This window comes from Thamnophis sirtalis, unplaced genomic scaffold (genome assembly GCF_051295495.1).
Source record: "Thamnophis sirtalis isolate CommonGarterSnake01/CBP01778 unplaced genomic scaffold, rThaSir2_p1.2 scaffold_11, whole genome shotgun sequence".
Lineage (NCBI taxonomy): Eukaryota > Metazoa > Chordata > Lepidosauria > Squamata > Natricidae > Thamnophis > Thamnophis sirtalis.
Genome location: NW_028261391.1, coordinates 43,056,848 through 43,178,743, shown reverse-complemented (window position 1 = coordinate 43,178,743; position 121,896 = coordinate 43,056,848). Strand labels below are relative to the sequence as shown.

The following is a 121,896-nucleotide window of genomic DNA, read 5'->3' as shown; positions in this document are numbered from 1 at the left end:
ACATGGACATAATCATAGTTTTCTTGGCCATAATGCAAAACGTGAATTACCTCTGTCTTCGAGGGTACCAATCTACAATCCTTGAATTCCTTCCATACTTTACTCAAATGAGAATCGGATCTGAGATTTACTAGTTTTTTTTTAACATTAGCTACCTTCAGACAGGTGCTGTGAGACTTCCACAAATTGAATGGCATGATTTAACAATGCTACAATTTGACAATTTTTTTGTTAAAAAAGCTACCATACATACAGCCATAAACATTGTTCTGAGGTTATCTGGAAATAGGCGATTTCAGAATAGTATTTTTTTCCCCATTTAAATGGAAAGAATTTATTGTGTTTTATTTGCATAATTTTGACTATTATATAACTGAATTTGCAAAATATCTCTTGCAGGAAAAGGGGAAAATATATACTTCTCTAATTAGGTAAGAACATTCAACTGTTCTTCAGAAATCCTTACCAAAAATAGGATAAAGTATGAATCAATAGTTCTCCATAGTCAGAAAAAAGATCTGAAAAAAAATGTCTAGAATGACTTATTAGAGGCTGAAATGTAGGAATTAATTTGTTTCAGTTGGAAGCATTTGTCATATTTGAAAGCATCTCATGACATCATGCAATACTGTATGAAATATATTACTAGTTTTAGCTTACACCAGAGCAAGCAAGCAACCTAAATTTGAGATCCGGTGATATTATGACTGCAACACAGGCAAGGCTATAAACTACTCTACATAATCAGATGTGAAGAAATGTGAAATAAAACCATTAACACAGAGACCAATTATTTTTCCTTCCTGCTTATCTTTCAAAGTCCTGACCAGTGATCTGACAAGCTTAAGTGCTTTGCCACCTCAATTTCACCTCATGTTCTTCTAAATAGGTGAGTTTAAGCATTATTGAGTGTGGCAAATATAATTGGTTCACTCTTACTTGACTTTGAGCAGACTTTGCCTTGAATTCTAGGTGTCACCACATTTAAAGGATTCAGAGAAATCAGAAGAGATTCAGTGAAAGATGAAATCAAGTCCTATGAAGAGGCTGAAAGAGCTGGGTGGGTACAGCCTTGAGAAGTTGATAGAGGGAGATACATTTGTGGCATTTTCCTTCTGAGATGAGCAGCTATATAAATTAGATAAAAGTCACACTCAAGTGACACGAAATCTGAATTCTCATTAGGAAGTGCATGGTATAAAACAGATTAAGTCACAGAAAGGCAGATTGTTAGAAAGTTTCCATTTGACAAGAACCAATTACCTGGAGGGTGGTGGTTTCTATTGGGTATTTCAGTGAGAGTCAATTGGCTTCTTTCTGGAATGCCCTAATTTAAATCTCTACCCTGAATAGGCAGTTGAACTTACTGATCTAAATGATTCCTTCCAATACCAACCCAACTTTCATTAAACATGGCAAAATTACAGCAGTTCTCTAAAAGCATGTGAAATTTAAAATTAAAACATTTATTGGCAAGAAAATAAAAAAAAATCTGCTAATCTCACTTTAACATTTTTATTTCAATGAAATGTGCAAATTGTTTTAAAATTTTATGGATGGTGCTAAGACAGCAAGTGTGATGTGAATCAAACTCTTGTTGCTCAGTAAATTAGAGGCAGGCAATGTGAATTTCTTCAGATGTTTTAAATCACAATTCCCACAATCCATGTTAATAGCTTTGCTGGCTGAGACTGATGGCAATTGTAATCCACAATGTGTAGAATGTGCCAGATTGCCTTTCAGGGATGAAAGTTTCTAGCACAATGCATATTAAAAAGCCTAATCATCATTTAACATTATTTTTGGGGATTGTAGTTGCAAAAGAAAAACAACAACAATAAGCAACACAGTCAATCTTTATTGAAAACTGAAGTATTAATACATAACAATTCCTGTTACATAAACGTGCTTTTAAGAATTTAACTCTGAGCTCATCTACTCATTCGATTGTATAATAAAAATGAATTTTACACAATTGGCTCAGAATGGAATTGCCACTCCTATGTGTTGATGCAAAAGATGTGATGCTTTAAACTTCTGGAAGACAACATTGACCTAAACTTGGGAAAAAGTACCAATACAACTGTTTTAAGACAGTTTTTTTTTAAAAAAAAAAGTTATATAAAAAGGAAACCTGTGCCTATTTCATAACAACACTATTACTGGGGCCTCTTGCACTTCTGTTGCATGCATTCCACTTTTCACCCCACAAGGGCAGCCAATAATAGCACTACAATAAAATCCCACTAACAAATCCATTCTACTAAAACAAGTTTGTACAGCAGCAAGCTAAAGTGAAGCTTCCACAGTTTGCTTGCTAAGTGCTCAAAAGTCATATCAGGTTAGCAAAAGTCATACAGATACCGATGACGGAATTGGAAGTCAAACTGTTCAGACTATCTTGGTATGTTAAATTGACTCCTGATATTGGGATGCTCAAATATTTCCATGTCATTTTAGAAAGAGTGCCCGTTTCATTTAAAATAGCCACCTCAGTATCTCATAAATACTAATGTCTTCAGTAGGCTGAAGAGACAATTCAAGATTCTGATAATACAACCTCTCTCCAGTTACTTGTTGCTTGCTGTCTTTCAATATCTACTGATTGGCAGCTCGAACAAGAATCAGATGTTTAATATAGATGCAGCTCCCTTGCCTGCACTGCTGTCTCCCTTTTATTATTATTCCACGTGGATGAGCTTGTTAGATATATTGAGAAGGAATGACTACACAGAGGAAAAAGTCAAGAGGAAAGGCCAAGTGCAAACAAACTCTATGCACAGGTTAAAAACAAATTGGGGCTCAGTGTTTGCAGGCAGAGACAGAAAGGGAATGTGGTAAATTAGCAAACAACCGAATACAGAATGCAATATTAAACTTCACTGTCAAAAAATAATTATCAATACCTATTTTTTTCTTGTTCCAGAACAGACCCTTAGTGCTGTTGAGTGTCTGCTTCATACTATCAACACAACAATGCAATAGAAAGTAGTCGAAAATGTTTTGCTCCCCTGCATTTTGACTCAACAAAATTAACTTACACAACCAAGCAATACAAATGCTCAGTAGAAACACATAGGAACAAAAGTTTTTCCCTAATAAATTCAAAATTTTCTACTGAAGTTAAAATTACTTTGTAATGGTCATGAAATATTAACTATATTATGGAGCCTGTGCCAAGTTTTAGTCATGACAGATTAAAAATTCTGCTCTCACTGGGTTACATTTCAGGAATCCAAATAAAGCAAAAAACCTTCTTCCCTCCATTATCTCCATCGTGGCATCAAGACATATTTCGTGGTAATGTATGAGCTTCTCAGAGTATTTCAATGTATGTCTACAGTAATATTTTATTTATACATTTATTACCTCAATTAAAAATGGGATATTTAGTTTCATGTCAGTTGGTTAGCATTAATACCACTGATTACATCTACAAGTTTCTTGGCCAAATATAAAGTATCTGTAGAATGTGTCTATTTTGCTATTTTTTTTTAAAAAAAAAGACACTTCAAATATTGTGTAATATAGCTTGAGAATGTCTTCTAAACAATGCCTTCAGTATTATTTAAAAACATAGCCTTTCAAATTAAACTCAGATCTTTTGTTTTCTCTGTTATTGCTGTATTATGTTACTGTATTTCCCTCTAGAGGCTGCATTTGTCTGGAAGCAGCTTGATTGGAGCCTTGTCTCTGCTGCATCAACCTCCTTTAAAGCTTTCGGAGGAGTTTCAATGCAACCACATACTAAGAAATAGAGGCTTTACCTCCCCCACCCTCCCATACAGGAATTCTAAACAGGGAACTAACAGCCAGGAGGAGAAAAAAAATCCACAATATCCCCTGTCTAATACATCCATTTGAAGTACAAACTTTGTTTCATAGTCATGCTTTTTTAATTATTTGCAACAATATACCAAGCTATATACATCCTCTCATCACTGTGCTTTTGGTTACTTTCCTACTGATGCTATTGGAGGTATGGATTTATCTCCAATAAAAGATCATTGCCCTATTCCCCCCTCCCCCAAATTCTGGAAGGTGCAGTAATTTTTGCAAGAAGTACTATTTCTCAAGGGACAGCATAGTACTATTCCTCCATTGCAGATGAATCCCATAACACAACTCAGAAAAAAGTGCTCAAAGTCGGATTACCTAAAAGCTGTTACTACGGTATCACTGTATTAAAAAAAAAAAAAACAACCAAGGAAATATCTAGAAACTGAAAGTTGAGAAGAATCAAGTACAATTTATCTTTACCATTTACAAAGTGCTGCATTAGCTACAGACTTCAGGACATTTATATAAAGACATAAGCTTTTATTTATTTTCAACATGTCCCTGGCAAAACTATTTTTCAAAATTCACATCTGTGATAAATGCAAGAAATTTAACTTTAAAAGCCTGCTACACTGGTTAAGTGTCCATACTCAATAATCATAAATTTAGGGAGCACTCTTCAGAATGATGACAATTTCACAAATGGAATAATAGCTAAGCAGACCCAAATGGCAAGAAAGAATGAATTTGCTTGTTCTATGGATACAGAACTTTCTCAGCTGCAATAAGTGCTCAAGATTAAAATGTAAGAATACATATGATTATGTTGTGTCACTGGCATTTGGATACATGTGTCATATAATGATCCAAAGAAAATACATTTTAAGTAAAACAAAAAGAGAGAGTACGTTATTGTTTAAACATCATAAAGGCCGTTTCAAATGGATTTGAGGCACAGAAGATTCTTGCCCCAGAAGAAAAAAATAATAGAATGGTAGTACTAAAATCAGTTTCCAAGTTACATATAAGTAGTTGTAACATCTGATTTAAAAACTCATCATCCCAATGTTAGGATGCTCAGTTTCACAATTAAAAAACACCAACAACTTGCAAATATTTTACCAATACTATAAACTAATCTACAAATGTTAACTTTAAAAGGGAACATTTTAATCTTTGACTACACTATTTATTGCAGACAGGAAATACTGGGGGGAATAATAATTGGTGCCAATTCAAAGAAAGCCCTTGATTGCTTTTAGCACTGAAATTAAAGCCTAAAATAAAAATTTAAAAATCCCATAATAATTTTGGTACACAAACTGGTTCCAAGACTAGCCCTATATCGCCACAGCATTGACTGAGGTACTTCTACAAAGACTCAAAGCTGTAGGCAAGGAGTTCAGAAGTGGTTCACTGCAATAAAATACTGCTTCTGTTTTCTTAATTTCACTTTTTCCAAATGCAATTTAGGAGGTAAAAAAGTATATGCCCAAGATTATGCCAAAAGATTATCACCAACAAGAATCTTTGTACTTGATCACTTTTGAATTTAGTCCTACTTTTTATGTAAAGGTATATTCTAACAATTGCTTCCACACTTGGTTCATATCCATGCTGCAAGGAAAATAAGCCAATAAAATCATTTAATTAATTTGCTCCCCTAATCAAAAAGGACATTTTTCTTCAGAATATGTTGAATTCTTTTCTATTGAAATATTGATATGACTATGCTTTTACAAAAGAAAACTGCTCAAACTATCAATCTGGCCAAGATTAGTGCTGCTTTGTTGGGGAGGGGTGGTCGTGGACCTGAACAAAATTGTATTTACCAGCAGTGTGGCAATCATTGACACCAATCACTTAAGACTGTTCTAGGAGGTAAACCATTACGTAGATGATTTTCCACCAAACATTCCGATGATGATTAATGAATTAAACAGGAAAAATACCTTAACCGCATTTTTCCTGAATGTTTTTGTCCTTGAGAATGTCCATAACACTGAATCTAAAAAGTGGAAATGGAAAGAACTTACAAATAACAAATGGTTCCTTTGCAAGATTTCTACAAAGTCATTTTCCAGTCACAGAACCAGAAAGAAAAACACCGCCAATTTTTTCTCCCTTTACCTGGTGACCTAAAAGGTTAACACACTTGCTAATGTAGAATGATGGAAAAAAATCACTGCCACAATTCTACCTCTTTAAGACCCTGCAAACATTACAACAGTGCATTAGTGATATAAACTGTAAAATACTTTTCGGCTTGTTTGGATTTTGCATATGACAATTTTTGCATCAGTCAGAGCAGGTAGGTTGAGCAAGCTTTGCGAGTTTTAGACATGCATTCAACTAGATATGAATCAATAAATTTATACTTCCTTTAATCATTATAATTAGCTAAAAATTGCAAGACAGTCCACAAAACAGGATTTGCTTTAAGACTAACTGCTGGAGTTCCAAGATGTAAGATATGCAGCACTGGGAAGTCTTCGGTGGAATTAGTGTTTAGCAAAGGATTGCAAGCATTCAGAAGAAACAAGTCCTGGTTGGAGGCATGAAGGCTTCAGCACCAACTTTTAAACCTCAGTTACTTGATTGCATATCTCCCATCTTCAAATCTGCATTCAAAAGAAGGGTAAAAATAGCTAAGCATTGTGCCTTTTGATAGTCCTGCACTAGACAAATCATTATAGCTATAAATATATTAATACTTACACTGGGTAATGGTAATCACCACTGTGGGGGCACATAACTATAGGTTGGAGTTCCTGGAGCTCGATAAGTGGGCATTGTAACTTGGTGGGGGGCTACGGGAGTTGGGGAATGTGTTGTCAACAAGGTACCTGGGAAGGAAAAAATATTTCCACACTTAATTGCTTAGAACTCTTCATTGTTTATAAATAGTTTGGAAGTTGGCATAGCCACCAGAATTTCTGTTACAGAACTTAAATAAATTATGTTTGCAGACTGTCCTTCCCCCCCCCCCTGAATTTTAGAATAAAATAGAATAGAATAAGAGTTGGAAGGGACCTTGCAGGTCTTCTAGTCCAACCCCTTGCCTAGATAGGAAACCCTATACCATTTCAGAAAAATGGTTATCTAACATCTTCTTAAAAACTTCTAGTGTTGGAGCATTCACAACTTCTGGAGGCAAGCTGTTCCACTGTTTAATCGTTCTGTCAGGAAATTTCTCCTCAGTTCTAAGTTGCTTCTCTCCTTGATTAGTTCCACCCATTGCTTCTTGTTCTATCCTCAGGTGCTTTTGAGAATAGTTTGACTTCCTCTTCTTTGTGGCAATCCCTGAGATATTGGAACACTGCATCATGTCTCCCCTAGTTGTATGATATGTCTTACAAATATTTTAGGACTATAATTCCCAGAATTCCCAATTAAAATGATATTAAGGCATGGCACAAAATTAAATTCACTTCTTGCATTACCATGTTAAAACTTCTTTCTGCACTTTGACATACAACCAATCAATAAATATTCTACAAATCAGAATACGAGTAGTCCTCCACTTATGACCACAATTTAACCTAAAATTTCTGTTGCTAAGTGAAACATTTTTAAAGTGAATTTTGCCCCGTTTTATGACTTTTCGTATCACGGTTGTTAAGCCAATCACTGCAGTTGTTAAGTAAGTAACACGGCTGCTAAGTGAATCTGGCTTCTCCTTTGACTTTGCATGTCAGAAGGTTGCAAAAGGTGATCACATGACAAACATCATAAATACGAGTCAATTGCCAAGTATCTGAATTATTGCGTGACCATGAGGATGCTACAATGGTTGTGAGGGTGAAAACAGGGATAAGTCACTTTTTTAATGCCTCTGTAACTTCAAATTAAACAAACTGTTGTAAGTCAAATAACTACCTGTATTTAATATACAATTGCCTTGTGAGGGTCACTATCACAGAAGGACCTGCATTTTAAAATGTGTTTGATAGTCAAAGGATTAGTTACAAGAATACAAAATGTTAGTGCTATGTGCCAAAGAGATTACCTGTTTACCAATGGTTTTCTGAGAATTTATATGCAGCACCCAACTGGCCACACTAATAGGTATCAAGTGCTCTATAACAACCAATACCATATCACAGACTTTTGGAATAAAAGAAAATTCACATACCTGCAGACATTGCCATTGTGGTCCCAGCCACCATTCCCATGGTGACACCATTTCCTCTGGGAGGTGGAATTGGTGCTGGATACATAGTTGCAGGCATTCCATTGGGCTGCACAACTGTAGTGTGATGGATTACGTGGGGTGGTGCTGCATATAAAGGCTGTGTGTAGTAAGTGCCTTGCTGTTGAAAAAAATGGTTGTTTTACTAAAAGTCTTTCCAGTACTATTGATATATACTAAAAGGCCACACGGTTTCAAGGAAATGCCATTATTTTATTATACACATCAGGTATGAGTCGGGCCCTTCAAAAAGGAAAAAAAAAGAACTGATTACTGTTCATCAGTAATAATGAGTTTTTAGTTTTCTCAAAACTATTCCTGATTAACTGCTCAATCAATCTGAACTAATTGGGAAGCACAAGTGTAATTGCATATTAACCAAAATTGCTGGCTTGTATCTCCAAACAAACCAGGAACAAGAAGTCAACAATCATGTTGTTTTGAAGGCAGATTATCAACTATAAGCCAAAATTCACTACAATTCTGATTTACACTATACGTATGATTATTATAATCCCACCCCAAACCAGCACAGCCCTAAGAATCTAGAAAATGGCACAGTTCCAATTGTTATATAATTAAGTCAAACAATAAACATACTCTTTTTACCTGTGCATATGGATTCTGCTGTGGATAGGCACTTCGAACTGGGTATACTGCAGTTTGGTAAGGATTGGGCGATGAAGAATAAGGAGGCACTGTACCACTGGTGGGTGAGCAAGAGACTTTATATGGTGTGCCTGGTGTATAACCTATATAAAAGATAGCCAAGTATAAACTTTGTGTTCTAATAATTTGTAATATTCATATTATTAAACAGTGAAAAATAGCATAATCCATTTTTAAAATTAAAATCACAAAAATAGGAAGAAACTGCTGCCCAACACAAACTATTAGTTATTTATTTAAATTTATATGACTACCCATCTCAATATGATAACTATAGGCAGCTAACAACAGTTAAAAATACAATGTTACAAGATCACATTAAATAAATATAAGTTGGCAGCCAAAGTTAAAATAAAAACTCTACAATCATCAGTATAATCATCCTGCAGACTCAGCTCAAGCCCAGTGATGGCACTACTATAACAGGGGTGTCAAACTTGATTTCACTGAGGGCATCGGGGTTGTATCTGACCTCGGGGGTCGGCATGGCTTCTTGACATCACTTGTGTCAGCAGCGCCTGTGGTGGCCCGAGCGGTCTGCCAGTGAAAACAAGCTCCCAAGCCCTATTTTCAGTGGCAACGTCCTCCTACAGCCCTCTGCCAACAAAAACGGAGCTTGGAAGGGGGGAGAGGGTGCGCAGCCCTCCTGGGCCCAATTATCGGCCGTGGTGGCCTCCTGCAGCCCTTTGCCAGTACACCACCTCCACCCCGGAGGTCTGTTTTTGCTGGCAGAGGTATCATGGGCCGGTCCGTCACTGTTTCCAGTGCAGTCCTGTGGGTCAGATCTAAGCACCCTGCGGGCCGGATACAGCCCCCGAGTTTGACAACTCTGCTCTATAAGCACAAAGAGAACAGTAAAATATGTGCAATGATAAAAAATAGTCAAGAAAATACTCAGCTTTTAATGTTTAGAAAGGCAAAATAATAAGCACAGTGTAAAAAGTACTTTTTATCATTTATTCATCAAATTTGCATGTTGCCTGACTCTCAATGATTCTGGGAGGTTCACAAAATGCATAACTACATTCTTGATTACTACCAGTGGTGGGATCCTACCAGTTTAACAACCGGTTTGGTGTTTGCGCGTGTGTGCAGTTTTGAGAAAACTTGCCTTACGCATTACTGCTGGATTGAAAAACACGCAGCAAACTACTCTGCTGCGCAACTCAGGGGAGAAGATATAGGTCAGTAAAGTGCAGGGGCGGGCGGCCCCACTTGATTGTGAGAGCAAACCGATTTGCTCCCAGTTGATCATCGGAGCTACCGGTTCGCCTGAACCAGTCGAATCCCACCCGATTACTACTATTGTCATAAATTCTGGATTGTTGCCATTGTAAAGTTTGATAAGAAGTATTTATGGGTAGTCCTCCAGTTACAAGGGCTTTGGAGACTGGAATTTTCATTGCTAAGTGATCTAGTCATAAAGAACAATATCATGTGACACTGCTTAGTAGTTTACAATCCCTGCTATTGTTAAAGTGAGGATCCTGGGTCATTAAGTGAGCATCTCCCTGCAACATCCTAACAAACAAGTTAGCAGGGAAGCTAGCAGGAAGTCCCAGGTGGCTTTGAACTAAGTCAGCAGGCAAATAAGTGGTTGGTGAATGGGAGAGGGAGCGAGATAATGCATTATGTGACCAGGAAGCATGGCACAAGTGCAGTGGGGCTTGGGATGGCTGCTGCTGGGTGGGGGAGTGTGGGTTACTGGGGAGGTATGGCAGGTGTGCCGTGAGGCTTGGAGAGGGCGTGTGGGTGGAGGAATGTGATCTCAGGGAGGGTGGCAAGGCACAAGCTCAGGCACAAGGAAGGTGTAAGGTCAGTGAGGCTCAGCTGGGGAGGTTTGATGTGAACATAGCAGTGCTCATGGAAGCTGAGCAGGTGGCCAGCACAAATGCAGAAGGGGTGGGGAATGATGCACCAGCTGGGCAAACTTGACTTTGACCTTCCCTGCCAGTTTCTCCATTGACTTTGCTTGTAGCTGGCTGGGAAGATTGCAAATTCTGATCACATGTATGTAGGACACTACAACTGTCCTAAGTGAGAGCCAGTTGCCAAGAGTCCAGATCATGATCACATGACCTGATCACTCGGGTGTTGGGACATCTGAAACTTCATGGACCAATCATAACCACATTAATTCAATGCTGTTGTAACTTTGAACTGCCACTAAAGGAGTGGTAGTTACCCTAGGACTATCTTTATTACTGTATGTTAAATTATGGTTGAAATTAGATTTTATAGTTTATTTTGGAACATTCTAGTATAGATTTAAGGTCTATCTAGAATCTGATTCAGAATGGATAGAGGAACCTCACATAAACTACAAAGAACGAAGCTGCTAAAGATGTAAATGGTTGGAAATATTCTTTGCTGATTGTGGAATCCTAAATCTAGACAGGAAGAGGATGCTTACCTACTGAATTTAGTTCTTTCTATAAAACCTAAATATCTTGTTTTCTTTTCTATCCACTTACTTCATCAGTTTCTTCCCTTTTCTTTACCTCTCTTTAAACTAGCTTCATTTACGTATTTTAACCTTTCTCTAGATTTATTATTTTCTACACTTGCAGTATTACCATTTTTCAATTTTCTTACAGCAGTTGAAACATTCTCTTTATTTTTCTTGGACATTAAGAATTAAAAATATTCATTTATATTCTTTTTTTCAACATATCACTATAATTCCCATAAAAACATCTAAAATACTTCTAGCAATACTTCTTGGCTTATTAGAAAACCGATGCAAAGGTCACAAAGGGCAATCACGTGACCATGAACGCTGTAACTATCATACCTTATTTCCCCGAAAATAATACTGGGTCTTATATTTTTTGGGCACACCACTTGCCAAATGTTTGAATCATGATCATGTGATATGGGGGCATTGTGATGTTACAACTTGGAAGATTGATCGTAAAACTCCCTTTTCAGTGCTGTTGTAGCTTTGAACAGTCATCAAACAAGCAGTCAGTAAGAGAAAACTATTTGCACTTCCCTGTGTATTATCTTCATTTGAATATTACTTTTTTCTTAGTGAAGGGAGGAACAAACTGTTACCTGCAATTACCTTCTTATTCTTAACCACTCACTTTTCTTATATTCCAAATTACAATATTCTACGTGCCATGGTCCTCACCATATGGCCACATATAGATCTCTGCCAGTTAATATAGCTTTGGTCAATCAAGGTTTTCACATGAAGTTTTTAGCATGATTGAGAAGGCTGTATTACTTACACTTAGTCAGATCTGTGCCAAAACCAAATTCTCGATTACCAATATGGTCAGTAATTGTCAGTTCTCGCAAATTTTGAATATGCCATCAATACAATCAAGGCCCAGATTTACCCCAAGCATGGTCACACTATTCCATGCAAGTTATGATATTTAATCTAGAAACTAACTTGCAACCCAATATACTGTTGTACACATACCACCAACTTGGAGGTACATACAGTGCAACATTGAACTGTTCTTACTGCAGAAGGGTACACATAATGACATTGTTGACATGCTCTTATTGTTACATTTTTTTGTTAATATTGAATCAGAATCTGCCTTCCTGTAACTTAAATCCATTATTAAACATCCTGAGCTCTGGAATATCGGAGAACAGTCTATATCCTCGTCAGTATGACATCCTCTCAGGTATTTGAAGAATGCTATTATGCCCCCTTCCCCTAGAGTCTTCATGTCTCAATGCTAAACATTCCCAATTTCTTCAATATTTCTTCATGGGTCTTAGTTTCTTGTCCCATGATCATCCGCGTTGCTCTTCTCTGAACCTGTTCCAGTTTGTCTGAATCCTCTTTAATATGCAGTGATCAGAACTGGACACAATACTCAAAGTGGGGGCCTGACCAAAGAAGAATAAAGTACAACTATTACTTCCCCTGATTCAGAAACCATATCAGTGCTGATACAGTTTAAAACTGCATCTGTCTTCTTTGCAGTAACCCCCCTCTGCAGATTCATAAATGAACAATTCCAATATTTATTTTACAAGCATTATCATCAAGCCTGGTATTTTCCCTGTGCATCTGAATTACTTTTTCTAGATGAAAACCTTTGTATCTAATGCATTCTATTATTTCTAGCCCATTTTCTTTCCTATAAACAACAGTCGTGATATTTTCCTATTATATATTAGCTATTGTACCTATTTTGCATTATCTAAGTTGATAACCATACTTTCTACTTCAACCACATCCAACTTTCAAATGTAATCTTTAAATATCCTTGTCAAATCCTATCTAAAGGCCAAGGAAGCTTTCAAACAAAGAGTTATTGATGTGGCTGCAATACTTAAATGTGTCATGTCTTTGAAGTGGCTGATTCAACACAAATCAGCCCCTTGATTAGGAAAATGTTTAAGTTACATGTCTCAACATTTCAGAAGAGCTTTCTCTGGAGCTCAGTTTGAACAACTGAACTCCATGAGACATGGGGGATTTCATGGTCAAACTTGAAGAAAGACTATGCATTTGTGGAGCATCAATCATCGAAGTCACATTCTTGTTGATGGAACTGTTCTCTGCTGTGTACTTAAGACTCATATTTAAAAACAAAAAAAATATTGGGGCACCCAGGAGAAACAATAATATTTATTGCAAGGAACAAACCTGCAAATCACCAGTAAGATTGCACTCTTTATTTCAAGGTCATTATGAAACAGGAGAGAATATCTACATCAGACTGGAGTGAACTATAGGGGTGACGACTTATTATGAAAGTGTTTTATTGTTTTCTTTGTATTTTTTTATCAGTTTTATATATGATATGGTCAACTGAGCAAATAGTTTCTACCAAACTACATTGGACTCTGTGCCATTCATTATCTAGTCCATTCTGATGCAGAATTATTGAGGAACATTCTATGTTTTTCAAGTTAGTTCTATATACCTGTCACACATTACAGTTCACAATTACCTTGTTTATCAGAATGTCATGGTATCAAATGTTTTGCTAAAGTTAAGATATATAATGACCGCAGTATTCACACAATCTGTTTAAATCATTCAGATCAATTACTCTGGTGAGTACTAGTACCTGTGCATGAAAATTCCTTCTATTGTTTTTGAGATGTTTGTAAATAATTTGCTTTACTATTTGTTCTCAATTTTTCAGTATCAATTCAGACTGAATCAATAATTATACATATTCTCATTTTTGAAGAATGACATATTTAGTCCTTTTCTAGTTATCTGGCATTTCTGTTTCCCAGAAATTAATTTTATAAATGGGGTACTGTATTTCATAAACAGCTAATTTTAATTGGATGTTATTAATGTTAACATTTTTTATTGTGGCACCACATAAAAATTTCTGAGCTACACTTGAAAACATGCATATATACAGAATTATTTCAGAATATTTCTAAAATTTTCAGAATTAAATTTCCAGAATTAACGTTAACTGTAATTTCATTGACAGTGTGGAAGTTATGTATGTAAGTGTATCTAATCTTCCCTTTGGCGTAGCCCTCTTCAATTTACAATAATTTTCCATCAATACAATGTAACATTGCTTTAAAACCACAATGGGTAGTTCCATACCGTTATACCAACAACTGCTTGAGGATGCCAGTAAGTGGCACAGAATTCAGTTCATGATGAAGATAGGACAGATACCTTACTGCATCCTAATTCATAGCTAAACTCCGAATACCTTTAATGAACTAATTCCTTGAACAATCATCAGGTATACTCAAACTTAGAAAAATACATCAACATACGCAGGAAGAAAAACCTGCACTGTTTTCTTATGGGACAAAAAAGAGGATTGAAAAGTTCAGATTATTCCAATCATTACATTCAACCCCTAGGGGTTCCAGTAAAATCCACCCTTGCCAAAATGATTCATTCTTGTTCTTTGCCATTGTGTACTTGTGAATCATGTAATCAGTAACTGTCATGCTAAACCAAAGAAAAGATGGTGAAAGTGTATCAAGGGCAAAATGGCTCTCAAGGAAGGATTATCTTAAAGTATGTCTGGTTTGATGAAAGAATGTTTCTATGGAGATGATCATAAGTGGGCTTTAGTTTGGCCTGCCCTGATATGACAACTGGCTATTTTGGACGGGAACAAGGATATAATCCGAGCTTAAAGTTCAATATTGTTCCTGACATCCTTGCCTAAAGGGCTATTTTGTCACAGCTTAATAAAATGCCCAGTTGGAACTTCAACTCAATATAAAATATTGTGTTAACAGGAAGCATTTCATAATTGTAATAAAAAGAGGGCTAATACAGCAAGGCACTCCATCCCTGCTCATAGTTTTAAACTGTTCTTCCCACATCATGAAAAAAAAATGACTCTGGGTTCCTGAAAATTGGCTGTATACTCTTATTATTACAAATGTAGAAGACAATACCCACATCTATTCTTTCTAACAAATAATTTGGGGACTCAAATCCCGATTACATATAAGCATAGGGCTGTTCCTCTGAGTGTTACCATGTTTTTTTTAACTACAAGATGGACAAATGTAACTAATAAAGAAATATACAGCATATTACAACATTTTCCTGCTGCCTTTGTATTTGACACTTTCAGACATAGAGATCCTGCATTAAAGTATTTGACTACTTAGTGATTATGTGTCACTTGTACTATCACAGATGTTAACATATTCAATATTTGAAATAACTTATACGTTTACATTACTGAATTGTGTAGTAGTATTATATACCTGTTTGGAATGTTGGATTTGCTGCAGGATATATATTAGGAGAATAAGCAGGAGCAGCAGCTGCATAGCCCATTGGGAATCCAGCTAAAAGGAATAGTTGAAAATTATTTTCAGATGTATAAATATTGTACTTGTACGATTATCCAACAAACATAATACTATAGTAATGTAATTTCAATCCATAACAAAGCAATACTTTATATTTTGTCATATAAAATATATCATTTCAATGCCTGAACTATTTACTTAATTAGCTCATTTATGCTTTTCAAAAAGAGCCTTGCTCAATTGGATGCCCTGCATAGCTATGGCTTGCAACTCAGAATCCCAAACAATGGATATGCCATGGAATGCTGTGAACTGGTTCACACACATTTAGAGAAAACTGACATTGGGGAAATCTGGTCAAAAATAATATTTTAAATCTGTGAAAAAACCTAGTTTATGTCCTAATCTTTGTGGCCACAGAATGGAAAGCAGTATCATCTTGACTTTACATTTTCTATACCAAAAAGCATGGATACACGTACCAAAACGCCTATTTTAAATTTCCATGCGACTATGTTAAAAATAAATTGATGGCACACTCCCAAGTCAATACTTTCTTGAAAGCTATTCAGCTATTCTAATATAGAATTCTCATATATGCTTGGAATTTGGGGAACTCAGTCCCAATACATCTTGATGCTACCATGTTCAGAAAGACTGTAATCATTCATGCAAACTCAATTCAGAATTGAGATAATCATAGCATCTGGTCTGATAACACAACAGAAAGTTTTATGAGTTTAAGTTACATACCTGGATACCCAATTCCTTTGGCATTTGCAAAGGGCACCCCAGAAGATCCAGGACTATAAACAGGATTCATGATTTCAATAACTGAAGAGGAAAAGTCACACAATTAGTACACTACAATGCTTTAACGGTATGAATTATTTAAATCTGCTCTCTTCTCTACTATGAATATGAGAATACTAAAAAGCACATCTCTGAAAAAAATATTTGAATGCCTAGCTAGAAGTGCATCCTGTATTCACAAGCAAATATAATTGTGAAAATACTGGTATTTGAACAATTTTATATGTACCAAGTAGATTAACTGATAATATATCTAACAATACAATTCTGAGACTGACATTTATTCAATCTCAGATTTCAACAGGACTTACTCTCTCTTGACAACATAGGGTAATGACATATAGGGTTAGTTATAAATAGTTGGGCTCCGTAGGACTTCATAACTGAAAACAAAAAAAGTGTTTTACTGTAATAACTCTCTACAACTCCTTAGATCAAACACCTTTTCTTGTGTTTGTGCTTCAGCATGGAAGACAGCCATCCAATTATAGAAAATATGCAAATGCTTCAGTAAATTCCAGAAAGGTATTGTCTGAGTCCCAAGCATGCTCCAAAGCACCTTTCTATATCTGAGTCCAAAGTACTGAATTTTAATAAATATTTTTATAAATTAGTAAACTTAAAATTGCAAACAAGATAGATATTCACAAGTACATTTCACATCAACAAGTAATCAATTACTATAATATGCAAGATTACAGTTGCTATAAAATATTTTTTAAGGAATTGGAGTATGGATACTATATACTACCATACTATTGGCCATGAGCCAGTTTTAAGATGCAGGAAAGCATGTGTATGCCCATATATACCATATAACAACATGAAATATAACTACTATTCCAACACAGAACTCTCTATATTAATATAGTTGTCCTACTTATGGTTAATATATTACTGAAATATTTAAAATTTTATAGAATCACAAAAGCCAATTAGATTTATTTATCATAGAATAAATTTTATTAGCTAACTCTGAACATATTAAAAATCATAAAATTAATATTCCAAAATATTTTATACTCTGCTCTTTAGAAACATTGCCTGTAAATATAATCCTTAATATACCCATTTGTGTCATGAAATCAGAGAACTTCTATTCCACTTGGAGCTTTCTGCTCATCTGTTAAGAGCAGAATATTGCTTTTCTCAATTATGCTAATCTCCCACATACACACCGTATATATATTCAATTCCCAGTAAGGGTATGGCTAGCTGATGAGAACTAAATAGCTTGAAATAGATCTATACTAGTCTCCCTTTATTTATTTATCAGCACAAATACAACAAATATGTATGTATGTATGTATGTATGTAGGTAGGTAGGTAGGTAGGTATGTGTGTGTGTGTGTTATATTTGTGCTGATAAATAAATAAAGGGAGACTAGTATAGATCTATTTCAAGTGACACTAAATATATATATATATATGTATATGTACATGTATATGTATATATATAGGCACATTTCTATCTATCCTTTTATTGAAACAAGAAACTGTGCTATTAAATGAAAAAAAAATACTGCATAAAATAGATTTCAAACTACTTAATATGCATTACACTTCTATTACCATAGTAGATAAATACACCGCCCTTTAATTTTTTTGACTACCAGATTTGTTCAGAATTCAGCAAAAGCAGCCTGAAGAAGTACATAATCAGACTTGGAATCTTAAAATATACCGTTGTTACACACAATTAATTATGAATTCCACTGTAATGGGACTTAATTTTTACACATGATTAATATTGCATCCAGTAAGATAAATTTAGCTTCATATTATCAATTTAACATTCAGATGAATCCATGAACTTTACTATGAAATCAGCTAACAACTACCAATGTAGCCTTAACCTACAATGTGTATTCCCCTATTTTTGTTATGAAAAAAACAGTACTTCAGCAATATGGTAGCAGCATAAATTATGAAATGAATGAATTAGATTGCATTTTGAACAAACAGGTTTTAATTTAAAAAAATACAGGCAGTCCTTGATTTGCAACAGCCATTTAAGTAACTATTCAAAGTTACAACAGCATTTAAAAAGGTGATTATGACCATTTTTTACACTCACAACCATTACAGCTTCTCCATGGTCATGTAATAAAAATTCAGCCGCGGGGCAATTGACTCATATTTATGACAGTTGCAGTATTTTGGGGTCATGTGATCACCTGGACCTTCTGATAAGCAAAGGCCATTGGGAAGCCAGATTCACAAACAACTGTGTTACCAACTTAACAACTGCAGTGATTCAATAATAATTGTGGAAAGAAAGGTTGTAATATAGGCAAAACTCTTTAGCTTAGCAACAGACATTTTAGGCTCAACTGTGATTGTAAGTCAAAGACTGCCTGTATTTCAATTGGAGGAACCAATTGTGCTTCTATTTTGGAGTTGAGTCATACTATTTAATGGGGGAAAGGTCTATTTCTACCAGATACCAAACCAAGCTGATATTAAGAACTTCTAATGCCAAAAGACAGGTTGACAAAAAAAAAATCTTCCCCCATCAAGAAATGTTGGATTTATTAGTCAAATACAGCACTGAATTATCTCCTACAAAATTAACCAGCTAAGACAACTAATACTGAATCAGTGAATTATAGCATATATGATTCACCAGGCTGTATTAGCAGATGTTTTCGTAGCTTTCAAAGGCAAAGAATTACATTAATTTTGATGCAATTACTGTGTATTTAACAGAGACTAAGTATGTTTTCTCTAGTTGAAGTTTTAGCTGGCAACTAACTTCAAATTTCATTAGATTTAGACAGAGTTCTAAACACTTGCTCAAAAATTCAACATATTTCTAGATAATTACAAACAATATACAATTATACTAAAAATATTCACATAACTTATCCCAGCTAATTTATTTTTAGAAGCAAATGTTACACAAAACATTTAAAAGAGGTGTTTTACAAAATAAGCTACCATGAGTGAAGTGCACCCCTCATTGAAGCATTAAAGCAGCTACATTCTCAGCATAACTGCTTCAAAAGCTTTCCCACTGAGTAAAGTAATATGACACAGTTGCTTCAATGCTCCAATCATTCCCGAGAATATAGTTTCTTTAACCTTTCTGAAAGATGCTTAGCTTGTATCAATGTACTCTCAAGATGCTCCTTTCAAATGTTTTACAGTCTTATTAAAAACTATACAGAAGACAGAGGGTAAGAGTAGGGGAGAAGTAAGGGAAGGAAGAAGGGGAGGGAGAGGAGGAAGGAAGTAGAGAAGGAATGGAGGGAGAAAAGAAAAGAAAGAGAAAATAAGGTGGTGTCAAAGCAGGTGTGAAGGATGGTAAATAATACATTCCAAATTATACCTTATACCCCTTTTAAATGGAATAATAATATAAGAATGGCAAAGCAAAAGAATAACTATGTGAATGTATATCTATAACCGTATGTAAGAGAATAGATGATAGTAAAAATATAAAGCCCAATATAGGTAAATAATACTTGATCATAAGTAGCTAAGTATAAATAAATAAAGAAATGTATATAAAAATGGATAATGAGTAACGAGATTACGAACGCAAGATAGAAATGTACAGAAAGAAAAACACTAACTGCAAAGAAACCGATTCGGAACTGCTGTATGATATACGATGGAACTTATTGTTCCTATGTTGTTTTTAAGTTATGTGGTTATTTTTGTTAATGTGTTTATGTGTTCTGTTTATGTGCTTATGTGTATAAAATTAAAAAATAATTAAAAAAAATAAAAACTATACAGGCAAGACAGAACCCTGTAAAACCCTCTATGACAGAGACCACATAATAGATCTAAAGTGTCCGAAGTCTTGTTTGTTCTGTGCCTCTCAAGCACCACTCATTCAAGTGTTTAATACAGATGGCCTTAAGTGCCAAGCCACAAGAAATTGCACCTCAGCCACCCATCGTCCAAACTCTGGTAAGTTAACTCTCTGGTACCCCAAGACTTTTGGAACTAAGTTATCATGAATAAGTCTCATTCACACTTATTTAAGTATATAAAAATATTTTTATTGTTCTGCATTTTAACTACAAATGAATCCACCGTTGTGATTTTTCTTCAACGTTTCGCTGTAAGATATTACAATGATCTCTGTATATTAAAACACAGAAACAGGGAGAAAGTTTGATCTATTGGCCATAAAACTATAATTACATCCCTTTGCAAGGAAGCTTGAATTTAAAAAAATCCTACACACAAGAACTACTCTGGTTAGTTTATCCCTTCCACATTAAGTATTATGAATGTTTTAGTTTGATAGCAGCAAAATAGCCAGGATCCAAAATCAGATGGATAGATACAGACTGCTGCAACTTGCAATACTTAAGCATGTGAATCTGCAGTTTTAAGATAGAAACTAAAGCTGCAAATAAAAACTACAAATTTTATAGTAATTATAGTATACTAATTAATCAAAAGTGTATTATTTAAATAGTTTCACATCACTATAGACTCACAGGTTGCTTAAGTTTCATTTTCAAAGAACAAATTCTTGTTTCCCTGAAAATAAGGCAGGGTCTTATTTTCTTTTGACACCCCTCCCTCGAAATAAGCTCTTGGCCTTATTTTCAGGGAGGTCTTATTATTTTTGAGGTACAGGAGGCAGCGAAAGTGGTCACATCATGGCTGCTGCTGTGTTGCAATATTTTCAGGGAGGGCTTATTTTAGGGCATGCACTCAAAAGCCGGATTGGGTTTATTATCAGGGGAGGTCTTATTTTCAGGGAAACAGGGCAGTATATAACACTATGGATGGTACTTTATCTTAAAAGCATTGCATGGGATTTATTTTAAGACTTCAAAGCAGTAATACTTGGGGGGGAATCAAGAGGAAGAAGCTTTTTTCTCCTAGTATCTTGAAGCTTTCTAGTCTTTAAATGAAATGTACAAGCAGTTGAAAAGACTTGGTCTTGGCAAGTCATTTCATTTTGATAGCAAAAAATAAAGAGTTAATATATAAAGCTATAAAAATGGCATACATTTGTTAGGAATTATGTTTATTCAGGGACTTGATTTCCCTAAGGAGAAAATTTATTTGATTTTTGAAAAATAATTGAGTTAATTTCCCCCTACATGGAAGAGGATGCCACGTTTTGATGTCATAATCTAAAATGTACAAGAATTTCCAGTCCTCCACTTTCAGAGCACGACACAAATAGCATTGCCCAAGTTTGTTCTATTAATGTCTGTAAGCACACAACATAATGAATCAGTGTATCAACTACTTTTGTTTCGCATGTGTAAACATAACATTGAATATTTATAGTTTAATTGGTCAAGCAACTGGACAATAAATCATGTGTATGTCTCATGTAGGAGTACAGTCATTGTTAATTTTAATTTTAAATTGTAGTAACTGCCAGTAGTTTAATATTAACCTTAATATTAACTTAATCAGCTACCCAATTCATTTTATCAGCTATTGAACTAGAATGATAAATACCAACAATATATAGCAATCTAATCATCTACTTATACATTCTTCACTTTATAAACATCTATGGATGGAGCTGTATAAATGGAATGTATGCATTCACTGTTTTACGATGAAATCGATGGCACTAGTTGATTTTACACAACTTACTCATGATTTTAATTGTGAATAAAGACCTGTTAAGACATTTCAGTCTTCAAGCTATATTTTCAGAAAGATGCACCCCCTCCCCACAAGTCATTTGAATATAGGACCAGAATATATCCAAATTCTGGGTTAAAAAAAAAACACCTAGAAATAAAATACATGGAGATTCCACTTAAAGAAACGTATTTTATGCAGCTTGGCTCAGGCCAGTTGGAACGTTTATGAACTCATTCAAAAAGGCCATGTAAAAACGCCAGAACTCTATAAAAGAAGGTTAGAGTTGAAGCACCTACACTTCAAGTTTAGTACACCCAACATATAAGAGCATGCTTTTGACTTTCAACAAACATACAAAGTACACACTTGAATACTGTTTTAATTCTTATGTATTTTTTTTGGTCAACACTGAAATCCAGATTAGATCCAATTGCTCGCAATAACCCAGGCTAACAAATTAGGAATCGAGGTTTATTCTACTCCAGGTATAACTCTTCTGCTGCATCACCACCCTGCTTAGGATCAAAAGCTGTTGCTTCCCCTCCCCCCAAAAAGAAGCCATCCTTTAGCAGCAGCTCCTCGAATAAGGAAAACAACCGCCAGGTTGTTGCAAGCATCGCTTTGCAGACCTAAAATGAGATGCAGAGCTGGAAGGCCGAGGGACGTGAGGGCCAAAGAGGCTGCCTCAGAAACGGCTCAAGAGCGCCCACAAACGCGAGGCCTCAGCTCGGCCGAGCATCCCTTGCCGCGGGGCCTTGTGTGGAAGAGACCGCCACGCTGACGGGCGAGAAGGCCGGTAAGCAGAGGAGGCAACTCCCCGGGGTGACTTTCGCTCGGGGATGCCCCCTAAGGGAGCCGGCCCGAAAACGACCTGCAGTCCCCGCCGCCCCTCCGGGAGCGGTTAGGAAGAGAGGAGGGGAGGGGCCGAGGCGGCGCTCCCTCACTCACCGAAGAGCAGCGTTTGGTCGCGGCGGCCCCTGCCCGGCTGTCGCTCTCTCGCTCTCGGGGCCTGAGGCGGGAGGAGGCAAAGCCTGGGCGAGGGCTACTGCCGCCGAAAGCTACCGCAAGAACGAATCCCTCCCGAATGCGCCTCGCCGTCTCGTTCTCCTTCTCTTTTCTCCGGAGAACTGCGCAGCAACCCAGCGGCCCAGAACGTCACATCCGCTCGTCGGCTGTGTGCAAAGGACGGACGATGCCCGCATACGTATGAAGCCCCCAAAGGCCAGCGGAGAACTGCTGTCACATGCGGGAGGAGAGCGAGGGACGCAGTTCCCCTCATCACGTGGACGGAGTGGGTTTGGCGCCCTGGCTGTTACTAATTGCGAATGGAATCTCTCCCCCTTCAAAACAAAGCAAAAGAACTTCGAATTTAGAGATTTGAGAATTGCCCCTGTGTAATCGACTCCTTTTCACCATAATTCGGGCCATAATTTTATGCACAGTTAGATGCACGTTCTAATAAGAGTCCAAGAGGCTGCTAGAGGTTCTTTAAAAGGTTGTTTATATATGCAGAAGTTATATACTCACCTTAAACTGTCGACCCGTTAAAAAGACTGTGCCCGGGTGTAACTTCTTTAGTTGGTTTAGTATCTCCTCCAGGAAATTTTTAAGGAAAGTAGTTGGGGACCCGTAATTAGCTAAGTAGATAAATGAGGGGTCTTTGGTGCTCTCTGAGCTTGATTGTTTTCTTGTAAACGTTTCATTACCTAACTAACGGTAGATAATATCATCAGTGAATAGATAAATTCATTTCTTTGAAGATTAACTCTTGCAGATCAATTACAAAAATATACATCCAGAACATTGGCTATAAATATAGTGCAATATAATGCACTGCCACCTATATATTACATTTGATTAGTTGTTAACCCATTATAATCACAGTTACCCAAAGGGTTGTTACCTTATCAGAAACAATTGCAATATTCTGTTGCAATGTAGAAAAATCACGTTCTCTAACTTAGAACACATTTTAAAACAAAATATGTATGAATCAAGAATCTCAGTAAGGGCTGTACAAAAAGGTGTGTCTTATTTGATAGAGAAGGGTGTAACGCTATTTTACTTTCAGCAAAAGGGGCGGGGGAATTGAACTGTTCCAGCTCCATAGCTCTTCACCTATATTCATCAATAAGATGAACTAGCTAAAAGTAAAATGTGCATATTAAAACATGTGCAAGGATGATTCTGAAGTCCTTAAACTTAACACAAATAGACATTTAAGCTAGTACCATAACAACTACCCCCCCCAATCTATCAAAACTCAGGAGTAGATTTATGCTATAGAATGCTATATTTTATCAGTCAATGCTTTATTTCTGGATGAATGAAAACTATCCCTGTAAAATTATGAATTGCCAAAACACAAGAAAGTACAAATGGAAGTATTCCTTGTTTGAGCTTTTTACAGTGATCTTGCAAAGATTGCAACATTTATTGCAGCATTTAACATTAAAAATTCAGGTACCTCAAATGGAAACTGCAGTTTTTGTCATGAAAGCCACAAATGTGAAGAGAGAAGAAAAATGTTCTGTATCAATTAATTATCTGTCCCCACTGTTCAGTTTAAATGTTTATCCAGAAAATCTGTAAAATTTAATGCCAAGTAACTCAGTCCCTTTCTTGGATGTGTGCAAACCATCTCTTTTGTAGAGTTTTTCATTGGACCAGCTGCAGACATCATGACTAATAAAACCAAACCCTTCCCTTTTACACCACTCCTTTAGCCACACATTAAACTTTGCTACACGCTGGTCCTTCCCTTTTTGTTCTTTATATACTGGTAAAACCTCTGAAAAGATAAACCCACAACCTATACTACTAAGTTCATACCCCAAGATCTGGAAATAATTCTGCACAGAAAGTACATATTTTGGGGACAGATAATTTGTACCAAGATGTATAATAGCATCAACGTCACAGTCCTTACTTGCATTCTTGACTATCTTAAGAATACGCCTCTTGTCTCTGCTGGCAGTAGCACCTGGCAGACACCTGACCTCTTTTAAAATCTCCATATCCTTTCCTAAATTTACATCCTTTATGATTGAATCAGCAACCAGACTTCTCTTTTTGCATACCTTGCTCTTCTTGTGTGACTGATGTATGATATCTGGTTCCCCATTTCACTGTTCTGAAGAAAGTTCTTCATTTTGGACCACGATCCCCTGCTTATTTGAGTCATCGTTATCACAACTACCTTGACCTGTCTCTTTAGTATCCCCATTAAGGTCACCAGGGCACTATATCTGTTATGCTGGGTCACAGCAAAAGCTTTGTGTTTATGGTTCACAGCTCTTACCCTGCCAGATCCCATGGTTGTCCAGATTGCTCTTCTCCTGCAGGATCTTTGTGGTAGAAGGGGCTGATAGCGTGGCATCTCCATAGAATGGAATGGCCACTCTAATTTGGACACCTAATTTCTGCTTGGAGAGCACAGATTAGATATTCTATATGGGTAATCTGTCTATGTAGACTAGTAATTTGTTTACAAAGGGGACAGTATCCAAATTTGAAAAGAGTACTGTAAAAGACAGGTGCAAAACAGCTATTACATTGAACTAAGCTGGTCATTTTGAAATAAAATAAAATCACAATCTCAAGCGCACTAATCCAAAATGTATTATTGCTATTTTGGTTTATAGATATATGATTTGTGTGCCGTTAAGCATGCGGGCCATTACCTTAGTCCTCTTTTTTTCTCTGACTCCCCGCTTGTAGCCCAGCAGCTCCAATCACCAGCCTCAGGAAAGTTCAAATTTTAGGCAAAGCAGCATACATATTCAGTGTAGGAACTTAGAGGAATGCCTTTGGAAGGCTGAATATTAACACTGTCTCACTATAAGATTGTCTGTGGCTGATGAAAATGTGAGTGTCATCACATTTATTCCCTCTTCTGGTTGTAAACACTATATTGATTGACAAGGATAAATATGAAGGGCAGTACTAAGTCAGGCTGTTTTATTACATCAAGCATCACAGCTGACTCCTATAAAAGAAGCAGCAGATGTGAGTAATTGTGGCACTTGAAAGCTTGGCCAAAAGGAGCTCTGTGTCCAGTCCCCTTCAATGTGGCTTTCTAGCATTACGTCCATCTTTGCACATTCCCACTATCCAGACCCTAATGAAGATTATACAGAAAATGATACAGATTGATACATAACTTGGTTACATGCCTGTGGGTGGCTGTGGCCCAGGATAATAAAACCATTATCTTCTTGCACATAAAGCAGCCTTGGGGAATTTGTGGGCTTTGTTTGTAGCCTTGGGAGGGGAAGATGCACCATGGCAGGCAAAACTAGGAGTTTCAGCCCCAAAGTGCCGCAGACCAGTTATGTATTGATGTCCCAATAGCCCTTTGAGTATGGCCAACTCACAATCTTCTAATAGCTTGAAAGTGTAGGAATATGTCATTTCTGTCCCCAACAATCTAAAATTCATAGGGTTATCAATGCATGTAACAGATGTGTGGGTAAGATTATCTCTCCTGCTATAAAGCAAAACCAAGCATTTAATAATGGGTGCCATACCATGCGCAAAAATCATACAAGTGGCAAGAAAATAGGGGCAGTCAGGCATAACACAGGTTATGTAGACAGTAAACACAGGATCAATCAAAATGGATTCAAATGTCAATACACCAATGCACAGAGTATAAGGAATAAACAGGGTGAATTAGAAATTCAAGTAAATGACAGCCGATATTGTTGCCATTGCAGAAACTTGGTGGGATGAAACCCACAAATGGAACATACAGCTAGAAGGATTTAAATTATTTAAAAGAATTAGTCCAAATAAAAGAGGAGGTGGAGTTGCACTATATATAAGAAATAACTATGATGTCAACGCTCTGTGTTGACATTCCATGCAGAGCATCAGCGGAGCCGGATCTCAGATTACAGTATCTGGGTTGAGATGAATGAAGCTATTGGATAACATGATTTATGACAAAGGCTGAAGGGAAGACAGAAACGGGCAAAATTCAAAAGCATATAAAGAAAGCAAAAAAGTTGGCTGTGAATAAGAAATGCCTAATGAAGAATGCCTAATGAAGCTGTTAATAAATCACTGCTTTTTGTATTACAATATCAGGTTGCTTATTATGAAGCAGTCATCATTAGGGTACTTTACATACATCTCTACAGAAATAGAGCACAAGAATGATGAGAACTTTCTTGAATGCATTTGGGTCAATATTAAAGGTTGGGGGGGGGGGGAATGACATTGCCATAGGTCTATACTACAGGCCACCCAACCAAGCAGAGGAAGTAGATGAACTTTTTGCTAGTCAGCTAACTAAGGTATGTAGTTATTGTAGTAATGGGGGATTTTAACTACCCTGACATCAACTGGGAAACTACAATAGTAATGGGGGATTTTAACTACAATAGTAATGGGGGATTTTAACTACCCTGACATCAACTGGCAAACAAACTCTGCACCAAGTGGAAGATCCAGCAGGTTCCTAACAAACCTAGCAGATAACTTTGTTTCCCAAAAGGTAGAGAAGGGAACAAGGGGATCAGCCATATTGGACTTAATTCTTACTAACAGAGAGGAAATGATAGAAGGTGTTGAAGCCACAGGAACCCTGAGAGCAAGTGACCATGCAATATTGGAATTCAACATTATGCAAACACTAGAGTCTTAGACTTTAAGAGACCTAATTTCAATAAACTTAGAGCTTGGGAAGAATTCCATGGATGAGAATCCTCAAGGGGAAAATAACTCAAGAAGCTTGGGAAATTTTGAAAAATGAGATTACAAAAGCCCAGTCTAGCAGAATACCAATGAAGAAAAAAAATAACAATTCCCAAAAGAAACAAGCATGGCTACATACCAGTAAAGAACTTTTTGACAAATTGAAAGACAAAAAAGATAAGTATAAAAAGTGGAAAGAGGGGGACATAACTAAGGCAGAATATCCGCAAATAACCCGAGCCTGAAAGATGAAGTGAGGAAAGCTAAGGCTCACAATGAAGAAAGTCTTGCCACAAAAGTAAAAAATTGACAAAAAAAAAAAAGCTTCTTCCAACATATTAAAAACAAGAAAAAAGTTAAGGAAACAATTGGTCCATTGTTGGGAGAAAGTGGCAAGAAAATGACAAGCAACAAGGCGAAAGCAGAACTATTTAACTTATTTTTTAAATCTGTCTTTACACAAAGGGATAAAACAGTCCAACCTATCAAAAACAGTACCACAAAAATCAGATTAGGAACACAAGTTGAAATGGGGAAGAAAATGGTAAGTGAGCACCTGTCTACCCTAGACAAGTTCAAATGACCAGGACTGGATGGATTACACCCCAGGGTTCTGAAGGAACTGACAGACGAGATCTCAGAACCACTGAACTATATCTTTCAGAGATCCTGGAGCACCACGGAACTGCCATAGGACTGGAAAAGAGCTGATGTGGTTCCCATCTTCAAAAAAGGAAAAAAAAATAGATCCAGGAAACTATAGACCTATCAGCCTGACCTCAATACCAGGAAAGATTCTGGAAAATATAATCAAGCAACAAATTAGCGAATACCTAGAAGTAAACAAAGTAATAGCCAAAAGCCAACATGGGTTTGTCAAAAGCAGATCATGCCAGACTAATCTTATTTCATTCTTTGACAAAGTGACAAAATTAGTGGACCAGAGGAATGCCGTCGATATAGTTTACTTGGACTTCAGCAAGGCATTTGATAAGGTAGACCATAACCTATTACTAGATAAAGTAGAATAATGTGGGTTAGATAGCATCACCACCAGATGGATTTGTAACTGGCTGACCAACTGCACTCAACGTGTATCCCTCAATCAAACTGCATCTACATGGAGGAAAGTATGCAGTGGAGTACCCCAAGGCTCTGTTTTAGGCCCAGTACTCTTCAACATGATTTGGATGAGAGAATAAATGGGGAACTCATCAAATTTGCAGATGACACCAAGCTGGCAGGAATAGCCAACACTCCAGAAGATAGGCTTAAGATACAGAAGGATCTTGACAAACTTGAACATTGGGCACTATCTAATGAAATGAAATTCAATGATGAAAAGTGTAAGGTTCTACATTTAGGCAAGAAAAATGAAATGCACAGGTACAGTATAGGTGGTATCTTGCTCAATAGTAGCAACTGTCAGAGGATCTTGGAGTCCTAGTGGACAACCATTTAAATATGAGCGAACAGTGTGCAGCAGCTGCCAAAAAAGCCAACACAATTCTAGGATACATAAACAGAGGGATAGAATCAAGATCATGTGATGTGTTGATACCAATTTATAATGCCTTGGTAAGGCCACAGTTGGAATACTGCATTCAGTTTTGGTCACCACGATGTAGAAAAGATGTGGAGACTCTAGAAAGAGTGCAGAGAAGAGCAACAAAGATGATAAGGGGGCTGGAGACTAAAAGATATGAAAAATGGTTGCAGGAACTGGGTATGTCTAGTTTAATTAAAAGAAGGACTAGGGGAGACATGATAGCAGTGTTCCAATATCTCAGGGGTTGCCACAAAGAAGAGAAAGTCAAACTATTGTCCAAGGCACCTGAGGGTAGAACAAGAAGCAATGGGTGGAAACTAATCAAGGAGAGAAGCAACTTAGAACTGAGGAGAAATTTCCTGACAGTTAGAACAATTAATCAGTGGAACAGATTGCCTCCAGAAGTTGTGAATGCTCCAACACTGGAAGTTTTTAAGAATATGTCGGATAGCCATTTGTCTGAGGTGGTATAGGGTTTCCTATCTAGGCAAGGGGTTGGACTAGAAGACCTCCAAGGTCCCTTCCAACTCTGCTATTGTATTATTGTATAAAATGTTGTCTCTAAAGATAATTGCATGGAAATACATCCTCTAATCCCTGGGCTTTCCAGAGTTAAATAACATTACCTCCAGGTACAACAGAATATCATGTTCTGGCCAAGTATTGATGTCAATGCATTCATTCATGTGATTTTCAGTTTCCTACATGAGAACTAAGTAGATTTACTTTTAATTTATCTACCTGTGTGGCATGTTGATAGCTGTATATAGAAGTAGTTATAGCAATGATAGGCATAGATGACTGCAATTATATATGTTTAATAGCCAATATATTGTTGGATTATATTTTTGTTGGATGATACTTTCTTAAACAGTAGCAATTTAAACCAGTTTTAATGTTAATATTTGTTTTAATTGTTTAATTGTTTAAATTAGTGTTTTATTGATTGTAAGCCACCCAAAGTTGCTTCTAAGTGAGAAGCATATAAGATAAATAATTAGTGTACCATAAAATCTCTTCAAGAGACACTTATTGATTGAATAGAAACTGGATGTGTATATTACTTCAGATTTTCAGAACTTTTTCTGGAGCTAACATTGGCAAAAAAAAGTCTGTCGTGTTAGTTGAAAAAATAGGATTCTGTTCCTCCACTTATTGATGTTAATACAATTTTGGACCAATTGGGAATCATGTTCTCCTTGGGGGGTGTTTCTGCAGATGTTATTTTAATGTAGATTGCTATTTGAGTGCTTTTTTCTATGATATACTAATCTTGTAATTATTGTGCAATTTCATATTTTGTACACACTTACTGATATGTATAGTTGTACTTATACATCTTTGGACCTCAATATTCTCAAGCATGTCCAAACAACAGCATGCTGTTAAATCGCTGCATATTATGCTCAGCACTCTCACTTTCTCTTATATGATTCTACGGATTTTTTATAAACTGCCCTTGATTGTAACAGTCCTGTAGAAGTATTTTCTCCAATACTCATTGCTATCACAAGAAACTGTTTATATGAAAGTTTTACATCTTCCTTTATTTTTATAATTTACAATTAATTTTTCATAATATTATTGCTTTTTCCCTAACACATATTTCTGTCGTTCATTACATTAAAAAAAGAGAGAGCACTATAGATCTGAGTTCACTTTGAGCATCCTTCATTTTGGAAGTTAGTGCTACATATAGCCTCCTGGCACTATCCCTTGGCAGATAATTGTTATAATCTCTTCTTGGCATAGTTTGTTTCACTTCAGTTGAGATAGGAATAAAGGTTTGGCAGGGAACTATTGCGGAGCATTTCTCCAAGTTGGCAATTTTAAGATGTACGGACTTCTGCTCCCAGAATTCCCCTTCGATGAGGAATTCTGAGTGTTGTAAGTCCACAGATCTCTCTCCATAGAGTCCTATCTCCTGTGTTATTGCAACATGATAATACTATATTGCACAATTAAATAACGGCATGTGTGTCACCTTCCTTCCCTTGCTTTGGGAAACTACAATTCCCACCTACAGTTATGAGCATGTGCAAACGTATTAAGTGACGCAAACGATCACAGGACCCATCCGAAGAGAGAGGCCTGGCCGTTGAAAGGCGGTGCCGTGGAAGCTTTTCTATTTCTCGGCAACAAGGAAGAACGAAAGCCGGAATTCTAGGAGTTGTGCGGTCTTTGCAAAGTGTAACAGGTCAGTGAAGTCCCTTGAAGGGGATAATTGCTTCTATGGGTTCCAGCAAAGAGACCAAAAGAATGGCCAGGAGTAACTTTTTAGGGCTCGGAGTTAAGCTGTGCTGGAGGTCGTGTTTTTCCAGGCGGACAGCCGGGCTACGGGCGGTGGTGCGCTTTGTGTGGGTCCTTAGTAGCGGAGGGTGAGGACAAAAAGAAAGCCGTACTACCGTGGTGAGGTGGGAGGGCGGGTGGCTGCCCCACCGGCTGCAACTCGTCTAGAGGAAGCAGAGACAAATCCAACGAGGTCACGCCATCTCTGCGTTTTGTAATCCTTGGCGCTTGTAACGAGTCCATGGAGTCTGAATCGCTTATTTATATTCCCCCACCCCCACCCCCACCCATCTTAATGTCACATATATATCTTTCACCCGTATAGAATTTCAAACTCTTAAGGGGAAGTGATTTCTGAATTGCAGCAGAAGATAATTCAAGACTGCTGATTTGTTTCTTAAGAAGTGCTCAATATAAACAAACATCGGGCTGCCATAGAAAAAAAAGTGCTTGCTTGTTTAAGTTTTTGCTTGGCGTTATTGTCATGTCCAAGGTTAAAAAATCCTGCTATAAGAGGAAAGAAAAGAGTCGGGAGTTGCTTGTTTTTAAAGGATGATGTCACTTCCTTTGTGCTTTGCTCTTAAGAAAAAAAAGATTCTAAAAGAAAAGATTCTCTTTTATAAATCTGATGAAACAAAAATTAGGAAATTATTACTGATATCTTCAAAAATAAATGATCTTTTCCCCCAAATACATGGATTAGGATTCCCATTATCACTAGTCAACATATTAGGATGGCTTTATAGTTGTATTGTATGCTGTCTTTTATTAGACAGTAAATACATTTTGATTAATAATAGCTGGTGATAATTATATTTGTGGTCCTAAAACATCTGGAAGAAGCAAGCCTGAAATAAAGTAATTATGAAATTAATCATTTAGTATTCAAGGGGCTGATAGAAAGTTAGCATTTGTTTCTAGTAAAGTGATTTATTCTGAATAGTTTCCATCTCAAATGGATAAAATGTACTGTCTCAATTTTCATGGTCTATACAGTAATTTAGAAATATTAATTGTTAGGATGAATTATATATTCAATTTACCTATATATAATTCTTAATCCACTAAGATGAAACCAGTAATGTCTGTCATTTTTTATGAGTTAAAGTTTAACAGAGTGTTCAATATATTGGTATCTCTAGCTGAAAGAAATTTCAAGAATATTACTGTTCTAAATCTTGTTTTAAAGAGCTTATGCCAGTAATATGGAACATGATTCAATTGTAGGGCAAACATTTACACAGAATATATTAGAGATGTGCAACTTCTTTGAAAGTTTGAAAGGGGTATTTAAAATGCAGATTAGCCTTTTCATGCTACTTTCCCAACACAATAAACACACAGAGATATTTGGGAAGAGCATCAAAAGCAGCTGTGAGAATCTGGACCAAAAACAAACAAATCCTGTTTTATCAGTTTGAGAAAAATTTCATTGAGAATTTTTTGCACATTTACTGATGATAATTTTTCAGATTGCAGATGTAATTTTGTATTAGCAAATACAGGTGTGGTTTACCTTTCTTCTACTTATTTCTTGGGCTTTTGCTGCTTATCAGTTGAATTTGCCCTTAAAGCAGCAGCATTGTTTTTAACAACTATATCCCGGGGCTGAATGGAAAATTGAGGATGGTTGCATGGTCTGCATTAGCCATAGAATTAAGCCTGATGTAACTTTATTGCCCAGGATTGGTGGTTGTTTAAAGCCTAAACAGGGTAGAGGCGGGGCCAGCACCTGACACATCCAGTCTGCAGTTACATACCCCTGCCTTAGGCACAAAGTGAGCTAGGGGACATTTGGCCAATGACTCCCTCTCAAAGCTAGGAAGCAGGCAGTGACAAATCACTTTTGAAAAACATTTGCCAAGAAAACTCTAGGCATTAACCCAAGCAATTGCCAGGAGTTAAAAACCAACTTGAAGGCACACACAAGCATGCACGCATGCACATCAGAGGTGGGTTTCTACTGGTTCGGACTGGTTCGGCCGAACAGGTAGTAACTTGCCATGCCCCCGAACTGGTTCTCTCATCTTGTTTTTGCCTTCTGCTCATGCGCAGAGTGATATTTGTTGCACTGCATTCGCAGCGCATCCCTGAGTGAACCGGCAGTAGAAGTAGAAGCGGCAGCTGGAACCCACCCCTAATGCATGTGTGTATACACACACACACAAAAACAATCATGGGGTAGCAGCAGTGGGTCTTGAAGTAGTCCATGGTTTGAAGACCTGTTTTTTTCTCAGCTGGGACTGCAAAATTTGGCATATTTATTATTTTCCAAGGTGATTTCAGTTTCTAAATTGATTTCAGAAATTTGAACATAGGTTAAATTGCTAAAGTACCCATGGATTAAATCAACTTCATATATAGGTAATTGATTAATATATTTCTATCACAATTTTAATTTACATTTTTTTAAAAATAATTGTCTTGTAATTATAACATTAAGTAACATCTAGTTTGGTCTGCCATGCCCAGGTGGTGCTTGGCAACTCAGTTATGGTGCAGGTTCTCTAGCTGTTCTGTTTAAATAATTAACAGGAAATAATGGAAGGAAAGGTAGGTGCACATACATTCAACATTAGATCTTGCTTGTGTTTTTCCTAAGTCTAGAATATTAAATATTAAAATTTTTAACTGCTTATTTCTCAGAAGCAGAAAAGTCCTTCATATTGTATGATATTTTACTTTCTTAAATAACCTCCTAATAAAAATGTACTGAAAATATTTAAGGGATTATAGGGATCCTTAGAAGTTATGGACAGTTCAGTATACTTACAATAAAAATTATGGGCAAGAGCCACTTTGATCTAGTGATTAAGGCACCCGGCTAGAAACCAGGAGACACTTAGTTCTCATCCTGCATTAGTCATGAAAGCTGGCTGGTTGACTTTGGTCCTGTCATTTTTTCTCAGCCCAACCCACCTTACAGGGGGATTGTTGTGGAGAAATAGGAGGAGGAAGAAATATTGCCGCATTGAGTTATTTCTAAAAAAAATAATGGTGGGATAAAAAGTAATAAATGGCCAAAATAATATCAATTATTTATTCTTTTGACCTATCACCACCATGAGAGAAGAATGCATTTTATATCAACTTTCATGAATTTGGCATCCTTTAGATATGTTAATAACAAGAGTTGGGATTCCTTTTGAGAATTGTTATATTGATGCATGTTCTCATTACTGCTATGTTTTGCTATATCTCAGAAGTCTATCATATTCTTTTTGCTCTAGAGATTGGTGATGGCGATGGTAAAAAGCGGATGGTTGCTCCGACAAAGTAAGTAATGAATTCCATTATCCACTCTTTGCTTTGGGGCCAAATAGCTTGATATTAAGAGATAAAGATTGGATCATTTCATATTGTTTGTTTAAAAAAGTCTGCAGACAGCATTCTCTATGCAAGGACTCCCCCCTCCCCCCTTTTTTCTTCCAATCTGGAGCTCTCCTTCCATCAGTAAGCTGTTTTTTCTTCCCACAGGGCAATTTGCAATGGTGATGGTAGTGGGGAAGAACCCTCATAGTGGGGAGAAAGGAATTAAGTAGCTGTTCCCAGCAGAGAGATCCCTAGATATGAAGAGCTATAACACCTATGTAAATGAAGACTCATTCATCCATGCTTTTGGCCTGGATGATTGAGTCTTCATTTATATTTGCAATACATTTTGGGGAGAAAGCCCTGCAATTGGCATGACAAGAGTTAGTACATCCCAATGACTCTATCCCTAACTTACATTTTTCATTTTGAAAAGATACTTGAATGAGTAACAAAATTTCTTATTTTTAATAAGCGATGGTCCAGTTGCCATGATTTAATCTTTTAAGATATAACTCATATGATTTCCAATTGGGAAATGGTTGGGAATTCTGGCGTTGTGGACAACATAGTAGAAAAATATGGATTAGATATATCTTTCCAAAGTAGTGCTGCTTGGATTCAAAAAGTGCTGCTTGGTGGCTGCATGGATTAAGACAGAAAATGTCAGGTAAGTGAATAATCGAACTAGTTTATTTTAATTCTTACTTGATCTATAATTTGGTTCCTTCATCTTTCAGAAAAGCGTGTGAAAAAAGCTTCATGTTTGCATTATCATACTTTAATAATTTCCATTATTAAAATGAAAGTATTGTGCTAAAATCATTTTGGCCGTACAGTTATTATAAAGATGTCTATCTCCTTCACTGGTTAGAGGAGAAAACTTAATTGCTGGCCTTGATAAATGGTTTGGCAGAATGAGTCAGTTAGTTATTAGGAAGAGTCAGGAAATATTTCCTGGCATCCAAGCTGTATCTTAAAAATATAAGAGTAACTTAGCAGACTCAGACTTTGCAGCATTTGGTTCCTACATATTTGATTGGATGGGAAGCTCACTTGACTCTTGTTTCACAATAGTTGATATTCAGAGGAATCTCCAGCCTTCCCTGGGATCCTGAAAATAATTTGAGGTGTAGGGGTATTCAATAGACAGGCATAGCCTCATCTTCCATGAGCATTTTTAATAGTCTTTTAAAGATTACAAGATTAATGGCTAGTGACCATTCCTATATCCCAAGGTAATGAATTCTTAACTTTTTTCAAAGGGAAAATGTTTGATTTTTTTCTTAAAGCATTGTAGAATGTTCAAACCCATCAGTGATTTTAGTTACTTCAGTGTAACAAATATTAGAATAATGGAATAATAGAGTTGGAAGGGATCTTTGGAGGTCTTCTAGTCCAGTTCTCTGCTTAGACAGAAGACCCTATACCATTTCAGAAAAATGGTTGTCCAGTCTCTTCTTAAAAATCACCAGTGTGGAGCACCCAGAGCTTCTGGAGGCAAGCCATTCCATTGATGAATTGTTCTAATTGTTATAAAATTTATCCTTAGTTACATGTTGGCGTTCTATCTTTTACTCCTTGTCCTGCCCTGGGGCTAAAAATCTGGGTGCGTCTTATACACTGAATACAGCATTTTTTGCCTCCCCAAACTCCGGCCCCTCCACCAAAATGGCCATGCATAGCTTGTAGGAGGCTTTCAGAGAACTCCTGGAGGCTGGGGAGGGCAGAAATAAGCAAAAAACTGGCTGTTTTCTGCCCCCAGCACCACTCTATAAGCTTCCTAAAGGCTATCCATGCCCCCCCCCCTTTTTTTTTTTACAAAAAATGGGCCCGTTTTCATGAAAACTGGACCGTTTTTTGCTCTTTTTTGGCTTCCTCTGCCCCCAGGAGCACTCTACAAGCCTCCTAAGGGCTATTCATGCCCTTTTTTGAAAAAGAAATGGGCCCATTTTCATGAAAAACGGGCCGTTTTGGGGAAGTTTGCAAAGTGCAAAAACTTTTTTTTTTAAAATTTTCCTCTTCAAAACCTTGCTGCGTCTTATTCTCCGAAAAATACGGTATTTATTTAATGACTGGGTGGCTTAAAAGGATAAAACTATACAAAACCTATACACAACATGAATAGTTACAAGTCAGGTTTGCATATTGCTCACTTGTCTTCACCTTTCATGATTATTCTATATGTATTTCTTTAGGTACTATATTACGACGCTGGAAGAAAAATTGGTTTGATTTGTGGTCTGATGGCCAGTTATTGTTTTATGATGACCAACATAGGCATGATCTAGAAGATAGAGTTCACATGAAAATTGACAGTATCAATATCAGAGGCGGAAATGAATGCCGAGGTGAGTATGTGCTTTTTGTATTACTTTCCATTTTGCTTCACATGCCTATGTCTGCTTTCCCAGTCTTATATATCTAAGAGAACTTCATGTATCTGTAATAGTATTAATGGTGTAGGTTTAAAACCAATAGGTTTGGATAGGATTTTAGTGTTCTAATTGACTTGCTGGTGATGATAACTAGTCCCTTTATTTTTCTAATGATAGAATTTGTATACCGGTCTTTGATTAGTTGATTTTTATTTCACAAGAGAAGACATGAAGTTGGAAGTTTCAGCTTATATATTTCATAACTAAAGCAATTTATGTAATGAACATTAAAACAATTGTTTTGCCTACTTAGCAATCATTTATTTTGTTCAACTCTTCTTTGTTGCCTCCTGCTTAAAAGAGTTGAAAAACTGCATGGTATGTTTACTTATACAAGGAAAAAAAAAGGAATATATGAAATAGTACTCCACAGGAGATAGAATAGACTTGTTTCCTGCTATTGCAGAGGATAGGACTAGAACCGATTAGTGGAAATTGCATACTGGAAAATTTCAGATACGTCTGAGGAAATGACATGCTCTAATTCCAACTTTGTCAGATCCTGTGGAAATGTTGAGGATTCTACAGTTAAAGTAAACACATTTGGAAGGTGCCTAAACTGGGAAGGGCTTGTCTGGATAAGTCCTCCCTTGTGATTTTGGAAATTATTTTGAGTCAAAGGGTTGTCCATATTGCATCTCAAGTTCAAATGTCGTGTTTTTTTATGACTTTTAAAATACCATTTTTTGTTAATATGAGCTTCCATTTGGATTCTGTCAGGGAAGATATTTATTTTTCATTAGGGAAGCAACATTTTGCGTATGTGTGGAATCTTGGTCTGGAGGGAATCCCATCTCCTTTTGCCAAGATTCCTCCTACCCAGCCCCCAGTCCTCTTGCAAGCAGCGCTTTAAGAGTGAAAGGACTGCCTGCCAAGGGAATAGGAATGCCTCTGGAGTGCTGCAGAAGTGGAAGGTAGATCCCAAAGATCTGAGCTATGTTCCTGCAACCCTTCGGAAGAGTGCTCTTCTGTGTATGGAAGAGAACTGAACTAAAACTGGCAGCTTTCTCACTCTGCTTAATGATCTGGGTGATTGCTTAAGGACTGCAACTGAGAGTGCTGGAATTGTGATCATTTAGCAAAGCAGTCATGTAGGAATCTTGCTTAACAACTGCTTCACTGGTTCCATTTATGATTGCAAATCGAGGACTAACTGTATAAAGCAAACAAATTGTACATATTTCTTATATTTTTCAGGCATGGCTTCTGAATTTTGTTTAGGCTAGTGAAAGATACATAACTCAAAAGAAAAACATTTCCCCCATTTTAATTGTCAAGTGCCAGGAGAATTAGGAGATCCAGAACATTCAATAGCAAAGAGAAATTAGTGGGAGTAGAAGGAATTCAATGTGGGCGGGACTTATACCCCTTGTGGGCATGAAGGGACTCATGACTGATGTGTTTGACCCCTCTCTTGGGCTCAGCCTGGTCATCTACATTAATCCTTGGTTTGCTTATAATAGCTTGATTGATGTACGAAAAATATATATTATTTATAATTTATTGACTATTGTCAGGTGATTTACAAATATATTTTAAAACACTTTTAATGTTTATTAAAATTGGAAATGGCAGCTACTTAACTCCCAACAATGCAGCATCTTTCTCTTCTTTCTATTTATTAGAAGAATTAGACAGACAAAAAATTAGCATTAAAAATGGATGACCCAAAAAAAAAAAAACCACCACATTTAGAAACTCCCCCCAAAGAAAAGAAAATTATGTATTAACAGGTTTTGTTTTCCACAATAACCAATATGGAAACAACTAATTTTCAGAAAGGAAATTTAAAAAGCTGGAGATGAAAGGAATGCAGTACTCAATGACAAGTTTCATGTGGCAAATCAATCTTATTTTTCCAAACCTCAAGTACCAACATTAGCAGTTTCTGAACTTTTTTTAGCTTTATAATTTTATGGACTTAAAGTAGAAGATAAGTTGTTTTTATCTTTTCATATATTCCTTTGTTTTTTGATCAGGTACTTTTTAAAACATATATCATTTTACATCTGAACTATTTTCGATCAATCAGAATAGAGCTGGAAGAGACCTCCTACCTCAAGTAGGAGACCCTATACAATTTGAGAAAAGTGGCTGTTAAGTCTCTGCTTAAAAACCTCCAGTGATGAAGTGTGTCTGTGTGTATATATAAACTTTTCATTACAAGGTGTAAAAACATCTCTATTTTGGACAGGTTTTCAGCCTCCGGAGGGCAAAGCTAAAGACTGCTTGCTGCAGATAATTTGCCGTGATGGGAAGGTGCTCAATCTCTGTGCAGAAAGTACCGATGATTGCTTGTGAGTTCAAATATAGGAGTTTAGTAACTTTTCATAACGGAAGTAGCTCATATTTGCGTAATACCTTTTGGTTTAATCTGTTTACATATATGAATTAGGTAAAAAAGAAACAATTTTACCAATTGCAAAATGTTGGTCCTTTTGGTTTTCTCTTTTTTGTAATTCCCAAATTCTTTTATTTTTTATGTTTCCTGTATCTGTCCATGTATCTTCTTATCAGCAACTAAGTATACTTGTACATAATTTTTAAAATGTATTACTGTTCTTCATGAAAATATAGATGTTAATCTTACTTTCATGACCTGATGACTTGGAAGTTCAGGAAAGGAATCATGCTAGATTATTCTGAGTATTCAATTTAATGTATTTGCTTTTTTCTTTCAAGATTAATGTTTATTAGCACATTACTGCTAAAGCAACCTTAAGTTTCCCTCTGTCAATTAGAATATCACCACATAATTTTTGCTCTTGATATGTTAAAAGCAACTACTGTGAATTAGATTATGTTGTGATCCTTTTAATCTTCAGGGTGAATATCAAATCATATGTTGCAAATGTTTTCTTATAGAAACTATTGGTCATCAGAGTGATGAAATCATTACGAAAGAATTAACTCTCTTTGAGGTGAAAAGGCAAGCTGATAAAGAATCCTTCTCCTCCTCCTCCCTCCTCTCACTTTCTAGCTAACACATTTTATATATTCTTGAAGGTGACAGTGGAAATACTGAGTTCATCCATAGAAACATTGATCTTAGCTCTAATGTTGTGTGGTACCTAAGGAGAAGAGTGACAGCGACAGTGACAGGTGAACTGAGGTTGCTCTGAGGCATCACCATGAGTGGCATCTCTAACAAAGCAAGCAGCAATTGTCAGCTCAATTATGGCTTGGTTCTCTGTTCTTTTAGGACTGCTCTTAGTCCTGAGGTCCCAATGGATGAACGATATCTTAAGAGGAATTTGAAGTTGGTGAGGGCTTTTGAGATAAGGGCCTATTTTCAGTGAACTGCTTCTTGTCCTCTGTCACTTCAGGCATTATAGTTTGCTGAGAGCCGCTCTAATATTTATTGTGTGTCTCCCAGAGTCTCTTTCTCTCTGACATATAAACACACCCTCCCAACACACACACACATGAATGACATAATAGAAAAGACTTTCTGCAGTCTTTCTACTTTCACTCTGTTTTTCATTTCTTTCAAGATAATTTCCCCCCAAGTTTCATTCTTGAGACTACCAAATGAGCTGTTCCATGCTCAGAATTACTAATCATACTGGGTGACATTAGTTTTGTTTTCCTAATATTGAACATTGCATAAATGGAAGATGTTTTTCCTAATAGTCTGAAAGTCAGTGAGAAAAATAGTGTGCATTGTCATTAAAGGGTATGAAATTTTCATAATGATAATGGGGGATTGAACCCTTTCCCTTCTAATGCTTTTATAAATCACAAGATGTAGTGCTGATCAGTATCTACCCATCTTCATAGGGTGCCACAGAATATGCTTTGCACGTGATGAATTTAAGCAGATACTAGAATTTTGATTATTCTAGATAGTGAGTTAATCTTCAATGAGCTACATTTATTACTCTTTAAAGAAAAACTGGTTATTTACTGCTAGCTATTACATTGGCCACTTCACTAATTGTAGGGAGAGCTCAAGAACATTGAGATGATTCAGGAAAGAAGCAAATAATTTGGGCCAATCTTTCTATAAGCAGCCTTTTGGCCACATAGAGTATCAGAGTGTACTGTATGTTACCCATAGTAACATAGTACATTTTCATGTCAGCAGCATTGCTATAAGGATCAAGAACTTTGATGTGCAGTTTGATAATCCTGTCAAGAAGAGACATTAATCTAATAGTCTTATATTTTAGACAGGATGTGTATCTGTTTTATTTTTTTTATATATTGGCCTTAGTGGGTAACAGTTTATAAGTAATGTAGCTTATGTGGATGAAATGGATTCCTGTGACTGATAACTATTCTTTTTTTAAAATCCTTTTTATTAAAGAGTTTAACAATATTAAAAGATAAACCAAAATATAACAAGAAATAAAGTAAAAAATAAAATATAAAGTGCAAAAAATAAAGGAAAAAATAAAAGAAATATTAAAAATAATATTTAAAGAAGTAATCCCTGATCTTCATTGCAACAAGTGCAAGAATACTTAATATATCCCCATAAAATTATATAGTTAACAATTTTCTATAAGATCTATAATCCTGTGATCAAAGAAAAGAAACTTCACAGAACTGTTAAATCTACCATTCAATCTTTAGAGTAGGTGTCTTCAAACCTTTTAAACAGGGGGCCAAATAACAGTCCCTCGGACTGTTGAGGGGCTGGACAAGCTAGCCGAACATTGCTAAGTGATCATGTGACTGGGTGGGCATCGCCAATTTAGCAGTCCAAACAATGCACACAAATTAAAATTTAATTTGTTATGCTCCTGGGGATGGAAAGCAGGTTAGTGAAGGGATGTGGCTGCCTTGGGGTGTGTATGAGTGATTTCTGTTTTTGTCTGTCTGTCTGTCTCTGTTTCTTTCTTTCTCTCTCTCTCTCTCTCCCTCCCTCTCCCTCTCTGGAAGACAGGGAGGCAAAAAACGTGCCTGGTTTTGGCCTCTAGAAACCTCTGTGTGTCCGATTTTTGACCATCTCATCCTCCAAAAGGCGAGTGAGGACAGGTGGGGTGATGTGGGCAGGGTAGCCTTGTAGTCCTATAGGGGCCGGATTAATGGCTTTGGTGGATCATATCTGGCCTGTGAGCCGTAGTTTGATGACCCCTGCTTTAGAGTATGAGGTTTTAATGCATTGGTATAGAGTCACAATGTTCTAGATATGGACAGTTAACATAATGCTCCCTTCCACTGTGGTTTGATATGCCAGATTCAGATCGTTAAGCCAAATCCCAGCCAAATTGTGGCCTCAGTCTTTACTGATGTCATAAGTCTTTATAATGAATGTCAAACATATTATATACAGTTTCACTTTGAATATTATTCCATAATATTCATACATTATTATAATGTATAAATAATTCAAATATTTGAATTTTTATTATTAGACCATGGTTCAGTTATAACTGGTAACATTGCATACATTATTTGATCTTTGCTAGTGATTTGTTTCCTTTTAGTGCTTTATTTAACTCATGTTTCTTGTAGGGCTTGGAAAATTGCTCTTCAAGATGCCAGAACAAATGAAGTGAGTATTTTTTGTTGTTGTTATTGGTGTTGAGAGACTTAACTATTCATTTGTTTTGAATCAAATTCTAATCTAATTCTAGGCTGTTTACAAGCTTTACTGTCACTAATATTTTAATAATTGGTAAACATGTAATAATTTATAAATAAATACATTTATTATCTTTCCCCATATGTATATCAGGCCTCAATTCTAATGGGTTTTGATTGGGAAACTACAAGATAAAACATACAGTACAAAGATAGAAAACAAAAGTTAAATATAACAAATGGCCAAGAAGGAGCAAAACCACCTTGGACAAGATAGTTTTAATTTGTTTGTAAAATGCAAGCAGGGTTAGAACATTCTTCATTTCCAAGGGAGAGTATTTCAGAGGGTGTGGGGAGCAGTATTTAGAAAATCTATCACTTGGTTCTCATTCCAATTGAATCCCATAAAGAGGAGGAACCTTCAACAAGCTTTGAGCTTGAGCTACTGATACCAGGGCATCCTGGCATAGGCAGGGCATTGAATGGCACACTAACTCATATTGGGTAGAAGCTTCCATGGCTGTAAATTTCCACATTTGCTTTAACTAGGAGTCCAATAGTATTTCCAAATTGCGGACCCATCATTTAGGAAGAGCACAACCCATCAGGAGTGACTTTTGGAACCAACCATATTGATTGCTTTGCTGTTTGTTGATAAACAATAACTCTCTCAATTAACTCACTTTTCCATTTGGTACTGTTGAAAAAAGAACTTGCACAGCTGTATGGCTGAGTAAAAGTCTTTGAAAAGCAACACACTGGACAATATCTGAGCAATGTTAGTTGACAATGTGCATTCTGTCTTTGAAGAAATTAGGCTATTGGCAAATTGCTAGGATCAGTGCCACATTTGACATGGTTCATTATTGTGTTTATTGAGTAGCCCAATCTGAGGGGGGGACCAATATAGCACAATGATGATGCTTACCACTTTTTATCATGTTTGTTACAAATTGTGATTAAAAGGGATGATTTAAATGCAAATAAGAGCAGAATCTGCAACTCAAGTCCCCTGTATTGTATAATAAAACATAAACTTTCAGGGATAAAAGAAAAAGGGAGCTTTCCATATATAGCCAAATATTTAGTTTCCCAAAGTTAAACTATAGGAATTTTTTTTTAAAAAAAGCATTTCCCCTTCCCCTTTCCCGGCTCATGAAGGTAAACCTTGGGGAATATTCAAGTCAGTGGAGGCAGAGTTAAGCTCATGAATAGATCAGTTCTACCAAGTCAAGCAACTTTGGTGGCTGGTGTACTCCAGGTTTGTTGGATTACAAGTCCTGTCCCTTTGCTGGATGAGGTGGTGGTACTTGTAATCTAATACACTTGAAAGGAGCACCAGGATCATGAAAGCAGACTTCAGAATCAGTTGAGTGAGAGGTTTGTAACATAACATGTTTTGTAAAAAGCCACAATTCATTTGCAGAAGTGAAAAGGGAAAGGGAAAGAAAGAATCCCGGGGAGAGCAACATAGCAATAGCCTTTTTAAATAAATAGTGGGTTGTGTAATACTTTAAAAACAAACAATGGATTCAGTCACTACCTGCAGAAAGCCAACAAAAGCAAGTGGTTTTTGAATAAAAAAAGCATTTTTCAAAACCTGGTGGGACTCCTGATTGGGATTCTTATTCTCATTCTTATGGTACTTATCAAGTGGGCTTTTGAAAATAGTTTCCTGTGCAATGCCATTCATTATGGTATTTCTCAACTGCTGAAAGAATTGAGTAATTAAAGACACCTAGAATTTTGAAGTTCTTTTTTTCCTAAAAAGTCTGTTGTGTGGGTCATAGCTATCATAACTATTGGCCAGTTTAATCTGTGTTACCACATTACAGCGGCATCTTATATTGTATTACTCTGGAATTTTTTATGCACTGTTTTCATTTGTCATCTTTCTGATATTGCCATATTTTTCGGAGTATAAGACGCACCAAAATTTTGAAGAGGCATTTTTTAAAAAAAACATTTTTGCACTCTGCAGACCACCCAAAAAACAGCCCTTTTTTCCTGCAAAAATGGGCCTGTGTTTTTTTTCCAAAAAAGGGCATGAATAGCCTTTAGGAGACTTGCAGAGTTCGGCTGGGGGGGTGGGGAATTGAGCAAAAACCAGCTCAATTTTGAGCAAACCATTTTTTGCTCATTTCTGCTCCCCAGCCCCCAGGTCACTCTGAAAGCCTTTAGGTTTATGGTTACCCACAATACAATGGCGCATATCCAGGAACTCAGATCATCTACACTTCTAATGGACAGACATATGCTATGCACAGCTATTTTGGTGAAGGGGGTGGAGTTTTGAGAGGCAAAAATGCTATATTCAGTGTATAAGACACACCCAGATTTTCAACATCTTTTTTGAGGGAAAAAGGTGAGTCTTATACTCCAAAAAATTCGGTAAATAGAAAGCAAGACTGAGAGACTTAATTTGTATAGTATGCATAATAAATACTAAATTATCCAATTATTAGTTAGAAACATTATTTTGGGAAAAAACCCCATCTTTGTCTTTTTCAACAAATACCTTCTTCGTGCAAAAGATGTTTATTTGCCTTTCTTAGATTTGATATGCTTAGTTGCAGTTGTCATTTAATAACAAGACCAACTTTTGCTGTATTTTTATGTTGATGTGTCCAGACTTACGTTGCTTCTGAGGTGATGTATGATGATAATGCGATTTCTTCAGCGCCCCCTCCGTATACAGCTTATGCAACACCATCACCTGAGGTACATCAAGTCAAATGTGTAAATGATTTAAAATGGTAGTAATTGACATGCTTTATATTATCATGCATTAAACTTATTGACAGGATTTCTGATTTGAAGCAGGACTTTTAGAGAGTACTTTTTATTTTTCTGTACAGGTGCATTATACCCCCACTTCTAATTAAAGCATAGCTTGTATCTTCCTAGTCCTGAGACCCCACCCAGACACTTGTGGACACCATGGATATAACTCACTCTTACCTGTCCATTTGATTATTTTGACTGAAAGCAAGTAAATGCAAAATTAAGATGTGCAAAGTATTTGTCTCAAGTTTACCCTTTGTTTCTGAGGAGTAATGTGGTCCCCATTAGCTCCTAAAGCATTCTTAATTAAATTAAATCAAATTGAAAGGTAATCTTTCTGTGAAAAAAACAAAAGAGGCATAAATAGCTAATGAGAGAGAGAGAATCCTGAGAAGGTGAAAGTGGTACTTTCTTTCACAAATGCTTCTAACATTAATACCTTTAGGTTTATGGTTACCCACAATACAATGGCGCATATCCAGGAACTCAGATCATCTACACTTCTAATGGACAGACATATGCTATGCCTTACCAATATCCAAACCAAGGTACTTATTCTTTGTATTTTTCTCTTGAGCTGATTCAGAGTTTAGAGTCATTTTTAATGTACAAATTATGTACAAGTAGTTTTTATGCTACATTAGGTGCAAGCAATCCTTTTGCAATCCAAAAGCGTAACCCCTACCCCTTGCTTATTTTAAATTAGACAAGACTGAGCAAAATTGTTGGATTAAGACTATTAAGAAGCTTAATGCTGTTATTTTAGGCTTCTTGGTTTTTTAATTGACTATTGAAATTTAAGCCGTGTTATCCTGGTGGTGCAACACTAGGCAAAGAGTCCTATGTAGCCTAAAATTGTTTACTTTTGCCATTTATTAAGAAATGGGGAGAAAGTGTGGTGGAATCCCCAACTAGAGTGGGGAGAAGGGTGGAGTACAGAGATTGGCAAATTTGGAATCTCTCCAGGAAGAAAGCAGCTGAGGCCAGACTCTCCCTAAAATTCCTGAAGCCTTTATCTGCTGTTTGCTTTATCTGCAAGAGAATGCAGTTCTTGTAAATATAAGATTCTTGTAAATAGGCTAGCAGCAATAAGGAACTCTGTTCAGCTCATGGTCTCATTCTGTTTCCTTTCACCTGAAAGGAAGCATTTGATTTAACCTGTTTTATATCTTATGCATTTGCATTGAATCAGTAAGTTATTTTGAAAACAGTTCTATACATACTGTATTTTTCAGAATATGAGACACTCCGAAGTATAAGATGCATCTAGCTTTTGGAGAGGAAAACAAGAAAAAAAATCTGCCTCTGACTGCCAGCAATTTGCCTCCTTGCAGCAAACAACCTGGTTCAGTTTCAATTTTATTATAGTCTGATTGGCACAAGCAACTGATTGTCGGTTGGATCAGTCTCCCGATAATCAGCTGTTTTAGGCTGGAGGGATTGTCATAGCCTCCGGATGGTGAACCTATGGCACACATGCTACAGTTGGCACGTGGAGCCATTTGTCAGGTCACGTAAGGCATTGCTCTGTCAGCTGGCCTGTGCGCATGCATGCGCTGGCCATCTGAGTTCAGCCTTTTTTAAAGCCATTTTTCGCCCTCCCCAGGCTCCAGAGGCTTTATAGGAAACTGGGGAGGGCAAAAAGAGCCCTCCAGAGCCTTCAGGAGCTTCCCAGAAGCCCCCAGAGCGCAAAAAAACAGCCCTATGGCAAACCAGAAGTTTGGGAACAGACTTCCGGTTTGCTCATAGGGTCGGTTTAAGCCCTCCGGAGGATTCAGGGATCTTCAGGAAGCTCTGGAGGACTAAAAACGACCCTGTGAGCAAACTGGAAGTGACTTCCGGTTTGGTTGTAGGGCTGGTTTAAGCTCAAGGTCCCTGAAGCCTCTGGGGGGGTGGGGAGGCTGTTTTCACCCTCCCCAAGCTCCTATAAAGCCTCTGGAGCCTGGGTAGGGCGAAAAAAGCATGCAAAAAATGGGGGAGAGTGCCTGTCATGCATGCATGCGCATGGGTGTGTCGCATGTTGCATTATGGATGCGGCATGTCCGCGCACGAGCCCTGCGCTTCCCCCTTATGGCAGGCGAGTCAAAAAAGGCTCATTATCGCTGCCATAAGCTATTGCTGCCTCTGCATGCCCCGTTTCAGTCTCTGTGCGCCCCATTTTCCCCCTGTTTTGGGCTGGGGGGGATCGGAATGGGTGGAAAATGGGGCACACGGAGCCCGAAAATGGGGCATATAGCAATAGGCAATGAGAATCCCTGTAGCCTGAAACAGCTGATGGTCGAGAGGTGATCCAACTGACAATCAGCTGCTTGTGCTAGTGAAGCTATGCTGAAGCTGAAACTGAAACAGGCTGTTTGCTGCAAGGAGGCAAATTGGTAGGAGGCAGAGGCCAAAGGGTGGGGGCTGGCGGGACTATATTTGGTGTATGAGATGCACCAAGGTGGCGCAGTGGTTAAATGCAGCACTGCAGGCTACTGCTAGATCAGCAGGTCAGCGGTTCAAATCTCACCGGCTCAGGGTTGACTCAGCCTTCCATCCTTCCGAGGTGGGTAAAATGAGGACCCAGATTGTTGGGGGCAATATGCTGACTCTCTGTAAACCGCTTAGAGAGGCCTGAAAGGCCTATGAAGCGGTATATAAGTCTACTGCTATTGCTATATTTTCACCCTCTTTTTTGGGAGGGGGAAGTGTGTCTTCTACTCCGAAAAATACGGTACTTATTTGGAAGTAAATGTTACTGAACTTAATGGGATCCAGTTATGAGTAGATGGTTAGAAGATTGCACTATTGAGTATATCCTGTTTGCATCCACTCACAGCGAAATAGCTTATCAGTAATTTTAGAATTAACCTTTAGTTTTGTAGTTACAGAGTTGGCTCCATTTGACACACACATTCAAACAGGACCTCCTGCTCTTCCTAAGTAGTTTGGAGGATTGGGAATGAGTTAAAGGAGAGCAGTATCTGAATACACATGCAGTCTTAATCAACTCTTACTCATGCTTCTTCATTTACCCCTTTCTTGTGCATATCTGAATAAGTTAGAGAACATTAGGTGTATCCTCTAATGCTCTTTGCTATTAAATTCAAGATTTTCTAGTTGATATTCATTACAAAACTTTTTATTACTTCATGATAAGGTTTAACCCAGAATATGTTGAATGTCCGATTTTATGGAGATCTAACATTCCTTGTGCTAGAACAATACAAAAATAAACAATACAAAAAGAAAAAGAAGTTATTTCAAGTTTAGTTTTTTGATGCCTCTCTTTTTTTCCTTCAGGTACTTATGGCCCACTTCCTGCAAACCATGTCATCATTCGAGAACGTTACCGAGAGCCTGATGGAGACCTGGCATTGGGCATGTTGGCTGGGGCAGCAACAGGAATGGCCCTGGGCTCATTGTTTTGGGTGTTTTAGATTTTCTTTGGAGGTTCAAGTTGAAGGAGGTTCTTTCTATCTTCTGTGTATAATAATATATATATTGGTAAAGCAGTGTATAGGCATTTCATAAGTTCTAACAATATTTTGGCTAATGATACACTGGAATTAGTTAATCACATTCTTAATCATCTAGAAAGTTCACTTTAGTTAAGAAAGGTCAAGTAAGTTTGAGCCTATGTAATGATAAACAAGTAGCAGTAATAACAAGTGAAGTATTGCTAATAGTGGCTAAACAGCCACAACTGATGGTGAAATATTAACAATTCTCTTAAAATTGCTTCAACTGCTGCCTCAAAAGGAAGCTCAAGTATCTTTTTTAAAAACTCGAAGGCAAAAGATAATGACTTTATACACACTGTGGAGAGAGAGAGAGAGAGAATGAATCTCTATGTGTGGATTTCGGTTGGTCTTGCATTTCAACAATTGGTAAATATTTGCCATAAAGAGAGAGAGCAATATATAAATCCTCCCAGATCGCCATAAACACTCCAACATTTTGTTTTGGAACTATTCCAATCTGTACTTGAAGGAGTTTGATGACCATGCAAGTAATGCCAGTGTCATATAAATTGCTATTTTATTTAGTTGGAAGACTAGCAAAAGCCTGGACATCATCCTCTGGTTCTGCTGTGTTGAATTATTAGCACTCCTAACCAAATGGAGATAATGTTACTTAGAACTCTGGGAGTTGCCATCCCATCCCATCAGAAGGATGTCAAGTAAGGGAACGGACTACGTATATTAACACTCAATTTGAGAATTTTAGCTGTCCCAATAAATCAAGTAGCAAAATGATTCAACCTGTATGTGAAAATAATGTGGCTTTTGGTCGTTATAAATAATAGGAGATATTACAGTTCTACTGGGCATGTAAAGCTTTTTTATATTATTCTAAATATAGTAGAATGATATAAATAGAGAACGGGGGCTAACAAAAACTTAGCACAAGAAAATTCTGATTTCTGTAAGCTTTGCAATAAGCATATGCTGTTACTTTTTGCCTTAGGGATATATGCAACAACAAAATTTAATGCGAGATATGGGTGTCATCCATCATTGTTGAACTTGGAAGTTTTATTTTAAAGCAATAAATAATCTCTCTGCTAAAATAATTTTTCTTGTTTCGATGAGTAGATCCAGTCTAGGACATTTCATGTGATCACACTGTAAATTGAAGATAATAAATGTTTCATAAATATATATATTTAAATAATTTATAAGTTATGTTGGAATATATAAGTTACATTGGGAGCCTTTAAGATATAAGAAACTGATTATATAGTGAAAAGTAATACTAGCATTTGCTCTTTTTATGTAACTTGTCAATTGCACCTTTTATGTTTATCATACATTTCTCCGAATCCCCTATTTCTATCTACTGTATTTGTACTTTGAAAAAATAAAATAAATCTAGTCTTTGAACTGCTGTAAGTTTAATGGTATATATTCCTGGCATCTCCTGGTAATTAACTAAGTTAAACACCAAAGATTATCATATGACATATCGAAACTCTAAAATAAATCTTTTATTGGAACATTTGTGCTTTTATTATGCAGAATTCTTTGAAGTTAACGAGAGTTTAGTTTGATCTAGTGCAGTGGTTCTCAACCTGTGGGTCGGGACCAATGTTCCCTCTAATTTTTGGTCCCCTGGGAGTTTGGGTCCCGCTTGAACCTTCATCCTTTGGCCGCACGGTGGGAGGGACCCGCTCAGGATCCTTTCCCTTTCCCTCCCTTTTCTTCGATCTTTCCTCTGGTTATAAATGCAAGAATACATTTCCATTCACCCAACGCGCCTGAAAATCGAAGCGAAGGAAGAGGCTGAAACACACACCCCCTTACTCCCCTCGGAAGAGATTGCGGAGGTGCCAAGATCCCCTTTTCCCTCCTCGGAGGATCGAGGAGGATCTGGCCTCAGTTCTTCCTCCTCCAGGGCCCTGAAAGGCGCGCAAAGGAACACAAAGCTGTTTCCTCTCCCCCAAACTTTATGGACAGAAGGCGTAGCTGTCCTGGGCAGATTTTGGTGATCCTTTCAGTCGCTGAATGCAAACTAGTAGCTCCGGTCGCAGATGCAAAAGGCCTCCCTATTCGGGCGGGGGGGGGAGACGATGCCGCTGCACCCGGGACCCCTCCTGTCGCTCGGGGCGGCGCTGATGTCTCTCTTGCGGGGTAGGGGGTTGCGGTGAGTTCCTGGAAGCGAGGAGGTGAGGGGGAGAGATAGCCAGGGTCCGCGTTTGGGTCTTTCTCCCTGCCTCCAGCTCTTTCCCCAGAAGGAAACGTCTTCCTCCGCGTTACGCTGAGCCTCGTTTAAAGGCTGCAGTTTTGAGCTAGGCAAGATGGGAACAAAGGGGGGGGGTCGGGTTGCACAGAGCTTCTTCAACTGACAGGATTGTGGGGAATGGGAGGATTTATATTCCTTGCGGACAGCTGGGCATTTGCATCCCCCACTTCCTCCCTCTTCACTGTTGCAGCCATTGCTGGTCCAACACTATTTTCCTCCCCTGGGATGGGGGCTCCTCTCATCCATCCAACTCCCAGCCGCCCCCTTTCTGGTCTTTGCCCGCTTCCCTCTTGTTTCCTCCTTCGCAGGGCTGGTCGGTCCTCCGGTACTCAGGAAGGCAGAGTTGTCTCCTCTGCTCCACCCCAATGTTCCCGTGGAAGGCGTCTCACAAAAACCACTGGGCGGCAGTTGGAAACTGCTGCGCGGTGTTTTATTGCCATGTGAGCGGCCGCGCACCCGCGCACCTTAGACGGAACAGTGGTCGGGACCCTTTGGGGATCAAATGACCCTTTCACAGGGGTTGCCTAAGACCATCAGAAAACACATTTTTAAAAAAATATGGAAAACAAAATAATTTTATGGTTGGGGGTTACCACAACATGAGGAACTGTATTAAAGGGTCGTGGCATTAGGAAGGTTGAGACCCACTGATCTAGTGGTTAAGGCCACAAGGCTAGAAGCCAGGAAAATGTGATTTCTAGTCTCACCTTAAGGATAAAAGCCATCTGGGTCACTTTAGGCCAGTCATTCTCAGCCCAAATCACCTCACAGGGTTGTTGTTATAAGGAAAACAGGGAGAGAAAGGAGTAATAAGTATGTTAGCTGCTTAGAGTTATTTATGAAATAAATGAAATAACACAAAAATGTATAAAATTCCAACCCTAACCCTACATACTGTAGAAGGAAAGAAAACAAGAATGTGTCATCTATAGTAGTGATCTCCAAACTTTGTGGCCTGGGAGACGGGAGAGGGGAGCTGGGTCATGTAAGCAGTGGCTGGTGTGCCGGTGCGCACATGTGTGGGTGCCTGCCAGCCCGGCGCTTACGCAAGCTGAGCCTTGCACGCATGTACATGCGTGCTCCAACCAGCCACTCACGTGGCCCAATTACAAATAGGCCATGGTCCAGTAGTGGGCTACAGCCCACAGGTTGGAGACCCTTGATCTATAGCAGTGGTTATCAACCTTTTCTTCACTACGGACCACCTTTAAATACTCTTTGTGGCCACTGATCCCCAAGACTTAACTCAAGATTTAAATCCTAACATTTCCTCAAGGCTTTGTGGATCCCCTGATACAACATCACAGCCCCCAGGAATCTGCAGATCACAGATAGAGAACCACTGATCTATAGAATTCCTGGGGCAGGTCAGACAGTTTTGGGTTTATGCAAGGAACTGACAATGAAGGAAGTGCCATGTCCTACAAGGCTTAGGGATACCCAGTGCTGAAAAGATTGTGTATGTGTGTGCGCAAGTGTGTGTGTAAATAATGGGGGTTGGAAGGATGAAAAAAATATAATGAACATGTGTATGAAGAATTTGTTTTATTTTGATTCTGAATGCTGGCTGCTGTGAAAACACTGGACTTTGAAAAAAAAAAGTCCATTTAAGTGAACTAGTGGAGGAAAGAAATTGGAGCGATGACAGATTTTGCAATACTTCTTGAAATGTTTGAGTACACAGTGGTTGAAAAACAGAGCCCCAAACTATAATATGGAAATACAATTTAGCTTATGGACCCATTCAAAGATAAAGAGGAAGCAATAGGCAAAGTTACTCATTTTAGGGCTTTGTCCTTACCTGCTTCTTTTCAATAAGGGAAAAAATCTGATAAGGTGCTTCCAAACAAGAAGAGAAAATAGAGGGAAGAGAGAGATTGCTATCATGAATAAGATCCTTTGCATAGAAACTTTTCCAGAGACCAGAAAGTTGCGATGCTCTTGTTATCTCAGTTTTCAGGCTTCAACAATTATTTTTTTTTAAAAAAAACCCTACATTTTCACTTTGAGATGATGAGTCTCAAGTCAGAAACAGAAGAACATTTTTTTCTCCTTCAGTCTTGTGTGGGTAGCTGGCTTGGTTATTTTAGCACACAACAGCCCATTTTCAGTAGAAGCTTAAAGGATAAATTCCAGGTTTTATTCAATATACGAGGAATATAAATCATTCACAATTGTCTCCAGCTCCAACTTAAATTATTGGCAAAAGAGCAAATTGTGATAATGAACTATTGACAAAAAAATTCTGCAGGCTTTAAAAAAAATAAGTCTTTTAGATGCTGCTGAAATTCTCAGGCGTTTAATGTGTTCTTGTACTTAATTATAAGTTTGTTATAATTATAAAAGTGATATCATTACTATGCCGTGATCATCTTATAATTGGGTTATTTCAATGCACTCTACATAGGACTGCCGTTGAAGATAGCCAAGAAACTACAGCTAGTTCAAAATATAGGCAGTCCTTGACTTACAACAGTTCATTTAGTGACCGTTCAAAGTTACAACAGCACTGAAAAAGTGAATTATGACCGTGACTTATGATCATGTGATCAAAATTCAGATGCTGGACAACTGACTCATATTTATGACTGTTGCTATGTCTCAAGGTCATGTGACCTTTTTTTGGTGACCTGACAAGCAAAGTCAATGGAGAAACCAGATTCACTTAACAACCTGGTTACTAACTTAATTCCATGATTCACTTAGCAACTATAGCAAGAAAGGTTGTAAAATGGGGCAAAACTCAACAAATGTCTCACTTAACAGAAATTTTGGGATCCATTGTGATCATAATTTGAGGACTACTTGTTCAGCAGTGTGAGTGCCTTTCGGGGTGCTCTTTGTGTCACCGCTACTTGAGCTGCATTGATTGCTGTTTGGGTCCTTAGTGCATTTCAAAGTGCTTGTTATTAACTATAATGCCCTGTTTAGCATGAGGCCTGGATATCTGAGAGTTTGCTTGTCTCCAATCATCTCTGCCCATCCAATACAGCAGAGTGGGTGAGCTCCAGATTGCCTCCAATAATTATGGCCATCTTATGGCACCCAAGAAGCATGCCTTCTTTATTTCAGTTCCCTTCTTCTGGAACAACATCCTCCTGAGGTAAAGTTGGTTGTTTCTCTCCTGGGGTTCTGAAAATCTTTGAAAATCTTGAGGAAGTCTATTATTTAATTAAATCATTTTAGTCTGAGCTTTCTTGTTTGATTTAATGTTTCTAGTGCTTTTTATTTTTATCCTAGGTTTGTACACCATCCAGAGTCCACTGAAATTGGGCACCCATCAATTTACAACAATAAAAATATAAAGACAGCCAACAGGGAAGGTATATGAATATTTTGTCACTATTGAAGAGCTTTAATTTGATCAGCTTTCACTGTTGGAATGTTCTACCTTCTGAATACAATATGGTTTCTTCCCACCTTCCCTTACTATAGACAAGATACTGACATTTGAGGAATTGCAATGTATTCAAAATTTATACTTTGGCCTTTAAAAAAGTTATTAAGAGAGATGGCTGAAAATCCACAAAATATTATTTGGCATTACTTCATTTATTGCTGCCCCAAAGCAATATATATATAGTTTTGCAAATATGAAGAGGGATAGGAAGAGGCAAAGATAAAAATCATCAGTTAAATGCATGCAAGATGTTGAATCTATTTCCAACTATATGAGCTTAACTTAGCTTTTAATAAAGAAGATCCTGCCTTTTCCAAGATCAGAAGATTTCGCTAAATATTCACTTTTTTAAAAAATAGAATTTAATAGGAAAATAAAGTTGACCACAGGACATGATCTCCCTTCTAATTTTAGCAAGAGTGATCAGAGTTATTTAGTGGATATTTTTAAACTTGAATTAATAGCCACCAACTCTAATGAATTCTGGGTGGTATAGAAAACAAAAAAAAACACAGCAAAACAAATAATCAGCTAAAAACAATTATCAGGGACAAAGATGGGGAAAAATTACAATTACACATTTTTGTAGTATTGATGTAATTCAAATATTTTAAGATGATACCATATAGATAAAACATTTATTACAGTTCAACAAAAATGAACATATATTAACATATTTGATTCCATATGCAACAAATTCTGCTTGTCAAAAAGAGGTGAAAGAAAATGCTACTTTGTGTTTTGAAAGAGTTTATGTCATTCTTGAAGCCAACTCCATCCAGTTTTCAGTCTGCTTTGAATCAGCAATCCTTTAACTGCAGAGGAGAACCACAAGATGGCAGACAAAATTAAGCAATGCCACAATATTAGATTCTATTGATACATTGCACATATTCAGCACAAATGAAGAGCGCTTCACTAAGCAATAAAATAAAATATCTTCCTATAATTCTAAGTTTTGTAGATTGAAAAACCAATGTACCATAATTTAGAGGTGGATAGTGACTGTATAGTTATAAATAATGTTATAAACAAATGCTTTGAATTTTCTTATACAAGTAGATTTCTGATGAGAGAAGGAAAAATATTTTAGATGAAATGAATATCCATGAGATAAAGAAAAGAAAGAAAGTTGCTGAAAGTTGTCCAAATTTCAGTTAAAATAGGCTATTATCAAGACGAGACCAGCAAATTAAATTCAGCTTACAACCATCCATTTACTTACCATTCAAAGTTAACATTGGCATTGGAAAAAAAAAGATTTATGCACTTACAACCGTTGCAACTTCCTCAAGGTCAGATGATCAGATTTGGATGCATGGCAAGTGACATGTATTTATGATGGTTGCAGTATCCCAGGGAGTGTCCCTAAGTGAGTGATGCAAATAAATCATGTGATCACCTTTTGTGACTTTCTGACAAGCAAAGTAATGGAAAAACCAGAAATCACTTAATGTTACTAACTTAACTACAGTGATTTACTTAACAATGGTGGTAAAATTGGGCAAAATTCACTTAACAACTGTATTCCTTAGCAAAATAAATTTTGGGCCTAATTACGATTGTAAGTCAAGGACTACTAATTAGGTAGTGGTTGCAGTTTAATAGCAGAAATAGAGCGTTTATAGAATGCCAAAGGGATTGACATAGCATGTTATGAATTGCAACAAAAGAGTAAGGTAGAATGTTGGACTCAGAATAAGAAGACCAGAGTTTTCAATAACCAACAGTATGCCAGCCTGAGTTAATACTGGATCACTTACAAAACAATCCTGATTGATGATTTTAATACTGCATGTGATTTGATATAGCAAAACACCTTGTTAGCAAAGCACAATTGGAAAAAGGGGAGCAGTACATAGCTTTACCTGGGATTCCCTGAAGAGGTATATATGTCAGACAAACCCAGAAAATTTTGGCATACCAGCTTCTAAGATGGTTTCAGTTTACTCAGTAATTTTGAACAATGGCAGGATGCCAATAATTTAGGATTGAATACATGTTCACATTGCCTCTGCCCTATCATTTTGCTCATGGAACTTTCAAATATCACCATTTTTCAATCTCAAAAACCTGTGCAGATCAAGAAACAGTGATACTGAATTTTATCTCCTTCAAGAATGGTGGATATCCCCAAGTTTTAGGACACTGTATACATGCCCTTGCTATGTTGACTTAATCATATATATGAGGATGCAACAGAAAGCACCCTACATCATTGAGCTAAAGGAAGTATGGGATGTTAATACATACTTTAAACATAAAAAAACCTGATATGTAGTATTAAAATGGCAGAAATAGAGGCATTTCCTTGAGAGTATAACTTGAGCTAGAATTACTACACTATTTGATGTTATAAGATTTATATTTTTATGCATATACCTACAGTACATATACATAATGAAGACATTTCTGTATATATGAAACAATACCTGTACATTTAAGACATCTGGTCTCTTGCACTGTTGCTGAGCTAGACTAGAGAGTATTTTATCCCTTTTGTAGCATTAGTTTTTAATTGGGTTGGGCCATTGCCTAAAACATTGGTATTGAGCAGATCAAATACTGCTGCTGTAATACAAATTGTGCATCAACAAACAAAAAGACCTTGGTGCACAATGCCAAGTCTTTGAACTTGAAGATGTTTACGAACAAGAGCCACTTCCTTTCTATTGCTTAAAGGACGCAGAGCTCTTTTTTATTGTTATTATTTCTGAAATGCTCAGATGTCCATACAACATCACAGGATGAAGGGCAGGTGAAGGTCATTCTGATTCTGCCATCTGACTCAAGAATTCCTGTCCTCTTGTCCAGCAAAAGGCTTTCCCACTTATTCCCTGTAGGCAAGGCAAAGAGGGAACTAAACAGGAAAGCAACCTTCAGGTACAGAAAACTCAACACTTCCCCCCCCCCCCAATGAATGATTTCTGCATTTGCTACCTGAGTCTCTTTGGCTCTTTTCATGCAATTCTCCATTATACTTTGAAGTGGGACATTTAGTGAATAAAGACTTATTTTTATGAAATATTAGGAGGTGTTCCTGGATCTTTTCTATTGGATGGTTAAATAAATGCTCAGGTATCATTTGCAAAATTCTCTCTTAGTAGTGGGTAAATTCACCTTTGATCAGTTTTGAATTATGTCGGTTACTGAAGCACACTCAACATTAGAAAAAGAAGACAATTTTTTTTTCTATTGCAATATTTGAAATTGACTTCTCTAAACTTGTGAGTTTGTGTGTATATGCTTGTGTTTTGGCATATACTTCCTTTATTTTTTATAAGAGTTCTAATTTTGGGAATTGAGGTGTAAGTAGGGCCATCTGGCAATATTCCCTCAGATGTTTGGTAGCTTTCTATGCACACCAAATTGCTTTTATCAACTTATATGAATCACAGTTCAAAGTATGAATTATAAGAGGAGTGCCCCTAAGTGAGTGAGGCAAATAATAAATATTGACTTCTCAAATATATTTGTTAATTTCAATGAAAATTATTTAGAAACATATTAATAAATCTACATGAATCTACAGCAAAGTATACAAGAGGCACTGTAGTCTGCTTGTTTCTTACACAGCTTACTTAGTGGATCTGAGTGGAATCATATGTTATAGAGAAGAAGAGTAATTGGATATCTTCATTTCCACCACTGCAATCCTTTATATTTGCCATTACACAATAAACTATCTTGTACTATTAATCATATGTGAATATTTCAAAAAACATACTGCGAGGTTTTGATGTACCTGTTTCTAAAGAATCATCCAGCCGTTTCAATTTAAATGAAATTGCTGTTTGCTTGCACTTTAGATTTCTAGCTAGTGACATTTTGGAAAGGCTTTTTTTTCTTCCCTTTCCTTCTTTAAATGTATTTTTTTAAAATTACTTTTACTGCACTTGGATAATCTTTAAGGTGTGGCTTCTCTCAAGAAAAAGCTGGTTTTAATCCACTGCCAGATAGAACTTATCCTGTTCTTTTCCAGGTTGACAAGTGGCATCACAAGTCAATTAGCTTCCTGATAATGTCTTCTGTTTTGCCAATCCATCTCATTCAGGAAGAGCCAGAGGTCACAAAGATTATGGATAGGAAGGATCCAGTCAATGGAAGATAGGTACTGGGGTGAGAGCACTGGAAGACAGGTTGAATCAAAGGAAGAGATGGAGTGACAGAGTTGGGAAAATTCTTATCTTCTGAAAGTGAGGCTTCTGATTGTTAGGACTTAAAAGATGTGGATCATTCAGTTTCAAGATGATGCTTTTGTATTTTCTTAATTGGTTTTCAAACTGAGCTGCTGTTAGCTTGCCCTTCTCTTGTCTTTCTTGCTAGTATGAAATAATATGGAAATATGGAGGCCCGTGATTTCTAGCTCTCTGAGCTGAAGTTCTTTATCCAGTGTTATGAAATGTAAGACAACTACTTCAGTTACTTCTTCAGTCATAAGGCAGATGGGACCCCAAATATTTAGAGACCTTCGCCAATATTCTATTTCTTTTCTTTTCTATTACCACGGGTGCCCAGCCTCTAAAATTCTTCATTTGCAAGAGGAAGTGTTTGCAAATGTCTTCATCTGGTAACTGTCAATTTCTCCAGGCTGCTGACTTTTGAAATGGGATTTGATTTGACCGGAGAGAATGGCTCAGTAAGAAAACAAATAAATTAGAAGCAAGCAGGTTCAAGACAAAAATAAAAAATAAAAAAATCCCAACACAAATTATGAAATAAGCACTTCACTGTATTTTAAATGTGTTGGCTGAGATTCTAAAAATTAACCCCCAACCTGAGTTTTAGACCCAAAGCTTGAGCTCTCACTATGTTATTCATCTATTCCCACCCCGCATTTCTCTTTCACCGTTTCCACTCTCCCATCTTTTTTGATGGCAACAAGATACTTTAAAGAGGAGGTTTTGTTTCAACTTTTGTTAGATTTATTTGCTCACCTTTTTTCCCTTTCTTGGGGCTTCCAGGTTGCCTGCTGATATATCCTGCAACTCTGCCAAATATATCACAGCATGCATCCAGTGTCTCTCTATGTCTTAAATCAAAATGTAGCTGCTGGAGCTTTGCAGATCTGAACAGCAGTGCACCAGGTTGTTATTTTTCTTATCTCTTGTTCTAAGCGTCTTGCATATACCCTTTGAATGCTTCAGATATTCAAACCAGCAATCTAAGCATTTCTAGTGCTTTAAGGAGCTGTCAAACATTTCTATATCAAACTCCCAGGTGTATTTACCAGCAATCAGAAGAAAATAGTTTTGTGTTAATATCTTATATTCCAGCCACAAGATACTTTCAACTGCTGCAGTCTGACTTTAGTAGCACTGTTCATTTTTATGTGTCAAGTTTTATTTATATACTTATGCAGAAACTGGTTTATATTTTGCAAATAATCCTTGGTACAATATTCCTTATGTTTTCTCTCGACCCTGATTTGATTTTAGTAGCACGGTTCTTTCAGTAAATTTGAATTCTCTGAGGAATATTCCTATTATATTGTGTCCGCATGCCCTATTTTATGGAAAATTCCCTTTGTTTGAAAATGTGTTCTGTTGAGGGCTGATCTGAATTATTGGCTTGTTCCAATAAGACTGCAGGCGTCCGATCATTTCTGAAGACAGGACAGCATGATTTCATTATATATCCACACCTAGCCCAAAGGAAAGGAAACTCTACTTGTCTTTTTCTGCTTTGCATCAAAAGTTGGACTTTCTGACTTTTGCTAGCTCAGTGGCACTGTGTGATTCACTTTTTGAGGTCCATTTCATTGAAGGCAAGAACCACCATTCCAGCTAGCTATTGTGCACTGAAGAAATAATGCCTCTTCCCTTCTAGTTACTGGTCCACAGCTACTTTTTGTTTTTAACAAGCTCACCAATTGAGCAGTATTTTTAAAATAAGTTTGTTGATGGAACAATGAAATGGCACACTTTCTTTTGACAAGCTCATTGATAGAATAATGAATGTATGGACTTTCTGACAAGAGTTCTATCACATTCCACTTAGTACAAGTCTGAGGAAAATGGTTAAGCTAGTAATTCCTATTCTCTTCACAGGATTCCAAGAAAGGTAAAGATAAAGGCAAAGAAGCAGGGAAACTAACCAATCTGACAAATGTGCTCTGAAGAGAGTCTCAGGCCATCATCAGGGTCAAGTGGAAGAAAGGGCTGAAATCTGGAAATGAATGTCTAAATTAGCTTCATTTCCAGCCAGTTTACACATGAGAAATAAACAGCTGATAGTCCAAGTTCAAAACCTTTCTAACTGAAAGATCGAAAAAGAGAAAGAAAGAAGGAGAGTCTCAAAGTGACTCATCAACACTCAATACCTGGACAGTAGACTGAACAGACGGACAGATTACCTAGCCTTAATATTACACACTGTGGTGAGATAGGTGTTTATTTCTAAATTTACGCTAGGTATAGAGATTAGAATGTATATGTTTTATGAAATATTAAACTGTGATGGTCCACAAAAATATAAATGGCAGCAGCTACAATTACATTTCTGTAGCCCTTTGTTCCATGTGGTGATTTTTTAATCTTTTTTTAAAATGAATGGTGAATGGATTTATTTTTTGTCTTTAATAATACATACAATTTATTTCTAGTTCCCATGCATAGACTCAAAAGAGAAGCCCAGTTATTAGGAAATTTCTTCAAAGAGTATTAACAATAAATGTTAGGGATGCGGTGGCTCAGTGGCTAAGATGCTGTGCTTGTTGATCAGAATGGTCGGCCGTTCGAATCCCTAGTGTAACAGAGTGAGCTCCCGTTACTTGTCCCAGCTTCTGCCAACCTAGCAGTTCAAAAGCATGTAAAAATGCAAGTAGAAAAATAGGGACCACCTTGATGGAAAGGTAACAGCATTCCGTGCACCTTCGGTGTTTAGTCATGCCGGCCAAATATGGTTGCCTTTTATACCAAAGTTGGCAGTTAATTGTTTCATGACCCCAGAGACTTCTTCGGACAGCTCTGGCTCTTCAGCTTTGAAATGGAGTTGAGCATCGCCTCCTAGAGTCGGAAATGACTAGCACATATGTGTGAAGGGATTCTTCACCTTTAACTATTAATGTTAAATAGTTATGATACCAAATTTTGTCCTGACGCTGTCATCTTCGAATTGATCACTTCTGACAGAGATTAATCATTGTGGTTGCCAAACATTTAGTTTATTTTGTGGCAATTTAGGATCTTTCCTCATACAGTTTTTGTATCACTCCTAGATCTGCCTGTGTCTGTGTGATCACTCCATTGTCATCTTGTCTGGCAGAAACAATTAACTGCCGACTTTGGTATAAAAGGCAACCATATTACTATATCTCAGAAGTCACTTTTCTCAGGGATGATTGATGAACGTTATACATTCCATAGAAAATAAGAAAAATAATGACATTTTGGAATTTTTAAAAATGCTGTGTTGTATATATAGATGGTTTTGTGTTTACCCATCAAAAAGTGATTGAAACTGTTGCTTAATTTTCTGATAGGTGATTATAAACGAATATGTTCTATAAGAAGACTAAAGGGAAAATATATCTTATATCTGAGATATAAGAAATGCTGAGCTGGATGAATCCAGGGATCATTTATCTCCAGAATTGTCAGTCGTATTAGACATTTTACCCATTGGGAGTTTGGAAGAAATGAACCTGTTATCATTTGGCAATAAGGTGGTCTAAAGATATAGGTATGCTATTTCTGCCTGTCTTTACAACATGACTCAAAAACACCATAAACTTTTGCAATGGACTTAAATATTATCATCCTTCCTATAAATTCATGACAGTATAGCTGCAATTAAATTTTATGATATTTAACTTTAAATTGTGGATATTTTTCACTGATTCTACTCACCAGTTTGATATGCATGCTCATAAAAAAAACAAATATTTACTAATACAATTAACTCTATTCTCCTGGACTTCTTTGCAGCAATCTGTAAGTATATAAATATATATCCAGCAATGGGTACTAAATGCAATGGCCTATAGCAGGATTTAACCTTGGGGGCTTAAACCTTTCCTTTAGTCAATGTAGGCTAGATTTTAAAATTCAAAATTACTGGTATTAATCTACCTATTTAAGTACCAGAAGTTATTAGCACTTAATTAAAAATTTGCTGGGGTTTTCCAGTTATGTAAGGCTATACCTTGTAAAAGAATAATATTTTTTATCCCTTTGATTTGGTGTCATGGAGCTTCAGAAGGTACAGAAAGGATATTAGTTTTCTTTTTTAAAACTCAGGGTGGATTATCTTATGTTTAAGGTTAGTTTTTTGTGTCATTTCCCCCCTTTTTGGTATACATTATTTGTTATTGTTACTGTTGGATGTATGTTTTTTCTGTTTTCTATTTTACTCCCATTGATAAAAACATAATAAACATATACATGACAAAAAAAACTTTATCCTCATGGCAATACCATATGGTACGTTAAGGCACTTTTATGCCTCTTGGTCCTTCTGAAATTAAAGATCATAACAGGAAATATTCTAGATTATCTAGATTTTCATAAAGAAAAACAAAAGGTAAGAATTATTCATTGTTTCTGTTTCAAAAAGCAGTTCAATGATCTGAATGTCTTTATTGAGGGAATTAAAAAAATATCAGAAGGTAAATGGAATAAATGTTCCCAAACAATAAAAATTAAAAGATTACTAACAAACATAAATGACATCAGCTTTTAAAAAAGATCTATAGAACTGAATGCTGTGTCTTAAATAATCCTGGATATTCCATCACCCTAAACCTTGGAATTATCATTAAGTTTAAAAAGTAATCAATCTGTTCTCCTTTCTTAGTAAATAAAACTTATTTTTCATATGATGAATCCTTTGAAGTTTCTGGTTTGACATTTACGTTTTGGAGCCAAATGACTGAGTGGAAGCTAATAGAATCTGCCTTAATGACAGATTGTATGTTAACTTCCTAGCTTCTCTTCCTCTGTCATTGTCGGCATTTTATTTTATTTTCCATGCTGAAGGTTTGTATAGTGTCTCAGAAATATTTTATATTAGGAGTCTTGAGAATAGATGAGAATTTTGAAGTCAGTCTTCTAAAAAATTAAATACATTTACATGCTCTTTTTCTAGGATATTTCATTTTTTCCCCTTTGGCTCAAGCTCTTGGATTAAGAACTGCCATGTTTTCTCTAAAAGTTGATCATTAAATTGCTACTCAGATTTGATTATTCCATCTATCCCCCATAATTTAATTCCTATCATTTCAATTATATTGTATAGCAATAGCAATAGCAGTTAGACTTATATACCGCTTCATAGGGCTTTTCAGCCCTCTCTAAGCGGTTTACAGAGTCAGCATATCACCCCCACAGTCTGGGTCCTCATTTCACCCACCTCGGAAGGATGGAAGGCTGAGTCAACCTTGAGCCGGTTAGAACCGCTGAACTGCAGATAACAGTCAGCTGAAGTGGCCTGCAGGACTGCACCCTAACCACTGCGCCACCTCGGCTGGAGGAAAGACAGAGCCTGGGGGTGGAGTCAAGAGAGGAACAAGCCTGGAGTCATTATAGCAACAACACTTAGCAATACATTTAGACTTATATACAGCTTCACAGTGCCTTACAGCCGTCTCTAAGCAATTTACAGGATCAGCAAATTGCCCTCAACAATCTAGGTCCTCATTTTACTGACCTTGGAAGAATGGAAAGCTGAGTCAACCTTGAGCCAATGAGAATTGGCAGCTGGCAGTCAGCAGAATTAGCCTGCAATACTGCATTCTAACCACTGTACCACAACAGCTTCTAATGTTCCCACAAGCACTCTACGTCCAGTTGAATTATGTTAACTCTTATCTAGTACCAATTTAGTGCTGAACATTACTCCTCTAGATTCTTGTGTGTAGGTATGAACAATAAATCAGCTTAACTGGGAGTTAATGTGTAGTCCTGATTCTTCAGGCCTGGCATACATAGATTAATAATAATGTTAAATTGGGTGTCCTTAGCTTAGACATATTTAAAATATTGGAAGCTTGTTTGGATCTCATACAACATGGCTGTCAGAAAAGCTTGAGCATTCACAAAACCAATGACACAGAACATGTGCCAGTCACAAATATAAGCCAGAGAGCAAATTAGCTTTTAGACTAACCTTGTCAGTTCTCCAGAATGCTCCCTTCTACTCTTCAGTTTTCTTTCTACAGTATTATTTGTGCAGATGGGCACATTTCTAAATCTCTTTTTTTTTTCTAAAAAGGCCCTCATAGACTGTGCTTTGCCCAGAGGTATTTTGAAAACCCTTCCCATCCGCTATTATTTTTATTATTATCTATTTTTAAAGGTCTGTCAGTCAGGAGGCTAAATGGGTGCCAAGAAAAGTATTTATAAGCATAGTCATTCCTCTGAGCTTCACCCACAAGACTGTTTACAAGCAAATGGATGCCATTTGAGTCTAGTTTCTGGTTATATTGTTAGCAATGTTTCTGGAAAATGGATATGTAGCAAGAATGATATGTATATCCAGTGTTTTTCAACCTTTTTTGTGCAAAGGCACACTTTTTTCATGAAAAAAATCACGAGGCACACCACCATTAGAAAATGTTAAAAAAAATTCTCCTCGCTGCTCCGGTCCTCCGCGATTGTTGCTATGGGCGCACGCATGGGACGTCAGTGACGTCCCTGCGTGCGCTACCTCCCGGCGGTCCCCGCGTTTTTAAAGTAAACGTGGGGCCGCAGGGACTTAATAGAGGCATCCCTGTGTCCCGAAAGCAACTTTCGGGACACAGAGATGTCCCGAGGCAAAAACACCCAGCGGGTGTTTTTCCCCTGGCACACCTTACAGTATGTCACGGCACACTAGTGTGCCGTGGCACAGTGGTTGAAAAACACTGGTATATGCACCATTTCCAGTTGTGAAGGGGAAAAAGATAGGAACATGATTAGGAAGATGGATGGAAGGTATTCAGCCCATAATTCAGCTGCAAACTATGGTGTCTCTTATCTGATCATTCCCTAAGCAGTGTCTCTGGGCCCATTCTGCCAATGTCATGCCCACATACCATTACAGAGGTATTGCTGTTCTGGTAATCTCTTCATCTGGCTTTCTGATCCTATATCTGTCTTAATGCTGTGGACGGAGATTTGGGTGGTATTGATTTATTGTGCAATCTTGTCTGTGACCAGGGTTACTGTTTCCAAGGGGTGGAGTATGACTGCTTTCACATTACATTGGACTATAAGAATAAGCTAGGGGAGTGCCACAGTCCTGCTACCGATCTGGATGCCTCTCTGGAGTGACTGGATCTGATTATTGAACCCCCACCCACCCATTGGTTTTGGAAGTCTTCAACCTCTATGTCAGTGTTTCTCAACCGTGGCAACTTGAAGATGTCTGGACTTCAACTCCCAGAATTCCCCAGCCAGCATTCGCTGGCTGGGGAATTCTGGGAGTTGAAGTCCAGACATCTTCAAGTTGCCAAGGTTGAGAAACACTGCTCTATGTGGAGAAGTCAAGGAGAGCCCAGATTTCATAGTCTCCCATTAATCATGTTCTAGTCCCACATCATCTGGACCTGATTTATATACAGTAGATGGCCATGTAGAAAACCTCATCTTCACTTCAGAACAATTAACTTATCAATTATTATGTTACCACACACACCTTTTTTACCCTGGTCAGATCACTTTCTGGTTCATCTGTAATTATTGGCCACCTGCATTTTTAGAATAGTGTTGGCAATGCGTGATTCCCTGAGGTTGCTAAATTCCAACCTCCATCGGTTCCAATCTCAGCCAACATAACTGAAGCTGAGGGATAATAGAAATTGTTGCAGCATATAAAGGGACACATGTCATCTTTCTTTTTTAAAGAAACATGTTAATCCTTAAAGGATTTAGAAACTGTAACTATTTTTCAATGCTCATATAAAAAGTCCTTTTCAGTAGTACATCAATATATCTTGGGAACAGGGAAGGTTCAAGAGGCAGATTAGAACTGAAGTATCTCTTCTTATAAATCAATCTCATTTGCACTGTGAAGGTAATGAAATAATCTGACATCATTCATTGGGATGACCCAGCAAACCCAGTTTGAAACAGAAAACCGAAAAGAAATCCAATCAATTCACATTTGAAAAAAAAATTCCATTCCATCCTTACTGAACAGACAGATACAATTTCAACAACAATTAGTTCTATTTATAGCTTATTTGAATAACTCCAGTGCTAGCACACAAACTATTAATCAGAATAAAGAGCTGCTCCAGTCTAAACAATTGGCTTTAAACAGTCAGAAATAAAGTAATTGATTTTAGTAGGGATTGTTTTGTTCTTTTCTGTATTGGTTTGTTTGCTTTAAACTAATCCATCACTGACTTTTTCATATAGAGAGAAATTTTTGAGGATATTCATTTCCAAACCTGTGGTGTTTCTAGCATTTTCCCAGGAATTATTATTGTTCTTTGGGGGATGCTGCTTAAGATAATATGCTGCACCAACCATCTGTGATCACAGATTCTTTGACCTACAATTTAAAGGGGCATTGTCAACCTTACTGTGCAAAATATGGATTAGATGTCCCCTGAAGATTTTTCTAAGTTAAAAGTCTTGGCTGCTGAAAGTTGGCTTCATGCCATGATAAAATAGCCTTTTCCATTGTCTTCTAGATTTATTAGTGGTTTTAAAGAACATTGTGGCAATACATTTCTTCCATCTGGGAAAGACACAGGTAAAGACTCCATTGTATGCCTTTCTGGTTTAGACTGACCATCCTTTAACACCACAATGACAATTTAAAAGCAATTGCTCTCTGGTAAAATAAGCAAGAAGATAGGAATAGAGGCAGAACCAGAATCACAACCTGGTGTCTTATGATTTTTCACCATGAATATACATTGATTTGGAAGCATAGAATACGATGATAGATATTTTTGCTGCTTGGAGATGTCAGTCAAAAGCAGAACACAAGTAAAATCAGTGGTTCAGTTATCAATTATTAAAGCAACAAGTTATTGACATCACTTTTTAAGGATGCTTAAAACATAAGGAGCAAGAATCTCTCAAAATATATTTCTAAAGTGAGAAAATGGACATTAAATTGGAAAATGTCATTCACTAAATATAAAAATAACCATACACAGATGCACTATACTGTTTTGTATTCTGCGTGGGCAACGTCCACATGGCCGTTAGAAATGGGCTCCCTCACAGCACCTCCTCTTTGGGCCTCACCTCTCTTGGAAGCCAGGGATCCTGCAGGCATCCCGGCCATGTAAATGCCGTCCAGATCTCTTTTTGCAACTTGAATGAGCCACACAGCCACTCCACCAAGCCTGCCCGCCCATTGTACCTGGGCCTGCCGGGCACCTTCCACCCCAAACCAAGCAGCAGGGAGGCTTTGGGACAGAGTTCTTCTAGCGCCCGCCCCTCTGCCAAAGGGGAAGCTGAAGCAGGCAGGGGCCGTGTAAGGCTCCTCCGATGGCTTACCCAGCCCCTGCGCTGCTTGGGGTGTGTGTGTGTCACACTCAAAGTGTGAGTACGGGTTGAGTTTGGCGTTTCACCTTCCTGCCTTGGCTTCATGCAACAAAAAACAGCAGAATCAACAGAAGTCTTTCTTTCTCTTCCCAAAATCCGCCAGAAACAAATCTTTGTGAGAATCATCGCACCAGCGCAGTCTCTTAGACCAGCACCCTGCAAGTCTTGTTGTGCCATTGCAGCACCGCTGCGAGCTTCACCACACCAGTGCAGCTGGCACACTGCTGCTCGTGGCTGTGCTGGTACGTCAAATCTTGTCTTGCCAGGCTTGTTGTGCCATTGCGTGCAATGTTGCCATGAGGTTCAACATACTGGTGAATACCAGCACATTTATGTGGCTGGGATGCCTGCAGGATCCCTGGCTTCTGAGCCAGGTGAGGCTCAGAGAGGAGGTGCTGCAAGGAAGCCCATTTATCATATTGGCCGGGCAGGGGTCACCCATGCAGAAGCCGAGCATCAGGATGCCACCCTGAGCAGGCGCCAAGTTGGAAGTGGGGAGGTGTCAGTCCCCTTACCCAGTTGCCCTCTGCCATTTGTCAAGTGTGTGTTTATGTGTGTGTGTGTATGTGAGAGAGAGAGAGAGAGAAAGAGAAACAGTGGAGAGGAAACAGTTTCAAATAGCGTTACCTGCAATTTTTGTTACTCCCCTCTGTCATTTCTCTTTATCAATCTCTCACTCTCTCATTCTCTCTCTCTCACACACAGATGTTTGATCACTTGAAAGGGACAGACTGGACCTTGTTTCTATCGTAAGCACATGCTTTCCACAATGTTCCACAATTGCCTGTCCTTTTTTCAAGCAGCAGCAGCAGGGGTGGGTTCCTGCCAGTTCTAACCTCTTCTATAGAAGAGGTTCCACAAATCTACAGTGCCGTTTAGAACTGGTTCCAGCTCCCTCCCACCCCGGCCATCCACACATCATCAAGATGAAGAACGAGAGGAGGAATTCTGGGAGTTGAAGTCCACAAGTATCAAAGCTGTCAACCTTGAACACCCTGGGGTTCAAGCTTGATGATTCTCTCGATAACCACATGTAGCCTGTCCCACTCTACTTTAATTTATTCATAGTATTTAGTCTCCAACTTATATTTATACAATTCCCAGCTCTTCAATGTCATTCTTTATTGCAGTATCCAAAACTAGATCCAGTCTGGTACTTCCATTGATCTCAACATTATATACCTTTGTTGATACAGTATAAATTGATTCCTTTAGAGCTGTGGCCTAGCTCTAAATCTGGCTTAATCTGTGGTCTTTTTCTAGATATCCAGATCTTTTTCAAAATACTACTGATGAGCCAAGTATAACCTATCATATACCTTTAAATCTGCAGAACTCTATATTTATCATTACTAAATTGAATCTTGTTGGAAAAGGCCTAAAGTTCAAGTCTATTTAAGGTGACCAGATTTTCAGATTGGTAAAGAGGGACACCTTTGACCGGGGGGAGGGGGGGCTTGATTAAAAATTTTATAGGAAGCAACAAAAATTTTCATATAACGCAAAAATAGTATTGTAATTTTTTTCTATTTCAACATAACTAGAATTTACAAATATAAATTGTAACTCTTGCCAAACATCAACATTTTGATCAGGTGACCATGAGGATGCTGCAACGGTTGCTAAGTGTGAAAATGGTCGCTAAGTGTGAAAAATGGTCATCAGTCACTTTTTTCAATGCCATTGTAACTTTGGTCACTATACCACCTTTCTTGCCACAGTTCTTAAGTGAATAACTGCAGCTGATAAGTTAGTAACATAAGTGAATCTGGTTTCCCCATTTGACTTTGTCAAAAGGATTATATGACCCAGGACACTGAAACCATCATAAATACGAATCTGTTGCCAAACATCAAAATTTTGATCGTGTGACCATGAGGATGCTGAAATGGTCGCTAGGTGTGAAAATGGTCGCTAAGTGTGAAAAATGGTCATCAGTCACTTTTTTCAATGCCATTGTAACTTTGGTCACTAAGCCCACTATATCACCTTTCTTGCCACAGTTCTTAAGTGAATAACTGCAGTTGATAAGTTAGTAACATAAGTGAATCTGGTTTCCCCATTTGACTTTGTCAAAAGGCAATTAAAATGACCCCAGGACACTGAAACCATCATAAATACGAATCTGTTGCCAAACATCAAAATTTTGATCGCGTGACCATGAGGATGCTGCAATGGTCGCTAAGTGTGAAAATGGTCACTGTGTGTGAAAAATGGTCATCAGTCACTTTTTTCAATGCCATTGTAACTTTGGTCATTATATCACCTTTCTTGCCACAGTTCTTAAGTGAATAACTGCAGCTGATATTTTGTATTTTGGATAGAATCTTTTTTTAAATAGTCTAAGACAATTTAAAAAAAGAATCCACACAGAATAAAGCTATTTTAAAAAATCCTATGCACAATAAATAAAATATTATTTTAAAATACATTAAAAAAATAAAAGAAAAAAACCCAGCTCACTTACCAGCAGGCACAAGTCAATCCAGAATGATGTAGATGTTAATACAAAGAACTGATCAAATTAAAATGGTGAAATTAGTCAGGGAAATATTTTTCAAAGAAACTTTGCCACCATTTTTTCTTCCACATGAGCTGACCTCCAACCTCTGTGCCCCTCCCCTCCAGAAAATCCAGGAAGTAACACTCGCGGCCCCTCTAGCCAAGCATTTCCTGGAGCTCTATGGTACTTGGTCATTTTTTCTTATAAAATAAGGTAAAAGGGGTGGGGGGGGGTCCGTTTTCTTGCTTTAAAGTTTTAATATCTTCATGAAAGTACTGAGACAGAGAGAGGGTTTAGACAGAGTGCATTTTGTCTTGCCCCGGTTAGGATTTCTTAAGCAAATCCACTGGGCTTTCAACATGAAACCAGAAAATCGGGACTTTTTTAAAATGGCCCAGGACACGGGACAAATTATTATAAAGCGTGACCGTCCCGCTGAAATCGGGACGTCTGGTCACCTTAATCTAAATACTTCTGAATCTTGAATATCTTCTGATATGTTAGCAACTCTCCTGTCCCCAGGTTTATGTCATCTGTAAATTTGCTGAACATCTCTTCCCTTCTTCCCTCATATAAAAATGCTGAACAGTGGTAAGTCCAGAACAGGACTCTAAGGTATTTCACTGTTTACTTTCCTCAAAATAGAAACTGACCCCTGAGAGACTATGGATTGGATACAGATGAACTATAAATTTAGCTGATATTGAGTCAGCGTCTGTGTAACTCATGTAAACTGCTTTATTTATCCCAGTGCAGGTGGAGGTAGCATGTTATAATAATAGTGATTTCTTTTCACTTTGAGTAAGACTGAATAAGTCTTGTTGAATAAATTCACAAGCACATTCAAATTGGCGGATTGTCATGATCATGTAATGTGTAACTGATTTATCTTTATTCCGAGGAGCCAAAAATATTTGATCTGATTGATTATAAAGCTGTCATAAAAATATTTGAACAGACATTTTTTGTTTGACAGAGAATGGAAAAGAATTGTCCAAGTAAATGACTGGCTGCACAAATGGTAGATAGGAAACGTTTTAGTTTGTTCTGTATTATTTGGATGAATGGTTTGCAGACACAAGATGAACTGCATCTCACAGAGATTGTAAAAAATAAGCTGGACTAAAATATGATGTGCTTGATCAGTACAGCTTCATTCTAGATCATAAGGGAAGTGGAAATTAAAATTCTGATGTTAAGGATCACAGAAAAAGATTTTTTCAGTGTAGAAAGAAGTGAACATTTTATTGCAATGAAACTTATTAAGGTACTTTAAAAAAAAGCCTATATGTAACTCAGGAAGACAAAAAGATAGTTATGTAAGTAGCAGGAACAATAGGAAACCCATTACATAGTAAATTTACCTATTATTCTTGCTACTTACATAACTGTTTTATATAACTATTACTTACCATGTAGGTTTTTGCTTTGAAATAAGGTTAAAACTATTAATAGTGAAATGTACATCAAATATTTTGCCATGGAGGGCAAAACCAGGGGAAAAGGAGTTCAAAATGGATGGAATTCTAAAAAAATATGTACTAAATCAAGTATTGTACAGATTGTGGCTGTACAATAAACTTGGTGAAGCTCTTAAAGCAGCAATAAAAACAATAACAATAACAAAAAAGGGATGGAAAGAAAGGTTACTAAGGATACATTTAGGTAACTTGCTATTATAAAGAAGTTGAGTTGAAATTGGCAAAGACTAAGGACAACAAACCTGAATTCTTCAGATATTTTCAAAATAAAAGGAAGAGCAAAGAACCATTATATCAGTGGCCCCATGGAAGCACAATTACATCAGGTTAAAAGAAAGAAAGAAAGAAAGAAAGAAAGAAAGAAAGAAAGAAAGAAAGAAAGAAAGGGAAAAAAAATCCAGCTACATAATTTTGGCTTAGTCTTCTCCAACCACAAGTTATAAGTTCTATCAGTAATTCTAAAGTAAAGATGATTGAGCCAAATTGAAGCTTATGGCTGATAGAAATGTGGTCAGGAATATATACAGTATTTATTTTGAATAAATTTAAATCTCCAAATCCAGCTAAATGCATTTTAAGATATCAAAGGAATTTTCTGATGGTTTGGCTGACATTTATGCATTTTGGTTTATTTTGTGTTGTTTAGAGTCAAACCAATTCTTGGCCACTCAAGGCGGCTTTCAGGATATAAAAACAATACAAAAGAAATAAAAATAATAAAATAATACCCCCCCCCCCTTTGGACCCTTTGTCTCTTTTCTTTCATAGTTCCATTTAGCTGTATTATGTTTGTTTATTTGCTCGTTGCAGCAAGCTTCATGTGGGTAAACAAAAGGAACCTTAACGTAGGTCACATGGACATATTTTGCTGGTGCATTCTATTCAATATGAAAAGTGCATTCTGTACTAAGAATCAGCCTTCTGTTTTGGTAGATTTCTTAGATATGTGACTGGAACTAGAAAGTCAAAGGACACTGGTAGACACAATGGCTTCTCCTGCACCATTTCCCAGATCTATAGTGTTCTATATAGCATAATCAATAGGACATAGCTTTCTTAACTACTGGAAACTAATTGCTCATATATCACGGCCTATTCTAGAAAGAAAGATGCCACTAGAATGAATCATGTCTTCATACTGTAGAGGTTTTATGCCCAAAACACTAACCATGTCTCCAATATCCCCATCTGCTTTGGCCTCACTTTCCCCATTACAACATCAGCTGAGTTGAAGGACAGGATCTGAAACAAGCAGATATAAAGATAACTTTCTTTTGGATCTTAACATTCAAACAATGACAGTAACAAGAAATATTGGACTAGGGACATGAATTCAGATTATTTAGCCTTACAATCTCTGCCTATGTGGGGGCCTGTGGGGCTGATTTCTAATATTTGCAAAGACTTAAATTCTTTTTTTTTAGTTATAACTGTCAGAATACAATATGACAATGCAAAGCACCTTTGTTTCATTTTAGGAAGTGGGTAAACTGTTGTTTTGAAGCATAAATTTCTATCTATTCTTTATGCTACTGCAATTGCATAACTATTAGTGATATAGAAAAACAAAAACAAAAACCATGCTAAATACAAAATATAAATACAATAACACAACAAACAATAAACCAAAGGAAATTGAGCAATATATAACATCAACTTCCCATTATCTAATTAGTTAAAATAGTTAGTTCTCCAGAAAAGCAATGCTTTGATTTGCTTGTAGAAAACCAGTAGGGTTTGCAAAAGTCTTACTGCCAATAAGGTTATTCTGCAACATAGCGAACAGAAAATACTTCCTTCTGGCATCTGCACCCCAATTTCATAGTGGGGTCATAAATAATTTCATTCAAAATCATGTAATTTCTTCCACTGTTTGTACTCGAGTCAATTCTAGGTGAAGGAAATAACATTAAGCCATATAGGGCTTTTACAGCTCTTGAAATACGACCTGGAAAACTGTTACTCACCAATGGAGGACTTGAAGCAAAGATGAAATCTCTATTGTATCTCATGACAGTACAAAGGCATTTTTATCAACTTCAGTTTCTGAATAGACTTTAAAGACAGCCCTATTGAGATGGCCCAGCTGGGTGGCCATGTGAGCCTTTAAGTTGTAAGATACCTTCCTTCCAAGTAGAATTGTAATGGTTTTCCTGGCCTTGGCCTTCATTTGCTCTTCCAAGAGTAACCATGAATCCAGAAGGATCTCAAAGTTATGGACCTGCTCTTTCAAAGGGCAGCATTGTCCCTATCTGATGCCAGAGCCAGAAGAAAGATTTAGGCCTTACTGAATTCAATTTCAGCTATTTCTTCCCATCAAAGCCCAAGAGTTTTCAGTCATGAACACAAGATTTCAAATGCATTACCATAATATCCTGGAGTAGAAATGCAAATAAGCATCATCAGAATATTGATGATACTGCCCCTCGGTCTGATGGATGATATTTCTTGTAAGTATCATGTAATTGTTAAAGAGCAGAGGGAAGAGGAACAAATCTTGTGCCACTCTGCACATAAAAGACAACTGATCTGATCATTCCCATTTCACAATCGCCAATTAGAATTACCCACTGGAAGACCTTATCTACTTCCTCTAGTAGTTGCTGCTCTGTAGTTGCCTCTCCAGTTTTGCCTCTACAACTTTTCCTTAAAAAACTAAGATTGGAGACATGGGGGTAATTTCCCAGGAAGGCCTTTTCAAGAAGCATTTCATGCAGCATTTTAAGGCTGCAAGGATTATATCCTCTCGCAATAAAGCATTTAACATCTCCTAGATCCAGATAACCATGAGCTCTTGTAGCATCCTTAAGAGGCAGAAGTGACAGAGATTTAGCTGACAAATGAAGGGACATGCTAGCAAGCAGCTTATCCACTTCATTGAAATCTATAGGTCAAAAGGTGTTCCAGATAACATAGCAAGACATTCCTTGGACCCCATTAACATCCATCATATGAATAACTAAATTCACTTAATATGGAATAGTGAGATATTTTACATTGTTATTTGCCAGCTATAGATTTTATCTGTTCCTTTACCATCACTGTGAGGAAGTTAATCAGAACCAGAGTTAGACATGATTAATGGCATTAAGCAATAGTTTTAAAAAAAGGTTCTCAACCACATTCATCCATCATAAGATGCCATGGAGTCATCCACAATTAGCTTAAAGATGTTTAGAGTTCTTCACTTGAGCTACCAAATTTGTCTTTATTGCTGGGCAATGAATCTTTCTGTGTCTACAGAACTTAATGGAATTCATAGGCTCTTTTCTTGCCTCCATAACTGCAGATTAAGTTTCTTTTTAAACCCTTCTCTACCCATCTCTTTTGTTATAAACATAGACCTTGATTAGACCGTGCTGGACTGCTGCCTGAGATGGCATTTTATGTAAAAGAAGTTATGAAACATTAGCCACCCAGTTTGGAAAGGAAGGTTAATTACTTTTCACAAAAGAATTTTAATCAGCATCAACTATACAGTATAATCAAATATTTATTATTCTGAGCTACAGAAGCTATTCCCTTTTTCACAGGAGGGACAGTTTTGTCCTGCCTCTTCTTTTGGAAATTGAATAATCTGATTTCAGGATATTTTCTTCTGACCTTGTGAGGACTAGCTTCTACAAGTGTTCTCCTGCTGCAGCAAAAAAAAAAGAAAAAAGAAAAAAGGACTCCACCATTATCTTCTCTTTTCTCCCACCATTGTTAGCATTATACACTTTTCAGGAGAATTGAAATTTGCATAATGTGTCAAAAGTATGATAATCTGGATTTAGTCATTTCATTTCATTCATTTCATTTATTGAATTTCTATGCCGCCCAATCCCGAGGGACTCCGGGCGGCTTACAGAAATGAAAATTTTTTTAAAGAATTTTTAAAAACAATGGGATACAACAAAGTTAAAAAAGGGAAAACAACAAACACCCAATCGAAAGGGGGCTGGACCTCAATTAAGTGGTCAACAGCCCCAGGCCTGCCGGAAAAGCCAGGTTTTAACGGCTTTACGAAAGGCCATGAGAGTGGGCAGGGCCCAGATCTGTGGGGGCAGCTCATTCCATAGGGCCGGAGCGGCAACAGAGAAAGCCCTATTCCTAGGCACCGCCAGCCGGCATTGTCCCACTGAAGGCACCCGGAGAAGGTCCATCCTGTGCGATATTATTGGTCTAAGGGAGGTATGTGGCAGAAGACTGTCTCGCAGGTAACCGGGTCCTAGGCCATGTTGGGCTTCATTTGTGACTCAAGTGAGAATGTTGGGTTGATTTTGTTGAGTGATGCATTTGGCAGTTTTCTTGATTGTTCATGGTCAAGGAGAATGCCAAGTCATTTCTCTCTCACCAATTTCATTTTTTTTACACAAAACAATTTTGATCATAGTGTCTGATTCAGACATTTTCTTTTTTTTTATCAGACATTTATTACGATTTATAGGCCGCCCTTCTCCCTGAGGGGACTCAGGGCGGCTTACAATCACGGGAAGGGGGTGCAATAATACAAGACAAACAGTGAGTAAACAAGATAGATAATAAAACACCAACTTGCATTCAACAGTCAACACTCGGGCGGGTAATTTAAAAGCTTATCCCCAGGCCTGCTGGGAGAGCCAGGTCTTAAGGGCCGTGCGGAAGGTCTGGATGGTGGTGAGGGTACGAATCTCAACGGGGAGATCGTTCCACAAATAGATCAAATAGAGGACTACTGCTGTAGCAGTTTACCACTGTACTTTAAGTACATGTTTGTTTCTATCAAGCTACATTTAAATTGCTTTACTTCCTTGCCAAAGGAAACCAGCTTGGCAAATTCTTTCATGATGGACTTAATTTTTAGGGATTAATAATTGTGTGTGTGGCATTTATTTATTTATTTATATTTCCTATTTTTTAACCACCCAGCTCCTTCAAAGAGGAGCTCTGGGCATTCTACAGTATAAATTGTATTGATTAGGACAAAATGCTTCAAATACTTATTTTATGCTATTTCCCCGCTTCATCAATTTTTCTAGTTACAGTAGAGAAATTGTAAGATTTCAAGAAGGATATAATTTACACTATTATAAATTGGAGGAAAACAATCCATAAGCCATTGGCCTTGTTAAAATTGGGGCAGTTATTTTTAAAATTACATTTTTACTTGACTTAACTAATAGAGTTGGTTGCTATGTAGGATTTGATAGCAGTGATTCAAATTTTCAGAAACTCTGAAACAGTGGCAATAATGATCTTAAAATATAAATTAACCCTTATCCTTTTGTCTTTAACAATATCTAGAGTAATGATGCATAATGTGGAGTTGTTTTTTGAGAGGGTGTTCTTATAAACACCAGGTCACTTTTCAGCTGTCAACATCAACGTTTTTTTATGTTCAACTTAAAATTCAACTTAGAGATTTTAACCTTCAATAAAGTAGGATAAACCAATTAATGGAAATACAAAAGTTGACACATTATTTCTATCTGATTGCATTCACATACACTTCTTTACAGAAGAAAAGGTAGGAGTCTATCACAAATACCTTTTATTGGAGAACTCCTGGAAAAAGGATCTGTGTTAAATTTTAAATACCGTAATTTCTTCTATCGGTATTATTGTGGCCCAGCAGGAGCCGTTGGAGCTGCCGACAGACTCCGATCCTATGAGTTGGCTCTGGAAGATGTGGAGGACCTGGGCAGGTTTCAGACTCCGAACAGGGACCAGAGAGGCTGGTTGGCCACCAGGAGGCGCCTGAGGCATTGAGCAGTGGTGAAAGGCCTTTGTGTATGTATGTATTGTGTGTGGCATCCTATTGATGCTGATATTCAAAATGCCTTTAAAAATGAAGTGTGTTCTCATTAAAGCTATTCTGAAAAAAATAAAGGAACATGTGAAGAAGGCATCTCCTTTCAAGTAGCAAGTTTACAATATGGTATCATTTTTTCCTTTCTGATTTGATTGGCTGATAACAGCAGCGATGCTTTTGACTACCCTTCCTTTGCTAATGTTCTCATTCTAGCAGGCAAAAGCCACTGCCTATAAGCCTTTTTTTGCGCATATAATCAGTTATTTATAGGCTGCTGTTTGCTTCATCTCTAACTCCCCCCCCCCCCAAAAAAAAATGCTAATTCCCCTGGTGGAATCTACAAAACAAATAATGGAGCAGCAGTCTTTGTTGTTCATTGTCTTTAAAGGTGAAGGAGGGGATTTTAAAACATGAATTCTTTTTCTTATAAAATGAATAAAATTCATGTTCTGCCTAGATATCTAACCTTTTGGCAACCAGCCCTGGCTTGCTTGTGAATAACTGAAAGCGTGTGACACAATGTGCTGATTTAAAGGAATGGTTTTCTGGGATCACCTGATTATTCACACCAGTAAGGTTCTAGGTTATTGTATTAGTGTTGTAGCTTGAAAACATGTAGCTTCCTTTTTATTGAAATAATATTATTTTATAGTTTAAGGAGGATGACCTTGATGGATATAAGTGTGACCAATTATCAAAGAGAGAAAGGGAAAAGCTACATCTTAACTCCAAAACCAGCAGAAAATGTGTGAACAAGGGCCAGGCAGAAATCTCCCCAATTTACAGGAGCATAAGAAGGGGAGGAAGCGCAGCATAATCAGATTTGCAAGGATCTGTTATTATAACCATTCTTAATAAAAGTAATTTTAGCCTGTGGAGGTGACTCTTGGTTTGGTTCATCTGATGGGATAGAGAGCTACTGTTGTCTATTCCATAGAGTTCCCTCAACTCACAAATACATTTAGGCACTCTTGAGTGTTTCACTTTTAAGAAGAAAATGGCTTTGATATTTTATTCCAACAGGAAAGTTATTTTTAAAAATCTGGAGGTGGCGGATGCATTATCATGCATTGCAGAACAAATCTCAAATCTTAAAAATGAAGATGACACCCTAGTTTCAAATGATCGCTGACAATTTTTCTCAGAGACAATGCCACAGTCTTCCAAAAGAATGTCTTCCATTCATTTCTTCTAAAACTGCTGTGGTCCAATAATTTCAATATACAGTGTTTAATCAACATGTTTTTGTCATTTACTCCTTTGTGCCCAGTTCATGGCTTCTTTTGCCTATTCGGCATGCAATCCAATACTTATGACTTCATGTCGTGAGAGAAAGAGGCACTGAAGACATGTTTCATGGCAAGATATCATATCAGACTACATTGTGCATTTCTAGCTGGAAGATGAAGTTAGGCTTCTTTCCCCAACTTTGCAGAATTGTGCTTGTGACAGTCAGTCCTAGAAATATATCGTCTTTTGAATGACCTTTCCCGCCCTTTTTAAACCTTTCTGCCTCAGGGCCAATTCTCTGCATGAAAAGTGCTGAATGACTTTTGTTTTTTGTTAAATCTGTTTTCTACTTATACTCCCAGCCCTATCAGCTGTAGATATTATCTATAGTAAATTAAAAATTTATATACTTCAATCTAATTTTGTCTGGAGGCTTTCTTGCAGAAATTTCAAGGAGGACCTTTTCATTAAACTTTCTTGCTTTGTTTGAAGATTGCTATATGTGTACGATTCAGCAAGATTCTGGAGAAGGTAATTTGTTAGCTTTTTATAAGTTCTGTTTATCTAATCCCATGAGAAAAATGATGGAGATGCAGGGTAAATGGAGTGACTTAAAACCTGAATTACTTAAAAAACAGGCTTATCCTGCTACAATAAAAAAGTCCATGAATAATACAATTTCTAATATTATTTCATTGACAGTGGGTCAGCTCTACAGTTGAAGAATACAAAATTTTGTAAGCAAATGTTTGATTTCTCTACTATGAATTGAAAAGTAATAGAAACAAATGGGAAAGAAGAACAGATGCAAAAAGTTCTTGCTCCTTTTTATCTGTCACTATTATTGAAATTTTTTGATCCAAAGGTTTTTGTGCACTGTGGACATAAACAATTGCTGTGATGTCCTTCTTGTGCTTATGACATGGGTCATACATTTTTAGCGGTAACTGTCAACCATCAATAACCCTAACTGTAGCTCATTTGATGAAGGGGAAAAAAGCATGAGACAGTAAAAATAAGTGGATGCAATTATTGTTCATCAGTGAGTTTCACACATCAAAAATTTCTAGATGTGCAAAAAAGGTTACCAGAGTTAAAATTTTTGCAGATACCCCAAGTAGTAACTTGGTATTAGTTCCCTGGAAAACTGGACCAATAAGCACAATCTTTCTGTACCTGTGATATTGTTTTCTTAAGGCATGGCAATCACTTCTTATCCTGTTAGCTTTGTTAATTTGTAATCTAATTGAGCATGAGATAGGAGAATCCTGATCATAACCTTCTTCCTTATTCTTTGGCTTTTGCAATTCCTGCCACATCAGTCCCTGATCAATACCACTTCCTTGCATTTAGTTTTGCAAAACAAAATGATTAGATAGCTGCCTGTTGCATCCTGTGCAGCAACAGTCACTTGGGTATTCTTTAGCTCAAGAAAATGGCACAGAAAGGAACAGTTTTCAATCAGCACAATTTTGTTGGGAGATTGCTGTTGGTTTGTAACAAGAATATAGATAAAGATACACATAAAAAAACAGGAGATCTTTATTACAGATCCCCTACAGCACATCTAATTTAACTCGCAGAAATATCATTCCCATCTTTTGTGTTCTGTTGCCTTTCTTTCTGGACTTTATCATCTATAAAACATAAGAACAGCAGGAAGCAAGGAAGCAATATTCTCTGGAGTTCTAAGCACAACCAAGCTTAGAGAGCATCAAGAATTCCACAGTTCAACCATAAACTATAGATAGTCTCTTCTATTGAAATATTGTCTCTTCTTAGAAGGTTACTGTTGCATCCACCCCGACGCAGCGGGCAGCCGAAGCCAGAGCCGGAAGAAGATCTGATTGGCTCTGGCGCAGCTGCCGGCCGGTGGGAGAATTACTGGCACCTGGTTGGTTCCCCGCCTGACAGCTGTCAGTATAAATAGCTGTCAGGCGGGGATTGTTCTGCTCCGTTCTGTTGTTGTCAGTTGTGTTAGCTGTAATATATATCTCTTTGAGGAACCCTCTCCTGCGTGCCTGTGAATTTAAAATTGGCAACAAAGGTGGGATGAGTGACATGGACCCCATCCACGTCCCCACCATTGCAGCTGCCTCTGTCTTCGCCGCGTTCCATCCTGAGGCAGAATTGTGGGATGCGTTCCTTGAATGCTTCGAGGTCTTCTTACAGGCTCATGATCTGACTGACCTGTCTGAGGGAAGGAAGAGAGGTGTTTTCCTTTACTACTGTGAAACAGTTCCACCATTGCCTCTACGGCCGCCCCTTCACCCTCTTAACGTACCACAAGCCACTATTAGGCATTTTGGCAGGAGACAGGCCAACCCCTCCCATCATCTCCCCCCACATGTCCCACTGATCTGAATTCCTGGCCTCCTATTCCTATCACCTCCTCTACCAGCCGGGTAAGCATATGGGTCATGCGGACACTTTAACCTGCTGCCCGCTACCCCTGCTTGTCTCTGACCCTGACCCCTCCTCCTCCTCCATCCCTCTTATTGATGATTTGAAACTGCCGCTCTCTGTGGCCGACATCGCCCATGCTTCCCTCACTGACCCTATCCTCCATAGGGTCCTGGACGCCATCCGCCATGGTTGGGCAGCGAACATTCGTGCCGGTGAGTTCCTGCTATTCTTCCGCTGCTGGGATGAGCTGTCCATATCCCTATGGGGATTGAGGGTTGTCGTCCCTGGCGCCCTTCGCCAGCAGGTCCTCCACCGCCTCCACGAGGGCCACCCAGGCATTGTGCAGATGAAATCTCTTGGTCGCAGCTATGTCTGGTGGCCTCTATGGATGCGGACATTGCTGGCTGGGTTCAGCGGCACCCACCCTGCCAGGCTGTCTGGCCTGCTCCTCCCGCCACTCCTACCTGGGAGTGAGACATCACCTCCGCGCCATGGAGCTGTCTCCACATTGGATTATTTGGCCCCATAGAGGGTCATACTTTCCTCCTCATGGTGGATGCCCTGGCATGGCCGAACAGGCTGTCCGCTCGGCCAAAGAATCCCTCGCTCAGCTATGCCATCTCCTTTGGCCTGCCAGGCTCGAGACGTACCTCCGAGCCCAGCATACTACACCATGCCAAGACTCTGGCAAGTGCCCTGCCAACATTCTTATTTGCGCCGGCTCCAGACCACTCTGGACCGTTGCACCCCTCCTACGCCCCCTCCAACTTTCCGTTGCAGGAGCCCCCATGATCCTTTCTGGTGGGGGAGGGGTTTTTTGCACAAAACTACACCGGAGACCCCAAGTGGCTTCCAGCCGTAATAACAGAATTAACTGGGCCCTGTTCTTACAGGGTCCAGCTCAGCGACAGACGATTTTGGCGGCGCCATATAAACCAACTGCACCACCGAAAGACCTCTCAGTTGCAATTCCAGCCGGCCGTACCAACACCACAACCGCAATCAAATGCTGCACACCAGCCTCAACCATTACTCTCTGACCTCCCTAGCCATGTGCTGCCCGCTGAAGTCATGGCTGGGAACTTACCTTTGAACGTTCGCGCTGGTCTAGGGGCCCGGCCTTCAGCTCAGCTGTGTCACGACTACAGACCTCCTCCTCCAACGACGATGGCGGACACTCCCATACTGAGGCGTTCCCAGCGCATGCACAGAAAACCACAATACCTAAATGATTACGCATGCGCAATCTGGGGGAAAGGAGTGTTGCGTCTGCCCCGACGCAGTCGGCAGCCGAAGCCAGAGCCAGAAGAAGATCTGAGAATTACCGCCACCTGATTGGTTGCCCGCCTGACAGCTGTCAGTATAAATAACTGTCAGGCGGGCATTGTTCTGTTCCGTTCTGTTGTTGTCAGTTGTGTTAGCTGTAATAAATATCTCTTTGAGGAACCCTCTCCTGCGTGCCTGTGAATTTAAAAGTTACTATTTTTCTTGAAGGAATGACAAAGCCTGAATCGGAGTATCTTTTTAGTTGTAGAAAACACTTTCTCACATATGTACATAATATTCTATTACTTTATTGGATATTTTATATTTTAATACTTTTCTAAATTACATAAAACCTATTGATTAGTGCAGGTTAAGGCCAAACTTTCAATAATTATTAAGAGCAGACAGAAATCTGTTTCTTCATTTACTCCTTCTTGTCCCCATATTAATACTGCTCATGCCACTGTTGAAACATTGGATAATAAAGTGGGTGAACGAATACCAGTTTTCTAGTACTAATTTTCCCTGATAATAAAAATGTAAAGTAAAGTTTTATACTCATCAGCTGATAATATATGGGCCAACTAGATTGGACAAAAGGATGACTATTCTTGCTTAAAAGAATGACAAGAAATCCATATTGCCTCACTATCAAGAATTAGAATGGATTGGCTCCATTTGGTGTCCACGATGGGTTTGTTCTCCTTTATTTTCAATAAATATTGCACCAGTGTATTATTTTTTTGTTACATTGTTAAATTGCCTTTTCTCCAAGACTTCAAAGAGGCTTAAATTGGTAACTTCCCTGGCTTTATTTTTTAAACCCACAACTGACCACAAAACACTCAATGAATTGCCATTGCCATTGGCATCCTTCAGTCTCAAAAGACTATGATATCGTGTTCTGGAAAGATGTCTTAATGCAGCATCTGGTATGGCTAAAGAGTCCAATTCGGGAGTGGCAATCCCTTCCACACTGAGGGCAGATACATTCTGTCCTCTGTCCAGCCCCCAAATTTCATTGGTTCTGGGACTGCCTCTTTGCCTCAGCCTGTCAAACAAGTGTCTCTTCGAATTGGAGAAGGCCATGCTGTGTCTTTAGCCTCCAAGCTGAATGATCAGAGGTCAAGGTTTCTCAGATGTTAATGTCCATTCCCAAGGCCTTTTGATTCCTCTTGCAGATATCGTTATATTGCAGTTGTGGTCTCTCTCTGGGTGCTTTCCCTGCACTAATTCTCCATACAGGAGATCTTTCGGAATCCAACCATCAGCTATTCTCAAGACATGGCCAAGCCACCGTAGATGTCACTTTCAATAGTGTATACATGCTAGAGATTCCAGCATGTTCCAAGATGAATTTCCAATACTGAAGGTAAACTTAAATCTTGCTCTTCATATGTTGCAAGACCAAACATCTTTCTCATTGCTACAAGGTGAAGTTATATGCTGATTAAAAACACATCAATAATATGAGTTTCTGATTAGTTCCAAGAAATCAGTCATTAACAGTAATAAGAAAAACATGATTAAAGATGTTAACCAGTGTATGATGAATTCTTCACCAAAAGGGTGAAAAAACACATTATAATGGTATAATTAATTTGGAATTATTTGGCCTTAAATCATTTTTTTTGTTTCAAATTAATTTCAGATGCACAAACACTGACAAGAATTGAAATTCAGTCCTGAAATGCATACATTTTCAAAAGTGAGCATATTTTGGGATAGAATTTTATATTTATCTGTGGAAGTAAACTCAATAGGGTTGTATTTGTAAATGTATATTTCTGGGGCATCAACTGTTCTAGTCAAAACCTTTTTAAATATGTAACTTCTTATCAAGTTATATTCTTGATATATAAGTTATCAAGATACTTCTGCAGACTAAGGACAGACAAGAAAATAAATGGCACATGCTTTTGGTTTCTATTAAGTATAAGTCCTACACTAGCTAATTGGATAAGACAGCAGAGAGTCGGTTTGCACACCTATGAAGGAAAACAAGGAATTTAAGATACTCTGGATTTGATTTTATTCTGTTGGTATTAAAGAAATAACTTTAGAAAATTCTATATGGATTAATTTACACAAGCATGAAATTCTAAGATTTGCTTAGGCTGCTCTTACTGGCTTATTGCTTCAGAGTCATGGTACTAATATGCACATGTTCAGTATTGAAATACATCTAATTTTATTTTATTGCATGGCTTAAACTAACACATGGATTAGAATTATTTTCTTGGCTGACTTCCTTAGATGAAACCAGTAAAGGAAGACAACCGGATTATCCAGAAATTAAAATTTCTTGCTGCTCTCAATTTGCTCCATCTCAGATAGCCACCATCTTCTCATTGCCTGAAGAGGTCAAGATAAAATAAGTTCTGAGGTTTCCGGTGTTTCTGGCTTACTTTAGAAAGACATGCGAAATGGGATTTAGAAAATTGAACTTTTACAGGCCAGGTAGGTCTCTCGATTTATCTTCCCCACCTCATCTCGACTTCTTCAAATAAAAGTTTTATACATCTTCTCAAATAGAAGATTGCTATGGAAAATGTGGAGGGTTTAAGTTTTGAATTCATTTCAGTTGCATTTTTTTCCTTCCAATCCAGGTTTTCCAACCCTACGTTTTTATAGTGCATATTACCATAAATAGCTGAGTTTTATGAATATTTGAGGGATGTACTGCTGGTCTTACATAGACAATATATTGTGCATGCAATATCATACACTATTCATCAAAACCAGGCCAATATAAAAGTTCAACAGAGACAACTTGTCACAATTCCATCGGCATTCTTTGAACTGTAAAGCAGTAGCTACAACAGAGAAAACTTGTTGTGGCCTGCCAGCAGCCAGCAGAGCTGGCAGCGGATTTGGACAGTGAGGAGGTTGGGGTGGAACATGGAGTCTGGGGAAGGCTCAGATGAGGGCTCTGTGTCAGAGGCAGAGAGGGAGCCAAAGCCATCTGGTAGTTATTTGCTGCCTCCGGACCTCCAGAGTCTGACATCAGCGAGGCAGAAGAACAACGGGAGCCTGTTCCCAGTGTGTGTGCATGTGCAGAGCTGCCAGAAGGCAGGAACCATTAAGAAAATAGGGTCCACTTGGGAATAAGGCTTGGAGATGATTGGCCCCTCCCATAAGTCATAAAAGAGGAACGAACGGGACGTGACCTTTTGCAGGAAGCAATTAGTTCATCTCATCGGTTCATGCTTTGAAAAATCCTGTTCGACTTGATGCTAAGTTTGGCCTTGCTCTGCATTTGGCAATTAGGTCTCTGGCAGCATTCCAAGGGAGATAAGGTGGGTGTTTATCAACATTCCCCTGAAAGACTGTGGCAACTTGAGCAGACATCTGCGGGAACCTTCACAGACTGTTTGTGAAGCCTTGCGGACTGTTAATGACCATAATTTACAGCCGTATAAATAAAAGAAGGTTTTGGGGACTAAGATTGTGATTTATGCTTTCTCAGGAAGCCTAGGTCAGAACAAAACCAAGGGAAAAACATGACCTAAAATAACATGACTTGTAAACTATCCAAGATGGATCCAAAATTCCTTATGATATTGCAATAACAGGCATAAAGCATGCATTCATATGAAACCCTACTTTGTTGCTAATCAGGGTATTGCTGAGAAGCAAGATGTTTGGAAAGATTCCCTTTCAAAGGTTGGGCTATGCGATATCATGTTTTGTTTAAGCATCTTTTTGAATAAACTTAAAGCAAAAGAAAAAAAAAGCGTTCACCATTTAATCCCCATTTCACAGTTCATTTTCAACAAAAGGCAAACAAACAGTAGTATAGTTGTTATTGCAACTTGTCACTGCAATTCTTTTCTTTTAAAAAAGCAGTCTGATAATATATGAATTGAGGAGTCCCAGGATATTCCAAGATATATTAAGTAGAATTATTATATATGGGTGAAAAAATATATTCAGATGACTGTTGAATAGTACAAAGTGAAATGGACAATTCTGAGTTAATTCTGATAATAACTACTACAATCTACTGATAACTTACATTTCTACAGTTCGTAAGATAAGACAACAACCTTAACATTGATGGAAGCAACGAATTATTTTTTCTCCAAATGCTGGAATGCAATATTAATTAAAATTTCATATTAATTTAATTTACATTCTGTATCATGATGACTACCAACTTTATGAATAAACTGGATTTGAATTTAACACCAAGATTTCCTTGTATGAATATATGTTTTCTCCTACAATAGAGCAGTAAATGAGAGATGTGGTACAAGTATAAAAAGTGAATCATAAATGGAAATAAATATACGGTATCAACATCAGATTAGCACTCCTAGTGAAAATATATTTTCCACCTATCATTCCATCCTCTTCATTCTTAACAAAAACAATCACAGTAAATTAGACAGTTTGGCGTAGCGGTTGAGATCTCAAGCTAGAAAACAGGAGACCTCAAATTCTTGTCCTGCTTTAGGTGCAAAGCCAGGTGGTTGACCTTGGCGCAGAGGTGGGTTGCGCCTGGATTGGGCGAACTGGTAGTAGCGGCAGTGACAGTCTCCGCCCACCCACTTGGACACTTCTGTGCATGCGCAGAAGCGTGTGCACATGAGTGAATTGGTAGTAAAAAAAATGGAAACCCACCACTTCCTTGGCTCATACAATCTTTCAGTATTAGAAAGGGAGCAATGACAAACCACTTCTGAAAAATCCTGCCAAGAAAAAAACTGCTGACACATGTTCAGGCACAAGGAATCAACTCTGATTCAAAGGTACACACACACACACACACACACACACACACACACACACACACACACACACGACAGCAAGGTGAAGGTGCAATTCAAACAAAACACTCCATAGATGGACAATTTCTACTCTATGCTGAGCTCTGGTGATATCCAATCCGCATTTGGTTGTTTCCCTTGGGAAAATATATAGTAGAGAAATGAGATGTGTTTATTTGTACTGAGTTAAATGTTAAAATGAAATCATTAGCTAACAGAGCAGCAGTTTGTAGAAAACTGATGAGCAGCAATTCATCAAACATGACCACTACAGATAAAATGTAGATATTAATATTCCAATCCAGATCTCATAATGCACAGTTCAGATAAATGGAACTTGACACAAACTACTGCATATAACTTTATGGACTGCACAAAGGTGAGAATCTTTGTATCATGAGTGGGGTGGAAATCATTCTATAGTAGAACAATATCCACCCTTAGATTCTTCTAGACAGGGATGCTACTGGGTTATGAAAGGAAACAGAGATCTCTGCTGAACAACTAACTATCATGTTGTGTCTTAGTTTGGGTCAAGTGTAACTTTTAGAGGGTAGGGAGCTTCCCTTTTCAAGCAGTGAGTGGGGCTAAAATAGTACTCTACAGCATGGAGTGGTCTGTACAACTACTGCAGAAGGGACCAGTTCCACCCCATTTCTGAGTTGCTGTAAACAAGAGTTGTGGCTGGATGATGGGAGTTAAAAAAATCATAGTTGCAGCTGCAACTATGCAACTGCATTATGCAATCACCAGTTTTTAAAAAATTGGCTGGACTTTGTTTCTATGTTGTAGTTGCTATATTGATTTTTTGACATCCTTAGGACCGAAAGAGAGACATGCTTGACGTGTCTAGAAAGCTTTTTTTCCCAGCATAAAAAGGGTGGCAGGTGTACTGGCTATAACATGAGTTACCAGAGACAAATCTCTCTCTTTATATAATGACCACGCACAGCAAACTCTGAACAGGCAATTGGCTTGCTTCTTCTTATTGTAGATACTAATAAACTAGAAGAACCAGAGCACTTTAACAAAGGCTTATTTTGTTTAAATTGTGCACTGTGCAGTCACATAATTTGACAATGGACAAAATGGTCATTGAGAAGTAATCAAAAGGCAAATTCACTTTACTTTTCAATGATGCATCTGAATGGGCTGCTTCTCCTAGATCATTTCTACATAGATGAATTATGGCAGTGAAGTGCTTTATTAACCCCCAATTTGTATACCATGTGTCACAATCTATACATTTTCATTAAACCATTAATCTTTTTTTTGTCTCCCCACCTCCTTACTTTTAGGAGAAAAATAATTTCCTTCTGTGGGAAGTTATCACCCAGCCCTCTCCCAGAAAAATGAAATATCCTAGGAAATATTGAAAAGGCAGAATATTTGTCTGGATGTGAAAAGAAAGAAATATGCTTTAAAAGACAGAATAGTTGCCTGTAGCTTCCTGCCCATCCACACTTTGTCAATAGGCCATTGAGAAGGCCAGGCTAGCCCACTTTACATAATAAAGACTTCTCCACTGCAGCTGCAGGGGGAAGGGATATTACTCAACTCTCCACATGGCATCTGAGAACTCATCTATACCTGGATTCAAAACAGCCTAGAGAGTAGCCCCCTGCATGGCACCATGGGAGTCTGACAACCAATCAGAATACATTTCTTACACAGGAACAGGAAACAGAGAGGTGGGACTAAACAGGGTATAAAAAGCCTAGCAAGCCTTCAGCCCTTCTCTTCTTCTCCACCAACATTGAAGCATGTGATCACCTTTTCTGTTCAGGGCTCAAGCCATGTGGCCCTGTCCAACAATAAACCATATTTCCAAGCAGCCTCCATGTCTCCAGTGTCTTTTTCCCCACTTGGAGCTGAACCCAGAAGGACATTTCTTTCAACACTTCTTTCAAGTGCTTCATTTGCAGGTTCATTAAAATGCCTGGAAATATTCTTTCCCTCTCCAATAGGACATATCAGACCTACCGGAGTTTTTCTGAGTTGTTTTCTATAGCCTTGTACTTTGTCATTTCATTTCAACTTTTCATAGACTTAATTCATTCAGGGATCATAGTAGATTCTACCTACTTTTCAATTTGATCTGGAAATAGATAGTAGATAGATGATAGACAGACAGGCACAGGCAGACATACATACATACAAACATAACATGTGTGCGTGTGAGTGAGTATAGTGTGGGGGGGGGGAGATACCAAAACACCTGAAACTTTTTTGGGTGGTCTATATAATGAACATAGTTTTAATTGTCTCCTTATAGAATGTTAACCTTGTCAAGATTCAATGTGTTAATTTCAAAGGCAGGAGCACAGAAAAAGGGACTGTCAGAGAAACTACAGTAGAACATCCTCCTTTTCTTGAAAGCAATAATCAGTTTAATGCCAGTATCTCTACAGTGGTCTGGCACCGTTCACTCATTTTCAAGAGCTTTAAACCTTCCCCAATCTTGCAAAATTTAAAAGCAAGCTTCCAGTGTGTACTGGACTGTCAGTCTTGGAAAGCTCATATTAAGAAGAGGTTCAGAACCAAATTGAACTCCCTGTTGTGTTGGCAAACCAGGACAGAATTGTAACATTCCCTTAGCAAAGCTGAGGCTGCAAACCCCCACCCCCCCAAAAAAACCAGTGGGACTAAGAGAATAAACATCGCCCAAAGATTATTAAGATTGCCAGATCTAATTCTGCTTGACCACTAGATGGGAGCAAAGAGTTTTATTAATCTCTTTATTTCCAGTTTAATGGTCATCTGGATATTTGCAGCCTGGATCTAGTCTTGAGCACTTAAGCCTTGCCGCTCCAGAAGAACTCTTCTACAGTCAGAGAGTAATAAAACTCATTGGCTAGTTAATCCTGTAAATATCAGAGAACTCGTCACACTACACAAGCTCCTCACATTCCCCTTATGTAAAAATAAAATTACAGCATTGCATATTGCCTGTAACTGCCCCCCAAACAAGAAGAAAAGCCATCCACTCTCAGCAACCACTTGATTTGTTTTTCTGCACTGAAGTGTCTTTCTGCTTCAATTCATGAATATGTTTCAAGTGAAGGGATGTGATTGAAGTTTCATCAAACTGAAGTGCTTATTTGAAGCTTTGCATGCCCTAAATCCTAATTCTCTGTTTCTCCTCCTCCCCAGTTCTTGAGACTACTTGCATTTCAAAGACTGCAGTGTAACAACATTGAACTCACTTGCTTGCTCATATGCCTGTCTTTCCTTTTTTAATTTCAATTGCTTTTTTATTATTCATTTCAAGACAAAGGAATGTTGGGAAAAAATAGCACTCTGCTTCTTAATCAGCAGTAGAGCTCTTTAAAAACTGAATGGAATGGGATCAAACTTGGTGTGGGGGTGGAGAGAAGCCAGCAAAAGAAAGATACTGAAAGATTTTGAAAATGAGCTAGATTCAGATGGGAGTTGTGGAGAAAAAGACTTCAGCAAAAAAAACAGTCTCCACACTTGGAATGCAGAGGTCTCCTCCATTCTAAACCCTCTGCTTTCCCATTCATTAAAGACTTGGGAGGAATTCCAGATGCCATGCGTTGCATGTTTCCCCTACATTGTTTGGAATTAAGTGGTGGGCAAGGTGATCTGGCCACAGGGCAACCGTTTTCATTATTTTCTACAATCAGGACTGAGTGGTGATTGCAGATTCTCATATAGAAAAAAGTTCCTAATCATAATGATGAACTTGTGCATTGTTGCAACTCCGGAAATTAAGCTATGCTATGATTGGCGAATAGAGCTAGACAAGAATGAAAGCAGTGAAGTAAGAAATCTCAAATAATTGATTATCAACCAAATTTTCATCTAGAATATAACCAATGGGTATTTTTTAAATCTTCATCTCAACATGAGGGTCAGAAGGAACCAGGCAACCTCTCTTCCTACACTTTTAGAAGATCAAAAGCATTTGTAGAGAACAGAGTGTTTTTTTTTTACATAAAAGAGGAGCAGAACAAACAGGATTTGAAGATTTGCCGTTGTCACCTGGATGTCTTGAACTTCCCATCACATTATATTTTACCTAGCCAGTGTAACAGTAAGGAATGTGATTGGGTCTGTGTATATGAGATCAATTTAAGCTATTTAATTTTAATAAGTTGATTTGACTTAAAGTCCTATTTGTGGTTTCTGATTTTGTGGTGGGTAGTTGCAGCTTGGTGAGTACATAAGGTCTAAGGTCCAAACTGTGACATACTCAGTGCAGTGCTTTTGGGGTGACCACTTATCAAGTTTGTAAATTTACTCTTGAATAGCTTCTTAACTTTTTGGCGAGATACTTGAGTGAGTAGATTTTAAGACTTTCAAATGTGATTCCTATCTTTTGTAACAATTGCCCCATCCTAGCAGGAATCAATTTTCATTCTTCCAATACTTCAGAAATTCAAACAACAGCCAAATTTTGATATATTATTAAATCTACATGTAGGAAGTTATCACCCAGCCCTCTCCCAGAAAAATGAAATACCCTAGGAAATATGGAAAAGTTTCTCTGGATGTGAAAAGGAAGAAACATGTTTCAAAAAGACAAAGTAACTCTCCCTGCAGCTTCCTGCCACCACCCACTTTGTCCATGAGCCATTAAAGCCTGAACTAGTTGCTTTACATAATAAAGAGTTCTCCCCTTCAGCTCCAGGGGGTGGGATTAAGGCATGATAATATTGGCCTTTTATCCAACTGACCACGTGGCATCTGAGAATTCAATCAAACCTGGATTCAAAACTCAGCCTAGAGAGTTGCCCCTGCATGGCCCATGTGAGTCTGACAACCAATCAGAATACATTTCTTGCACAGGAACAGGAAACAGATAGGTGTGGCTGAACAGATTATAAAAAGCCCTGCAAGCCCCCCTCCCTCGACACTTCTTATTTTTCACCCAACACCTGGAAGCATGTGATCAGCTTTTGATCACAAGCCATGCAGTCCTGTCCACCATTAAAACATTAAACCATCTTTCTAAGCAGCCTCCATGCGTCCAGTGTCTTTTTCTCCACTTGGAGCCGGACCCAAAAGAACATTTCTTCCAACATACATATGAGTGCTTACAGTCTCTTCTCCTTGAGCATTTGCCAGTGCACCATGAGTCAACATTTCCTGGACAATTAAAAGCAGCAGCATTAAGTAGTCCTGCTGATCTGATTCTGGAAATCAAAATGTATCCAGAACACTTGTTTGCAAATGTTGAAAATGGAAGGGGAAGGAATGGGAAAGGAAGATGGGGAAAGAAAACTCATGTATATATTCTGTTACTGGGTGCTGCTTTACCTCAATGCTATTATTAGAAAAGTAAAGACCTCTTTAAGTCAAGCTCAATTCCTGATGATTAATTTATTTGTGACAAGTCAGCAGTCAAACCATGCTTTGGTGCTGATTAGTCACAAATCTCTGCAGCTGTGTAAACTCCACTGGAGAAGTGGATACTGCAGAAGGGAAGGTAACCCAAGCCACTTTCAGTTCTAACTCTATCTTTGCTTTGCTGATAAAGAGCTGAACATTGAAAGTATACTAGTTCAATTTGCAGATAAGCCAAAATTGGATGGGAAAAGCTAATAACTTAGATATCAGAACTAAAAGCAAAATGATCTTCTTCTGTCAATGAAATGGGCTGATAGTTGCAGAATTAATTTTACAGACAAGCTTCTGTAACTTTAGTTTAAATAGAGGCTTATTAATAAATAAAACAGATAATAATTGAACTGAGCTCTATCATCTCTCTCTCTCTCTCTCTCTCTCTTTTCTCCCTGTCTCTCTCTGTGTCTCTCTGTCTCTCTCTCTCTGTCTCTCTCTGTCTCTCTGTCTCTGTCTCTGTCTCTCTCTGTCTATGTCTCTCTTTCCTGCCAACCCACCTCATGAAAGTATTCTGTCAATTTTAGAAAAGGATGGAAGTTGCAGAGTGCCAAATCTGGACTGCACAGTGCATGGATAGGATAGTGAAATCCAAACTCAGTTGCCTTTTGGATAGTTCATGAGTTTTGAGGTCTAGCTGGCATGTTGCAACAAAATTTTACGCTTAATTGTTGTTACCAAGTTTCATTGTTGCACTCTGAGCTGATAGTGTAGCAGATTCAAGGAAATTCATGTAAATAACACCATCTGTGTCCCCTCAAAATGTGTCCATGTTAACACAGTCATCACCAATTTCAACTGGAGGGGACTCTAACAGGCAAAAAATAATAATCATGGCATGTTGCTTAAAGCACAGGGACAGTTATACTACAGGCTTCCATTTCATGAACAAAAGCAACACAACAATTTCTCACAACAACTTTGTGCCAAGTGAAATTAAACAACAGATGTTAAAGAAGCTTCTACTCATAGCTTCTACTGTGTCAATATGGCAACTTATAACATTGGCGCTATTACTTTTCTTTCAACTTTTGTAAGTAAATACATATTGAATGCATTTATGTAGGATGCTAGGCTTGGAAGTGGAATCTGTAAAAATGATCTTGGAATATTAATGGATTGCAGCTGTGAGATAGCAGTCTGAATCATGACAAAAAAAGAAAAGAAACCAAGGGAGATATGATATCCAAACTATGGGAAGTATTTTTTCTAGTTTATTCTGCTTCAATTAGACCTCAATAAAGCTTAATTCGGGGCATCCCACTTTTAAAAGGAGTGAGAGAAAGCTATTCAGACTAATAAATATTGTAAGAATGACAGCCAATATAGAATGTAAGCTATGGTTTTCTTTGCAACTTCATGGCAAATTTAAAAGAATTCTATAAAAATTAGCTTTCTGTCTTGCTTGCATTAAAGAGATTAACAGTTTTGTTTCTAAAACATTTTTGAAGTCAACTATGGAAACTTTAAAAATATTGACAACTTTAGCCAACTCTTTCATTTTAACACTTTTATGAGTTGAAGACCATCTGGAAATATTTGGAAGATATGAAAGGGCAACGGACAATTGATTTAGAAAGAGATACATGTACTATAAAATGGCAAGAGGTGAAAGATTTATATAATCTGAAGATAAATCAGACATTTTAGTTTCCCTGCGGCAGATAAAACAAACATCTTGAGATGTCAATCTTCTCTTGCTTAATTTACCACAAATAGGTCTTTTTTTCTTGTTCCCAACATAATATCCAAGCTATAAAAAGGCAGCCTACTAAATTTGAAAAAAAAATTTCTTTGAATCAATAAATCATTTGAAAGACTAACCATACAGCCTTTCTGGATGTATATTGGAATGTGAGATCTTATCATGAAAATGAATATATTTTATCAACGAATGATAAAACAATTAAAATCAGTTTGGAGGGCTACAAACATAATCAGGAAGATAATGGGAATATAATTTGGGTTTTCAAATCTATATTCTCATTCTAATTTCTGCCCAAATTAGAGAACTATATATTAAAATAATATAGAGGCAGTTGATAACTGTTATATATTTGGCATATATAATTAAAAATAAATCTATACTTTGTATACCTACAGTAATAAGGGTACCGATTTTCATATACAGATATGTCCAAAACATGAAATTTCTGGGTTTAGTATTTATGAAAATATGTAAAATTATCAACCAGGATTTAAAAACAGCTTTGTTGGGTATATACATTGACTTTAATAAGAAAATAACATCTAAATAGCTGTTGATTTATATGCTGACAGATGCAATAATGGGGAGAAAAAAAGGAAGCTAAAATGAGTGATCGCAACAAGAAATTAACCCATTTAATTTAAATAATAGTTAAATATCATTTATTTATTGAATTTGGATGCCTCCCAATTCCAACTGACTCCAGGTGGCATACAGTATAACGAATAACATAAAAACAAGAAAATACAATGAATTAGAGTTACAAATTACAACAAATTACAAAATAATTACAAGATGGCAATCCAAACAACAACATATCAAAATATTTTTAAAAATCACAAACAAGGGAATCCCATCCACATGCCCAAGGCTTGAGAGAAGAGCCATATTTTTCAATGCTTTGTTGCGTGTCACCAGGATAGCAGTCATCTGGATTTCAGGAGAAGCACTTTCCAAAAAGCAGATGCTGGTACAGAAAAGCCTCAAAAACAACACTGCTTAATTGATGGGGCCCATGAGCCAGATGGTACCAGCCATAGGACACCCTTCACAAGCTACACATCTCTTAGGCCCAGCCCAAGAACAACATAGATCAATCCAGCCAAAGTTCAAGCCTTTATTACTTGTACTCAATAGAATATTACCAGATCAAATTTTTACTGTTCCCAGTATACCCTGGCAGATTCTAGGCAATGGCTATCCTAATTTTTTCCCCCTGTCTTCTATCCAGCTCTGTGCTGTGTTGCCTCTTTTCTTGCGCTGCACCTTGGAATGTGTTCTTTCCTTCCTGGGAAATGGCTGTTTCATTGTAGTGCATCACACCATCATTCATGTACTTCCTGACCAGAGAAGTGCAACCTATCCAGGAGTAAAGATGTAGAATCCCTAGATTAATGCAGTCCCAATAGACACAATCAGTTTCTCCCATCAAAGCCTCCAGGCCCTGGCACAGAATTTTGAGGGCCTTATTTGGCTGGCCTGAGGTTGAAAAGCTATTGTTGACTGTCATAAGCATACCAATTACCAGACCCCAATTACCAGCTCCTGGGGGCTGGGAAGGGCAGAAATGAGCAAAAAAATGGGCTTTTTTTTGCTCAATTTTACCCCCCCCCCCCAAGCTCCCAGGAGCACTCTATAAGCTTCCTAAAGGCTATACATGCCCTTTTGGGGGGAAAAAACAGGCCCGTTTTCATGAACGTTTTTGGAGGTTTTGCAGTGTGCAAAAAAATTTTTTTAAAAATTTTCTCTTCAAAACCTTGGTGCATCTTATACTCTTCTGCATCTTATACTCTGAAAAATATGGTATCTCAACTAGGAGTTTTGAGACCTGCAAAGAAGGGACTTAGGAGCAATCTGTCTAGCCCCAACACTAACTGGAACAGGTCCCAAAGGAGAGATTCCTACGTTGGTCCATAAGGATATTATGGTCAACAATCTCAAAAGTGACTGATGCATCAAGGAGAGCAAGGATGATTGACCACCTCCAACTTGGGCTCTGCTACAGATCACCAAGCTTTCTTCTTACTGAATCGTGGCCTGAATCCAGTCTGGAACATGTCAAGATAATCAGCTTCCTTCAGAGACCTCTGTAATGATAGCCTGCCTTGTTCTCAACCACCTTTCCTAAAAAGGGACAATAGTTGAACAAAACACTTGGGTCTAGAGATCCTAGAAATTAGATTCCTAGGGGAGGTCAGTCAAATAGACCCTATCTCCTAATAAGGGAGGGTAGTATTAGCAAGCTGGAAAACAGAAAGTGATCTTCTATATTGCAATGAACTGATGTAAATATTCTCTATTACTAGATGACATTACCTTGAGATAAAGATCAGATATTTAAGACAGGTCCATGACCTTAACAGTCACACATTCATGATCTGCCCAGATTCTATTACAGCAGGTGGAAGACTGAAATCTTCAAGCACTCAGGGATTCTGTTTTCAGCCAGGCAATGAAATCCAGTAACTCAGGCAAGGATATGGATGGGTAGCAGGGAATGCATGTGACACATAATGAACAATAACAATTGTCCCCTAGAGCCTAATTTCAACCAGGGTATCACATGTCTGGTTATTTGCAGAGCCTCCGAAAGCCTGCAAAGACTCATAAATAATAAGCAATGTCTCCCACTCTCCTGTGGTCTCAACTGATGCCAAACCCAAAGGCTTGATGGGCCCAGTTTTGAGAAAGAGATACTTTTCTCTTTGTCCAGCCAGGTGTTGGTTAGACATGACAGGTTGGCACTTAATCCATGATAACAGTTGAGGGAAGCCTTGTTGCATACATCTGGACAATACAATCTAAACCATATTCCTTTTCTGTGATATGTTTCTCACTCACAAAAACTGGCAAAGAATTCTCTTCTTATTTTCAGAAATGGAATTTTAATGTATAAAATTGGTAGACAGTAATCAAAATTGGGAGCTTCTATAAGTAAGATTTTGATTTTCTTTTAGGAAGTTATAAAATTTGTACATTTTGTATGCTATATATATATATATTTATGCCACCCTGAGAAAATGGAGTTCCTCCTTATTGGATGTGTTCAAACAGAGTTTAGACAACCATTTGTCTGGAATCAACCATTTGATTTGGGTTCCTACACTGAGCAGAGAATTTGCTTTGATGATGTAAATGGCTCCTTCAAACTCTGTGTTTCTGTGAAAGTTTTGTTTCAGAAGTTTAGTTTAGCTTCATATCATCCCCTAAACCTACCAGGCAGATCCAGTGACTGTAATCATGTACCCACTAGTGATGCCCCCTCAAAATCAACTATGATAACTCTGAGTGTATAGAATGATCATACATCCATAAATTGCAAAGGGCAGAAAGAGAATGCCAGTATAAGTGTATGCTTTTCTTCTTGTTAATTATAGTGTCAGTTTGTAAAATGTCCATATCCATTTCTCCTGACAAATTATTGGTTTTATTACTTTATTTATTTGGCATAATTGTGAATATCCATTATCTGCATAGTTTTCAATATGTATCACATTTTAAAGCAAGTCTATCCTCTAATTTGAAATTTCCTAAGCAAAAAAGAGTCAGCTATCTTTCTTCTGGGAAATAAATATGACAGAATTAATCCAGAGGCTATGTTTGTGTAAGTAGCAGACAATAGCCTTGCTCAAATAGTGAAGCATTTTATATCACAATGGTACTTAACTCACTTTATTGTATCCTATTTTAATACTATGTCTTCTTTTTGTTGACAATCATGGAACCATACATTATATTTATTTAGTCCTTCAGCATTTTAGAAATAAATGAACAAATAATAAATGAAAATATGCTTTGTAAATTAAGATAAAAATTGAGAATAAAATGAGTAAATGGTATTATTTCCTAATTTCTTGTGACAAAGCATTTATAGAAAAATAACATTGTTATTTAGAACCCTTTCATATATTTGTCTGTATTTCTGTCTCTAGAGCAATACTTACAGAATTCAAGTTCAGCCTTGTTTAAAATTGATTGAGCTGTTGACATTTATCCAGAGATATTTTCCTTCCCTGAAGTGTGAATGGTTATTGGTCCTTTTTCTCTGACATGGAAAATATTGAATGCAACATGGTCAATAATGATATCCTGCATAATAGCCAGCAGTTCTGCACTGCAAAAAACATGAATAACCAATAGGTTGTAGTAAAGGGTTAAAGTTTTAGATAACTCTCTGCTGTTTATGAACTGTGGCATTTTTAAAAAATAAATTGAATAAATTATTAAAGGATAATATAATGCTTTATAATATATGATCATCTGGAGGTTTGCAGTTCAGATCTGGAACAAGATATTTTCCCACCCTTATTGAGAATACATATTTTCCCATCGCAATGAAAATTGTACATTGATTTTTTTCTGTCCAAAACAGCAAGTAGTATTATATCAGGCATTCTGCCTAGCTTTCTTTTCTCTTTCTCCATCTTCAAGAGCATATATATCTCAACCAGTTTTGTTGTATTTAAGTACAATGACAATAAAGATTATACTTATGTACTTATCTATGTCTCTTGTCTACAATGGAAATCCATTTAACTTTAATAGTTTTATCTTTTATTTCTAAAACCATCTTTATTCCTAATGAAATATGTACTTATGTAACAAAACTCTTCCAAGTTGTAGCTAAGAGGTGTCTTAGTACAGAGATAGCTTTTAACTAGCCAAATTTCTATTCTCACCCCCCTCTCCCATTCCCTCTTCCTCCCTGTCCCTCTCCCTGCTGATTGAAGAGAACAAAGTAAATCAAAATTCACCTAATAAAATATGATCTTAATATCTTTTCTTATTTTCTCACATATACTTGCCTGCCACCTTGATATCCAACGTGGAATCACAATTTACTGTGCTATTTGAGAAAATCACTTTTAATTTCTAAGATTATTTTAGAGTGCTTGCTATACAGTAAGTCTTCTGCAAATTCTAATACTGGTGATGCTTTCTGTGACAAAAACTGGTGCAAAATTTATATTCCAGTTAACTTAAGTAGATTTCTCCAGCAGAAGAGGCATTGTTGAATGATGGTAGAAGGTTCTAAACTTATTTTGCAAATCTCCATACTTCCACTGTTTTGCAAGCTTAATTAAAATAAGAGAAGCCAAGAGGACTACAAATTGCTGGAGGTATGATTGTATCATAAAAAACAGGATGCCCATATACATTTCCTATAAACATCATAACTGCGGCAAGAAACCTTTAGCTGGCACACAGAAATTTCATCATGTTGTTCTTCACTTTAAAACAGGTTTTCTCAGAAAACTGGATGAAACTGGCTGAAAATAGAATAAACGTTCAGTGTAAATTGTTGCATGCAATCAAAGCAAATCATTCAATAATTCTTTTTTTAAAATATTTTTTATTTCCATTTTCATAACATACAATCACATGTATACTATACATAGCCAGTATCATATAGTATTAAATAATAATTACATCAGTTCCTCTTGTCAACAGAAAAATAAAAATAAAAACCCATTATAGCTCTTCTGCTCTCCAAACACCTCTTTCTTCTACCTCTCTCAACTTCCTATCTTCCCTCCATCATCCTTTCCTACTCTACTTCCCCTTCCTTTCTCCTTCTCCTCTCTCTACATTCCACTCCTCCTTATCCTCATTCTCTTCCCCTCTTTCTTCTCCCTTCTGTTTCCTACTCCTCCTCTCATTGGTGTATTTCCGCTTCATATCAATATACTTAACATATCCTAGTTTTAAAGAAAATAATAATAATAATAGTATTGAAAATATAAGAGAAGACAGTATACATGTGGAGTCAAATTACATTAAAATCTAACACGTCTCATCAAACCTGATATATCCCTCCCTCCCCCCTCCCCCCAAGCCCCCCCCAGCCTTCCCTCCCCCGACTTCCCAGAACCCATACACGATATAGATCTTTAACAAAGTCAGTCTAAAATATATTGGAAAAAAGTATTAAAAAATTGATAACATCTTTACATTGAACTTAGCTCCTCCTTGCTAAGCTAACTTTAAACAATTTATATCATTCCTGATCTTAATCATAAGCTATCTGGAATTTCCTAGTCCCGTATTTATTTTGTATATAATCAATCCATTTTTTCCAATCTCATTTATATCTCTCGTTTGATTGGTCCTTAATAAACCTTAATAAACCTTCAGTGTAAATTGTTGCATGCAATCAAAGCAAATCATTCAATAATTCTTTTATTCAAACAATATAAAATTTTCAGTTATGTATCTCTGTACACAGCTGGATTTTAAAAATGAAAGTGTCTTCAAACAGATTTAAGCAGACTATTTTTGTGTGGGATTGCAATCTACACAAATAAAAGAAGTGATTCATTTTCTGTTTCATTAATCATCTTGTCCTTCATAAATCAGAGTACAGTAATATTGATTTTCTCCTTATGACAGAGAGTCTTGGAATCTAATGTTTCTTTAGGGATCTTTGAGACTTCTATATTATAGGTATCTCTAAAACCATATTTCTATCATTTGGAAAGTTTATGATCACCCTGTCTTTATTGCAGTTACATTTAGAACTGTTTATTTCCAAATATTAATGGCATTTTTTTAAAAAAAATGGAAATGCTTAAAAACCTCTTCAAGTTTTCAACCAGATAAATGTGTACAGAACCACAGGAGAATGTAGACTAGTTTGTCTAAATATTCAATTACAATGATGGCTGCCAGATAATTCACAGGAGTGTCATAAACCAGAAGACACATGAGTATCAGAGAGAAGAAACAATAATCACATCCCATAATATATGAGGCTATATATGCACAAACTGAGAGTGAGTGCAGATCTAGGAAGAAGCAAAAATAAGATGCTTGCCAGTTTATTTCCCTCTGGGTAACTACAGATGGGACAAGTGCTTTAGTGAGTTCTTTTTAATCATCGAATGCTTCATAAACATTTGTGATAGACTCTTTGCTGGCTGATTGCACATCTACCTAATTACTCAGTAAACGTCCTCTCTGAGGATTTACAGTAGATTGTGACCCTGAAATAGCTGATATGAAAGAACAGAATAAATAGGAATATAGACAAAGCAAGAGTTCACCTCTGTTACAGAAAGGAGTATATAGCTCAGAGCTTTTTAAAGTGATATTGATTCTTATAAGCAATATTTGCACGTAGAAGGCTTTTCTTGCCTTAAATTCCCATAATTCCTCTGCTTCCCAAATAATGATCCTTATCAGCATAGATGACTATATACTGTGGAAAGTTGATATCAGTTCCTCTACACTTAGTTCACCTTTCTCAGCATTTCCTTAACAATCTTTGATTTTTCAAAAACCATCTATGATCCATGAAAAAGGAGTTAACAAATCAATGATGGTCTTAAGTCTCAAACCACATTTACAGTATATTACATGTTGCCAGTTGTGATATTGGCAAATCCAAAAAGAACCACCAAAAATGACAACATGTCTCATTTTAACCCCAATCAAATAAACTGATTTTTATTCCATTTAAAAAAAAATACAAGACAGTGTATAGCAGAATACATTTTCTGTGCTATCTAGGAAAATGACTGCTCAGAATATAAATCAGTATTAATTTCTGATGGTGGCATTACTTGTACCTTTCCATTGGCACAGCATCATTACTGGCTTTTATAGGAATGTAAGATAAATTGTGATTATTTCTCCAGCATCCTAATGCAAAGGAACACGCACACATGTATGCATACCATATTTCTCTCTCTGTGTGTGTATGTGAGCATACCAGTGGTGGGTTTCAAATTTTTTTAGAATCTCTTCTGTAGGTGTGGCCTGCTTTGTGGGAGTGGCTTGCTGGCCATGTGACTGGGTGGGAGTGGCTTGTGGCCATGTGGCCAGGTGGGAGTGGCTTGTGGCCATGTGAACGGGTGGGAGTAGCTTGCCAGCCATGTGACTTGGTGGGCGTGACCAACTTGTAAAATGTGGTGAAACACACTTAACAACGCTCTTGCTTAGCAACCAAAATGTTGGCTCAGAAACTATGGCATTTGAAGCATGCAAGTCTTAAAGCTGTCAAGTTACAAGACCCTTGTACCCCTAACCCTTTAGAAAAAAAACCCAGGGATGTTCAAACTTGACAGCTTTAAGACTTGTGGATTTCAACTCCCAGAATTCCTCTTCTCACTCTTCGTCTTGATGATGTGCAGACTGGCGGGGGAAGAGAGCTAGAACCAGTTCTAAATGGCATTGTAAATTTGTGGAACCTCTTCTATAGAAGAGGTTACCCCTGGCACGCACACACATACATATAGACACACACAGGTGTGTGTGTATTTGTGTGTGTGTGTGTGAGTGTGTGTATGTGCATATATATTATTTTGAGAGCAGGCATACGTTTTTTAAAATATTATTTGATTGGGGTTAAAATGAGACATGTTGTCATTTTCAGTGGTTCTTTTTGGATTTGCCAATACCACAACTGGAAACATGTGATATACTGTACAGCGGTTTGAGGTTAAGACCACCATTGATTGGTTAACTCCTTTTTCATGGATCATAGATGGTTTTTTTAAAAAAAAATCAAAGATTGTTAAGAAAATGCTGAGAAAGATGAACTAAGTGTAGAGGAACTGATATAAACTTTCCATAGTATATAGTCATCTATGCTGATAAGGATCATTATTTGGGAAGCAGAGGATTGTGGGAATTTAAGGCAAGAAAAGCCTTCTGTGCAAATATTGCTTATAAGAATCAATATCACTTTAAAAAGCTCTGAGCTATATATTCCTTCATATTTTCTGTAACACAGGTGAAGAGAGTCATCAAAGTTTCTTTGAAGAAATATGGCATAAAAGTGTAATATTATTTTAAAATATGTTCCAGTGTGTTCACCGAAAAAAGGTTATATTTATCTATATAACCCTTCCACCAAATCTCTAACAAATAATTGCCTTTTTTTCTGCAGTTTAGCAGTCTCCATTTTGCTGAGGTATTAGCTTGCTTTCCAAATAGAAGATACAACAATCACATGATATATATATATGTGTGTGTGTGTGTGTATATATATATATGTGTGTGTATATATATATATATATATATATATATATATATTAGTGTCACAACCCCTGGCCCTGGTAAGCCCCAATTATGGGAGGAAGCTAACTGCTTCCAACATCTGTCAATCGGCTCGTCACAAGAGTCCATCACGACAGAAACCCAATATTTTTACTGTTGCCTTTTTTGTTATATTTGTGTTTTTATTTGTGCTGATAAATAAATAAAGGGAGACTAGTATAGATCTAGAGCTTGAAATAGATCTATACTAGTCTCCCTTTATTTATTTATCAGCACAAATAAAAACACACACACACATATACACATATACACATATACACATATACACATATACACATATACACATATACACATATACACATATACACATATACACACACACATATATATATATATATATATATATATATATATATATATATATATATATATATATATATATATATATATATATACACACACACACACACACACACACACACACACACACACACACACACATATGGTTTCATATAGTCTGCTGGACCAGATTTTTACTACTGCAGTGGGAATGACAAATAAACAATATATACCAAATATTTCCAATATTTCTTGTATATATTGTTTATTTGTCATAAATATTTTCAACATTTTCAATATTTATTCTTTAAGATTAGTAAAGAAAAAAATCCAGGATGGTTAATATCTCATTAATTTTCCTTTTTCTAATTGTTAGCGTTGGGCCCTTTATTTTTTTATACTAACAAGCAAGTTAAGGAAAATAGTGGAGATTGGGGAAAGTGTTATAAATCATATGTAGATGACTTTGTGTTATTAGATCTAGGTTATATTTATTATATTGCACTTTTATTCCATATTCCTTCTAAGAAACTTTGATGTTATAAAGTTCTACTTTTTAACTTTATCTTCATAATGGTTTAGTAAGACAGATTTGGTGAGAAAGAATGTTTTGCTGGGAAGATATCCCAGTAATTCTAGGAAAAGTGTTCATGTAATTGTTGTTGATGAGATAGATGATAGATAGATAGATAGATAGATAGATAGATGATAGATAGATAGATAGATAGATAGATAGATAGATGGATGGATGGATGGATGGATGGATGGATGGGCGGGCGGGCGGGCGGGCAGGCAGGCAGACAGACAGACAGACAGACAGACAGACAGACAGACAGATAGATAAGAGATGGATAGATATTAAACTCATGGAAGCACAAGATAAATAAAAAAGGTTGAAGGATTGAATTATTAGAATAGTAATCTTCAAATAGATTTATAAATATAAGCTTTAGATATTAGCCATTATTCCTCATATTTAAAACAACTATAAACCAGGGTCAGTGCTGTATTATGCTTCCATTCATACATTATATCTCATATAATAGTTGTTTCTTGATAATTGCATATATATATATGTAAATAATCAAACTTATTAATACCATGGACTTCCTTATATATTAGAATGCTCTGCTTGGTTTGATTAAGCTGTGCAAGGAGAAATTATTAGATATTTTAGAAAAATTAAATAAATCTCTCTACCAAGAGAAAAATGACTTTCTTGATTGAGGATAAGGGTGAAGTAATTAAAGATTTCATGAAAGATAATAATATATACTCATATACTAGTTGCCTGGAGTTCTGTAAGTTATTTAATGCAGAGTTAATAATTCTTTTTTGAAAAACTCTGCAATTTTCTTTTAGAAAAGAAGATTATGCGCAATGGCAATAATTCAAAATGGCAAAAAACATCAGCGACTGATAATCACTGATAGTCACAGTGACCTTTATGTATTTTCTACAATTCTATATATATTTTAAATCAGTAAATTAAAATCTTGTACTCTTACCAACAGAATTAACTTTGATCTTAATGGCAAGTTTTGGAAACAAATTCAAGTATGCACTGTATTCATATTAATTGTGATGATCCGACTTCATGTGATTGAGATAAATTTCAGTGCAGATTTAAAAACTTCTTTATGTAAAACAGAAAAGGTAATAACCACAAAGGAAATTTGGGAAAGGAACAGTAATTTTACATAATCATTTTTGTCATACAATGATTGTGTAGGATGCTATGACTCTAGAGTTGCTTTTCTTCTAAGAGAAAGATGTTTCCAACTTCAGAAATGAGATCTCACATTGAATTCCCCCTTCCAGCTTTTGCAACAGCTTTTCTTCTGTGACATGAGTTGCATGAGTTGTAAATGTTGAGGAACATAAATGAAGGAAGATCAGAAATGCAACACAGGCAGAGCAAGGGATAGTTCATAACTACACAATTCAGTTCAAAGATCATACACATTCCAAGGTGTTTCCCTCAGTTTGTAGGTGTTCCCAAATCTAGGCTTTCTCTACTAAGGAGGGAAATGACAGAAATATCTCCCCAAAGGAGGTATTTCCATTGTAAAATTACGTTCGACAATCAGTTATCTGGTATATTGGAGAAAATGCTATTGATTTGGAAACAAAATTTCTGGACAGGAAAAAAAGCTAAAGCATTGACACCTGGATTTCCCAAGCAGATTGAAATGTATGGGTATGTGTAGAGAGACTTGATGTCTGTACATTGTTGGAAGGCTAGCTGTCAGAGTGAAGGGCATGACTATACTGAGGATCCCCTGTTGGTAATGGTGTTAGTCATGTCGCTTCAATTCTGTCTCATCAGGTGAATTCCTAGCACATAAATAACACATAATTAGAACTACACTACAATTTTAAAAATTCATACTGAAATCTTGAATGCTGAAAGGAATTCCTTTATTCCAAAATTCTGTTTTAGTTCTACAATCCAATTACAGAATACTGCTTATGTCAAAGAGGAAAAAAGCTGTTATGTCTTTGCAAAGTCCCATCATTGTTTATTTATATTATCGACATAGCCTTAAGTAATATCACTCTATCTGGAATATGCGATGAAATTGTATCAACAATGCTAAGCCTTAACTTAGCATCAACAATGCTAAGCTTTATTCACACATTTTATAGTATACTTAGTACTTCCACATTTCGATTTTCTAAAATCCCTGCATTTGTTGATGATAATGCTGAATGGGTTTATGGGTGGGATGGGGACTGTAAGATTTGGATATAAATTTGAAGTTTGGCAAATCTGTTTGATTTTAAAAAACCTCAGGTACAAACACACCTGAACTCCTGTCTTAAATTCTTAGATCAGGAAACTACTTCCAATCTTTCCCTCAGCCCTTACAGTATCTCTGATAAACTGTGGCTATGTCTCTATTTGCATTTAACCATGGTATGCATAAACACACATGGCAACTTTCTTCTTTCTTTCATGTCTCCAGGATGTCTTTTTCATCTTGTCCCCAGATTATGAGTGAGACAGGCTTTAATCATCCTTAGTTGCATTGTTAGAATGTAGTTTCCAGTCCCTTCTCTTCCAATATAATCCAAGGATAGCTTCAATTTATGTAACATTTGTTAGGTGTTGTCATTCATTACTCTGCAGAAAGGTCAACTAGTTGTAGAGACTTGTAACAAGATAATAGAAGCAAGACAGGAATCAGTAATAATAATCTCATGCTGGTACAGTTTTCTGCAGATGCAACAATAGGCTTACAGCACTTGCTCAAAAATTTAGTTGGGCTTTTTACCTTAAAACCTACAACAAAATTTAAAAATACCATAATGGTATATTTGATTAGCAGCCACTGAATACAGTCCTTTATTTTTATTTTAGTTACTTTATTTGGAGAAAAAGAATATTTGAAAATAAATGAAAATATATCCTACTATTTCAGAATCTGAGAAATGTTAAAAGTAGTGAAGATGCAGATAAAATCAGCTAAGATGCAAACATTTTGTCTATTTTATCCTGCTTTTTGTTATGCTTTTTTCTTTATTTCTTTCTCTTTTAGCTTAAATTGCATATTATAAGTTTCTCCCAGTTGCTAAAAGGCAGAACCCTTTAAATGAAGATTGGTTATTCTAAATTGTTAATAGTCCCTAGTTTTAGTGGCTTTTTAAAACAGAACATTTGCATTACAAGTAGCAATAACATCCAAGAGCCCAGTAATTAATTTATTTTTTGTGGTTAAGTAGTAAGAAAGCTTATGCAAAAAGCTTCCCCCCACAATTTGTGATTATAATTGTAACAAGATTTAAGAACTATTTCTTAAACTGCTGGCTCCTTTATTAAAATATTGGGAGCACATTTATTAAATTTCACCTAAGTAAATTATATATATATATATATAATATGAAGTAAAGAAAACAGGAATTCTAGAGTATGAAAAATGTGAATGGATTTCATAACTTAGTTTACAGGGTTTGTGTGTCTCACTGAGATATGAAGCAATATCTATTGATTTATGCCAGCATTTCTCAATTTCAGTAACTGTAAGATATGTGGGCTTCAACTACCAGAATTCTATAACATCTTAAAATTTCTGAGGTTAAGAAACACTGGTTTATCCTATCAATAACTGTTTTGGAGACTGGAGCTGGAAAGTTAACTATTACATTAAGAGAGTGAAGTTAAGATTCATAAAATAAAACATAACTTCATAACATAATGGAAGTTTCCTATACTATATGTAGATGCTCTAGCTGTCAAGCAGATTTCTGATATTGTGGTATCTAATATGTCTTCCAGCTGCTGTTAATTGAAGAGAAGAAAATGTATATCTAATGGACCACCAACAAATGTCTGTAAGAGGACTCCATGGATGGTGATTTTCATATAAGAAGGAAGAGTCTAGAGAGCATGGCTGGGATCTAGGTTAAGAAAATGGACCATCTATCCAATTCGGGCTGGCTGAATTTATTTATCTAAAATTGTGAAATCTCAAGTTTATTAGGACAGGAATGGCTTCATTATCAAAGTAAGTTAGAAAATTGCTAAAAATCAAAGCCTTGTATCAGCGGACATCTCTTTTGTAGCAGCTTCAGAAGGTGATATTACTCTAAACTGTAATCTTTATTCAAACAACGTGGAACATTTTTATAACTCTCCACAAGAATTCTAAAGCTCTTGTAACTACTTGATTATAATAATGCATATATTTTGTTCTCTTGGCTGAAAACTCATGCTATTTCTATCCTGCCTTGAAAGAAATGAAATATAGGATGCCATAGATAACTCATTTCTGCAATGGAAAAAAAATTTTTTTTAAATGTTCATATTATTACCTGATATAATTTCCAGATAACAAATCTAACAATGACCTTATGCGACCATTTTGCTTACTTTTGACTCTGTAAGGGGAAAGTAATTCAAAGGTTCATGCATATCAAGAGACAAAACATTATTGTGTTAAAGATATATGAAAAAAACTTCACGGGATGCTTAATTAACCTGATGAATTCACTATCACAAAATGTATTGGCTCACTAATTAAACAGCTTTAAAAAGGATTAGTCAAATTCATGAAACTTGTAGCTATCACGACAATAGAAAATTTCTCTGAAACAATGCTAGTTCTGGATACAGAAGATTGTTTTTGTATTTCTATTGTGGTTATAGTCTTTCCTGCCTTGCCTGAATGCTGGACAAAGCAGAACCTTTGTCACTGTTATGTTCCTTTCTTCATAAAATTAATCAGAGAGAAAAATCTTTACTATAGCCATTCTAGGATGTTTATATAATAAATCTCCCAGCCATATAAGATAGCTCTATGGAGCACTAATATTCTTATCAGCTTATGTATTCCCTTAGCAAACTAAATTGTTTCACTAATGCAAGCTTATTTGCAATTGTATTCCTTGCCTATTCACACCCACTTAACTGGGATTAATGTCTTAAAGCAGCAGAAAACCTAAAATTCATAATCATTTTTTGTGAACCCTGTTTTGTCTCACAAATCAAGATGATGCCAGCAAATCTTCCTTTAATCCTTCGAGCTTTAAATAAAATGTGTGATGTTAGCTTGTCCAGTGTCAAAGAGAATAACTCTCAGAGTACTGCACTGGCTAGGAGGCAGGCAACTCAGGGGAAGAAAGAAAATGGACTTTAGTTTTAATGACTAATTAATCTATACTTCTGGATTTCCTGTCTTGTCCAAAACTTCTGATCAATGAATTTCTGATAATCTTTACTCACAAAGAGACTGGCAGACTTGTCTTTTCTTGCATGCTGTTTTCTTGGAGTTAGGATGATAAATTTAATATTTTCCACAACCCAAATTGATAGTCTTTATGGCACCAGTTTGTTTCACAGTGGGGCAGGGGCCTTGCTACTGAGCCTGCAATTAGCATTTAGTGCTGGTAGTAATAATAGCACATGTTCCCCTACTGCCAAATGCATTTTTTCCCACATTTTTTTTTATTATGGCATCATTTCTATGAATGCTGTGCCAGTGTTAGGTGATTTTCTCCATCTAAATTAGATACAGCAATTTATTTGAGTCAGTCACATTGTTAGGTGTGGGTGTGTGTACACAAGCCCTTTTGTTATATTTGTGTTTTTAACTCCTCTGTGTTTTGAAATTTCAGAGAACTTCATCACTTTTCAGCAATTCTCTCTATTTATAGTTTGGAGAGAAGTTTATCAAGAACATTTATTATCATTTAAATACTTACCAATGAAAATAATAAGTCTTGAACTGTAATTTAGCATCTTTGGCATCAATTTTAGGGTGAGAATTCAGTCTTTGGGGATTGGGCAGTGTTCAATTCAATAAGTAAAGTAAAATGGCATCTCATTTTTTTTCCTTTTTAAATGTTTCCATTCCAGAGTTTTTTGATTGGGATGAGCTATAAAATGATCAAATAAATAAAAGAGGAGAAATTGCCCCCCTCTTCCTCCATATGCATAGGGATACATGACAAGGGCTAAGCAATTGAATCTAGATGTATTGCTTGCTCTGCAAATATTTATCTACTGTACAGATAAGTAGAGGAAGACGCCCAGAAATAAGATGCTCAGAATATGATTACCTTGGGCGATGGCAATATTTTCTGAATTGTCACTAAAAATGATAAATTTGCTACCTACATTCTTAGCCTGAACTCTGATCAGACTAAATTATTAGGGCTCAACATTTCAATAATCTTCATTTTTTTTTAAAAAAAAAAGTCAAATATTTTAAAGGTCAAATATTTCATCTAAGATTTACTAATCCAATACGGAGTCCTATGTATCAGCTTGACTAAAAATAAATCATTCTAACGATAGTCAGGCAGATTGCACCTCTATAACTTAAATCGAGTACTATGCTCTTATTTATTTATTTATCATATTTATATATCCACCTGCCTCACAATCAAATCAAAAATTAAAAACAATACCAGTACACACAAATTAATATTAATATTATTAATATTGAACACTTTAAAATTACAAAAAAATAAAACAGAATAAGAAAGAGATTGGGCAAAGAGCAGGTGTTAATTCAAGGGCCGTTCTTGAGTTATGACCATTCATTCAATTACTGAAGTTATGATCGTGCTGAAAAAGGTAACACTTAGGATTGTTGTGGAATCCTCACTATTAAGTGGTTCAAATTCAGTCACTTGACAATTGGCATGTATTGGTGACAGTTGCAGCATCCCGGGGTCAATTTTTGCAACTTTTTATAGCAATGCTTTTATATTTTTACCATTTGAATGTTTTAAAAATGATCCTGCATCATTTTATAATCTCTGAAGTCCAGTCATGGGAAACGTTACAGGAGATAATTTCAATTGTGAGACATGCACTTTGGAGTGCAAAAATTCTACTGCTAATAGGAATGATATCAATTGAATGTTGGATCATTAGGGTGTTTTAAAAGAATGTTATTCATCAGCTTTCCTAGTTCTGAATATTCATGCAGCTATTTTAACTTCCTCCCATAGTTTTTATGCATATTTTTGACCTTTTGGGTTTAAGCCTCTTCTTCATGTACCTTCATCTATGGAGAAACTCAGTCAAATCTCAACTGGGCTGCCAACATTTACATTTAAATGGGAAAAGTTCAATGAATGTGTCAGGATTCATGGGACTAATAAGTGTGTTAATTTGTAGGATTTTTAGATGTACAGACTTGATTAGATCACAAATAAAACATGTACTTGAAATAATGGTCTGTTTCTATGAGTTTCCGAAGCTCTCAGCAGAGAGCACTTTAGGCTATGGCATCTTTCCCAAGGAGATTTCTGCCATGTCTATGAGTGACACTTTAGGGAGAATTTAGCCAATTATGGATTCTTTTGAATGGCAACTATACAACAGAAGACAAAGGGAAAGAAGTTTTAGAACAACTTTTTTGGCACATTTAATGTTATCTTTGGGGACGGCTCTATTATATTCACACCTGCGGTCTAATAGCTGTCATTCTTTAGAGCCACAGGGTTGAATTGAATAGCATTGCAGAAGCAGCAGATTGAAATGGCAATGTCTTTTCATTATCTTTATTGTATGCCTCCCTGTAATAAATTGAAATATAAAAGACCAAGCAAGCAGTACCAATGGAAAAAAATATTTAATTTATAAATATATGTCCTTTAAAAAGTACAGTTATTTGAAGCTACAATTGCCATCCTTGTTGTCTTTTTTAAAGGTGCACTTGTTTTCAACATTTTGTCTTTGTTAGAATATTTTTTAAAAACTATGTTTTGCTCATCAAGTCTCTTATTTAATGGCTATTTAGAGCAATTCAGTTTTCAATGATAAAGTGAGTAATCCGATAGATTGCTGCCAATTTCAGTTATTCAGGAGAGGACATTCACGGTTCACTTTTGTGGTCTGTCCAATAGGAAGAACAATAGAAGTAAGCTCTGTCAAAATAAAAGAAGGCTTTTCACAACAACATAGCCCAGTCTTCACTGAATAAATTCTTCTGCTTGACTTGTAAATAAAATCTGAACTGCCACAAATGGAGTTAAATTATTTCTAGTTTATTTTGAAATTTTGCATTGAACAGATTTATACAAAGAAGTGATGATGTTCAGAGAATTAAAAATTCCAATAAAGGAATAATGTTTGCTAATTTTGTAAAAAGATGACCAAGATGGGACAAAACACCACTTTTCCATTCATTGAAATGATTTAATATAGACTTAGTCTCTATTGTCCAATAATTTAGAATGATTTAAATTACAAGAATGGTAGGAAAACTTCCAAGAATTAGAATAATCTAAGGGTTAGGATTAGGGTCCCATAGAGCTAAACATTGTACTATTATACCAATAGAATATATGTAGTGCAAGGTTGAACTGTGGTGTCCTTGGTATTCTCTGGGTTTGGTGGTTTTCTTGCAAACATTTCATTACCAAAGTTGATAACATCACCAGACTAATCCTGATGATATGACCTAGTTTGGTAATGAAATGTCTTCATAAAGCTACCAAGTTCAGAGAGCACAAGAGACTCCACATTTTATTGTTGATTTTGGAGGTAGATAAAGAAAAATACTATAGGTAACAGAAACCTTTGTAAGGCTTAATACAGTTATTAACCTAACACTTCCACCCCTACATATTTTGAAATATGGAGAAACAGGATAAGAATATTTATTTATTTATTTATTTAATTTATTTGTCTTGTATGCCGCCCACTCCCGGAGGACTCCGGGTGGCTCACAAAAGATAAGGGAAAGGGGGGAACAAGACAAAGACAACATATTAAAAACAAAACCAACATTCACAATTTCCGTGGAGGTAGATGCTTCTCAGCTCCCCCCAGCCTGCTGGAACAGCCAGGACTTGGTGGCTTTGCGGAAGGCCGGGAGGGTAGTAAGGGTCCAGATCTCAACAGGGAGCTCGTTCCAGAGGGCCGGAGCTGCAACAGAGAAGGCCCTCCCCCGGGGAGTCTCCAGCCGACATTGGCTGGCAGATGGAATCAGGAGGAGACCCAACCTGTGCGATCTAATACAGGAGCCTTTGTCTCCTGTAACTGTTACTCTCTCCCTCAATATACCCTTAATTGCAAAAATAAAAATAAAGTAACCCATAGATGATATTAAAAAATAAGAAAAGACAGAGCTGTAAGCTCTGAAGGGTAGTCTTGACTTTTCTCCCCATTACCAATCAGTAGGGAAAATTGTAAGCCACATGAGAATATACTATTGCAGGACGTTCAGACAGACAAGACAACTGTGAAAACTTGCAGGTTCAGGGAGAGAACAGCAGTATGTGAGATATGGAGCCCCTTTTCATCAGTGTCCTGCAGTCCTGTGTCACCAGAATGAACTGGAACTCATTTTAACCTCTTTTCTTTGATGCTGGTGATCTTTTATCCCAGGCTATGATTTACATAACCATATCTCACAATTTTCTGTACTGAAAAACATTTAGAAACTGAAAAGCAGGCATAATAGTGTACAGAGTTGTGAGAGTGCTTCATTACTTTGACCATCTTTTTTATCCCTGCAAAATTTTTATCTTTTTTGCTAATAATTATTCATAAGGAAAAGCTCTTAAAACTACCTCAGATCCATTATGTCAGGTGTAAGTAAGTCATATTTTTCAAATATTGTCTAATATTTCTCAGCTATTGTTTAACAATGATAGAACAGGTAAAATTTTGCATCCTTAAAGATAGACCTTTTAAAGTCAAATTTGAGCATGTCTGGGTATAGTATTCTCTAACAACCATAAAATAGTTTGCCAAAATCCTCTTCATGGGGTTTTTTTTTTTAAAAAAACCTTCTTCATCTGGCCTGTAGTTCTAGTTTCCCTGATTGTAGTTCCCTGATTGTCTGTTATCTGGATCTTATCTGATCAAACAGATATATTCGAATTCCTCCGCATCCTATGCTAAAAATACCAGCCCAAATTTATACAGTTATGTATTAGAATTGGCTCAGGTAAGTGGCAGCTCTGTCTCAAATCTGGCTGACCCTATTAAGCAGGCTCAGCTGTAGTTAGTTCTTGGACAAGAACAACTCAAATTCCAAAGAAGTTGGCTAGAAAAGTTGAAAAAGAATGGCAAATCACTTCTGTATTATTGGCAAGAAAGCTACATGAATGTGTCTGTAAAGCCACCTGGAGCTGAGTTTAATTGGAAGACTATACCTTTCTAATTAGGTGCATCTGGTGATTTTTGAGGACTTTAGTCCCTTTACTTCCTTCTAAGGCAGTGGTTCCCAAACTTGGCAACTTCAAGACTTGTGGACTTCAACTCCCAGAATTCTCCAGCCAGCTCTGCTTGAAGTCCACAAGTCTTAAAGTTGCCAAGTTTGGGAACCACTGTTCTAAGGTAAAATGTAATTCCTTTTTGCTCACATGAATTTCTGGTATAGTTTTTCTGCAATCCCAATAGCACACAAATGTTGCAGGCTTCGTATTGTCCCTACAAACCTGAAATGTATGACTCCCAACGATTGCCACTTCTCTGAAGCTTCAGGTTAGATTATTGTTTGTTTCTTCTGATTCCTTCGCCAACACTGCCATTTATTACATTCTACAAAGATAATCCTCTTTGCATCCCCCATGCTCATTTTGGTATAAATTGTACCCATTAATCATTGCTAAATACCTCTTGAATTCATTTCATGGGCTCATAAAGTTCTATCTCTCTTACCACAGATGGCTGTTAACCAGCGGGAAGGCAACTGAGTTAAGTGAATGAGGGATGTAATATGTAATTTGATGAAGTAGTAGAAGTCACGACATCTAACGTCACATTTAATATTTTAATAAGTTTCTCCTCAGGTGGTGATTATGTGTGTATGCATTTCTATTTTCTTTAAAATGGAATAATATTTTCACAGGATGGGGACACATCTGATAGAATTTGGACATTTGCATTCTATCATTCTTCTCATATACTGTTGCTTTTGAATCCCTCATCTTATAAGCAAATGACTATTCCTTGAACTATGAACTCCATTTAAATCCAATAACACCACTTTGCAAGATGACATCTGCTTATGAACCTTTCTAATATAACTTCTGCTTCCTGAAATGTTTTTAATATCTAAACATATTGTGGTAAATTATGATAAATTCACAATATTATGTTTATAAAAGACACAAGCATATATTTGATTAATATATAAAGACACCAGGTGTGAAAGATTTGGAACTGATTTTTCCTGATAACAAAAAGCATCACTGCTCATATCATAAGGCAATGTTCTTAGCCTCAGCAACTTTTAAGATAGATGGACTTCAACTCCCAGAATTCCCTAGCTAACATGGGAATTGAAGTCCACACATAATGTTCCTTTGTCATATATGTAGAACTTTTTTCATCAAGGAAATTGTTTCCTTTTTTTTTAAATTCAAAGCAACGTCCTTTCTGATAACATATGATGAAGTATTTTTTAAAAATCTGCTATTTCCTTTAAATATTTTATTTAAATGAACTACCCAGAACTGTTTTAAATAAAGAAAAGAATGCTTGAAAATATATTTTAAAGTCTTTTGGATAGCACTTGAGGTCAAATTAAGTAGAAATAGTACCATTGCTCTAAACCCATTGTTTATTATACATTTTACATAAATATCAGTCTTAATAATTTCAGTAGCTTTAACATATACAGATCCATTTTCCAAGCTCACAATTTTATAATATAATTCTTGTGCTTCCTTTATCAATTCCCTACTGATCTAAATGATTAAAACTCAATATAAATTTAGTCAGATGCTGGTTAAAATGACTACTGAGGATATAATGCTAACATGTTAACTGTAAGCAGAGTATTTGCTAATCTTTTATAATGCTGCATTAATACCTCAAAACATTTTAGGTTTGCTGATTTTTTTAAAAAAAAATAAACATTTATTTTAATCATAAGAGGAAATGTTTGTTTATTCTTCTATTAGTATATTATAAAATAGCAATCCTAAATATTTTATGCTCACCATTATTTCTGGAAACATGTTCTGCTATGAATTTGGGAGACTGAACATTTCACCCAAAAATCAATGGATTTTTTTGTGAGTCAGGGTGAATTCTCTGAGATTCCTGAGTCAGTTTAGTTATGAATTCAAAGCTTTTTTTTTTTTTGCATAGAAACTTTTTCTTCAGCCTAGTTCTAGAAAAAAATAAATAAAACAAGGTGTTTTTTATCTTCCTACCCAAAATCCAGAAAGTTTCCTCTTAACAAAACTTTGGTGAGATCCTAAAAGTGACATTTTGTATGTACAAAAATAATCCCCCTTTTAAACAATATAGATATAAAAAAAGGACTTAGAAACCATCTACTGTAATTCAACATATGGATTTGAATTGTATGCACTTTGAGTTTCTCTTAATATCATATTAAGAGATTATGATAGAACTTTTAAATGAGATGGAAACCATTCAGTGGTGGGTTCCAGATCCCGTTGCAACCGGTATAGTGCAATGGGGCCCGGGGCCACCAAATGAATGCATGCAGCGTCTTTACCTCCTGCGATGTTCTGTGATGCCTCCGCGATGCGCCAGCTGCTCAGCAGAGCGTTGTGCATGCGCCTTACGCTCCGTGCACGTGCACGGAAGATCCGAAGAGTTCAAATACAGGTAAGGATGGCGGGCACCATATCAGAATGCCTGCAACCCCCCACTGAAACCATTGATAATTCTTTATTCTGACATTATTTGTTATTACACTGGCTACCTTTACTAACTGTATCAGGGTTTTCTCCCAATGTCTGAAAGCTGTGGGCACCTGGGTGGAGATATGAACAGGCTTGGGCTCAACCCTTCCAACACTAAGCGGCTGTGGCTCCCTGGATCAAGAGATTAGAGATTTTTCATCTTGGATTCTAGATTGCATTGCATTGCTCCACTTACACATAACATCATGCGAACTGCATTTGCTTCCTACAGGCTTTCAGATGAAATTCAAGATGCTGGTTATAACCTACACAGCCTCACATTGCACAAAACTTGGTGATTTGTGGGACTATCTCTCTTTAATAATATCTGCCCATTCCTTGCAATAGGATGGGCATTGTTCCCTGAAACAATGCATTGTTGTGGCATGCAGGAGAATTATCTTTTCTGCTGTGGCAGAAACCTGCCCTCTTGAAGAACTTCCTCCTGAGTTGTGATTGTCCTGACTTTGTTGACCTTTACAAAGACGGTAAAAGCTTGGTTTTCCCTCAGGCCTTGTGATCGGAATTATTGAATTTTTATCTGTGAGTTTCTGCTCATTTTCTTAATCTCTTGGATTTTAATGGAAATGTTAATCTTCTTTTGCTTCTTGGATCTATTATATCTATTATATGTTGGGCAGGATCGTAGTGTTTCAATTGGGTGGCCATATAAATTCAATAAATAAATATTGAGTTGTTTTTAATAACTATTTTAATTCCTTTTATGCGCAACACTAATTAAAAGTTACTTTGAAGATTTTATTCAATTTTATATACTGGTAGCTTGTAAATCACTTTTATAGCTTCCCTTTGTTTGTTTGTTTTTAAAAAAATTAATGGTTGTGCTTTTAAATGTGTTAAATAAAAAGAATAAAAGCTAGAGACTTTATTTGAGGAAAGAAAGAAGCAGGGAAAGGTACCTTATTATTACAGAATATAATGGATTTGGGTTGTGACACAGCAAGATTAAGGTTGTACCGCTATTAAAATTCACCATTGTCATAATGTTTGGAATGTATCATTGTTACAAAAAACAATAATAGTACTAATAACTAATGCATGATTAATTTGTTTTCATCAATAGTACATCAATTGATAAGCATCCACTTGACAATTGTGGATTAGTCTAATTATCACTAACGTGGACCATTTGACTTTCCGTTTTGTTCAGCCATGTAGAAAACATGAGATACACTTTGTGGACAATAAAAGGATTTCATCATTATCAATTGTGGCAGATTCTATGACTGATGCATGTTTATTGTTTTCTTGGTGAATCTAAAGGAAAATAAATAAAATTGTAATATGTTTTGAAAGGTGATTGAAATAGCAGAGATTTATAATACTAATATATTGTACATCGAAGAAGCTATATATCATAAGCAGGGGCAGATATACGCATATACAGATACACATGTGCATACACAAACACAACACCTGAAAAAGCTTATAATGTGATGGAGGAGAGCCACTTAACATAAAGCCAGTAACTGTCTTATAGGTAAGACCTATACAGAGAACTTCTATATAGAGATGAAAATAGAAATAAGTGCTCATGTCAAAAAATTGCCCAGGAGTCAAATAATCAGTGTCAAAAGTTTACTTGTATATAATGACAACCCATTCAGAAGCATCATTTATTCATCAATCTTTCTCCTTTATCCAAAACCTGAAATCAAACCATTGATTTGCAAGCCAGGTTTGATAGTATCTTATGAGCAGCAAATGCATTAGATTGACTTTAGATTACATTTTTAACATTGCTTGTATATCTAGTTACAAATCACATTATCCTCATTCACATAATGTCTGTATGCCTTTTTATTTGTGTCTCTGTCACAGAGAGGGAAGAACCTGCAAAATAGTTTTGGAGTTGTATAAGTGGGAGCTACATAACTAATAGCTTATACAAGTGTACATTATAGGAGAACATTCCTCCCCCACAAACAGAGTGGATAATGAGTGGATCAACTTGAAGCGAGGCTCAAGCAAAGATTAGGTCTTTGGTCTCTACTACTTCCTGCTATAGCTTAACAAAACAGGCTGTTTTCAGCTAGTATCTGTTTTACCTGCAAGTATCCATTAAATCCTATTTTTTGCGTAGTATTTCATTTTTAAAAAGATAGAAGAGTCACTTGAGTATCAAGCTGCAACACTACATCAACAGACACTTCTATGATCCAGGCATTTAAAATAATTTAGGTATACCAGCTTTCCTTGGAGACTGAAACAAATCATAAAATTAGAGTTGAACTTCATGGGCCACATAGTGTCTCCGTACCTCTTATAGACTTCCAAAAATTACCATCGGGTTGTAATTTCTAAGGTTATTAAAGGAGAAAATAAAAATAAAATATCTGAGAAATAATACAATAATCTTAACTAATTCTTTGAGTGTAACTATAAATGAATTTGTTTAGATACGTTTCTTTAAAAATGTTATGAATATTTCAAACAGACCTATTTGGAGTTTTTGTTTGAAAGCATTTGTATAGGCAGAGATAACATTAGGAATTACTTTTTAATATAGTAAATAATTAGGTTGGTTCCCCCCCCCCCATATTGTATATGTGCAAGCCATTAGAAAGCTCCCACTCATACAATGTGTGCACAATAAATATGTGCACAAGCACACACATATGCAGGGAGGCATGCAAGCAGGCAGGGGTGGGTTCTGGCAGGCACTACTGCCAATTTTCTCATGGGCACTCTGCGCCCACGCATGCTTGATGCATGCTCCAAATGCTCTATGGCGCCCCCCCAGAGAACCAGTTCGGGGGGCGTGGCAGGCCTGGGTCACTGCGGGTTCCAGTGACCCAGGCTGTTAAAGTACTACTGGTTCGGCCGAACCGGTCACAAACATGGCTGGACTTGCCTTCCACATTTTTTTTCTCTTTTTGAATATTTTCTCCTTACAAGAACCCTGGTGGCACAGTGGTTAGAATGCAGTATTGCAGGCTAACTCTGCCCATAGTCTGGAATTCGATCCAGATGAGATTCAAAGTTCACTCAGTCTTCGGTCCTTCTGAGGTCAGTAAAACAAGTATTCAGATTATTAGGGGCAATGTGCTGACAATGTAAACCACTCCTTTTTTAATTTAAGTAATATTTATGTCTCTGTTAGGTTAAAACCCTGACTCCTTATTTTTTTAGATTGTCTCCCTATTTAGCTATTTCCTTTTCTGTTCCTTAGACATTCCTTCTAGTTAACTCTAACAAACTCACCTCTTTTTACAGATTCTGTTTGTGTAGAGTATACCCACAACTCCCATAGCTTTATTTTGATTCCATTCAATCATGTCGATTTCCTTTCCCCAAATTCTTTGTTCCAGTTCTCTTCAATGCCTCAGGATAACCTCCCTCTGCTTTTGGATGACTTCCACTTCTGATTTCATTACAGGCTCCATTCTGCCTGCTAAGAAGCCTCTTATCTCTATCTTGAAATTTATTTGTCATCCATTAACTACATCCTGATTCCACCGCTTTCTAATTACATGGCCTGGGAATCCAGATTCCTGACACATAAATTATTTCTTCAGTTGTCTTACCAATTCCCAAGAATTTGTGTAAGTTTTACTGTATTCTCCCCCCCTCCCAATTTTACTACACCCTCTGTGCTACATAAATAAAGTGCAGATACCATGCCCATTATAGAATTTACTAAAGGCATCAGGTACTCTCCCCCCCCCCAATTCCTCAAAAGCACATAACCAAGAATAATAAACTCCTCATCCTGGATTTTTGCATAAGCATCTTCTTTTATCTAGAAAAATAGGGATTCTTTTTATTAAAAGAGAAAAATCTCATACTTACTTTTAGATTTATTACAAGTTGTTTTCTCAGGGTTTCTCAAAATGTTGTTACTATTGGTATTTCTGAACTTTGGATAAAATAATCCAAATTATCTTTCTTTCCCCCCTAATTCTCCTGAAGGCTGAAGTACCTGACAGAAGGATCTTGGAATGCCTACCTAGACAGAATAAAAAAGGTCCCTGTTGTGGCCCAGTAGGAGCTGTTGGAGCTGCCGATGGACTCCGATAGCGAGGAATCCTATGAGTCTGCTGTGGAGGATGTGGGCAGGGTTCAGACTCAGAGCAGGGACCAGAGAGGCTGGTTGGCCACCAGGAGGCGCCTGAGGCATGGAGCAGTGGGAAAGATCAAAGGGAGTTTGTTTCTGACGCCAGGCAACGAAGGGTGGAGAAACGGAGGCAGCAGTTACGGAGACAGACTCATAAGAGATAATCAAGCCCAGGTGGTTGTGGCTTGGCCCTTCCCAAGAGAGTATATAAAAAGAGACTTTGGGAGGAGTCCTTTTGGAATTGGAATTGGAATTGGAATTGATTTTATTTGTAGGCCGCCCTTTTCCCTGAGGGGACTCAGGGCGGCTCACAGAAACCAGGGAGAGGGGAATACAATACAATACAATACTAAGACAACAACACATAATAAAATAATACGCAACATGCATACAACATTCGGGCGGGGTAATGGTCCTTATCCCCAGGCCTGACGGGCGAGCCAGTTCTTCAAGGCTGTGCGGAAGGCCTGGACGGTGGTGAGGGTACGGATCTCTACGGGGAGCTCGTTCCAAAGGGTCGGGGCCGCTACTGAGAAGGCCCTCCTCCTTGTGGTTGCCAGCCGGCATTGGCTGGCCGATGGAATGCGGAGGAGGCCTAATCTATGAGATCTTATAGGCCGTAGGGAGGTAATTGGCAGAAGGCGGTCTCTCAAGTATCCAGATCCACTGCCATGTAGGGCTTTATGGGTGGTCAATAGCACCTTGAAGCGCATCCGGAGATCGACAGGTAGCCAGCGCAGCTCGCGGAGGATAGGTGTAATGCGGGTGAATCGGGGTGCACCCGCGATCACTCGCGCGGCTGCGTTCTGTACTAGCTGAAGTCGCCGGATGTTCCTCAAGGGCAGCCCCATGTAGAGC

The 121,896-nt window shown here is 37.2% G+C and overlaps 2 protein-coding genes across 2 annotated transcripts; one reads left to right on the top strand and one right to left on the bottom strand.

Moving 5' to 3' along the window:
* Window positions 1-1,838: 1,838 nt before the first annotated feature.
* FAM168B (family with sequence similarity 168 member B) lies at window positions 1,839-23,012 on the bottom strand. Its single transcript, XM_014052145.2, has 7 exons — window positions 22,721-23,012; window positions 16,133-16,213; window positions 15,332-15,415; window positions 8,582-8,724; window positions 7,916-8,093; window positions 6,499-6,626; window positions 1,839-6,401 (listed from the first exon to the last, which is right to left on the bottom strand). The coding sequence occupies exons 2-6, from the start codon at window positions 16,200-16,202 to the stop codon at window positions 6,514-6,516; spliced, it is 588 nt and encodes a 195-aa protein (XP_013907620.2). The 5' UTR covers window positions 16,203-16,213; window positions 22,721-23,012; the 3' UTR covers window positions 1,839-6,401; window positions 6,499-6,513.
* An 8,058-nt stretch (window positions 23,013-31,070) lies between these two features.
* PLEKHB2 (pleckstrin homology domain containing B2) lies at window positions 31,071-50,358 on the top strand. The gene is made up of 8 exons (XM_014069256.2): window positions 31,071-31,218; window positions 34,541-34,586; window positions 36,821-36,973; window positions 39,255-39,357; window positions 42,524-42,563; window positions 45,224-45,313; window positions 45,822-45,924; window positions 48,659-50,358. The coding sequence occupies exons 2-8, from the start codon at window positions 34,550-34,552 to the stop codon at window positions 48,793-48,795; spliced, it is 663 nt and encodes a 220-aa protein (XP_013924731.1). The 5' UTR covers window positions 31,071-31,218; window positions 34,541-34,549; the 3' UTR covers window positions 48,796-50,358.
* The last annotated feature ends 71,538 nt before the right edge of the window (window positions 50,359-121,896 follow it).

Excerpts from the sequence above, each read along its gene's own strand:
- FAM168B (XM_014052145.2), bottom strand. The coding sequence starts at position 16,202 with ATGAATCCTGTTTATAGTCCTGGATCTTCTGGGGTGCCCTTTGCAAAT. Across the intron at positions 15,416-16,132 it reads CAAAGGAATTGGGTATCCAG|CTGGATTCCCAATGGGCTAT; the intron begins GTATGTAACTTA and ends TATTCCTTTTAG. Across the intron at positions 8,094-8,581 it reads AGCAGAATCCATATGCACAG|CAAGGCACTTACTACACACA; the intron begins GTAAAAAGAGTA and ends TTTTTTCAACAG.
- PLEKHB2 (XM_014069256.2), top strand. The coding sequence starts at position 34,550 with ATGGCGATGGTAAAAAGCGGATGGTTGCTCCGACAAA. Across the intron at positions 36,974-39,254 it reads AGGCGGAAATGAATGCCGAG|GTTTTCAGCCTCCGGAGGGC; the intron begins GTGAGTATGTGC and ends TATTTTGGACAG. Across the intron at positions 45,925-48,658 it reads TTACCAATATCCAAACCAAG|GTACTTATGGCCCACTTCCT; the intron begins GTACTTATTCTT and ends TTTTTCCTTCAG.